The sequence below is a fragment of the Enoplosus armatus genome, chromosome 17 (genome assembly GCF_043641665.1).
Source record: "Enoplosus armatus isolate fEnoArm2 chromosome 17, fEnoArm2.hap1, whole genome shotgun sequence".
NCBI classification, from domain to species: domain Eukaryota; kingdom Metazoa; phylum Chordata; class Actinopteri; order Centrarchiformes; family Enoplosidae; genus Enoplosus; species Enoplosus armatus.
In genome coordinates, this window is record NC_092196.1 from 12592035 (window position 1) to 12734131 (window position 142097).

General features: G+C 41.6%; 11 protein-coding genes across 11 annotated transcripts in view; 1 reads left to right on the forward strand and 10 right to left on the reverse strand.

The window, feature by feature from the left end:
• Positions 1–4908: 4908 nt before the first annotated feature.
• Positions 4909–34082, reverse strand: rnf213a (ring finger protein 213a). Its single transcript, XM_070922918.1, has 67 exons — positions 34006–34082; positions 32653–32777; positions 31660–31784; positions 30715–31395; positions 30401–30579; positions 30142–30309; positions 29847–30052; positions 29431–29720; positions 29079–29338; positions 28737–28949; positions 28431–28623; positions 28292–28347; positions 27867–28038; positions 27611–27769; positions 27401–27499; positions 27186–27308; positions 26791–26974; positions 26370–26543; positions 26076–26228; positions 25369–25988; positions 25043–25202; positions 24742–24959; positions 24269–24406; positions 23988–24152; positions 22111–23398; positions 21817–21998; positions 21540–21695; positions 17831–21436; positions 17621–17745; positions 17268–17378; positions 17064–17188; positions 16858–16980; positions 16688–16749; positions 16410–16563; positions 16193–16334; positions 15908–16099; positions 15660–15790; positions 15404–15561; positions 15099–15305; positions 14744–14931; positions 14486–14606; positions 14251–14351; positions 13973–14155; positions 13616–13787; positions 13425–13525; positions 13207–13321; positions 12814–13021; positions 12467–12654; positions 12226–12348; positions 12023–12133; positions 11383–11625; positions 11220–11295; positions 11074–11108; positions 10870–10970; positions 10624–10780; positions 10287–10461; positions 9730–9824; positions 9338–9589; positions 8820–8952; positions 8436–8519; positions 8151–8331; positions 7726–7927; positions 7552–7629; positions 7279–7476; positions 6935–7024; positions 6584–6762; positions 4909–5853 (listed from the first exon to the last, which is right to left on the reverse strand). Exons 2-67 carry the CDS (start codon positions 32756–32758, stop codon positions 5697–5699), a joined length of 15651 nt encoding a protein of 5216 aa, XP_070779019.1. The 5' UTR covers positions 32759–32777; positions 34006–34082; the 3' UTR covers positions 4909–5696.
• Positions 34083–36797: 2715 nt separating this feature from the next.
• LOC139299959 (basigin-like) lies at positions 36798–38413 on the reverse strand. Its single transcript, XM_070922920.1, has 6 exons — positions 38358–38413; positions 37969–38107; positions 37612–37744; positions 37263–37452; positions 36924–36933; positions 36798–36839 (listed from the first exon to the last, which is right to left on the reverse strand). The coding sequence occupies exons 1-6, from the start codon at positions 38411–38413 to the stop codon at positions 36798–36800; spliced, it is 570 nt and encodes a 189-aa protein (XP_070779021.1).
• A 930-nt stretch (positions 38414–39343) lies between these two features.
• LOC139300533 (neuropeptide B-like) lies at positions 39344–41073 on the forward strand. The gene is made up of 2 exons (XM_070923661.1): positions 39344–39641; positions 40695–41073. The coding sequence occupies exons 1-2, from the start codon at positions 39384–39386 to the stop codon at positions 40821–40823; spliced, it is 387 nt and encodes a 128-aa protein (XP_070779762.1). The 5' UTR covers positions 39344–39383; the 3' UTR covers positions 40824–41073.
• A 414-nt stretch (positions 41074–41487) lies between these two features.
• On the reverse strand, positions 41488–50258 carry LOC139299855 (guanine nucleotide-binding protein G(o) subunit alpha-like). The gene is made up of 10 exons (XM_070922791.1): positions 50220–50258; positions 49559–49694; positions 49365–49456; positions 49146–49238; positions 48667–48827; positions 46617–46745; positions 44008–44137; positions 43826–43897; positions 42395–42482; positions 41488–41804 (listed from the first exon to the last, which is right to left on the reverse strand). Exons 1-10 carry the CDS (start codon positions 50256–50258, stop codon positions 41614–41616), a joined length of 1131 nt encoding a protein of 376 aa, XP_070778892.1. The 3' UTR covers positions 41488–41613.
• A 3155-nt stretch (positions 50259–53413) lies between these two features.
• LOC139300432 (ethanolamine-phosphate cytidylyltransferase-like) lies at positions 53414–56633 on the reverse strand. Its single transcript, XM_070923538.1, has 12 exons — positions 56545–56633; positions 55773–55934; positions 55579–55645; positions 55395–55479; positions 55277–55318; positions 54545–54677; positions 54328–54410; positions 54146–54223; positions 53989–54054; positions 53830–53895; positions 53648–53736; positions 53414–53528 (listed from the first exon to the last, which is right to left on the reverse strand). Exons 1-12 carry the CDS (start codon positions 56624–56626, stop codon positions 53414–53416), a joined length of 1068 nt encoding a protein of 355 aa, XP_070779639.1. The 5' UTR covers positions 56627–56633.
• A 12097-nt stretch (positions 56634–68730) lies between these two features.
• Positions 68731–80393, reverse strand: LOC139300464 (transcription factor MafG). The gene is made up of 3 exons (XM_070923576.1): positions 80311–80393; positions 69277–69349; positions 68731–69183 (listed from the first exon to the last, which is right to left on the reverse strand). The coding sequence occupies exons 2-3, from the start codon at positions 69310–69312 to the stop codon at positions 68731–68733; spliced, it is 489 nt and encodes a 162-aa protein (XP_070779677.1). The 5' UTR covers positions 69313–69349; positions 80311–80393.
• A 296-nt stretch (positions 80394–80689) lies between these two features.
• On the reverse strand, positions 80690–84146 carry pycr1a (pyrroline-5-carboxylate reductase 1a). Its single transcript, XM_070923155.1, has 8 exons — positions 84021–84146; positions 83701–83772; positions 83515–83585; positions 83164–83343; positions 82388–82609; positions 82172–82264; positions 81578–81741; positions 80690–81255 (listed from the first exon to the last, which is right to left on the reverse strand). The coding sequence occupies exons 2-8, from the start codon at positions 83765–83767 to the stop codon at positions 81087–81089; spliced, it is 966 nt and encodes a 321-aa protein (XP_070779256.1). The 5' UTR covers positions 83768–83772; positions 84021–84146; the 3' UTR covers positions 80690–81086.
• A 1540-nt stretch (positions 84147–85686) lies between these two features.
• LOC139300747 (myeloid-associated differentiation marker-like protein 2) lies at positions 85687–86598 on the reverse strand. Its single transcript, XM_070923929.1, has one exon. The coding sequence runs from the start codon at positions 86596–86598 to the stop codon at positions 85687–85689; it is 912 nt and encodes a 303-aa protein (XP_070780030.1).
• Positions 86599–91678: 5080 nt separating this feature from the next.
• On the reverse strand, positions 91679–97298 carry notum1a (notum, palmitoleoyl-protein carboxylesterase a). Its single transcript, XM_070923591.1, has 11 exons — positions 96970–97298; positions 94049–94101; positions 93818–93913; positions 93387–93447; positions 93244–93302; positions 93045–93147; positions 92763–92954; positions 92548–92645; positions 92233–92380; positions 92093–92140; positions 91679–91982 (listed from the first exon to the last, which is right to left on the reverse strand). The coding sequence occupies exons 1-11, from the start codon at positions 97296–97298 to the stop codon at positions 91679–91681; spliced, it is 1491 nt and encodes a 496-aa protein (XP_070779692.1).
• A 38763-nt stretch (positions 97299–136061) lies between these two features.
• On the reverse strand, positions 136062–137905 carry cenpx (centromere protein X). Its single transcript, XM_070923954.1, has 5 exons — positions 137870–137905; positions 137328–137379; positions 137174–137227; positions 137009–137097; positions 136062–136369 (listed from the first exon to the last, which is right to left on the reverse strand). The coding sequence occupies exons 1-5, from the start codon at positions 137903–137905 to the stop codon at positions 136355–136357; spliced, it is 246 nt and encodes an 81-aa protein (XP_070780055.1). The 3' UTR covers positions 136062–136354.
• Positions 137906–141095: 3190 nt separating this feature from the next.
• The window catches only part of LOC139300345 (transmembrane channel-like protein 6), a 7548-nt gene continuing 6546 nt past the window's right edge, over positions 141096–142097 (reverse strand). Inside the window, exons 19-20 of the mRNA XM_070923399.1 lie at positions 141584–141665; positions 141096–141435 (exon numbers count right to left, since the gene is read on the reverse strand). Of these exons, the coding sequence (XP_070779500.1) occupies positions 141585–141665 (81 nt within the window). The 3' untranslated portion in view covers positions 141096–141435; position 141584. The remainder of the gene's footprint in view (positions 141436–141583; positions 141666–142097) is intronic.

Here is a 142097-nt window from a genome sequence, read left to right on the forward strand (position 1 = left end):
AGGAACCATCTTCCTCTATGGGCCGCCACAGGCATCAGGGAATACAGAGGTGAAAGGTCAAGGTAGAAAGTGACATAATTTCCACAACTAAGACATAGGAGCAGCTAACACAGCTCAATGTTCAACACTAATGGAGGCTGTGGATTGCTTTCACCCAGAACAGCCCTATTCCTCGGGGTCTTGGCATTGTGACGTTCAGCCTTTTCTTCCAGTCTCTCATCACCAGGTGGAGAAAAATAACCCATAATCCAAGTTCTCTAATCTTGTACAGGATAACTGTCAGCACCTCCATGCACTGTGGAAGGCTTCCCCGGTTTGTTACAACAGTGGCACCAGCAGTAATCACTCTAATCCTTTGGTATCCATGGTAAACAAAACCTCTTGCACAGTCATTATCTATTCACAGCCAAAGGCCGTCAGATAACAAAGCATATCAGGGAGAACAGAATAAATGAAGGGAGATGTAGGAAAGCTAGAAGAGTGAGAGAGAAAGCAAACTAGAAAAAATACAAGGGGACAAAGCGGAGAGAGAGAACAGTATTTAATAGTATTATATAACACTCTTTGCTGTGTGCCAGGCAGCAACTGTTTTCTCTCTTTCAAAGGAGAGTTTTCTGTTGTAAGAGCTCCAGGCATTTCTCAGCCTTGAAGTAAACTGATACTCTGTTGTTAGATTTATGTCGCACGATGCAAACCCCTCCAAGAATGAAAACTCTACACCGTCAAATTTCTGGAAATCTTACATAATAACAATTTAGTGTCATTTATGACTAAAACCTAGAAGGATAAAGATGGCAAGCACTCCGGTCCTTTTTTAAAGAACAGCCATCTGTCACTGGGCAGACAAGAGAAACAGAGTCAGGGCTTTCAGGGATAAACACAAAATCAGAGTGGAGAGGCAAGAACCAAATGTGAAGGCCAGGAAGGTAGGTGACTCTAAGCACCACCTATAAAGTGAAGGTGATGTGCTAATTCTTCATGCACTAAACTAGGAACAGCTGAGGATCTGCTGAAGAGCAGCAGAATGATTAACATCTGCCTACTAGCTCAGCAGTAAGTGTTACAGGGTGGTGGGTGGCAGGCTAGGAGAAGAAGAGCTCAGGTTAGGGTTAGAAGTACCTTTGTGTATGTTTGTTGTTAGTTTATTTGTAATCTCAGTCATGAAAAATGTAGCTGAATGAAAAATTGTTTCTCTCAGGTTGCAAAAACCATCCTCCATTATAGGTACACACAAGAATTTCAGCTAGTTGCTCCTCATGCAGGCATAGCCGCTTGTAAGATAGGCTGGACTCACATTGATGGATCAAGAAGGTAGCCAGAGTGGCAGCAGGACAGTTGCACTACCTTTGGTTTGCTGGCTCCAACTGCCCTCCAGGGGTGTACTCCACTTGCTTGTGTGATACGGAGTAAAGACAAGTGAAGAAATGTGTCTATTATCACGAGACACTGCCCCTTGCAGGACTATGTGCAGCTGCTAACTTGCTTTTGCTTCTTCTTATTATTTTGGGAAATGTGAGACATATTTCTGGGCTTCTCAAACACGCTCTCATCTTACCATAACAATCTGATTCAATATGCGGTTTTATTGTTATGGAACTCAAAGGCCAAGCTGTCTGCCTGTAGCAGACAGTTTGGTATTGAAATTCAAGCTGTAGTAATGAATCGGCTACAGTCAAGATTTCTCTGCCCGAGGTGAGTTTTGCAGCAGGACGATTCAGTGTTATGCAAAAACTGCCATCATTTTACAGGTAAATATTTGAATTTTTGAAATATTTGTAAGTGTTTTATCTGTATTTTACAGAAAACAGATAGGAGAGGCTGGTTCAGAATGAGCAACCAAAGATGATATCCTTTAAATCAGAGTTGAGGATCTCTTTGACTCCACAGTTTTGTTTTAGTTTGAATGCACATGAATTTAAGAAGCAAGGAAATCTTTATCAAATATTCTCTTCAATACTGTTGTCTGTTGTCCGTCCTCTGTTTGCGTGTACATCTTACAATGGGGTTGCTGGGGAACCTGTTCATTGCACATAGCAAAAAAAAAAAATGAACTCACTCTGAAGTCTTGAAATGCTGTGCCTCTCATAATCCCATGTGGTATGTTCCCACTTAACTAGTAATTGTATTTTCTCTTCACGTATTTAATAGAACAACATGGCAGCAGTGTTCTTAATTTCTTCCTTGTGCTTGGAGGACAACCCAAGTGTTGAGTGCAAGGAGAAGTGCACACAATTAGCTAATATAATTCACAGATGTGCTCGCTGAGGTTTTTCCCTCTCTCTCTCTCTCTCTCTCTCTCTCTCTGCACAGCAGGCTGGGCGACCTGAGAGTTTGGACACGGTCTCTGCTCTCACCCCACTGTGACCTACTGGCACATACATTTCAGATGACGTAGTAATTAAAATACACTAATTTGATAATAATGCAATAACAGCAGCACCCCGAAGGGCTAATTTAAAGAAAACATTTTCCCAGACTGCCAGTAAAGCATATGTAATGCCCCATAGAAAATACAGTAGCCTGTTGGTGTGCTTCCTAAGGTCTCGGGGGTATTTCAGGGTACTGATTTCATACCACAATCATTAAAATCTTAGCTCCCTTTTGACTGAGAGCGCCTGACTGGCGACGGCGCCTGCGAATGATATTGGATCCCCAAGGTGTAAACCTGATGAATATCTGAGGCTGTTTTGCAAAGGGTTAAGTTTGAAGCTCCTCCACAGATCAAGGCACAGTGACGATTCAAAGCTGAACTTCATGTTATTTTAACTGAATTGCGAAGTTCATAGGGCATCTCTGACGGGTGAATAGATACACAAGAAGTAACTCAAGACAAGTATGAAGGGGAGAATTGATTGCGATTGCTGACCTAGATTTAACACTGCTGAATTTTTAAATATCACTTTGTGACATCATTTACCTTTCCTTAACAGCTCACAGACGAGGGAGCAACAGGAACCAGGTGGAGAGAGAGAGCGTGGGATTACATGCCACAAGGTTTTGTTGGCCAGGTTCAAACCAAGCATGTCTTCAACCATCGGGCCGCCAGGAAAACTGACTTTGTAATAATAATACATTGACAACTCTGACTGAAGTCCTGATTGCCAGTACATCGATGACCCAGCAGAGCTACTCGAACCCCTGAATGCCCATCATTCTCACTCTTGTACAACAGGTTTTAGAGTGACAAGGGCATATCGGCACATGTAATTGGCCTACAAATCAATTCTTCTTTGCAAAACTTTGGTGAATACTTAATATATTATCTAGTGTAAGTGCTGAAGTTGTGAAAAAGCCACGACAGTCAGATCCTCCAATAGACTGGAGCTGCAAACCAAAAGAGGTAATTTCTTCACATCATTATCAGGCTTTGTTAATCATAATACCCTCGTGCTTGTGACCTGATCCCAACTATCCATCAACCATGAATATCATTAAATGTGAGCCACGATGCACAGTAATTTTGCCCCTAATTCCTCCTCATCAAGAGACAAAGACAAGAAACAAACAGGGAGCAGGGAAGAGAATTTGGCCCCTTTGTGTCCTTCCCTTTGTACCATTGGCATGGTGGCTTTGAAGCCTACAGAAGTGGAAGTGAAAGTGATTGAGCTTGCTCAGTGAGGCTTGTTCTACAGGACTGAGTTGCGCAAATCAAGCCTCATGACCCATTTGTGGGTGTGTTTATTAACCCCATGTACTTCACATTTGGGTTTACTAATGAGCAGCGAGTACATGGCTGGATAGCACATGTCAGCTTCACCTTAGCCTGGTGGAATCTGCTGGCTGACAGCTCCGGTTTTACAGTCTGTTAACTTGAAATGAATCACGACTGCAACTTATCTATTTCATCATGATTTATAAATTAGATTATTTGCTTTATAGATGCATCGTTATGCCACTGAGATAAAGTAAAACATTAATGGTATTTGGGTGAAATCTACTCTTATGGATATCATTTATACTGTCTGCCAGAGGGTGGTCGCTGGCATGGTTTACTCTCACAGGCGCATGCTTCCATTTGTCATTGTTATGCTAAACACTGCTTTGGTATAGAGGAAATTGAATTAAGGAGCCGTCCAGCAGCAGTCTTGCGGCTGTCTTGTCCTTATCATTTCCATCAGTCTGATCAGAAACACATTGAGCTCCCACCAACAGAGGGTCAGAAAGTCATGTAACCTTAGGCAGGCAGCCATTTCCTGAGCACTCCATCATGGGTAACCTCTGCTGGCTTTTGGCATGATGTAACATGTAAATAAGAAGTAATTTACTTGTGACCTACAGTAGTAATGCTGTTGAGAATATACTGTACTTAAAAGGAATTATAAGGTACCAAGTACAACTTAATTTAGATCTACCCTGGACGTTTCTGCAGAGAAACAGTTGTTGAATTTTTTCATTGTTGTGAGTACCACAAATTAAATTAATTCACCCCCACTATAGGGGTAAGTGAGAAAATACATTTTATTTCGTTGTTTTTGTAATTTGGGTGGTAACCTTTAAGCCGATGGCAACATCACACAAGAAGCAACAGTGACCCTATGTAACCTGCTTATGCCCATAAATGACTTTAGCCTCAGAGGAGGTGAATTTAAACACAACCTCCACATTGCTGAGCAAAATATTCCACTGTCACACTCGACTATCACAACAGGATTTAGTCCAATTTATAGCTGACTGAGGAAATAATCCAATTTGTCTACATCTGCAGATGGAAACATTTACAATAAAGCAAAATATATTTATACTGCTGCACCACATTGACAAATATCTAAGACAAATTAAGGTGATAGTACTCAGTGGTTAGCCAGTTAGGGGAAGAGGCAGCACTGAGACCACAGACAGATTTCAAACATGTATGTATTGTTATCTATCAATATCTCATAATACACAAAACACACACCCACAGGCACACAAAGGTGACACTTATGCTTTATTGGAAGCAGTACTAAGCACCCTTAAAAAACTGCTCATCAGGCAGGTAAGACAGTAATTGGAAGTATGTTGTCTTCTGGAAATATGCCGAACATTTAGTTAAAGAACATTCTATGAAAAGCAAGGTAAAGAGAGGAATGTAAAAGAAATTGTGTTTTAAGGAAATTAACTTTATAGTCGTTTAAGACAGTGAATTTAAAAAGTGAAGGAAAGGCAAGTGCAAAGTTTACATATATATAAGACACATACACATCAACACAACAGTGATACATGATGGAAATGACAACAGTTGCTTCAAGCAAAGTGAAAAGACATACGTGATAAAAGTGACTTAGGTCAGTTCGATGTCCCCAGAGTTAGTCCACATTCTGTACCTGAGTAGAAATCAGATTGTTTTTCTGCCTCTTTGGGGCAGACAAATTCACATTACAACTTAAGTGTCAGCAAGAAGACTTTCAACTGTACGGGAACTGTACATGTTGATGCTTAGGAAAATGGAAAATAATACAAAACAATCAACAACAAAAGAAATAAAGTTCACATCTTCACACAGGTGAGCTGTAAATGTGAACTGCACACTGATTCTGTGGAACTATGAAGCGTAACAGTATCTCTGCATAAATATGTGTAAAATAAAGAATATGTCACACATCCATGCATACTGCTTCAATACTGTCGATTCATCATGATTGTAAACTTCATCTGAGGGATTTGATGGTAACAAATAAAGAAGACAGAAGACAGAAAAACAACCCTTCATCTCATCTTCATTGTCTCTGTCCACGCTCCTGCTTGAAGGCCACAATGAACTTCCAGGCTTCAACATACTGAGAGAGGCAGATCTCCTCTGGGAAGAGCTCCTCCACATCGGGGGGGACGTCCAGGTCTTTGCGCTCCATGTAAGACACCAGTGCTTCTTTCAGGCTTTTAAGAGACAAAACATCCACACTTAATTCATGTGATCTGACATTGCTATTGCAAATCATCACACATACATACATGAAGACATACTCCAGTCTCATTTTTGAAATTCTTTGTTTTGTTTTTAAATAATATAAAAAAAAGTAGCTAAAATATTTCATTGAGGCTGAGCACTAGAGGTAATTTTTGAAGATTTATAGATATAGGAAGTGCTCAGTTAATGGCCATGTTACTTAATAGTACACTGATGCATAGTGTTTCAACTTCAGGGGTTCATAGGGATAGAAAATGTCTTTGTACCAGAGCCCAATCAAATAAAAGACATTTGTACAAAATAACCTTTTGTCCGTGGCTTTTATTGGACAACTCCCATATGTAGAGAGCCAACTCTGACCGAAGTTGACTTCAGGTTTGTTTGCGTGCAACACGCCAAATCCCGCCAAGGTGACTCAAACTGGGAATTGAACAACATCCACTTTGTTTCAAACAAGAGCAAAAACACTGCACGCAATGTTTTCCCCCTCTTTTTTCTTTCATTTTGAATCTTCTTATTGCTACTAGACAAGAAGTTTAGAAATGTTCTTAGTTCTTTAATCACAGTTTTCTACACTTTACAATAGACACCTACAATAATATAATTTCAGACCTTATTTTAGACACGATTTTAAGAATTTATAGAAATGGGCAAGAGTTAAATCACAAATAATTCGATAAAAAAACATTTTGTTTTTACCCCCAGTCAGGCCTGTAGGTATCAGGTGCATTGGGCTTTTTAAGGACCAGCACCAGGAACTCGTGCATCTCCAGCAGGAAAGTGTCAGCGTTGTTCTTAGAAAAGAAGCCAATCAGCAGCCTGTGCTCGTCCTCACCCAGGGCCTGTTTGTACTTCTCTGAGACGCCCACAAATGGATCCTGAAGTACATAGGACATGCATGGAATAGACAAAGTAGAGTATTTATTAAGTCATCTACAATGAGGAAATTAAATAATTAAGTCCTAGATCACTACTACTGCTACTATGAATAATAATAACACCATTTCCACCTCTGTATCTGTACACTGGTAGCATTGCGTGATGCCTTACCCTCTTGAGCCGCAGCATATTTTCTGATTTGAGTGAGGCCAGCAGCTGCCACAGAGCCACACAGTGCTGTAGACAGCACATGCTCATGGTCTGTGGGCAAAACAGGGAGAACATTAAGTTCTATCTCACGTAAAAAAAACACCCACACCAATCAAGACCACGTTTGTTTAAATCCAATACTCAGGGAGGAAAAGAATAGCATGAAATCACTAAAAGTGAGATGACAAAAAGAAACTGTTCGTGGCATATTTGGTAAATAGTTTGTATACAAAGTAACAGTTTATTCTGTGGAAGCGAGAGAACGTGCAACAGCATAAAATAATCGGTGTCTCAGATAGGCTGACCTTGAGGATATGCGGAGCCATCTGGTTTTCCATCTGCAGCACCTCCTCCAGGTAGCAGGACAGCTGAATGTGAGGCTCTCCCCCAGTCATGGCGAGGAAACCGAGGGCCACTTCCAGTGTGGACAAGGCCTCGAACACCTCACTGTAGGAGTGCAGCTCCCCAACGACGGCGAACAGGGTGAGAGTCTGGAGAGGCTCCTATTGGCACACAGACACATGTTTAATACACTATATGTGAGAAATGAATGATAGTTCCAATAAATCACAACTTACTTGCTTGACTTTGGCTTTCACATCCTTCAGGATAATCTCATAGTTGCGGTCATGTCTGTTCACTAGTGTTGGAATACCCTGTGGAAAAAAAGACAGGCACACGAGGAATATGGTTTTTAAATTTTTAATTTTCCAAACAAACAGGAGTCATTTTTGTGCTTTCCATTTGCTCACATTGAGAGTGATGAGAGGTTTGCCCAGTAAGAAGCGGGAGACGATCTGCTGCTGGATCTTGGGCAAGTCGTACTCGTGAAGAGTCTCCTGGCCTCTTTCAATGCTGTACTGAGTGTTGGACAGAACCAGGGGCATCAGGTCCCTGTCCAGCTCATACCGAATCACATGCAGGTCAGTCAGATCTGCAGGGCTCACTTTGTAGCTGGGGGAGGTATAAACAGACTGGTCAGCCAAGAGACAGGAGTTTATCTGCAAACCTTTCTGGCTGTGACTTGATAATTAAAAGTTATCTTTCTATCCTTTTAACAATCTCTCAGTAAAACCAATACACAACTGTATAATAGTATGCATATGGGGAAGAAGTTCACACAGTGTTCTTACAGCCAAACGTGCAAGTGAGAAAAATGTGACATGAGCGCCCCCACCTGGTCTCCTCTCTGGTGTGTTTATCCACACAGTAGACCAGGTCATTGTGCAGGGCAATGAGATAGCTGACAAGGGCTGTAGAGCACAGGCCCGGGCCTTGTCGCCGTGGTAACAGCACCTTGAAGTCACTTTCGAGGTTCAGGTCCTCCTGGCAGAACTCAGCTGGGATCTTAATCTCACCTGAGCGACAACATTTCAGTTAAAGTCCGATTACGATGCTGGACAGGCCAGTGTAACAAGGTGTAACAAAGTGGGTTGAATGTAGATCCAATGTTTGTATTTACCGTTAGTTGCCAAAGACACTCGGAGCTGATTCCAGGTTGTCAGGAAGATTCTGACGTAAGTCTCATACCAGGCTTTCAGCGAAACTGCACGCATGAAGAAAGCAGAACACACATCAACAGCACAATACGACATCAGAGGCTCTCACGTGTGGAAGAGATTTTGCTCTTTTAAAAAAACTCAATCACTGTCTCCTTCCAGGTTAAAACAACTCATTCCTTGGCAGGCAGGTTTATGAACTATATGTTGCCAGCTGCTGTATTTCACTGTGACATTTCCGAGAAAGAGGTAATTAGGAACTGCGTGGAACTTTGTATCTCTTGTGCAAGTGAGTCATACAGTTGAAAAAGTTGTGGACCACTGGTGGAGACAGTTAGTTTCAGTACCTGCTTTCTGACTTTGGAGGAATTCAGCAATGGTGCCACAAGTCAGCTCAGTGATGTTTTGAAACTTCTTGACCAGATCTCTCTGGAGTGTGAGGATATCAGGAAGGTTCTTCACCAGTCGGAGCTCTACTTCCTAAAAAAATGAAAAAATAACCAATGAATAATAATAAGACATATACATTATTAATGTAATATATACATTTATAATAATTTCTATCTTCATTATAACGAGCTCTGTCTACATTATCTGTCAACAGCATCTTTTGAGGAGAATTAACATTAAATAAAAACAGTTAAATGATTTTTTTGACCTGGATTTTGGCGGTTGGACAGTAAGAGTAACGGTTTAGTGCTCTTTTATTGAGTGAATCAAACTAAAACTGTTGTAACACTGGTATCGACTGGCATTATGCCCTAATTTTAAGGGAATCGCGACATTTTGTACTCTTCAGTTTAGGAGTAACACATGATTCTTTTACTGTCTTTTAAAAGTGGACTTGCAAGTTCAATTTTCTTACCTTATGCAGAAATCTCCAGAGCACAGGCAGGGTGTCTCTGCCGTCATTCTGCTCTACAATGTGAGTGAGGCTCAGCAGAGACACTTTCTCCCTGCAGCTCCACACAACAGAACCATGGATCAGAGACTTTTGGGGAAATGAGGCCAAGAAGTGACGCGGATCGCTAAACACGAGCTTCATGATTAGATTGGCAGAGATGCGAGAGTCAGCCCGGATGAATGTGTTCACTTTCTTAAGCTGTCCATCCAAGAGCTGTGGAGGAGAAGATTACAGAAGAAAACAACATGTTATATGCAGATCTCTTACTAACAGGCAAAATGATTTGCTGAAATTAGATTATGTGCTTTACTTGTTCCCTTTAAGAACAAATACATAGTCAAACGTTTTTCTACCTTCAGCTGAGGTGTGATGATGGCGTTGCTCACTTCCATCTCCCATCCATTTCTAGCAACTTTGGTGGAGAGCTGATTGTTATAAGGAACAGGCCCTGAAGGGAAAGATCAGCTGGGTTTAATAACAGAAGGGCATCTAGTGAATCTAGTGTTTCATTTTTGAGCAATTTTTTGGAGGGCCAAAATGTAACTTAGGTAAGCAGGTCTCAAAGAAATAACATTGCAAAGGGCAAGATAACCCACAAATCCTGCATTTGTTGACTTACTCCATATAACATTACACTTTTATAACATCCCATGTGTATACACAAATTACAAAATGAACACCATATAGTTTCTGACCACTAGAGGGCACCCTGTTCCACTCTTTCCCATTTTCTGTCACTGTCCTGCAGCCTCCAAATTTACAGTAACAAGGTAGGAGAAGGTTCAGCAGCAACAAACTTCAGAAATGCTTTCACTACCTTGAACTCCGACAACTTCATGAATATCTCTCTCCAAATATTGACACAGCACATAATGGTTTTACAGTAGGTTTGTTGTAAGTTGTTTCTTACATGTTTGTGGCTGTTGGGGTTCCAGGAGGCTGCTGATGAGCAGGTGAACAGCGCTGACTGTGTCGTCTGTCCCCTTACCCAGAGTTCTGATCAGATGTTTCATGTCCTCTTCCAGGTGAGCAAGTAGAAATGCACCTGGGTCAGAGACCGGAGGCTTGATGATGGCAGAGACAGACTAGAAACAGAACAGCAGGATATCAACACTCGAATGATGGGGTTTGCATTGTTTGTGAGTTTTTTTTGCTGTCACCTACAACTGCACCTTTAAACACTCAAAACATATTGCAAGGGGAAATGATCTCCATTAGAAGTGTTCTCATTATGTTGTCCAAGCTACCTGTAGGTGGCTGCCGGCACCGAGCAGCATGGCCATGTGCGTGAGCATGCGAACAACGGTGAAGGGAACAGGGGAAATGCTTTTTGTGTCCAGCATGTCTGGATTGTCCCTGCGACTGGGGTCGCCGAGGATGTGGCCTGTCTGAGTGCGGTCACCCCTGTCAGAAGACAATTCATAAATAAATACAAATTAAAAGAAAATAGACACTAATTCACTTTTTCCCAAATTAACTTATAGACCACTTACTGCAACTGAACAACTTGAAACCCTGGCACAGGCTTGTGGTTGTTTCCTCCAATCTCAACACCACAGTCCACACATTTACTTGTTTGCATGGGCTGGCCACACTAAAGAAAAAGAAACAGGACGCCAGAAAATAAGAGTTTCAAAATAATATAAGAAAAGAGACTCATTACAAACATAATATGAGTCACACTGAACATAACATACCTCTCCAATGGTGCACGGGTGACCATTTGGACAAACTATGGAAGGAGTAAATAAAAAATGACTATAAAAGTATTAAGCGTGGTTGTATCGAATCTTCAATGATATTTCAAATATGAGAGTGCAATTTTTTTCTGTCTGTGACTTACTGTACCACCGCAACGGTCCCAGAGCTTGTTGAGCCCCTGCTAACTTGTCCTCCGGCATGGTAGGCAAGAAGGCTGCCTGTGCCAACAGATAAAAACATTACATTCACTTCAAAGAAGAGGAGGCCAAGTTGCTAACATTGAAAGAAGCTGGCAATATACATACCTGCATGCTGGCAGGTGCCATTGCCAGCTGCTGCATGGGAGCCAAGATCCCCTGGTTCCCGCAGAGCAAGACAACAGCCAGGTGAATAGTTAAGTCCACCAACACACACTGAGCACCAGAGGTCCCGGGACGAACACTCAACGGCCCGAGTCGGTTGGTCACCAGAGCCTGGGCGAAGGCCTTCACCTCTGGGCTGGCAAGGAATTTGGAGGTCTGAATGTAGGCCCCGAGGACTTCCAATTGCTGTAGGTACAAAGATACATAAATATACTGTATATATTTTACTAAGGCAAAAAATCCAGTAAATAACTGCATTAGAACTTTAGATTTAATTTCCCAATTGTAAGCAAAATATGACTTGAAAACATCATTAGATGAACTCAAACCAAGTCTGCTAATTGTAAAAAAGTTCAGAACATGTGAAAATAATAGCTGAATTTGAGCATCATTTCATGCTCGAGTTTTCTTTCTTCTTATTGTCAGGAAAACACATTTTATGTTTGGTTGTATTAGATGGTGTAGTTTGTGTTCTCACTCAACAAATCACACTTTGTTTGCTTAAAAGAAGACAGAAACCCACAAGTGGTTGTGAACAAACATGACAGATTCTATGAGAGCAGCTCATTAGGTCTTCATCTACCTCAGGCTTGGGATGGAAGCTAGCATTTGCTTCTCTGTAGAGAGTGGTGACCTCTCTGTACAGCGCCAACAGAAGGTAAACTGTGGTACGCTGTGGTGAGCATCTGCACCCCTGTGAAGAAAAAGAAAAAGAGCAACAAGATACCCATGTAAGAGTCCTGACCTGATGCTTGAGTTACCTACAAGAAAGTGATGTAACATTACCTCACAAGTCCTGTCTAGTTCGTCCACTTTGGCTTCCATAACTCCCTTTTCGACAGCATTTCTGATAGTCTTGTAGTCTTCCCCACATACAAGATACTGGTCTATTGGGGTGGCTTCTTCACTCTGGGTGAAATGAAAATTTAACCACATTATTTCATCACTGCTAGCATTATATTTAGAGTATAGCATTGCCTTCATTTGGCCACTAACACAATGAAAATCACAATGTGTATAACTGAACCTTTTCCAGAACTTCTTCAGGGAAGAGCCAGCGTGTTTGAACCTCTGTGAGGAGTTTCTGGACAAACTCCACTCCAAATTGGCTGCAGATCTTACGGATCAAGTAGACACGATACCAGTTGTTTCCACTGTGCCCACACAAGTTCATCACACTAGTCAGGAAGGCTGTGGTTCCACTTTTACCACTCTCTTGAGCCTCTGGTATGATTAAAAACAGAAAGAAGAAAGACATTTTGGTTAGATGAACACATGCTAAAACACACACCAATCACAAACGTATTTACAATTTTCTGTAACAAATAAGTGTACAGTATGTGAGAAACGAATACCGTATTTAATATTACACACCCGTGGTTCTAAGTTTTTCCATGATGAGGCTGACAGCCATATCCAGGTCCATACGCACTCTGGCCACCTGCTGCAGATACTCCACAGTGGCTTCTTCAGCAGACTGACCATGTGACTGCAGGTAGTCAGTCAGGAAGGCACTTTCATCCTGCAGGCACACCTGCTGGTCTGCAATGGACCTGAACTGCAACCTTTCAAACATGGAATCCTAGAGAAATGGAAAGGTAAAAAGTAAATATACCCTTTGAAAACAAGTTGAATCATAATGTAAGATACTGCAATCCACATGCAAGTGATTAGCATATTTACATTTTATTTATCTTAATAAAAGTGTTGCTGAACAAAGCAAAGGCTTCATTTCAAATATACAGTAGAGTCTGAATTCATGTGTACCTCCAGGCAGTTAATGTACAACAAGTAGAGTTCAGTTTTGTCCGTCTTCTCCAAGATGTTGCTCTGCTCAACTGCCATCAGATGCTGCTGCAGGTAACCTTTAACTTCCTCGAAGCTTCAGAAACAGTGGAATTTACACAAAAATTATAAACACTGAAAAAAAAAAGTCAGAAACGTACATAATAGGCCTTATGCAATGTGCAACCATAACACCTCACCTGTACTTAAGCAGGAGTTTGAGCACTACTGACCGGACCACTGGATTTTTATCCACAGAGTCATCAAACGGTGAGAGCACCTTTGTCAGAATTTGTGGATTAACTGGCAAAAAAAAACAAAAAAAAAGGATAATCCGAGCTGACAAAGCATGTATAGGCAGAAACATGGGTGACCAGGGTTAGAACTATGTCCTACCTCTGAGAATGGGAACAGGGTTGGCCTCCACCATGAGGAAGGACAGCAAATGGAGAATGACAACTGAACTGGGGGGAGAGTTGTCCTTGAAGCACACGGTGGTAACCAGGTCAATGAAGAAAGCATTGCACTGCTTCCTGAACTGAGACTGCTGGTTGATTAGAATCCTACACAAAACAAGAGACACCGGAGTTGCATTATTCACACAACATGAAGTTACCTAGATCCTATGAAGGATCTAATGCCAGCACAGGGTACATCAAAGAACCACACCATATATCCGTGCCTTCTACAGGGCACAAAACTAATTAAAATCACTTCCTGTAGGTCTGATCCAAGTGCAGTTACCAACCTTATGGCATCTGAAGGAACCAAAGGGAAGTTGTCGGGAACTGGCTGTATGCAGAGGGGACAGTACATCTGACCAGGGCCCAACCACTGTTTGATACAGGCCATACAGTAGATGTGTTCACATGGAAGGCCGACCGGATCTTGGGGATCTCCCATACACACTGGGCACAGCGTAGCACCAAACCTGGATAAAAAATAAACAAGTGAAGACACAGGGCGGAGGCAATGTAGTAGGTGAGATTCTGATAAAATGCAAAAGATAGAAAACTGAATTTCTACCTGAAGATGCGTTCGATGGCTCCATCTTTGCAGGTTTTGAGCAAACCAATTACTGCCTCAAATGCCTGCTGAGTTTTGAGGTCTGAATTCGTTTCCAGTATCTTGATGAAAGAGCAGACGTAATACATTTTATTATGGATGGAGGAATTGTTGTGGTTATCGTGGATGCAATTTTATGGTAATCCATTGACTAATCTCATGAAAATTCAGGTTAGTACAAAGAACCCAGACTAACCTGGCCAAGCCCTTTAGTATGCTCCAAAACTAAAGGTGTCAGCTTCTGCTCTACCTTCTCAATGCCCAACAACATGTGCTCCACAAATAGTGAAAGAGAAAATATCCGATTCCATCCAGCTCTAAGAACAAAGAAACACAAACAAATAACCATTCAACTCAATACAGCTAAAGTAGTATCTAAAGACAATCTAAAAACTCAGCATATACAACTGTCCCACTTGGACCATTTGAATATTTTTAGTTAAGTGTGACTTACTGGACTCTACAGACGATCGCCTTGCTCCTCTCACCATAGCATCTCACACTGTCCTCTGAGCAGACCAACTCAATGGGAACCTGGAGTTTTTTCACCCGCCTCAGCCAGGCTTGTCTTTGGGCATCTGTGTCCAGGACTCCAGGCTCCAGGTACTCCACACATGCAAAAGCAGCATACACATCGAGTACCTTGGAGACAGGGGCAACATGATCACTTCACTAAAAGGGCAAGGTAAATAACATTTAATATTACCAAAAATAATTCAATCTTAATATCATGCATGCCAAATTTAAAAACATTGAACAAAGTGGAAAAATAATTATTTAAAATACTTAAATAGTCTATAGAGGCTCACCAGTTCATCCCTGTCTCTGGCAAGAGGATTCTTCAAGAGGTCCTGGGTCACCTGGGGCTCAATGCAGATCATTCTGGAGAGGTTCTGCAGTCGGTTCTTGAACTCATGATAAGCAGCATGGACCCATGAAAGAGATGTCGCAGTATCTGTGGCATTAAGCTGCAACCGCAGCTCATTGACACAACAATTCAAGGCACCACGCAGGAGCTAGAAAAGCAAATAATGTGTATTAGATCATACAAGCACACACCATCATACAGCTGGAGCCTGAAATTTAAGGGCTTCAAGTATTACAGAAAAACAACCTCCAGATCGTTCTGACAAGTCACGTTCATTGTCATGGAGATGAAATCCTGAAGGTAGCGTTGAAAAAACTCAGACTGCATCTCTGGTTCTGCTTTCTCAATGTATCGTCCTAGTGGTGTCTTCCAAAAGAACTCATCAAACCCGCGTTGAGTGTGGCCTAACAGACACATACATTTAATGTAAAAGCAAAAAGTCACAACATCATCACAGTAGTGACATACCAATTATGGAGAATACCCGATAACAGGCCATTACCTTCATGTTGAAGCGCATGAACCCAGAGTTCCTCCAGGAAGTTCTTGATCCTCCAACTGAAGGGCATGCTGCAGCTCATGTTCCTGTATTGGGCGATGTAGTTCTGTACAAGGATTGTTCTTGTCTCAGAGCTGTGGAAAGAGAAAATAACAAAAAGTTGAAATATGCAAAGTAAACAGTTTGTTAAATCGTATTAGCTATAGGGATTTGGTATTCTTTATGCAAAGTGCAATATTGCCACTACTTACTTGTGGTTCAGTGTCAGGTGTGGGATTTCCAGCAGCTTATCACTGCCAAAGATATCTAACCACAGCCTCTTGACAGATTCATCGCATTTCCTATCTAGCAGGATGTTCAAATTTTGGTCGCAGTCAATGACTGAAACCAGTTGCGCCAAGAGGGGGATGACCACAGCCTGAACACGCTTCCATAGGGTGTGCCTGTCATGACCCCCAAAAAGTTAACAGCGCTGTTCCAAAAATTAGGACTATATAGGCAAATATAGAAATGTATTCTGTGGCTAAAGCACTCACCTGAAGGTCCCTCCTTCTTGCAAGGCATCAATGTTTGAGGCCTCCTTAATGACCCAGTTGCTTTTGATGGATGAGTAGGTGCTGCCATCGTGAGTCGCCAGCAATGAGTGAAGACGCCTCTTCACAGTTTGCAGAAATTCACCTGATAAGAGTTAGACAACATCATAAGCACTGAACTGCTCTAACAAAAAAAAGAAAAAAAAGTTGTTGTTGGTACCTTTTAGACTATCATTGTCACTGAGGAGTGTCAGCAGAATCTCAACTCTCCGAGTACTGCGGAAGCCACTCTCCACCTGGTCCCTCAGCATGCCTACTGCACTCTGTACACAGCTCCGCACCAGTGCTGTAGTGTCCACAGCGTTATCCATGCCCTGCAGCAGGAGGACACACTGGTCAAAAACTCATGTCACAAGTATATATGTCCAATGTTATAAGTGTAGATTCAGTTTTAAAATATATTGCAAATGGTGGTTTTCCCATGTTGTCTCTTCTCACATTTTCCTCTAACTCTGCTTCCTCCTGCTCATTCTCAGTGTACATGTCATCCACCTCCATGTCTGTAGAAAAATAGTTTGTAATTTAATGCCACAAAAGATTTTAAGGTGAATACATTTTATATAGGTGGAAATTATTATAAGTTATCAATTATTTATCAGTCAGGTTACCTTCAGGCCGACTCATCTTTGTTTCAAACATTTCACTGATTGTCATGTTTTGCAAGGCTTTGATGTCTGAAACAATGTCTTTTGACCGCCTGAGGTCATCAATGTGAGCTGATCTCCAGGGGCCTGTAAATATCAACATGTCTTAGATTATTCTCTATTCTTCAAACATTGTGAAAATTTAAATTCACAAATTGTAATAACCTAACCTCCATGAAAGCCGATGTAGGAAGTCCCTCCTTCCACTCTTGGTAACCTGGTGATAAAGTAGACAAACACCTTGCTTCCCGTGCTCTCCTGAGTTATCTTGTTGACTTCATTTATGGATGAATACCTAAAAATGAACAGCAAAAGTCAATATGGCAAAACCACACAGTGGCGCATACCCAACAGAGAGGAGATGTTGGACCTACTTTGCAGAAGCAATGAGATTGGCACTATGAGAGGCTTCATCAAAATCACACTGAATGATGAGGATCTTGTTGCATGGTCCAGTGTTGCTGCTCCCAGCTGTGATGAAGTTCCTACAAGAAAACAGGGATTTTCATGTTTAGACTGAGATTATACCTCAAGATCATGAGAGTTATTCTTGCTAAAAAAATTGTCAATGCTTATCTGAGCAGCTTAAAAAATAGTCACATTAAAATGTAACTATTTTATAGCCTTGTTTATTGCAGTTTACTATGTGAGAATATCAATAGATTTCAGGTTAATGGGCCATAACTGTTAGAGTGTTAAATTATACGTTATCCAATATATAACAAACCTGATCTTTTTCAGGAAGGAGTGCTCTGTGTCAAACTGCTGGAGTGAGAAAAGCTCAACACCATGCAACATTTGTTCCAGTGGTTCCAAGTCAGATGCTGTCAGAAGTCTGGAGAATGTTGTCACCTATAGTTTAAAATTACAATTATATAAGGACATACAACTTCAGGATATATCTGAAACTGGTATTATATGACAACTTTAAAGTTACCTCTGTGAAGGAGGAGTTGCAATGGACTTCCTGCCTTGTGTGAGCAAGAATGAAGTCAGTTAAACAGCTGCTATTCTGCTCTTCAAAGTAGACCTTGGCCAGATATTCACTCTCCACTTTGGGAAGACCTGTGCAGTCCAACCGCACTACTGAGTCTGGGGTAGCACATCGGAGCAGTACGAGTTTAGCCTCATCCAGTACTCTCCTCTCAGGATCTGAGATCTCCAAACTGTCCTTCTGCTTCTCTATTACTTGAAGTACCACAGAAGCACATGTATCTGAGTGGTAGCCAATGAAGACATCTGGCGGTTTGTACTTGTAAGTCTGAGCTCCTGCTGCGTGTTGACTGCTGAGAGACACAAAAACGCTCACCCATTTCTCCAATTCATCCACCATCCTCTTCTGCTCAGTTTTAAGAACAGTGTGGATGTCCAGGTAGTGTTTCTCCAGCCTGTTGATGAGAGGTATTGGGAACTGTTTGTAGACCACCTCTCTTTCCTCAATGACAATTAGCCGGAAGTCTTTGTGCACCCTGCATTTGACACGATGGGTTCCCAGTCCAAGGTCAACATATTTCTGTCCTCCCAAGGAGACATAGTATTGGTTGAGGGCATCGTAGAGACTTTCATAGAGGTTCTGCAAGTTTAGGAGCACAACTGTTTGACCTGTCTCCATGCAGATCTTTACTCTGTTGATGTTGCGGCAGATTTGGGTATACTCTTGGTCTTTTGGGAAACTGGATCCAAAGATTATTTCAGGCTGACTTTCTGAAAAGAAGGTTTGCTGCAGGATCTGTAGGGCTGCATAGTTTTTTGTTAGCACCAGCAGGTACCGACATTCTTCTTCCTGTCCAACTGCCTGAATGTTTTCTCTCACAAACCCAATGGCATTAATGTTCTCCAGGTTGGGTGCAATCTGCAATCTTTTGGTAAAGACAGCAACTGCATCCACATCATCCCTGCCACTGAAATTTCTCAACACTGCCTTCACGGTTTCCTCTGCAGTGGGTTTCCGTTTAGAAGCCTTGGCCACTGCAAAAATCATCTTAATCAGGCTGTAATAGTCACGTAAGCCAAAAAATCCTTTGCCTTGTTTGCGGCAGATGTTCAAGTAGGCTCTTGCAAATGGCTGGAAGAAATGCCTGACCCTCTCCAAAACTGTACCATCAGATTTGCATATGCCTTCAGCACTCTTGACGAGTTCCCTCTCATCAGGATCACCACGGGAGACAAAAATGCCTCTGTTCATCTTTGCAGGGTCTAAAGCCCAGTTGGAGATGCCAATGAATCCAACCTTTTTGTGTGGTAGTGGCTCATCATCAATGCATCCCTCCTCTAGCAGTGGATGAAGGGTCTTCAGTGGCATCTTTGGAGAGTCCTCAGCCAGCCCAATCTCATCAAGAACCACAACTGAAATGTACTCATCCAGGTTCTTTCCTTCCTGGAAGCGTCCGCATTGCTTGAATGTATTAATGATGCCTTCTGGTGTTGAGTGAGGGCTACATTGGAAGGACACCAAATGGACCTGTTTAAGCCTTTTGTAGAGGTCAGAATGAGCAGCTTGGCCCTGCATTGCATCTGCCACCAGAGTTTTAGACAGAGATTTTGAACTTCCAGGTTTTCCAACTAAGAAGAGAGGGATTCTTAGCTCAATGCAGATAACCATCATGAAGACATTCTCTTTGAGGGCACTGTTTCTTGCAATAGTATCTCCCATTGGCACACCTCTCAAAAGTAAATCCTGCATGAGTGAGATTTCCTGCATTACCTTTGCTGGGCTGTATCCTGGTGGTAGGCTTTTGCTGATTTTCTGTCTGTATTTATCCTTATTTTCTAGGCAGGCATGGTAGCACACTCCTATGGCCATGACTAGGGACCAGAGCACAGGGTGTCTGACCTCAGGTTGTCTCTGATGCCTTTCATTCTTCTCAGCATTTAGTTTACTCTCAAATTCTTCAAGTTCTGCAAACAACACAACATGGTTTTCATAGAACCAAACAAAAGACTGCATGCATCGTTCTACATCTCTCAGGCTGACAAAGCTGCATTCATCCTGTTTTGTCCGCATATACTTCTGTGAAGCTGAAAGGACATCAGTGATCCACTTGATGCAACTTTGATCAATTGCTTTGTTTTCAACCACTCTTTGCACGATCTGCAGGATGTATATTTTCTCTGTGTGATCATTTAACTGTCCAAAGTCCCACACCAGAGGGATCATGCTTGGTGGCAATGCTTGGACTCTATAGACTAACTGACGGAGAGGGATAGACCCAAGCTTTTCATCTGTCTCTTCAGCTCGAACTCTGTACCCAAGGCCAGCAGATTCTAACCTCTGAATCATCTCATCTGTGTGCTTTCGGTAAGGGTTGCATGCTGCAATAATCTGCAACCCAGAGTTGGGTGTCAAACTTTCCCCCTTGACCGTCTTGTCACAGAGGACCTCCTTAATACTGCTGATGGCTTCAGTAGTGTTGGCCTCATCAAAGAAGAGAACAGAGTCAAATCCATACTCTTGCTTGTTAGTAGAAGCAATGTCTTCTGCTTCTCTGACTTTGGTGTAAATCATCTCTGAAGTTGTCCCTCCATGCACCTTGACCAGTTTCATGTTCTCAGTGGCCACTCCAGTCCTGCGCAACTCACAAAGGAATTTGATGAGCCTTGTCTTACCACACCCAGTCTCTCCCATGATAATGACAGGGATGCCACACCTGAACCGCATATGGATTGCCAGCATCTTCAGTATGTTGTCAGTTGTGAGCTCATATGTTTCATCAGGGTCAAGAGGCCACTGGATACCAAGAACATTGCAGATTCGTTCAATTTTCTCTCCTCTTGGAAGGTCATCAAAGTCCATGTTGAAAGGGACTCTTTGTAGCTTTAGGCCTTCATACAATGCCCTTGTCATGACATTCTTTTTTATCACCCTTCCAGATTTAGGCTCAATGGCATCAACAGAGTTTTGTTCATTGGCGTGAAGATGGAAACCAATGAAGGTCATGGACACATGGTCATCATTAAAAAAGATGTATGGATGTGGTTCTGTTTCCCATCTCTTTCTAATCAGAAAAGGAGCCAAGTCTTCATCTCGGACACCAGTCAGGTCCATCTGCAGTCTGCCAGGACTTTGGTCAGAGATGCTGAGTGATGGAGTGGCAAAGTCCTTTGCCATCAGAATCATGAAGTCAACCACAAAGGTTTTGAACCCAGTTAGCGTGTCTCCAGTGATAGCGGGATCACAAAAAACAGATGTCTCACAATCTTTCAGCTGAAGGTTAAGGAACCATGCAAAATTTCTCAGTTCTGCCCAGGATGGGTCCATAATTCCACAGTGCATGAGAAGCATTTGAAGACATTCCACATGTGACCCTTCAACATCCCGATATGTGAACACATCAAGATCATTGTGGTTATGAAACCGAGTGAGGTACTGGTATGGCCGCTGAAAGGCTGCACTCCTGAATTCTTCATCATCCATCAGTGGGTCATCAGGGCTCACAATGGTAGGATCTCCTTGCTTCTTCATCTCTAGCATTAGTACGTCTTTGGGTGGTCGGCAGAAAATATTTGGAAACACGTCTGTGAATGTGCTGTTCCCAGTTTGAGCCTATCCAGAAAACAGACATGAAACCACAACATAGGGTGAGCAACAGTTTAAAATCACACAACAAATGATTAGTGTTAGTGCCAAACTTGTAAAAAACTCTTACCTGCCGTGAAGCATTTCTTGTTGACTTGACAGTCGGCTCTAAAATCTCTATGACGTACAGTTGCTTGTTGCTGCACTTCCACGTCTTTCCCTCAGAGTCCATCAAATAGCGTAGAACCAACAATTTGAAAAGAAACTCATGGAGACCTTTCTGCACCTTTTCAATCACAAAACATCATAAAACAGTCCATTAATACCATATATAAGGTTTCAAGACATGTCCTATTAATAAAGCTATATTACACTAAGCTATGCACTAAATTGAGACTCATTATTACCGATGATGTGATGTCAAAATGGAACATCATGAGTTCTTTCCTCTCTGGTGAGTTCAACAGAGATTGAAGGATGACATTTTCATCAACATTAGGTTCAATCAAGCGGATGCATTTCATCATTGATGGCTTTTTGGTTGAGTGCTTCAGTTTTTCATACAGCCTCTTGATGTAGAGAGATTTACCTGCAATTAAAAAACAAATTATGTATGGCAGGTATCAATAATCTTAGGAGTAAAACATTCACCATGAGTGAAATGTATCAATTTGAAAGTGGTATTATAAATATATACACACCAACACCAGCCCTTTTGGAAGAGACAACACCCACGCACAGTCGGTCTTTGAATGCAGCTGCAGCACTGCATTGATCTGCTGGGACAACAAAGTGTTTGTGGAGGTATGTCTGGATCCTCGCCATTTGCTCCTGGGGAACTATGTGCAATCTGTACTGGCTGAAGGTTGAAGGAAGGTATGCATGTTCTCTTTCTGAGCTGCAGATGATAACAAGTCTGTAGTCTTTCCTGCTCTGCATTTTCATTCGCTGAAAAAAGTTCTCAACTTTAGAGCTCACATCATAAGTGAGCAGATCTCCATACAGGAGAGAGTATATCTTCTGTCCCCTGTAGCCTGTGCTTAAACAGCGTCTGAAGAACAGCTCCACCTGTTCGTACGGTGTTGAGGAGTTGCACAGGAGGACCTCATCATAGGTGGGAAGTGTCTCGTCTTCACTACTCATGTAAATGGAGATACAAGATGTCAAGACCTCAACGTGCGGGCAAACAATGAGGTTTGGATTTCCGGTAGCCAGGCCCTCAGGTAGCTGCCTCATTATGAGACTCCCAATGTTATCATCAGAAATGTCTTTTTCACTTTCATCTTCATCACTTTCATCTTCTTTGTTGGCCAGTACTTCCAAGAGTCTTCCAAGATTTTTTATATCAAGAATGTGCGGAAGAAAATTCTTCATGTCTTTCATGTAAGCATTCCATATGAGATCAAATTCTTGCAAACCATTTTCTTGTTCAACAAGACTAGGCAAAGGATCCAATTCACTAGTGAAGTCTGGATCTCCCAGCTCAGTTCTTGGCACCACAACAAAAGTCTGGAACTCAATGTCCTCATTTTGCGCTTCTGGTTGGGTGAGGATTTCATACTGGAGTGCATGCCAGACCTGCCTCAAGTCTGAGGCTGTGCAATTTGGCTTCACGAAGGAGAGCATCATGAGAACTTGTTCCTCCACATTGGTCACATTTTGTTGACTCAGCTTGCTACAGAGGTAGACAATCTGTTCAGCTGTATAGTAGTTCAGGTAGTAATGTTGGGATCTCTGTTTGTCCACAAAATTCCTCCAATAGTCCAGGCATTTCTCCATTTTCCTGCAAAATTCAGGAAGCTGCTCCTCTATGCTGCCCTCCACACTGAAATCACTGACAACACTGCCCAGGTTGAAGTCCACCATAATGCTGGGTTCCTTGCTGCTTAAAGAGCAGTTGATTTGTGCTTCCCAGTGTCTGAAGAGAGGGTTCCCAGCAATGTAGAGGGCAATGAATGCCTCAGCTAGTCTTTGAACACTGGCAAAAACCTGAAAAATAAATACAAACCTAAATTCACATGCAAAATTTTAATCTTTTTTGTACATACAGTATATTCAGGAGGCATACTTCCTTCAGCACAAGGGGAGAACCATTTCATATATAAAATCTAAAACAATTACGATTAATTAATGAGACATTGCATAATCTCTTACTTCACCTGTGTATGGCATAGCTGTCAAACACTGAGTTAATGAGGATTATTCCATATTCAGTGCATTGTTAAGTACAACTAAGTAATCACTGTCGATGTCAATAGATATTATTAGACCTGTCCCTTTCAAATTTTCTAAAAATGCTTTCTTGCCATGATGTATTATTTCTTTGATTTTAGTATTTTATTATTATTATATTATCATTATTTTAATCATTGTTATCACTGTGGTTTTTGTTAATGTTTTAGACAATTGTATGCATCTTCAAAGACAGAAAACACTGAACAAAAAAGTGATTGTGATTATGATAATTGTTATCAGTAGTACTGTAGTAAGTAGAAGTATTGGTAGTAGCATTTCAGCGCCTATGCTAAACAAAAAGGACATATGTTAATTAAATGAAAAGGGAAACATTCCAATATACCTCTGCAAAGAGATCAACTTCATTCTGCCCTTGGTCCCCTTTCCCAGACATGAGCATGAGTTTGTTCTGCAGCTCCCGCAGGTCCTCGAGAGAATAGCAGCGCATCTGGCAGCCCTCGTCGTGCGCCTCTGGAATCTGCAGCCTCAGGGCGGTGTCAAGACTCAACTGGATTGAAAAACAGATATACACTTGTACATCATTCTATAGGAACTTTGTTCTCAGAGACAATCTCTGTGCTGCATGGACATAGGGTTGCTACCATCGTTGATGTTGTTATTTACCTTTTTTACATTTTGTGCACTGATCAGGTAGATACCCTTTTTGTTGATAGCTGATGCTAAAGAGAGAGATGACAGCTCCACTGACCCATGACAGTCCTTCACAGTCTTCAGCCATTCCAAATGGCGTGCACTGTCCCGCTACAAAAAAGAGAACATTCTTAAATTGGGCTGTAATGTTTTCCCTTCAGCAAAAACTTAATTAGCAAGGCAACAGTAAATTCTGTGTGACTGAGCGTAAAACGATCTTATGTCTAGAGTCTTCTTTAGTATTAATTTGCACAAAACCCAAAACCATCTGTCTTTAAGTGATTGAATGTATATAAAGCATCCCCAACTGTCTGTGAAGTTATAGTGACATCAACAAAACTACTAGTGGCATCAGCACTTATTAGTAAAGAACAAAGGCAAAGGCTGAATTGTGATACTTTATCAAAATGATTTTTAGTGGTAGCATTACCAATGCATGCTCTTACCAGTTTTTTTGGCAGGTTGCCGTCATTCTCCAAAGCTCTCCAGAGCTTCTTGAGAACCTCTTTGAAGGCATGAAAACCAGATTCTGGTTTGAGCTCATATAGCATTGAAGAGTAGCCGAGGACAGCATCATGGAAGCAAGCGACACGATCCACTTCCATGTCATTCTCTCCCGCAGAGATGGAAGCCAAGTCAACAAACACCTTCAACTCATTTATATCTGAAAAGAATTAAAGTAATTTGCCTGAATGAGCATTGAAATAAATTGGCATTGTGACTACAGAAGATAATAACTATTCTTACCTTCAAGTGCATCTTTTACCCATTTTACAAAGTTTCTTCTGAGTCCCAGCTCTTGTAGGCACAGTCTGCGGGGCTCAGTGATGTCCACCAGAACCATCTTTGCCTGCATCAAGTCATTGTCAATCCGACTGAGCTGCTCGCTCTGAAAGTCTGCATGATTCTGAAGGGAGAGGAGAGTCAAAAGTTAAAAGGTATCTGTACGCATCTTCAAATACAGTTTCTTAATGCACGTCACATGCAGAGGGAGGTTTTTAGTCTGATGAATTTTCACATAATGTGTAATATTTTTCGGTGCAGTATACTTCGTTCAAAACATGGCCACTTACAACTTCTGTGAGTGTCTCCAGAACCCTGAAGTCCCCTTGAAGAAGAAGCGTCTCTTTGACCATCATGATAATTTCAGCTGAAGTCACAGCTAGATGAAGCTCATGATACTGCTCGATCTGGTGAACCCTGCTGTGGATCCACTGTTTGTCGATCGATTTATCAACTCTGCACATGATGTCCAGGTCGTGTGCAAGCTCTTCATACTTGCCCTTGTAAGCTCTGAAGAGCTGATTCACCTCTTCAAGCCTTATACTGCCATTCTTTAGACGAGTGTAGATGTCTGTGTAATCAGCAAAGCAAGGCTCGAAAATGTCATCATGTATCACTTTTGATGTTGCCATAATGTCCACTATTCCACGTTCATCAGGATTGTCGTCATCCATTTCTTCAGTGGCCAGGAGTTTGGCTTGTTTCTCCCAACACACTTTGAATATATAACTGTCTCTGAAGGTGTACAGGACCTCTGCCATGTTTCTGATTTCTTTTTCCAGATGGAAGTAGGTGACAACACCAGTCATGTCTGAGGGCATTTGGTCAAACTGATGAACCTCCATGAAATGGTTCAGGAGCATGATCTCAATGTTGACCTGTTGTCTCCCATCCATGTCGGCAACATCAACTATCATGGAAATTAAATAGACGTGTTATATTGGCATGATCCAACTAAACTGACTTCTCTAGGATTCGCCTGACACGACCACCATACCTGTCATATGTTCCTCAAGGTTGTGGCTCATTGTTAAGAGGATGTCCACAAGCGCCTTCTCATGGTACACAGCTTTCACTTCGTCTTGTCTGCACTGTAACAGCCTCCTCATTTTGGCATTATCCTTGAATTGTTCATTCTCAGAGAGGCAGTCTGTTAATATCAAATCACATACACACACACCTCAGTATTTCTATTAGGGCAGTACACACTATCATATGAAATAAGCATCTTCTGGGGTTATCTATTCTAATAAACTAAACTAATCTTTGTTGACAAGCAGACTGTTATTACCGATCTTCAGCAGATCTAAGAAGGCGTCTTTCCTCTTCAAAATGATATCAAGCAGGCTGATCTTAATATTTCCATGGACAAGTTGGTTGTTGATGGCTGTGAATGATGATATGGCTATAGCAATCCTGCTCCTGGCATCTGGAGAAAGCTTCTGAATCAGCTTTTCTTCTGTGCCTGCAATGACGGAAATTACATGTCAGTGTTTTGTCTTAAACCACATCAATGATTACAATGCTGAACTTCTGCAATGAAGTCATAAATTGAGGCCTGGTTTTCTACTGTAGCAGGGTGTTTGCTCTTATAAAGTAGAGATCATGGCAGGGTGTCACTCTTTACTATAATATTCTACCTTACTACCCTAGAGAATTTCTCTATTTGGTGTGTGTATGTTTTAATGGTTCATTTTTTCCTGAGGAGATACCGTGTAGTTGGAAAATGTTTTTGGCGGCAGTCCAGGAGAGGAGGTGTTGAAGGACCACTTCTTCATCTTCCTGATAATTTCCTTGATGGTCCCTTGGCCAAGATTTGTGGATAATGGCTGAGATGAGATTCCCAAACTTCCAGTTTATCTCGAACCTCTCAAACAGTTTTCCCTCAGACTTGGTCTGCATGTCAGGTAAAACAGCCAGAAACATTACTGTGCATCTTTTAACTCAGCAGTACAAGGAAATTCTCCTCCTTAGACGGATCTTTAGAAGATTTTCCTAATTCACTATTTTATGTCTATAGAACAAAGTTTTTAAATATGGCCAGGACTGTTATAAACTATGCCACTAATATATGTACATTTTAAAAGTAAATGATAAGTCTTCATACCTGGCACAAAGATGTAACAGCTTCAAGAGCACACTTCTCAATACTAGCAGCAACATGTGGATGGGATTCACGGAGTTCCTCGATCTTTTTGCAGTAAAATTCAATTTGGTCCAGAGCAGATTCCTAAAACCAGACAGACACAAAAAATATATTCAATATTTCATAATCAAAACAAAATTGTATTTATAGGGATCTGAAAAATATGCATCACATACCTGTTTGTACTTGCCCTCAAAATCCATTGTGAAAGTCTGTCTCCATTCTTTGGTGCAAACTTCATCTTTGAAGTTGATGGAGATGATGTTATTCCACATCTGTACAACACAACCAACAAAAGGAACCATTTTTCAGCTTTCTGTACCAATGATGGATTGTAAGCATGTATTTTTTGTGTTTTATTTATAAATTATAACAAAACTGCTCACTTCAATCTCTGCTGTGGTCTCAACTCCTGATCTCAGGGACCAACCCCTGTTGATCGGTCTTTTTCCGAAGAACAGACTGATCCAGTCTCTCATGGTCTTTCTCGCCTGAGAGATCAAGTCTTTTGCATATCGCTGCTCTTTTTCCCCTTCTTGAGTCTCCTAAATGAGAATTATTAGCACAGTCTTTGATTAGCAAGACTTAAATGACTTCATCTGAAATGCTAACAGCTTACCTAATAAGATTCACTTCACATACCTGTTGCTGGTTACAGTAAACAAAGTCTGACACTAATGCAACCAGATTCGTACAAGCTACAGAAACTTCAGGGTAGTTCTGGGTATATGATGGTTTGACTCCTCCGCAGAGCTTCTCTAACAGTTTCACTGCTGTTGCTAGGCATCCTCTCCCATAAGCCTCTGTAAAATGACTATGATAAACAAAAACAAAAATAGAAGACTAAAACGTCAAATTCGATGTTTCTACCCTCCATGTAGAAATCTGATTTCATGATCTGCACAGCAAAACAGTCATACAAGAATATGGACACAACAAATCGCAAGTCTTAAAATGTGAACTATCTGGACGATAACAATTTAACAAATAGAAACGATCTGTCGGTGTTGTGACTTCATGCCTGTACATTCAACTCAAAATCTGGTAAATTCAGAAGAACGTATCACCTGTATTTTTCTTCAATGAGATGTCCTTGGATATGTTTGAGAATGTCAGATACTGTCTGTAAAACAAAAATTCAAGAACATTAGTTAATCTAATGAAATGTACTATAACCCTAAATTGTCAACTAGTGTTTCCACTTACTGTCACTGTACTGTGAGTAATATCCAAAGGAGCCTTATTGTTGAAAACATAAAGTATGTCCAAAAGCTCAGTGTTGATGCTGGTGACACACTCCACCAGGTTATCACATGGCATCAAAAACAAGCAGGATCGCACTAAAAGTGCATCCACTTCCATCAAATGACTGTGGCTTTTCATCAGATTCATCAGTGCCCTGAAAACAGAAGAGTAAGTTCACAAATGTACAGAAATATCCATCTATTTCCAAATCAATGCAGTGGAAGATGTCTGTGTAAGCTGTACTAGCAAAGGTAGGGGGACTCTTACTTCGTGTCTTGACTGCTCATGTATGCTGGGGTACCAATGTCAAGGCCTTGCAAACCTGCCCAGGATGAGCCGTACTTCCAGTTTACACAAGTTGGTACTTCATAGGGCTTGATGGTGCCTCTGAGGAGGTGCAGGAGTGGAAGTACCAGAATCCATCGGTGCGTTCCCACTGTTTTCACAGTTTGTATCAGACACACCAAGTTTTCAAGCAGACTGCAACAAAGATAAGTTTATGAGCATCTGAACAGAAAAGAGTCTTGAGTCTTGTTACTCTGTGGTCAGTAGATTGTGTCATTTCAAATGCATATGACTACAGGATTGTTGAAAAGATTAGGTACCAACTTTTTGAAAATAGCAACATCCTGAGAAAACTGTGTCCAGTACTGGAGGAAGGCGTCTTTGTCTAGTTTGGGTAAACAGAGCTCACTGCAGAGCCGAAGGAGCTCACTGCTCTCCAGTTTTAATCGATACTCTCTCCATACACAGAGCATGATCACAGCAGCTCTCACGGGATCCTGAATGTAGTGCATCTTTCTATCTCTGTCCTTCAGCAACTGAGGAATCACCTTTGTTAGCATGAATTCCTTTAGCATCTTCCTCACCTAGAAAATGACACCAGAAACGCAGAGAGAGTAAGTTGAATTGGTCATACCTGGGTGTATCTAGACTTTCTACACAAAGATTGTGAACTTACATCATCTTCATCATAGTTTAAGGAGTACCACTTCTTTTGTTTTTCTTCATACACAAAAGGCTCCCCATAAACCTGGAAGAACTGATTCAGCTGGATCCGAAAAGTTCTCAAATTGGCATCAGTCCAACTCCTGAGAAGATCAAATATGGTGTCCAGCATTATTTTTCCCGCAATCTCTCTGCCTTGAATCAGACTCTTCCTTTGTTCAGGCCAGATCTTGTCTCTAAGGCGTTGGAGCATGTTCTTTGATGGCTCGATACAGATGATGTCATCATATTGATGCCAGTCCCCTTTTCAAAAAAGATACCACAGAAATTTAAATGTGTGTAATGCAAATATATCACAATATAATAATCAGATGCCATTAGAACACAGGCAGATATAATTACAGCTGGACCAAGTCAAGGTTACATTACCATCGTCACTGACGAGGCGAGGTTTCACAAACAAACATCTGTTGGTAGTGTTGTGTGTAGAATCCAGTTTGTATATGAACTCATACTCATATGTTTTCTTTTTATTCCTATAGACAACATATTTGTACGGTATCGACACAGACTCAGCCTCGGTTTTGCTTGTCTGCAGACAGCCCTCGACCAGAAAACCATGTTCTCCAAGATCCCTGCGTAACAAGGAAAAGAAATGTTAATATATGTGGTGCTGAGTCAGTTAGATAGGAAACAGATGGGGGAAAAGATAAGAAGTATGTACCTGGTCACACAGAGCTCAACTGCATCCTCCTCCCATGTCCCAATACGGAGCCCAGCCCGGATGAAGATGCGATCTTCATTCGGATCAAATTTGAAATCCTTTGAGAGAACTGCATGGAAGTAAACTGTGAGTCTGTCGCGTCCAGTAATGGTCATGTTCCTGTTTGGCCTAGAAAGCAAAAACAAATAAACACACATGTAGAAATATAACGCAGACAGAGATCAAAAGCAAGTGCACCCATCTGAGAGAACTTCATCACCTCTTGGGTTGCGGGACAGCTGGAGTGCCGGATTCTGTGTTATCCTTACTGTCGTCTTTACTTCCCTTGTCAGCGTCTGAGGTCTGTGTTGCGGTCGAGTCCTGCCCGCTCTCAGACTGCTGGACCACCATGCGCTCTGCTGGCCCCTCTGGGTCCACACTGGAGCCTGTGTTGTCAGCCTGTACAAGTAGCATTAAACATATATGTTAAATATACACCTTGAACTCATGGAAATGAACTTTCTCCACTAAAAGAATAAAATGTAGGCTTCTGTCAACAACGATTCCTTTTTCATCAATTGTAGTCAGCATTACCTTTGACCGTGTTTGAGGGCCAAAAATCTTTTGTCCAGTTGCCGCAGTCGGCTTCTGTGTCACATCCTGCTGACTCTTTCCCTTCTGTTTGTTTTGTCCGGTCTGTTTCACGTTCGGCTCCACGTTGGCATTCTGGTCCAGTGTAGGTTGTTTAGTGGCGGTCGTGTCTTTCTTGTTCTTTGAGTTTTTTCTGTCAGTCTTTTGATCTTTAGGGTCAGTGGCCTTTGTCCCTTTGCCTGAACCTGACTGAGAAGTCGTACTCTTGCTGTCCTCTGAGGCGGGATGTTGAGTCGGAGTGTCAGCTGGTGCTGTCTCGAGTGTCTGATCCTGAATTGATTTTGGTGCATTGCTCTCTCCCTCATCAGGCTTACCTGGAGCTTCCTCGGACTGCCTCCCAGTTCTGGTCTCTGCTGTGGCAGCAGTCTTTTTACTTGGAGTGACTTGTGTGTCTTCAGGTGGTGCAGCAGTAACGTTAGCTGCTAAAGAACTAGGCTGGCTCTCTAGTGAGGAGGATCCATCTTGGAGCGAGTCTGGTGTTTCATCCATTGGATTGTCTGAGCTTTCACTGTCAGAGGTCGTCTTCTTCCCCGGGGTGTCTCCCATGGAGACATGGGACAGATCAGAGTGGTCTGATGACAAGGTGCCATCTTTCTTTTTTTTGTTCTTCTTCCTCTTTTTTTTCTATGAAGACCAGAAGGTAGAGGTTCAGTTTAATAAACCTTTTTACTGCTAATGTGAAACCATGCAACAGTCTTTAATCTAAACACAGAGTCAACATCTTCTTAGTATCGTTGACTACTTCTACTAAAAGCTTAAGTTAGAATAGAGAGATCATAAAGTCATTAGTAGACCAAAGGTAACTGCACTAATATGAAGCTCATATGAAGCTCTCCGTGCTGAAAGTAAAATAAAAAAGTGAGGCAACACAGTGACAGTTACACTCACCTTTTTCTTTGGGTTGCTGATTGTCTCATCATTCGGTCGTTTGGGGGATTTATTGGATTCCTTGCCGTCCACAGGTGGGGCGCTTTCTGAGTCTGCTATCAAGGATTTGGGCTGATCTCTTGTATCTGGATTAAAAGTATGTGGTACACAAATTAGACAGCATCAAAAGACACGTGAAAACCACTTTGACTATTAGAGCGAATAATAACTGCACTGTGTGCTCTGGCAGTTATCAATAGTAGCTTATTGCGTTTCAACCAAATCTAAATTACATCACGTAGCTGGTGAAAGATTTGAATGATGCATTATATAGTAAATGAATACAATCATAACATAGAAAAGATTCATTCTTTTATTTTTATTTTACTTCTGATTTAATTATCAGTTACAGACAAAACACCTAAGCTCTATCATCGAGTGCATCAAGTTTGCATTTCTCCCATGGGCTCTTTATAAAGACCACAACATAGACCTTTATCTCAAATGTAATCATAGTCGGGTTTGTTTAATCCCAACCCGCCTTGTTGGTAAGAAAATAACACTAACACTAGACGACCGCTTTTTATTATTTCTATGTCAAGTACTTTTTAATTTTGCCTTTATATGTGCTTTATAAGTAATGTAGGCTCATGTCAATATACAGACTAAAGGTTTTGACAGCTGCACCCACTTTTCATGACTTTTCATCATTCTTAACATAGAAGTTGTTACATTTATCATTTAGGGAGCAAGTGACATTTAATTACGTTTTGTATTCAAACCAAACATTGTGGCAGGTGATAGTATAGTCCCACCCAAAGAAACATACACTCAGCCCTCTATGACACACTGTTAATGTGAAGTATACCCAGTAGGTCCTCCAAATGATATTCTGGATGCTGTATTCACAAACAACAATAATAGTCACTCTTGTATACATTGTGTGGACCTCATTAATAAATCATGTAAGTATAAATATAATATTAAACCACATTTCTAAATGAATCTACTTACCCTGTGTATTTGCAGGTTGGACAGACAGTTTCATGCCACACTCACTGCAGAACTTGGCAGCCTTCTCCACAATATTATGGCCACAATTTGGGTGTGGGCACTTCATCTTCAGACTTCAGTAATCTCTGCAAAAGAAGAAACAAGTATAACTGGAATGTGAAGTTACCTAATGGTTTCCACCCTGTAGCAGATTCCTTTCACTTTCAATTTTGCCAGTTGAGGCCTCGTGAGTCAGCGTTCAGCGCTGCTTAACAACCGCCAAATGGAGCAAAAACTTCTGTCTTTCATTTGGACTTTGAGCAGTCTTACCCAACAAACTGAATAATTAACATTTAGTTTAGTGACTGAAATGGAAATAACAGTGTCAGTGTCAGGGAGCCACTGCACGCCCACCTTCAGCAGCGCGAACCAACATCCAATAATAAACTCACTTCAGCCAAAGAGGATTAAAAAAAAATCAGAGGTCTCACTGCACAACAGAGTTCCTCAAAAACACTTCACTACCTGGTAGTACTGGTATGCAGGGAAACATTTAAAGAAAATAGCTGGCAGTGTACGTAATTATACAGGTAACCTGTTTATGTGTGCTCCAAAGTGTTAAAAATATGGAACACTTGTAAAACATCATTGAAAAATTAGGTTGTATTGGTGTGCAGGGAAAATTGTAAAGAATAACCGCAAAAGGAGAGAATATTCATATTTGTGGACTAGAAAATTGGACGTTTTTCAAGAATAGAGTGATTCCTCTTCTTAGTGAAAGGATCTTTGGCTACATAGTTCAGCCAATCACATATTTGCTTCGTAGATTCATGCGTTAAGTCACTTCCTGTTTCTCTTCCAGCCTATAAACTAATTTGGCAACAGCAAAATTGAGCTGCTAGCTAAACAGAGACATAGTAGCTGCTATTATTATTATTGCAGTATCACAATACATGTATCAACTGCAGTATCAGCACACTAAATAAGTGACCTTGCTACAAGTTGGCAACGAGTTAGCTCGCTAACTAGCTTGCTGACTCGCTCTATAAACAGCCAGTCTATTGAGCTGCGTATACTAACTAGCTAACATTAGCCGGGTCAGTTTGATCCCGACGAGCTTTCCAAAAAACCAGCGACAGTAATATGTTCTGGTGCAAAGCCAGGTGTCAACTAAATTACATCGCATTTGAAACCCGTTTGAGCCAGACTTACTCAAAAGTGTCCAGAAGTGACAGCGAAGTATGATAGCTACTCCAGCTCATATGATTAGTTTATTCCTAACGTTAGTTTGTCATAATAACGTGAGGTCTGACGTTATCACCTCCAGCTTTCAAAAGCAGTAGAAGAAGAAAGAAAAGGTGCCAGCAGTCCTACCTGAGCTGACTGCGTCGAGACCTTTTCTTCTGCGTTACAGAAGGAAGAGCCCAGAAGTCATCTCTGCCGGACCTGCGATGTATACGCGATCTACCGGCAGATAGTCACATAAAAGACTGCTGTTATTTCATTTCCGCATGTCTTTTAAAGTTTCGTTTTGTCAGAAATGGGTGTCAACTAATAAAATTGACTTTTCCTATGACTCATATTGGTATTTTTCCGGGCGGGGGCGATAACAGAACAAGTTTGCATGCACAGGTGGAAAGTAAATAATTAGGACTCCTCTAATACCTCCTCTAATGACACTATATCAATAAATGTGATTTCATTTTTTTTTTAAATAAAGTGATGTATAAGTCCTTTTTAACACAAGAACAGAGTAGGTATCAGTTATGGCATCCAAGAGGGATAAAGTGCTGTACTGCAATGAATGGCCACCACTGTTGCTACAGGGAAGCTGTCATAAAACATTAAGGTGCATAAATGTTTCCACTTCTGTAGGTACTCTGCTTAGAAAAGCTTTCATGAAGAGTAACATCGACAGTCTTTGATACTTTTTGGATTTTAAATGTTGGTGTTTTGCCTCTTTTTCTCGGAAGTCAAGATTGCAAGTAAGTACATGTGTTACCCATTCACTCATCTTGTGACTGCATTTTACTTTCGCTTCGACTTTGAACGAGAACAAATCCTGGCTGGTGGCCAACAGCAGGCCACTGGAAATTTCCCCCCATGACGTGCTTAACTGTGTGAATATGAGTCAAGAAATTTTGAGCCTTTACCTGGATCAATAAAAGCTAAAACATTCAACAAATAACCCAAATTGAAAGAAAATATTTGTTGAAGCTATACGGAAGGAGGTGTGCTTGCTTCTTGCAGCAAAATGTCCTCGGAGCAGCAGCTCTGAACCAGTTCCTGCGAGATATTACTTTATGAGCACAGTGTATGTGCCCTTCAGCAAGGCAAAGTCAGGTCTGTTTCATTGTTAGAAACACTGAGCGTCCTGTGATGCCGGTGGGATGGCCTTTTTTCTTCCTGTTTTGAGCCGTGCTTCTCTACAGCTCTCACATGACACCCACACATCCAATGAGGAGAGTTGCATGTATTAAAGCAATGTTGTCTTAGGATGCTCTGCTCTTACATTGTCAGCAGAGGGCAGAGTAACCTGGAATTTGAACAAGTTTAGTTAACAATGTGCCACAAAGTGCAGGTTCAACCAGATGTCTGCTCCAAAGGATCTCACAAGTGGACACTGTGCTCATGAGGGGGGGAAAAAAGTTATCTTGCCGAAACACCCAAGATTGGTGTTGCAGCAAGATAACTTCAGACTCCACTCTGCTTGTCAGTTTCATTTTGTGCAGCTACATTTCCATGGTAACTTGGACTGCACTCCCAGGTCAGGAGTGTGTTACATTCAGGCTGTCAGATTCAAAGGTATTGAAATCTGCCTGTCTTCACCAAGCAACTTGAATAAAACATAAAATAGTGACACAAAATTAGAGAATAATAGGAGCTGTTTGCTTTGGGTTGTTTATTGTCTCAGATAAAGAATAAATGAAGTATGTCAAAGCCATTTTTTTAAAATTAACTTCCACACTGCCAAAACCACAAGACAAGAGCATCTATGTTTGGTAAAACCTCGAGCACCAGAAAGCATATTGTCTTCAATGAGACGCTGAGATATTTTGGATGATTTTGATATTGACTTTGGTTGCCAGCAGACTTCATCCTCCCTCCATCATCTGAGATGTGTCAAGTTTTATGGATTCTTATTGTGCATCTAACCACATGAGTGCAACTGTAGAAATTACGCCCATCAAAAAATGTATTCCCTGACCAGCATGCTTAACTAAATTTCCCATTAGATGTTTTGGTGCCAAGACATGGATCACCTTAACAGACTCAGCTAACATAGCAGAGAGAGGAGGCTGATGGCACACTTTGTCACATGTTCAAAAATTCAGTTTCATACCTCCTATTTTCTTAATTTCCATTAGTTTTCCATTAAAGTAAACCTTTTTACCTAGATTCTGTTGAACAATGTGTTCCTGTTGTCTGGATTATAATATTTATTTTCACTGCAATGCAGTACATCTTCCGGATACCCTTGAAACATGTCGGTACACCTATTGGTGCACAATGGCATATATGAAGGGTTCAACGGTTGGTTCCTGAAAAAGGAAAAAAAATCTTGTTTGCACTTAAGCTGCCTTTAACAAACCTTTACTGGTGAAATGTGTAAGTTCTTGTTGAGCTTTACCAGCACACTGTGCTGTAAACCACACAGTCATCCATCTGCTGCTCCCTGCAGGTGATACAGTCAGTCAGTGAAGGTTCCTCTAATGCAACATAGATTATTTGAAAAACAGGTAACAGTTGTAAAAAAAAACAAAATCTCTCACGTTTGGCTTTCTCTTGGTGTGAAAGTCAACCATTGCGTAGATGAGTTCTACTGTTACTCCCTCATACCGATTTCCCTCTTGTGATTGGTTTTTGTCAGAAACTGGCCAGTTGATGTAGTCGGTATTCTGAATATAATAACACGAATTAGTGCAGAACAATGTCCTCTATATTAAATTCTCCCTTCACGTTTCTATTATAAACCAGTGCAAGACCAGGATGTGGGTTTAACTTGCTTCTAAAAACACGTCTGCAGACATCCTCAGTATAACTAACAACTTAACCGACTGCAGTATGTATGTCACCCAGCGTTAACTCAGGTACAAAATCATAAACACATTAGAACCATGATAAACTTATGAAGATAATATGATAGTGCCACCTGTATGTCCTCCTCACAGTCGGTCTCTGGTGCTGTTGTTCTTTTTTTGTTGAGACTGAAACATTAACAGACTTTACAGCATCATCACATGATCGTTATATGTGAGATATAATAGTGGTACAGTGTAAAGATAGCTCACCTTCTGACGGCTATAATGGTGGTCACAACCAGAAGCACAGCAACAGTAGCAATGATATGTATATACACTCTGTTAAATGTTGCCCAATACTCTGTGTAACAAAGGCAGCATGTCAAGAGCTAAGTCCTCAAATCAAAATATGTGACACATCATAATCTACTCAAAAGTGATTGTTTCAATGTGACTTTTATGATCCTTAAACAATGAAAACTAGAAGACCAACTTTTCAAGCAACCGTTACTGTAAAGGACCAGTGATATTATCAACCTACCTTTAGTCTTTAAAGTCACAACAGAGGAGTTTTGACTTCCATGTTTGTTGGTGGCGCTGCATAAATACTGGCCACCGTCACCAGAGAAGAACACAGGCTGGTGTCCAACAGCCACAATATCATCATCATCATCTATCTTAAACCAAGTATAATTCTCCACTGGGGGGTTTGCATGGCTGCTGCAGATCAGCGTGATGTTGCTGCCGGCATCCACCTCCATCGACGGTCTGACAGACACTGAAGTGTTCGTAGGGCCATCTGAAAGAAACCTGCAGCTGTTAACTGTCAGAGAAATCTCATATAATCTCATTATCTAAATCATAGTTTTCATTTATTTCATTTATTCATCAGGTTATTGTTTATTCATTTATATGTTTATTCATTCGGTTAAGTACTTATCTTGAGTCCTGTACTCACATTCAACATCAATATGTATGACTGCTGAAGTTGTTCCTGAGTGTGTCTTTAGAGAACATGAGTAGTTTCCAGAGTTTGTGGAGGACATGTTGCTTAAATAAAGTACAGGTCCTTCGGCTATGAGCTCTCCATTCTTAAACCAGGTGAAAGCAGATGAAAGGTGACCGCCATCGCAGCCGTTTATGCAGGTCAGACTCAGAGTCGCCTTCCTTCGTTGTTCTGTTCCCATTCGGTTTCGTTACAGAAATCTTCAAATCTAGAGCAAAGTACAGCTAAAGCATCAAAGTTTGTGGGGTTGCAAGTTATAAAACAAAGAAAAATTCTTACCATCAACCTTTTATGTTGGGCTAACATTACCAGGCCTTCTGCCATTTGTTTGTTAAATCTGACGGTGTATATTCCTGCATCATTGTGCTCCACTTGGTGTATTTTTAGAGAACAATTGTGATGTTTGTTGGCAATATACTGAAATCTTGCTGCAACTTTTCTTGAATTGCTGTCAAATATGAAACGACCTTTGAAATGATGAGACTTCACATGACCCCACGAGTCTCTCCACCCTCCGGTTATCAGGATGGTAAAATGAACAATGAATGACAACAGGCGAGCCTTACACCGCGCAGATGTGTCGCTTTTGATATAGCGCTTCCCACGTATTGCAGAGAACACCTGAACACACCTCATTCATATTCTAAGATTTTATCATTTGAATAAAACATTGAATGAGACTTCAGTGTTGTACTTACCAGCCAGAAACATCAGGCATCAGTGTCCATGTCAAGTTTCTGGGTTCAATGCGCATGTTAGCAGTTACAATCAAGTCCAATCATCAAGGTGGTAATAGATTCTAAAAAGCTCTGCAGGAAATGTTTTCCTTCTCAAAATACAGTGAAAGTGTTTTTTCTTGTCTTTATCTGCTTCTGAAGCTACATATCGTACACACAGCTTCCTGTAATTAAAATAAGGTGTCGGGTTTCAGCCCTTGAAATCAGGTCACATGCACCACAGAGACAGCGCACAGCTTCAGTGAAATGTACAAAAACCAGCCCTCTGTGGAGGAAACCCATGTCCTGTGTACATGGCAGTCTGATGGTGCTTTGTTGTGGTCAGAGCACAGTCCGATCAGAGCTGGCACTCTGACTTTGTGGTTTTTGAGGCAAGGTAACAACCACATGTTGCCGTAACTGTTGAATGTGTGTTGGAGGGTTTTGTTTGTTTCATTGATTTGCCATTTTGTACTTTTGATAGTTGGAGAAAAAAAATGACAAGAAAAGTTAAACTTGCGGATGTTAAATGTTCTGGGCCTGCCAGCTCTGCAACATACACATAAGAAAAGTTGATGCAATCACTGTGTGAAACCATTTAAATGACTAAATCACAAGGGTAGGAGCTCGTCTTTCCCATTGTGTCACTTGCCCCTCAACAACACTGCAACATTGTCTCTATGAGTCACCTCTCACATGTTTGAGATCGATTAATCTTGAAAAGGTTCTTCTATTTATTTTAATATCTAATCTTAATAGTTAACCTTCAATTTCAATAAGACTTCTCAGACTCTTTGGAATATTTCACAATTGCTTATAGAAAAGTAAGATTGTATGACAATTTCATACCTTGGAGGAGAGGATTTCTCTGAGAGGTGTGTGTGCGCACGTGAATCGCCCACGAAATAGCGGGTATGGTCACGGGGTCCTTATAAGCAGAGCAACGAGGATTCAAGCAGCAAGCGGTGACAAGGAGGAGCAGTCCAGGACCAAGCCTCAGAGCTCGACATGGAGATGCCCGCTAGACTCGTGTTCCCCATCGTGATCATCTCCGTGCTGCTCGCCTGCAGTCCGACAGAGGCATGGTACAAGCAGGTGGCCGGTCCAAGCTACTACTCGGTGGGCAGGGCGTCCGGCTTGCTCTCCGGTATCCGCAGGTCACCGTACGTCAGGAGAGCCGAGCCGGACCCGTCAGACAGCGGAGAGTCTGCGAGCAACAGCGTGTTTTCTGAGTTAACTCCGCAAAACTTCATCCTGAAGACCATGGTCAGTTCTAATCGCTTTCATCACGGCATTGTGGCTTGGGTGGGGTAGCCATTACGCATGAGCGCAGCATTTAAAATGTGTTTTGTATAACCTGAATGTCCCATTTTTCTTGAAATTACAAAACACCAGCAATTGGTTGGAAACAAGTGAAGTTACTTTAAGATTTTAAACTTAAAGCAACTTTTGTACTCTGTAGTTTACAAGAGCTCCGGCTATAGTTTGTAGTACTGGCTACAGTTTTGCAGTGGAAACTATACATTTATATTTAATAAATACAGTATAATCAGTGTGTGACCAGAAATCCCCTGGACTCGTGGCCACTTCAGTCAGAAAGGAACTGTCCAGTCAGCACCACTGAAACTATGCATTACATGAAATTGAAAAGAAAGCCGGAGTTCTAACAGCAATAATGGTCTTGGGATTCTTATTTTCACACTGCAGTGCACAAGATAAAAATGTATTCGGGTCCTTTACTTAAGTAGCTACAACAATATAAGTCTAACATTCAGAATTTGCATCAAAATGTACTTAAAATATCAAAAGTGCTCATTACGCAGCAGAATGGCTCCTGTCAAGTTCAGTTATGTACTATATTCATTGATGCATATAAGAGAAGCATTTTAAAGTAGCTGGTGGACCTCGAGGTCATTTTAACTACTTTATATAATTTTGGGCAGTTTAATCTGTAATAATGCATCCCATTTTATAAACTGACTTCTTGTTTTGTCAATGTAAAATCTTAATCTGCAAAGTTACTAAACTGCAGTTTTCCCTCTACAGTGTGAAAGTAGCATAAAATGTAAACACAGTACTTCAAAATCTACTTCTGTACAGTACTTGAATAAATGTACTTAGTTGCCATTATGCGTTTGTGACATGACAAGAGATACAGGACTAGAGAGGAGGTCCATATAAACGCACTGTCGATTAGTGTAATTCTCTGCAGGAATATTTGTTGGGATATCAAACATCTCACTGTCTTGACAGTTTTTACGTTTTTTTTTAAGCACTCTCTAAAGTAACAGCATCATTTGTCTGTTTTTCTCTCAACAGCCCATTTGTATCAAAGACATTACACCAAACATGCAGAGCTGTGAGCTCCTCCAGGAAATCGAGGGTTCATTTAAGTGCAAAGCGGACGTCTTCCTCTCTCTGGACTCCTCAGACTGTGCAGGAGACTGAGCAGTAAAGCCGACAGCTGGGCTGGATGACGAAGACTACTTCTTGAAGGCGTGACACTTGAAAACTGTACATGTCTCTAACTTCAAGTTTAACACTGGTGTTGCACTAGATGGAAGATATTACTACTAAGGCTACTTTTCATTCACCATTTCACCAGATTATTGATTTTATGATAAACCCGTCTTAAAAGCTTTACGTTGTAATGTATTAATGTACATATTTGATCTGAGTTTTCATTAATAAATGAATCATGAAGCAACCCCATGTTGAAATTACCGAATGCAAAACCGGTAACAGTGTAATGACTCTTATTCTCATCTGCATTGGAGAAAAATAAATCACTGCTTTTTTTGAAAGATGAATAGGTTGTAAACTAATACCTTGCACCATATTTTGATTAATGAATGCAGTTATGGGTGATTTAGAAGCACTAAATGTTGCAAACAAGATTTCAACAAAGAAAACACTGAGTAAAAATGATGTAGTTAACCTGCACTATTAAAAACAGCTTACTGATACAAGGATAAATCTACAAATACTAAAACATGGTGAGATTTTATTCTAACTGAAAGGGGAGAGAGCTAATGAATAAACAGCATTAAAAGGGCTTGGTATGCTGATCAATAAATATTTTATTTAAAATGTTTTAAAAATAAATTGGGGAGGTGCAGCTTAAAGAAACATATTAACCTTATTAGCTGCTTAAATAAGTTATTATAAAATGACAGGAAAACAACTTGATATAATTAAGATATCAGTGCTGAATGACAAACACCATCTAGACAGACTTTTACAGCAGCTGGACAGCTGCTAGGTTCTCCTTCATAATCTGATCAATGACCATGTGGAAGACCACCTGTACGTTACTGGTGTCTGTGGCAGTGGTGAAGTGGTGGTACACGGGTTTGTCAGGGCTGCCGTGACATGACGAGAACATGGCAGTGATGTGGTGGGCTGCAGCATCCACGTCACCATCTGCTCCTGGTGGGGACGAAGGAAGAAAAATGACACATCTGGAGACAATCTGACCGAGCTCAGTAATGTGAGCAGTCTGTTACAGTCCAATTCATTAAATATTGATAAAAACAAGACACTGGCTTCCAGTAAGAATCTGTACATCTGTAAGTTTTCCCCATCTGAAATATGTATGACCATGATCTAGCCAGAATGAATGTGTGAATACCGTGACAATCTCTGGCTAGAAGGAATTCTGATTACCCAAAGGACAGGAGGGATGCAGTGAACCATCCAGCAAAACAATAAAGAGACACACATACACGCAATTTCCTTGAGGAATATAAGATTGTAAAAAAAAAAAGTTTCAAGTTGTCAACTCTTGAGTAGTAAGAGTTGAGCATGAACTGGAGTATCCCACATCAGCAGTACATACTGTTTATATATACACACGTTTCTCAAGAACATTGGAACAGTTGCAACATAATTGGGGGATTCCAAGTACCAACAGATTGATATTGTTTTTTTGTTTGTTTTTTTAGATTAACTAAATAACAAACATATTTACACAAGAAACATCAACGGGGAAAAAAATAAATAATTCCTTTTCAACGTACCTTTATAACTAGAAAGGTAAAATCTCAAGTGTCTTCCAGAGAGCAGGATCTTCTCCTGGAAAAGGTCCGTTTTGTTCATAAGCAGAATCTGTTGGAGAGAGAGATATTATTCAATAACCCTCCAGTTGATGCCAGTTGATGCCTCTCTCAGTTTCTCACAAAATGAATATCACATTCACAAAAAAGAAACGTATTTGTAGAAACACGGCACTCTGCAAAGGGCTCATCTACCTGAAGCCCAAAGTAGCTTGTAACACCAGTAGTATTGTGGCATCCTGTTTCACAAACATTACATACTGAAGTTTTGAAGTATGAGATGACAGCCTCATGAATAAAAGGTTATCTCCACACTGCTGTATATAAATTCTGAGAGCTTCCTAAAATCCTCTGAAATGAAGACACTGTGGATCTCTCTACTCACAAGGGACGCCGCACAGCAAGTATTCTGCTCTGCAGTGAGCCAGCGGCTAAAACGGCATCTCCAGAGCCAAAACAGGCCGATGCTCTGCATAGTCATCACACACACACTGCTGACACTACAGTAGTGCACTGAAAGGCGGAGTCAGCATTAGTGAATTAAAAAACACAATTTTAAAGTCACCTAGTGGCTTAATGGTATCATTTGCTGAGGTTTTACAGAAAAGGAATCACAACCTGTAAAAACTAAAATACATTCACCTAGCGCTGCTTCAGGTAACAGAGAAACAGAAAGTAGTAGTTAATGATTGATTATAGCTTCCATGCTAGTTGAGAGTACGTTGCCTTACCTCAAATGCACCAGTTCAGATCCTGGTTCACATGTGAGGTGGAATTTCAGGCTATCTAGAGTCAATATGCACTTCTACCATTTCTACCACCTCTATAGAATCTCTAAATCCTGCTAATATTAAAACATTCGGCTGCCCAGTATTTAAAACACAATCAACATTTCAAAAAATGATGCAAGAGGAAATGGCTGCATTATAACCCTCACCGCTAAATGCATTCAGTTAATCAAGTATAAAATGCGACTGACCATCATGTGAGTCATTCATGTCCAAATAAATAGACCCACAAACTCCCAATACGAAATAGATCAGACAAACTAATTGCACTGAGTGTTGAACAGCCAACTTACTGAACAGAAATCACCTGCCCTAAATCTCAATTAGACTTTGTATGCTAATTATGTGTGTCAGACGCAATCACAGCCAGTTTGTGTCCTTTCTGCTCGGCATGAATGATTACCAAAAAAGCCACTCAGTGCTTTCGTCACCTCCACACATTTAGATGAGCTTTAAAAAACAGACATGGCAGGCAGTCTGAGCATACCACAAAGGCAGAGGCCATATAAACAAAACTCTAAAAGTGACACCATATTGTAGTCTAAGCACATTCATATTCATCTACTGCATCTTTGAGGCCATCTAAAATAAGTGCAAATAAACTTACCAGTGAGGTGCTCCTAAAGACTGTGTTGGTGCATATGGATGTAAAAAGTTCAAGACTTTCCTGCAGCCGATTCTAATGAGGGGGAAAAAAAATGGAAAAGGAAAGTAACCGATGTAGTTTCAACCAAATCTCATTGTCTATTCTGCCAAGTAAGAAAAGAAAAAGTCTTCTTCATCACATACGCCTGAAGGATCCTCCATCAGTGTCACATCATAGCTGCTGAGGGCCACGACAAACATCACGGCCTGAATGCATTCAAAGCAGCTGAGCCACTTCCTCCTCTCATTCCTCTGGCCCCCGACATCATACAACCTGTCAATAAGCAAAGCAAAACGCAATAGAGATGGAGTAACTTAAGCTGTCATAAAATATTATGAGAGTTAAATAAAAATATTAAATCATAAATAGCTTTATTGATCGCACTAGTCTCTGTGAAAGTCTCACCACAATCAACAGTTCAGGCCTTTAGGCTAAATAAACTATAGATAAACTGTCTTATTCTCAGGTAATACGGCCATATCGTTTGTATTAGGAAATAACATTGCATTGAAACATTCAAACCCATTTCAAATATCGGCGCAATCGATTTCAAAACATGATCTGGCACCAAGTGAAGCCGGGGGTCTTGGTGACACAGGTAATGAGTCCCCATTTGGGCCAGACAGTCTCCAGGTGCATGATTGCGGCGCTCATGTCAGACGCGATGAAGCGCTTATCCCCTGGGTCAAGAGTCAGTTTTCACAAGCTGGGGGACAATAAGCATTAACTGTGGCGTTTGACAGCTGTAGCATCTGTGCCGCAGAAAAGAAAATCATCACTCATGACTGCAAGAAGGCTTTTGTGGTTTTCTGGTTTAGTGGAAGAGCACGATCAGACCTGTAAAGTGATACAACTCACCTGAGCAAATAATGTTATTTTCGCTATTTAGTGGAATCAGCCCAAGAGATACAAGACTCACTCTGAAGCAGTTTTAGCTCATCTGTTAAGAAAATATTAAAATCTTTAACCTATAATTTAATAATATGGAGAAGGCCAGATAATCTGAACAATAAACAGATACATGTTACATGTTAACTACTGCAGGGTACATCATAACAGATTGTATAAAGACAGTGTATTATACTATTTACATGGTCTTCAACGTTGCACAGGTTTGGCTGGTTTATTGTTCTCTGCGGTATCTGAACGGTAACTTTACTACAGTAACCAAAAGCAACAATTCTACAACTTCAAACCTTGGCAGATTATTATGCATCAAATATTTCTGTTACAGTTTCATCTTTGAGAAAATATTGTTGTGTACTGTAAGAATAGCAAATTTATAGATGCCTTTCAGAGCATCAAGAATATTACATTTGATGAAACTTCCTCTAGTCAAAGATATTTCTTGATGACAAAATATCTAAAAAGTACTGTAAAATTGTCAGATTCTTAAACACAGTGAAGCATACCGACGCATTTCTAATCGCTACAGTATACCCACATACTGAATGCAGTCATAGCAAAGGGACAGGGCGCATGGAGCATCACGAACAGTTGTTTACTCTGAAAAAGAAATGGTCAAAAGGGGAAAGGAGGGTGGGGTTTCAATGTTTCATTGATATGCTTCCTCCACATTCGTGTTATTATTCCTGGAATAACCAGGAGGAAGTCATCAATATTTCATGTCTGAGTCATGCCCAGGCGGCTTCCTCTCTCAGCTCAGAAGAGTTCAGCTTTCGTCAGAGACCCTTCAAGAGTTGGTGTTGAGGCTGAGTCTCCAGAGGCTCAACAAGCTGCTCTCTAGGACAGCAGCATGTTAAAGTGTGTATAACACCTCCATGAATAGTTAACTCTAAATCCAGAACTCCTTAATGGACCATAGATCAGGTTTTGTTTGTTTAATCCATTGATTGCAAATTGAGTGTACTGGAAAGTTTATTTATTGTTTATCAATTCTGTACCCTCTCAGTCGCCACCAGTTTCAGTGAAAATCAACGTACAGAGATGTGAAATGTGCTTGTAGGCAATCCACCACAGCCAACATTTAGTCAGGCGTACTATAAATTAGGGGCACCCTGGTGGTTGAGACACAGAAAGAGCCACCAGGGAACATGTTATGCCCCTGCCCTTTCTCTCTCTCCCCTCCCATGATTTCCTGTCTGTCAACTGCCCAATTAAGGACAAAAATGAATAACCATAAAAAAAAAAAAGCTGGGAAACTGCACCTTTAAACAACTCCAAAACCATCTTATTTACATACTGTGCCTCGTTACCAAGGTGTATAAAGGAATGCATTTATGTGACATATAGCCTACAGTCTGTAGCTTGTAATATGTTTTTTGTATTTGTGTATCTGCATGCTTGTGGTTTTAGTGTCTGTCTCTATTTGAACATACTGCAGTCAGTGTGTGTATGCAGTGATGTCTATATCCCCCTGGTCGCATTAAAAGGTTGCTTTCAGTTTTCATATCCGCTTTATAAATCAAGATTTCTTCATTAGATTTGGTGTTTCAAGGGACTATGACACTTCACAGTGACTGTTCATGTAAAGGTATTGGATACAATGAGTTTACTTGTCCCTTGAAAGTGAAATATTGTTTTAATACTAACTGTGCATATTCAAGAATGCAATTGTCCCTCAAACAATAAACGAATAATAATATGATTTTCAGGGAGCTTTCAGAAGAGCCCAATGTGAATCATTAAAGCTCTTACCTTCATGAACTCAATATACAGCATTGTTTTGGCACAGCACTGTATCAAGTTGCATCCACTGCTGAATTAGCACTGCCAGTTTAATAAGTCTTACCGAAAGATCACGTCATTAAGTTGAAACTGCGTCTCAACGATTCCACAGGTCCTCACTCTCACTCTCAGAACGTCTGTCTCGGTGGGAACGTATTTGGGAGCGATGATTCGACTCATGTTATCAAAGAAACTGGGCAGGGAATAGGAAGAGAACAAGACACATGACGCACTGATGAGACTAACATTTCAAAACTTAAAATTGTAAGCAGATACACATCCAGTTCTAGTTCTTACCAATATCAGGCCAAGACGGCCACATTTGACATGTTTTAGGCTTTATGATACGTTTTTTTTTTTCCATTTCGGGCAATTACCCAGCTACCTACACCCAGTTGCCAGTTTATTAGGTTCACTGATCTTAAACTAAAAACAGCAAAAAAATCCTACCTCCATGAAGGGAACAATGTTCACCGTTTGTTGAAACCGATTTAGAAGTGTTGATTCAACTTGAAGGCTCCAAGTTATGGTTCATTAAATTAAAAAAAAAAAAAAAAAAAAAAAAAAAATTGACTGATGTCATGACAAAGCATTTCTGTGTAATTCTACCTGCTGATTTTCCATTTCAAAATTCTCTCTCTCGCTCTCAATAGCAGTGACTTCAAGTCAATAAAGTTAGTGTTGATTAGAATGGATTTCTAAAAACACAGGTTGCATCAATAGTTCAACTTCCTGTAGCTGCAAATGTCTTTTTAGTAACATCAACAGTTCAGTTCATGCCAAAGCTAATGTCCAAGAAGTCATTTTACACCTTGAGGTGCCTTCAGGTCCCGGGGAAGTCAAGTGTGTCACGACTCAGTCTAATCCAATATTTCTGGAGGGAGAAATCAATGTGGGGTCCAGCTGAGTGAGAACTCTGAAAGAGAGCTAGCAGAGTTTCATATCATCCTCCAGCTCTCAACCTTATCGAGTTCCAATAATGAAGCTGTCACATCTTCATCTCTCTCAGTCTGGCCAGTTGGAGTACGTTTTTAACTTGGCAGACCTCCTCCCTGCTCCCTCAGAGATATGGAGATCAGCCCATTTAAAAAAGATTAAAAAAAAAAATCCACCTTCTCTTTCATTTTAAAAAGACAACATGCAACCTTCGATACATAATTGTGTTGTTTGTAAATGATGCATCAGCAAATTCGAGCAAAAAAACACCAAGTAGCAGACAGCTTAAAGAAGTCTGACGATCACCAATTTCCCATATTGTACTCCACATTTATCTGACAGCAACATATATAGATTTTACTTGAGTACAAAATGATGCAAGTGTATTCATTTAAAAAGGGGTACTGTTTTAACAATAAATGTGATGGGGGGGAGATTCTTTTTATTAAATAATTACACTTCATCATTGGCATGAAAGTAAGAGTGCAAAACAATAATGCTGTTTAGCAAAATGTATTCCACACTTCAGTTAACGATCCACACTTCAGCTGATGATGCAACACACTCAAACCATCCATGCAGAGTACTGCTTTTTTTTGTTTTGATAAACAATTGAAAGGGCACAATTGCTGAAGGACAGCGATTGGAAAAAACAGTTCTGCCCACGTGAATATAAAAATGTCCCACATAAAGATGAGCGGAAAAACAGTGGCTGCATTCCAATAATCTCTGCTTCATAATACATTTACATGATTTGCAGTGAGATGTATTGTGGTAAAAAAGCTAATATAGATTCAACAAATCCTCCAATTCCCCCCCCCCCAACCATACACACACGCACACACACACTACTGTTCAACTTCTTGCTCATTAAACAAGAAAACTGACTCTTTAATCATGTCTGTTTCATCTGCTCCACCCTAATTCCCAGCTTCCTGGATATCCGCAAACATTGCTTTTTTAATTTGGTCCCAATTAAGCCTCCCATTCCACAAATGTCACAGGAATCATTTCCTGAAGATGAGTTATTCTCAGCACTCGCTTTACTGTTGCCCTGTATTGATAAGATGTGACGACATGCTTCTTACTGGGAAATTTCCCCTTGACATTTCCACCGTTGGTCATAATTGGGCGGAGTGCATTTTGTCACATAGATCCCTTAAGGTCATTCTACTCACTAGAGTGCAGAGTCATTCAGCTCAAACTCGTAACCTCTGGACGCAGCTGCCCGCACCCCTTGGTCGGCCCAAAGTGCGCAGAAAGCGTGAGCCACAAAAGGAAGCAGCTCTTGGTCGTCCCCCAAACACTGACTGCAGGACAGGAGGGAGCGGGCGTGCATCTACAGTAAATGGGACAAAATATCACCAGAACAGGACACTTTTTATTTCTCTTTGAAGTTATTGAGTAAATGTGATGTTTTCTCCCCAAAAACCTGCAGATTGTGCTGCCTGCAGGTCCAAATGCATCAATATGTTGTATGCCTTGCAGCATTAAAACTTATAATGATCACCAATAGCCATCAATCATCTCTAGTGACCATATTTGTCATATACAGATAAAGACTGACATCTAGTGTGATAAAGAGGGGCTGCAATGAAGAGTGGGCTACCAAGAGAACCATGATTTGATGAAACTTGATCTAAAACTGTCTCCTCACCTTGTTCTTCTTGTTAGCAAGGTTAACCCTCAGCATGCCCATTCCTCGTAGGACAAACTTCATAGAGGTCAGCAGGTTGTCCAGTACTGCAGGCTGTGGAGGGAATGACAGTCGACATTTTGTCACAAAACTGATGCTGAGAGTTGTTTTTGGCTCAGATAGCTTTCGTATTTCAGGGCTGAAAATAAACGCTCCATTTGCTTTGCAGCTGCCCAATACCTTGAAACTGATGAGCTCCTGTTTGGAGAAGCCGTGGCTGTGGATTATCTTAATCTGTTTGATCAGGGTGCTCTTTCCACTCTCCGCAGCTCCTGACACACAAGCCGGAGAAAAGCTTTCACTATGAAAAATGTCAATACTTCCGTGAAACCTGATAAAACAAAAGGCACTTACATGACTGTAGTTTAACCTACCAAGCAGGAGGATTTTCACCACATTCATCTCAGTCCTGGCATGTTCACAAAGGTCTTGCTCTATTTTAGAGCTCTGGAGTTTTGCCTTTTTACCCTCTTCTGTGATATCCCGGTGAAGGCACATTCCCATGCAGATCTAAGGAAGAATTCACAGTATTCACATGCAACCTGGATGCTTTGGGACTCTAGTAAAGCACTGAATGCCAAACAAACATGGCTGAATGTTCCTATATGGCCAATAAAAACATCATAAATGAGGTTTTATCAAATGTTTTAGAATACAAAACGGACTAGAAATGCATTTACAGTCCTCTTTAATAATGACAAATATTTTCCTAAGTAAATAAAGTAATTTTAATGTCAGTTTTTAATATTCTGATTATCTCAAGTAGCTTAAAAGAAGCCAATGGTCTATTTTTCTTCCCTAATTGTATGTTAATTAGCTTAGTTCTGCTAAATTTTCACATCACATAAAGTCAATCACATAAAATTAACTAAAAAAGTTAACTGTTTTTCCTTTTTAATGACTGAATAGCAACGTGAAGGTCTAATCCATAAAACAATTTAGACGAAATGTTGCATATTTAGAGGCATCTCTCGCACTTTGTTTGCGGTGTCACCAGAAGCAAAACATTCAACATTTATGAAGGAATTGAGCAACCTGCAGCGGGACCGGCAGCATGTTAAGACAGCAAAACATGGCTCTGCTTCTGCTCTGCTTCTGCTTCTGCTCTGCTTCTGCTTCTGCTCTGCTTCTGCTTCTGCTTCTGCTCTGCTTCTGCTTCTGCTCTGCTTCTGCTCTGCTTCTGCTTCTGCTCTGCTTCTGCTTCTGCTTCTGCTCTGCTTCTGCTTCTGCTCTGCTTCTGCTCTGCTTCTGCTTCTGCTTCTGCTCTGCTTCTGCTTCTGCTCTGCTTCTGCTTCTGCTTCTGCTTCTGCTTCTGTTCTGCTTCTGCCTCTGCTTCTGCTCTGCTTCTGCTTCTGCTCTGCTTCTGCTCTGCTTCTGCTTCTGCTTCTGCTCTGCTTCTGCTTCTGCTCTGCACGCCGGAGTCTCCGTCAAACCGGCCAAACTGCTGCTAACAAACAGCGTCAGCGAGAGACTGGAGGGCTAATTAGCTTCATCAGGGGCACGTGCGCAGGTGCACGGCCTAAACAAGCCTAAACAACAAAGATATCACAAAACCTTCTCAGCACGTGCAGTTGAAGCATTAAGACAAATAATGATGGAAATTTTGAATGAAATACATTTACTCTAGTGCTATAACTAAGTACAATTATTAGGTACTTTTACTTTACTTGAGTAATTCCATTTCCTGCTACTTTACACTTCTACTCAACTACATTTCAGAGGCACATATTGTACTTTTGCTCCATTAAATGCATCTATTTAAGCTTTAGTTACTAGTTACTTTGCATATTCAGATTATTAATACAAAATTATAGATGAAACTACCTGTAAAAACATCAGCTGCAACATTAAAGCGATACACACATTAATGCATCAATAATTATAATCCAGTAATATGATATATATTATTCTGAAATTCTGCATAATGAGTACTTTCGGATGTAGATTATTTATACTTTGTGGTATAAGTAAGAGATCTGAATACTTCTTCCACCACTGCATTTACGCTTTTGAGGTACTTTATTTACATTTATCTGAAAGCTATAGTTACTAGTTACATCAGGTTATAAAATATGCATTGTTATAGATTTAACTACCAAACAGTATAAAAAGTTTGTAATTAGTTTACCTTGACAACATGAAAATGCTGCATACATGTACATGTTAATGATCAGTATCATTATAAATATATATAGAGATGTAACACTGATTAAAGCCATTTTGCATAATTAGTATTTCTAATTTTGAACATTTTCCGCTGTACTTTTTATTTATCTAAGATTTTGAATGCAGGACCTGTATATTGTTTTATTGTGGTATTGCTACTCTAGTTAAGTAAAAAAAAAAAAAAAAATCACAATACTTCTTCCACCACTGCCTGCCTGATACAGTGCATGGGTTGCCAAAAATTCATAATGGCTAAATGACTTCTCCAAATGTCCCTTAAAGCATATAATGTGACCATAAATTGGTGAATTTGTGAATGTATGTATGAATGCATGATTTGTTTAACCAACTGCACTGGCCAACATGAGCCTAATGGGCCACTTAGAAATTTAGTGTAAGATAACTTCATGCTTCCAATTTAAACAGATTTTCACATTAGATCTCAATACAAATTAACTTTTCCTCTACAGCCTCTACTTACAGAACTTTGCTGTGTACCAATCTGCTGCTAATGGCCTGACATTTAACAAACTCTCTGTGTGACTCATTCACATGTTGCAAAATTCAGATCATTTTTTTTGATCAAAGGTAACTTCTGTGTCCAAAACATAACCTTAACCTTTCATAATGCGACTCATGTGCAGCCTGCTTGTTTACCTCAATTAGTTAAATAAATAAGACATTACAATCCTTCTACACCCAGATATTTTGTGTTTTAGCGAAAAGAAGACGACAAATAGCCTTTCAGATTAAAATGTTATTATTATCAGCAATAGTATACTGTAGTCCAATCAGTTTCTACAGTATTTGTCAACTGGGAGTTGTCAATAACATACAGATCATAGCCTACACTGAATACATTCCAACTTCACATACCAACATATTATTATGCTTTTTAAACAATATGAAAATCACCCATACAATAGTTAATGGAGAGGAGGTGAGTAAAATATACATCTACAAAAAATATATTATTTAATCCCATTTGATATAGAGACAGAGGTTAAATTGTTCAGGGCTCAATGACAGTAAGAGGTCTATTTCATGAGTAAGAGGTCTATTTCTTGATAAAGTCAGCAACACTGAGCATCTGTCATAGTCTGTCTAGTTATACTACAAAAACTAAAGGTTAAAGTCAGTCTGTTGAAACTCTTTAGTGTTCTCTATATTAGGATAAATCGAAGGAGTGTTGGTTTAAAAAAACAAAAAAGGAATTGCACTCAAAAAGGCCAGGCGTGCAGGTCTCAACAGTGTGCATTTTTTTTAGTTTAAAAACCTGCTGTACCAATAAATCAGAACAGTTTCTGATGATTTCTGAGAAGTCAGTGCAGTCTGATAGGAGCAAGGTCTGATATGTACATGAGGTCCCGTAAGAGTCCATCAAAGTTTCAACACCTTTTCACGTCCAAAACAACCCAAGTCGGATGCAGAGAAGCTGGGATTCTCTAGTGGTTTTAGCATCCTCCAGAGAGCCTGTGATCTCTTTATAATACATACATACAGTACATACAGTATATACAAGGATAAGCAACAACCCCACAGAAATGACTAATCAAATCACTTCCTTGTTAAAGTCTACACTTGCCCTTCATATGTCCAAATCCTGTGATATAATACTTAAAAATAAAATTTACTTTTCTCTGAAGGCAAAAAAATAAAATTACTTGAGGAATTAAAAATATCCGAACACATAAAATAGACATTTGAAGACGTCCTTGCTCCAACACTTTTTCCATTGTTCTGTCCATAACTCAATAGTTAGACGTCTGTATGTGTGATTGTTGACTGACATGAACATGTAGTTGCATATGCAGAATATATGAATACACATAAGATCCACACACACGCGCGCACGCACGCACGCACGCACACACACACACACACACACACTGTATACCTGATGATCCCACAGCAGATTTGAAAGGCCTGCTGTTATTAGCCAGGATCATGTGTGGAGGGTGTCATAACACGTATAAAAGGGTTGATCTTCCTGTACATGAGTTTAGATTAATTGAGCTTGTCAGTGTTGTGTCGACACTTGATGGTGCTTGTGTGGGGCCTTCCTACAGCACAGCCTGGGGTCTTTCTTTAGTCTTTTCCTCCTCTTGTCGCTTCATGGCCTGGATCACAGCAATCTCTTTGGCCTCTTTCTTCTGGTTTCTTGCTTCAAACAGCAACCTGAATCAAACAAAGGACATTGGAAGATTATATAGTATGCCCCAAAACCTTTTTTTTACCTTTTAAAAATACTGTTTTGCCCAGTGGATCTGACAGGAGCTATGCTCTTTTTGTTTTACCTGTTTTTTATTATCCTTTGCACAATGGCATCAGTGGTGAGGCTGTTCCCACTGTCAACGGTACGCAGGATTCCTTTCCTCCTAGGCTCCTGGATATGAAGAAAATATTGCCAAATGAATGTGATTCATCATGTCAGTGTATATCAGGAGGCGTTTGTAAAAAAGAGTGTTTAGAGTCTTACAGCATAAGGGTCGGATCCATCCTTGTCAGGATATATTTCTGTCTTTCCATGGCATACAAGATCCACCTGTGGACAAAAATACGTGCTATTTTATTCATTTTTAATTGCAGAGAACATTATTATCTAGAGGTGAGAGATAATATATTTCCCGTACTTTACCTTGAAATGGTCCAGCAAATCTTTCGTGACTGCAAAGGGTGCACCAATCACCACTTCTGACACGTACTGTGAAAAAAAAGGCACACAACAAACTGTTGATAACTAAGATATACATGCAATGCACTGTGTTAACGGTGAAAGAGCAAGAAGAACCCACTCGACAAGCCAGGACGCTGAGCGTTCTCTCGTGGACATTCATGATGGGGTAGTTTTTCCCTTTGTAACGATTCACCTCCTGAAAAATATGAGCAAAGAAGAAATGTACAGTAAACTGTATGCCAACTCTCAGGGAGGCAGTAAATGTCTCACACAGATGCTAAAGAGCACAAAGAGACTCACCTGATCAAAGTGCAACCCCACTATAATGTATGGCTTTTCTGAGATCTTATGCACTGCTTCCAGGAAGTCCACATGGCCAATGTCTGACAGGAGACTAGTCAAGGGAAAAGCTGGCTTCTGACAGTGACACTGCTGCTTTTATAAATGGCTGTCACAGAAACTTCTCACTTTACTAAACTGCACAAGTAAAAAAGCTAGTGAAGTCACAAAAGGATACGGAAGAGGTCAAAGGCTCCTGCCACATAGATGATGGTGTCTCCGGGTTGAGGCTCCTGGCCTGAAGCAAACTGGATGATCTTCTGTGAGGTCTGCAGGAACTGAGACACCCCTGTCCAGGGACTGTGGCCCTTCTGACCATGTGAACCCCGTAATCCAGAAACAGGCACAATGAGTACAAAGTGACAGCAATAAGGCAGATGCACTTCAGATCAGATAGAGCATCATCGCTTGAGTATGTTAAGCACATGAGACCAGAACGCTGCATCATCGCCACCTAGTGGTGTGAGTAGTAATGTCACCTTTGGTCAATGGTGTACTCAGAGCTGTCCCACAATACCTCAGCACATTTATTCAACCCTCGCCAAACTCACAGCATTACTCTTTCAGTCTTAAATGAGGCCCTCTACTGCTTCCAGGCTATTTAAAACCCCAGCAGGACTGACTCTGACTTACTTTCCCCCGTCCAGGAACAGAAGTGGCATTCACTGTTTACTGGCAAGGCCTGCGCCTTGGTTATAAAGTGGGTCCACAGTAAAGGGACTTTGCTTAATAATGGTTGACATCTGGCCCACATTGCAACTTTGACTACTTGACAAAACAGTCAGGGAAGAGGAAGCTAAATTTGGTTTTAAACATATGGCGATTAAGAGTTTGGAAGTAAACTGAGGATTTGATATTGGCTAGTTGATGACCAGTTTTAAAATAAGCTGGAAATGTGTTTGGTACCTACCTTTCCAAAGTTGTCTGTGTGCTGCTGGTAGTCTGAACTATCCTGAGGAGAAGAGGGAATTGAATTAGGGCTTGTTCTGTGTGCTGAGGGCATATAGAGAGAATAAGGCCGTACTCACGATGTTGCTGTGGTGTGCTTTGGTCATCAGTAGCATCCTGCCAACCAGATCTGTGGTTGAAACTCCCTGGGTTCTCTTACACTCCCTGTCACAGCACAATACACAATGTGACAGCTTAAGAAACACACACACAACATCACATCCTGTTATAATTATCTTCTGCATGTTTCAAAAGGTAACTCACCTGTACCGCCCTGACTTCTTCACCTCTTCATATGTGTCTTTCCCGTCAACTGTTAGTGTTATATCATCTGAAACAACAAGGTACATGACATGCTGCTTATATCAACTAATAACAGATCTAGCATTATACTCAGAACTCATCACGGCTGTTCATTTACTCGCATGTCTAAATAAGGGAATGAGGTAGTGACGTACCTCCGTGCACACAGAAGTCACAGTTGTACTTGTCAAGGGTCTCGAGGGTGGTGACGTAAGGCGCTCCTTCCACGACCTCGTCCACCCATTTTATGGCCCGCACCATCTTGTATCTTTCTTCCTGAGTGAAGACTGGCGGGCCCTTGTGCTTCGCAATCTCACCTTGAAAACAAAACGTGTACACTCAAAATGATACTGCTGACAAACATAAATAACGTAAACTGGGATTGACTGAGACAGACAGAAATCTCCTTTTGCGTGACATCCTGATAAGCAGTTTTTATCATGACTGAATGCGGCGTTGCCTTCGTCATTGAGATATTTCATTATCACTGCAGCAGAGGGAAAGGTTGCTGATATCTGTGCTGGCCCTGACTGTGAAGTCATTCTGTGTTATTATACCATTATTATTATATCATTATGTCAGAATGCCCCAGCGTGTCATAGGAGGGTGAGAGGCACAATTGCTGATGCGCTGCGCTACTGTCACAGCAACCCCTCCAAAGTATATAGGTCACAGCTGGTGCCTGGCTGGTAATGAAGGGGCTGGAGAAAATAAACAGAGGCTACAGGTGCCATGTGCTCCCCAGACCCAGCAGGTCCAGGCTGAATCATGCATGGTAAAGGCAGGAAGAATATCTGAATCGGGGATGAAAAAAAAGTCATGTACAGATGAGCTAGACCTTAAAAGCTCCTGATAAAGCAGCCATTGAAGATTTACTGTAGATGTGACATGAGACAAGGTTTGACAGTCAATGGTTCTGAGCCTTACTGTCTGTGTGTACTCCAACGATAAGGTAATCTCCCATGGCCTTGGCTTGTCGCAGCTGGTTGGAGTGGCCATAATGGACCATGTCATAGCTGGGAGGAAAAAAAGATACGAATAATGAATATAAATATTCACAAAAGTTACAAAGATGAAGTGTGAATTTGGTCATTTCTTAATGAGGTTTGGCAGAAATTAAAACATGTCGCACAACTCTTCTCCAGTACGCCGTGCTCTGTTCCTGATGATAGAAAGACATTCGACAACATCTGGTGAATGAAGCACGGCGCACTGGATTAGAGTTGTGTGTGACGTGCTTTCATTTTGAAGCTCACACAGTTGTCAAAGTTAGAAATGGCAGCCCCTCTTTAACACACTGAACGCACCATTTTGGTGTTTTCGCACTTGATTAAAACATCGTGAAATAAACGAAAAGTAACAACCGCTCGGAAAGTAGGAGATCAGTAGATTTTTTACTTCAGAGTCTAAAAAATGCTGATCCTTTAATATTCACAGTGTCTCTGATATTATCAACCCACCAATATAATCTACACACTTCATGTGATCTGCTAGATATCTCATCAAAGTCTCAACATAAAAAAAGTCAGCAGCACAGTGTGTTTTCCCCTCCCTCGTCACTCCTCTTCCGGCAATGATACCATCTGTAGATAATTAGATTAGCACAGATTGGAGGCTGAGATTGTAACGTGGTAATTTAGCATAGTAATAGAGAACAGATGGGCATTAGCCTTCTATCACTATTACTACTGCCAACAGCTGACATCAGTCTGATCGTTTTGCTTTCTGCTTTACTTTGAACATGATATTGACATCTAATGTGCACAAAAGATAGTGGTGGCTAAAGCCTTAAATTTGTCATCTGTGCCGTCTTTACCATATTATATTACACGTCAGCACTCTTGGGAGTCAGGTGTAAAACAGCACTATAAATAGCATCCTCAAAAATCAATAAGAAAACAGATGAGCGCTGCCAGACCTGCAGTGTGTGCGCAGCCACAACAGTAACAGAATCCCATGATGTTTCAGCCACAGGCTATGCTAATGGAAGACAGCATCTGCGCCTTGCTGTGGTGTCACTATCCCCAGCCTGACTGAAAACAAGCTGGGCTGCACTAGAGCATATTGTAACACAAAAGCGACTTTGACTAGACTGCAGGGCTTGTCTGTGTGATTTGCATGCATACACTACGTCAACAAAATGTGCAAAAGTTGAACCAGGAACAGAGGCTCGTCGTCGGGGAAGCTCGTCAGAAACCAAGAGGTTGTGTCTGCGTGTGTGTCTTGTGCTGTCAGTCCGTTGAAATGGGATCCACATGTGCAGGCTCGGAGGCGATAGTGCAGGGACAGAAGAATGTAGTAAAAGGGGGGAGCACTTGGAGGTGAATGAATACAGACCCAGACAGAGTTATATAAGACCAGGAGGCTGCTTTTGGGGTGTCATACTAGCTAGATGCCCGACATGTGTTACCGTATTCCTGTTGTATTTTTTAGCAGGGTTGGATCATGACAGTATCACCGTGGGGACGATGAAATATTAATTAGCGTAGCCTGTTAGCAGACACCCAAAACAGCGCCTAAGCTTCTCAAGAGCAAAACCAGACAGACATCTGTGTACACAGTGATAGAATACAATGGGACACGTGTAGTTTCAATTGAATTCAATTCCATTCATCCAATTTATAACACCTGGAGACACAGTGCTAATGTTTTTTTTATTGACTACTTCATAGTTATTTCTCAGGACACCAATAGTCTCAGATAAGCCTGGACTGAATGGGAAATTTCACTGAGGCTTTAATGTTTATAGTCTTGTATGCCTCAGCGGACTTTACACTCTTCCTTGATGATGCATCTCTAACAACCGATCTTTAACCCCCATCACCTCTTTTCTCGGGTGTCAAATGAGAAAAGAAAGCGTCTTTGTGCAGAGAAGAAGGGGCAGGGTCGGAGACGTCTCAACAGATGAAGTGACTGTGCTCTTTCCTCGGTATTTTCCTCTCATGCTGCTGACACCGCTGGATGTCAGCAAGAGCGCGGCGGCGTCCAGTATGGGCTCCGGGAAACAATGTGCTCAGTGATGTCCCCGGCTGCACGAGCTGCAGCGGCCGGAGCAGGTGTGGGCCGGAGGGGTTAGAGGGGTTAATGACATGAGCTCTGTTGACATTGGCTCTCTTTGCGTGCTCACCCCACCGGTTAATATTCTGGCATCCCAAATATCCTGCAACATTCCATCAAACCACGGACAGGCAGCCACAGGAATTCTACCAGAGAAAGCCACCATAATCCCGGCCTTCATACACAGAAATTCAAAACATTTATTTTGCCGCTGCACCATGGAGCCAGACTCTATCCACCAAGGCTTGGTGTTTCTCCCATAAGAGGCAGTCAGGCATCTTAAAGGGTCGGCTCCAGGGCTGTAACTAACGATTACTTTCATTATCGATTCATTTGTCTATAAAAAGCCAGAAAATATTGAAAACGCCCGTTAAAATTTCAAACAGCTAATGGTGACAAAGAAAAATATCAAATCCTCACATTTGAGAAGCTGGAACCAGTGAATATTTGGCATTTCTGGTTGAAAAATGTCTCAAACAATTATTAAACGATTATCAAAGTAGGTTTCTGTTGATTGATTAATCGATTCATCTTTGCAGCTCCGGTCAGTTCGCCCCAAATTTTTGAGATACCTACTGTAAAACAAAATCTGCTGCCAGCTCAATAAAACAGGGGTGAAAAGAATTTTTGTTTTCAGCAATGTCCCGCTTACTTTTGATAAGCCAATGACCTCACTGTCAAGAGTTTTCATTATTTTCTGTCTTCACTTCCTAATGAGTTCACACCGAGGCATGTGGTCAGTGTTTCTGGACAAACAAAATACCATTTGCGTCCATGCACCAGAGATGTTAATACCACTCAAATAAAACCAAAACTTCCTGCAGGGCTAGATGCCAGTATGTCTCAATGGATTCTTTGCTTGATTTCAGCATTTTTTCATGTTAAACTGAGATCGGCCAGTGTGTTGGCTCTGTTAAGCAGATCCTCTGCAGGGGAGCTCAGCTTTACTATGGACTCTCCTTCAAGTGTCAAGGTGAAGTGAGATGACTCTGGAGAACAGTTTCATACCTCGAATTATTGTAAAACCTTTACCTCCACCGAGGCCAGTCCAGAAAACCTGTTCAGTGTGTTCAGCGTCATTAGGCCTGCCCGTCACATGAAGAGTGGCCAACAATTACGTTTGGCTGTCATGGCTCTTAATATTGCTGCTGCTGCTTTCACCACTCAGATTATTGCTTTGCTATATTGGTTGTTATTTCAAAATGTACGATGTTAGACATTTAGCTGGAGGAGCAGAGTGAACAAAGCTCGTTTTTGTTTTTGGCTTTTGGTGTACGTGTTCATTGTTCTGCCAGTTGGTGTGAACACAAGTCCTAATTTTCCATGGTTAGCCTTGCCCTTTCCACTGCCGTGCGTTCACATTGATCCATCACCTGTACTGCATTAAAGGCCGTGCCTGGCTCAACTCTAATTTTATTGTTCCATTACGTCGTGCTGAAAGAAGACACCTTGTTTGTAAGGGTGTCATGGTATCATGAAAGTAATCCCAAGAAAACCCAGACTAAGCATGTTCAGAGGGGCCTGAGGTCTGAGGTGCATAACGTGTAACAGCAACGTTCAGGGATTGAATGTGAACATCTTCTTTGTGCTTCCTCTCCCTCCTTTAAGAATCATGCATGTGCTGTGTTCCCATTGGACATCTTCCTGGAGGTATAGGTGTGACATAAAAGATTTGACAAAGCTGTTACAGGTTTTAGTATAGTTTGAATTTTTCTTATTTCCATTATTGCAAGAAAAAGCACATTAAGCACCACGGATGCTGTTTTTATGCATTTAATATGGCAAATGATGGAGATGTAGTTATTGTTTTGAAGAACACTCATATATTTATTTATATAGATGTACTTAAAATACATATTTCATACCAATTATTGATATAGTGTGGAATGATTTCATACTGTCCTATACTACTTATGAAATTGATATGGTCACACACATTTACCAGTGATTCATTTGTTTGTGCCTTGTGAACATCAGTAGCCTCAAGGTAGTTTTTGCCTTTGGTTTAAAGCTGTAGTTTCATACTCTTATATTAGTCAAGTGTGAGGAATGCATTTTTTGATTTTCATTCATTAAATTAGAACATTAAACAATATGTTAATGATGAAGTTTAGAGGATGAAATACTGCAACATTCAGTGGCCACATCCAATGATTTATGGCAGAATCTATGAGAAACTCTACATGTTAACTCAACATTTAGCCTATGCCTTGCTTGATAACGGCATCTTAATTTTAACTGTTGACTGTGTGCCTTTTGTAAAACATACTAAAGAGCCTGAATATACAAAAGCATCACTGCTGATACTGTACAACTATTTTGTTGCCTCTAACTTTAGTAAAGTGCTGCATTAAGTGCAGTGGGTACTTTCAATATATTACAATACATACATTTGGCAGATACTTTTGTCCAGAGCACTTACAATAATGTGTCATTGCCAATATGAGCATTACCACAGAGTATATTTAGGGCTGGTCAGAGTTAGGAGGCTCCCTCTACATGACAGTGAGTTATGATGGATGGCAGCAGCAAAGATCAATATAGGCCTAAATCAGTCCTGATGTTATTATGTAATGTGTCTGTTGAGGAGGAACATTGAGACGATGATGCCTCAGTACTAATTTAGAGTGAAAGTAAATTAAAGTAGTTGTGTGCCTGGTCATAGTAGAATGTAAACAACAGCATATTCAGTTAAAAGTTTTGTGCATATCTCTGGAGAGTGAAGCAGCAGCCCTGTGAGAGCTGTGTAACCTGCAGCAGGCCTGTCCCGGTGGTGGGTGACCCAGGCTGACACATGCATTCAAACGATGCAAACGATGAGGAACAGTGTTGTAGCATCTTCATCACACAAATCAATCATCCGGTAAGTTACTCACCAGCCATCGCACCACACCCGGATTCTTCGCCTCCTCTTCTCGGGACTGCACGCTGCAGCGCCGGGGGTCGTCCCTGCGTCTTTCCCGGCTGCTGTGTTCACTTGGTGGTGGTGATGCCCGTTCTTGATCATCTCGAGACTGAGTGGGTAATCTCTTAATAGCTACAGTGGGACTCCCTCCTGATGATGGGATGGAGAACGGGCCGTGTCGGTTGTGTGTCCCCCTTTCAGTGCAGGACAGCCGGTTTCTGTGTCAGCAGCAGGAGCAGCAGCAGCAGCGACAGCAGCAGTAGTGCGGTGCGCCAACGCCTCCTCCACCGGCGACGCAGAGACGCAACGACGCCCGCTACGTCAAGTCGGCCAGAGAAAGCAGAAAAACCACGAAGGAAAGGAGCACTGTCTATAAAACTCAAGCAACGCGTCTGTGTAGTCTCTGGTTTTATTTTGAAAATCCCGACGGGAAACTGTGTGTTGACTATGGCTGACTTGACGCAGGTTGGATCGTACGATGAAGCGCCGGTGCACGCAGCCGACATGTTGTTACATAACAGCGGCGTTTTCCACCGTCATGTGACAAAATCTGGATTCCCACAGAGGTAGCAGGCTATCTGCCAAAGCTGCCTTTGATGACATGCCAGTCTGTGTCTGTACATTCACTTCAATTAGCTGCAAGTTATCCCTGTAAAATAACAACCACACGTAAAACACATCCTGTTTCATTTTAGCTGTCAAATATTTAAACATAATTAACTACATAACCAAAATAATTAGTATTGGAGATGTTATTCCCTTCTGCTTCTGGGAAAAGTGTCAATGATAATAAAGTACAACAATGATAATAAAAAAAAAACAAAGTTAAAGGTTAAAGAAATACAGACTGTAACACATTTATGAACACATGCAGAAGCACTGGCCAAAGTTAAACCATCTGAATGTATTAATTTATCACAATCTGTTAAAATATTATTGCACATTTGTGGTGACTGCCGAGACAACATCCGAGAAGAAAAATATCTTTACACTGACTTGTTTTTAGGAACATCTGCATTCAGTAATAATTATGCAATCCAACAGCCCCACAATAAATCTTTATCTCAGGAAAGATTGTACGGTTCAATTTTTGTGGCCGCTCTTATCAGAGTGTTCCCTGTGTTCAGTCCACACAAAGGTAATATCGTGGTGTGTTGTACTGACTGTTATAATTGAAATGAGTGTGTAATGTCCAATACAAAGTCACTAACTATGCCAGTGTCAACAAAACCTGATTTATTTACTGCATTGCTGTTATTAGTTTACATTAGATTGTACTGCTGTTCCTAATGTTACAGCATGCATGAGGCAGTGGTGGACTGTAAACTAAGTACATTTACTCAAGTACATTTTGAAGGCAAACATTCCACATTTTACTTCATTACATGCATTATTTAAGCTTTAGTTACAATTTACTTTGCAGATGTAGATTATTAACACAAAATATAATCAGCTAATAAATGATGATATATCATTATAGGTTAAGCTACGCAGCAGTAAATTAAATTAGTAATTAAAATGAGTCTCACCTTTACCAGCTGCAACATTAAAGTCATGAACACATGAACACACCAATGATTATAATCCAGCAATATAATATGTATGAATCTGAAATGGGTCATTCTGCATATTATATGTACTTCTACTTAAGTAAGATTTTGAATGCAGGATAGTTAGGGTATTTTAACACTATGATATTATTACTTTTACTTAAGTAAATATCTGAGTACTTCATCCACTATAAGATAGATAAAACCTTACTGTCAACCCACCCTGGACTGTAAGAACAGTATAATGTGTGACCTCTAGTCAGAACTAATCTGTGAGTGAGAAGTTGGTTTAGGGAACATTTCAGACTTCAACAAGTGGGCTGAAATGATACAGGTTGATAGAGGATAGAAGATGTGCACTGTCGGGGGAAATCCTTCAGTTAAGAGACTGTGGCGTCATCTTGTGGAAAAACCCTGTTAAATCACACAAAGTCTTTACAGAGAAGTGCCAGCAGAGGGAAACCCAGACCCGCATATGGCTAAGCAGGGGCAAGGTGAACCCCTCTCAAACATCCTGGTATCTGCTGTCTTGTCTCTCCTCTATTACCTGTCACGAATGCACAGTGGCTTCTTCTTATTGCTGGAATTGATCTAAAAAATAAGTCATGCTGTTTGACGTGGATAAGAATTTGTGTAGCTCCATCACAACAGCTTTAAGTGATTCAAATATCTGCTGATGTGAACAAGAACAAGCACACCTCTCGCCCAGTGTAGTGCCTCTTCTAAACATGCACGTCCTCTGCCGTGGTGACATTTGCAGAGTGGAGCCCCATGCCAAGCCTTGGCAGGGCAGGCGTGCTAAATGAACAGCCTCGCTGACGGGGATGGCAACATTAATTGTACAGCAGGGCTGTGGTCGGAGAACTGGGGCAGGCACCTGCTGCAGAAGTGGGTGAAGATGAAGAATGCTGTCCTAGATTGCCCACCAGCTCACCTTTACCCAACCCGCCAAATTAATCAACTCTTCAGAGGCCATCCGGTTTGTCTGGGGCAGGCATCCGAGGAGGGAGAGGAGTCTGTTTTAAGGCACAGGTCACACAGACCTGTAGGAGCCTCCTCCATTTAAGAGGAGAACAATGCCACGCTGTAGTGTTGCAGAGGCACTGGGGTTTAGACTTGCCCTGCAGGATGGAGCGGTAAGATGTAGCTTGTCTTCAGCCATCTGTCTCTTTGTCTCTGCACGTTCTCTCATGAGATGTGTTTTGAATGTGCTGGGGTTGAAACGCTGCCGAGGAGGGGTGATGTTTGATGAGGTGCGCTGAGACAGAGGGGGTTTAGGAGGCCCACAGGGAGCACAGATGACTAACTCACTACTCCTCCTAATCTAGGACAAGCACACCTAGACATCCTTCATGACTCTAATGTTTTACTCGTGTCGGGCCAAAAATATGTCCGCTGAGGTTAGCCAAAGTGGGTCGCCCAGCGGCTTTTTTTGGATCACAGAAAAAGAAATCGTGCCATCTAAATGATCGCTGTCTTCTAAAACCCACCCTGGACGGCGAAAAGCCTTCCCCGCCAGTTTATTTTTACAAGTATCAAACTGGGTCAATGACGCCACAGAATATGACAAAAATCCAATTTCAACAGTGTTTAAAAGCCTCCAAAAGACAGAGTAGTAGTGCTTAAAATCCTTTTTCAAAACATTTTATTGGTCTTATAGAAAATAAAGTAAGCTGTATCAACAAACATACAATATATACATCAATAACTTAGACACCTCAGAGAATCACGTTTAAATCCACAGTTGTTACTGTATATATGAATACATAGTACTTATCTACAGATTGCAAAAAGTACAATAATTTAATTTATAAATAGTTACAATTAACTATTGTCTGTTTTCATACAAAGTACTGCAATATTTTATTACAACCCATACAGAAAAATAACAAAAACAGATTATTAACTTTGTATCACTCGCTTTAGTCAGATTTTTATACCTTTGAAACACAGACCCACTCCATGGAGTTAAGAGGAAAAAAACCTGCACAGTCAACTGTTTACAAAGCATAATTTCATGAAAAAAAGCCAACGTCTTGAGAGCTATTAAATTCAACTGCCACACAAGTGCTGTTATTTATCCTCTCTAAAACATACAAACAAGAAAAAACAAAAAGAAAAAAGCCATAACCAATTAAAAATGAAATCTGCAGAACAAATTACAGTGTTAAGATCAATTTCAAATACACACTCAACAAGGAAATGAGAACAGAAACGCTGTGGATGATGCTACAGCAAACAACGAGCATTAATGACTGGTGTAGCAGCAGAGGAACCTCAAACGTACGAACACACACACACACACACACACACACACAGGCATACCAAAGGAAAACAAAAAAAATAAAATATAAATATATATATATATATATATATATATATATATATATTGCAAGTGGCCCTTGTGACAGAATCTATTGTAGCATCCATTTCACTCAGTGAGTGCACAAACATTTATACAATAGCAATATCTTTCAGTCAGATATCCAAAGTCAAATTTATGGATCCGATAATTCAGCTAATTTAAGATCAGAGTAATTAGTGAGTAAGGCTTGTGTGCAACTGTCCCACGGCTTGTTTAAAACACTTTTTTAACATGTTAGCTACTATAAACAAGGGCCAATTGCTCTTCCATGTAGGGATTCAAAATAAAAACACGTTTTACAAAACAAAACAAAAAGAAACTACAAAACAGCAAGAATTATTAAATAACAGACCATAGTCACTTTGACAATATTGATTACTCTTACATCTACTCTTTCACACCTTTCCACTGAGTTGCATATTAAGGGTCACTTTTTCACAATGGTCATTAATACCTACTGTAGCTACATATTATACACCTGTAATGTGTGAGAAAGAGAGAGAGAGAGAGAGACTCGTCATCTCTGGCGGAGATTGAGAGATTGGTCGACGGTGCCACTCGAACACCTCAAAAGACACTTGACACGAAAAAAGATTCACTCCACAAGACTGCCACAGCAATAAGGAACGCCAACATCAATACTGGGCTATGTCAAGAGTCAGATATATATTTTCCCACAGTTAACCAGTCAATGTAGATAGCTAAGCATGTTGACAAAGTGAGGATAGGATGCTTTTAGCGCACAGACAGTACATCCAGCACCCAGGTCTCTGGCATGGAGTTTTGCTGAGGCGTAGTTTTGAGAGCGGCTGCAGATTAACACCTCGTCGACACTGTAAGACATTCTGACCAGCAGGAGAGAAGAGTGAGATTCTGGATGAAGTGCTTTCTGTTAATGCCTTTAAACAACTACTTTCACCTTAAGGTGTAAAACTCCTTCACTGTTAAAATTCCTTTTAGGAGGACCAGGAGAGTGACGCGACACTTGGCACAGGAGGAGCGCTGCTGGCAGCTGCTGTTGATTGTAATTCTACGTGGTCTTGCTGTTGTGTCTCTTTCTGAGTGTGGATTGAAGCCCTTTTATGACATGCTTATTATAAAAAATAATAAATAAATAAAATGAACAGAGCTGCCATCCCTGCCTCCCTTCTTCTCATCTAGAATGGTTTGTTCATTTTTAGAGTGACCTGTTTTGTCCTGAGCAAAACAAGCAGGAGCTTAGTGCATACAAACCCTCTCAGCCGAACACCACCGCTTTTAATCTGAAAATCTGAAGACCAGTGGACAAGTCAAGCTGCACCATTTGGCGGTTACCCTTTAAGATCATTGATGCAATCTTGTCGTAGACATTTGGAGAAAAAAACCCAAACACGTCCACGGGTAAAATTGTTCTGTTAACTTCACATTTCATTTAGTCTGTCAAAAGAGTTATTATTTTCTATCCCTGCGATCTAATTCAGACCAATTAAGTGGCTGGAATGAATACGATAATGAAATCTTCCCCAACAATGAAGCCATTTTACGTTAAGGTTACTGAGGATGTATTCAGAGGAGCATCCAGCACCAGGTGCAACCATTACTCAGATTCTGCAATGTCAGTATCACTTGAAGTCTTTTGAGTCACTAATGCCATTTCACCTAATTCTGTCTTACATGGCTCAATGCGGTAAACTCTTAAATGACAATATGATTCGTAACTAACACCAAGGAAGCGGAGGATATCACAGATGCCAATACGCACAAAGACAATTGACCTTGTTTACACCACCTAGTTTAGCTCTACAGATTTGTTTTAAATAGCACAGCATTGACATCTATACAGTGAACGACACTGCCAACTTGTCACTTACACATCACATCACGCGCTACCCCACAGTACGCGCCTAGTCACTAGAAAAAAGCTATCAGACTTCAATAGTAAGCCACTTTTGGTACAATTGCAAAAAAGATGTCACAGGATTTTTTTTTTCTGTTTTCTTTTTCTGTATTTCTATAAACAATGGAAGGTAATCTACCTAGTAATAAAAACCAAGAACTCAACATTAGACAAAGTTTTCTACACCTTAACAATTCAAACAGTAAAGCTTGTGTAAAGATTTTCTTTTGGAAATATCTAACGGCCCTGTCGACAAGTAATTACAAAAAAATGCAATATATATCTTTTCAACAAAAACAACTTGAACATATTTTCTCTATGAGCAAAAAGGATGTTTCAAAATGTTTGTGGATTTCACTGTCCCCACAAAACACGAGGATATTACTGTTATAACATTCAGGTTTTCAGATATTGTAGAAGAATCTTGTCATACTGGAATGGCACTCAGCTCTGGAACAATATCATTTTGAACTGCTGATCATTTTTAACGTTTCCACTTGACCATAAATATGCAAGACCTCTTTGTATTTTCAGTGCATACATATATTATTGCATCTACCAGTCATATTGATAATGACAAGTTCATTAAAGCCTGTCACAGACGCATAAACAGAAATGAATGCCAGATTCGGGAGCATTATTTCATGCTTACATTCTTGACAGACGACCAACAAAAATCACAAATTGGACAAATTTTCTAGTTTCGGGTTAGTCAGGCCGTTTTGAAGACATCTGTAGCATCCACACCAAGAGTTTGTGACTGTTTGTTATTCATCCCAGTTCAAGTCAGTGCATAATAACAAGCAAAGGGATCCATAGTGAGATATATGCTGGCTCTTTGTTGAGGAGTAGCTGAGGAGTAATGTCTATAATTTATTATTTCACTGGTTGTGATAAGTTGTGAGACTCAAATGCCAATTTATAGGACGGAAAAAACTTAAGAGCTCAGCCACATCACATAGTGTACCTTGTCAAGAAGCTATCAACAGTCTGAAATTGATGCCACTTGTACTTTTAAAACCCAATATTGCCATATATATATATATATATATATGTATATATATTTGCAACCACAATCTTTTTAAATAAAATGTTTCAGTATTGCCAATACGTTGCCATTCTTCAATAACCAACTGTGATCTCCTAAATTGCACAATTTGATTGTGTCACCCTAAAGCACAACATGTCTGTTGACAGGTACAGACTGCTGAGTCATACTTTAGGAGCGAATTTGAGAAGCATCTTGTTAGTGTTGGTGATGAGGGTTAAAACTGAGAACTTACACAGGTAATCCTGCGCCATGTTACAATGCACTGACTAGTTTAGTCTTGAAAAATCTTCCTCCCGCCCCTTTCTGCTACTAGGACCTAGCCTCCGTTTTGGATTTGACGATGGTGATGACGCTGGTGGCAGCTACTTTACCAGGGATGAGGGGCCCTATGACAGAGGCCATGGGTCCCCTGGCTGAGGTGACGGGGTTGCGGGCCACAGTCCTGGCAAAGCTCTGGAGGGCCTCGTATTTTGAACGTAGAGCGTCCAGCTCCACCTTCATGCTGGCGTTCTCCGTGGCCAGCTTGTCCACTTCCTGCTGCAGCAGAGCCTTTTGCTTCTCCAGCTCCTCTTTCTGGGTGACACGCTTCACCCGGCAGCTGGCGGCGTAGCCCCGGTTTTTCAGGGTACGCCGTCGCTGCTTCAGCTGGAGGATTTCCTCCTTCGTCAGGCCCCGTAGATGCTGGTTCAGCTCCCGAACTGACATGGTCACCAGCTCGTCATCTGTCAGGCTGGTGCCATTTTCCCCTGGCTCCCGCTTCACCTGGGGACGGGGACCAGATAGTGTTGGTAATTAACATTGGCATATAAAATTCTTCACACTTTGACAATATTGAATTCTTTGTCAGACATTTACCTTCAAGGCCTTGTTTCCCTTGTTTGTGGTAGTCATGCCACAAGAACCGCGTCCACCCGTACTGCTGGTTGGTCTGTGGGTAAGAAAAGTCACCATCAGTATATAGAACGATATCTCCTGAAAAAAAGCTTGGATTTCACATTTATGTGAAATACACAACAATGTATTTTCAGGCAAAGATATTACAGCATGACAAACTCTTTCAAATACACAAGGCACAAAGTGGGTCAAGGACTTAACACTTGCTTATAAGTGATGCCAAGTCCCTCCAGCGAGCGGTACCTGGACTATTACTGCGCCTGTCACTATGAACAAATAACTTGGTGGTATGTATTTCCCCCTTCCAACATAAGTCTCTCACTTGAATCCTGCACGGCATTCAAACTGCAGCTTGGCGAGTCACAAGGAGGATGACATTTAGATGGCTGGCAGCAATTCAACAATGATTTCTTGGAAAACAAAACTCAAGAGAAGTCACTTTCGTTAAGTGCAGCCTCTCAGAGCAGAAACAGCAAAGGACGCAGACGGACTAAAACAAAACCTTCAGCTTTTTTTTTTTTTACTGTACATACGACCTCAGCTAAAATACACTTACAGACTTTCATTTACTGTACAAGCTATCCCGTCTAGACACTGACACCTAGATCTAGATTTGGCTGGTGTGCAACTATAATCCCATAAATCAACGAAAAAAGGGGATATGCTGTAACTACTGCAGAGCCTCAGCTGCCTTCCAGAATAACAGGACTGCACTGCAGTTAATTCTGTCATGTCAGTACTGAGGGAACACCAAGAGAAGCTGTGCAGCCGAGAAACCTAACCTACTGGTGTTAAGACAGACAGAAGGTTGGGTGCCTTCCACCGTGCAAGCTCTGTCACAGGATAAGTACACACACACACACACACACACACACACACACACACACACACACACACACACACACACACACACACACACACACACACACACACACACACACACACACACACACACAGTTGTGGCCCTGGGTGCTTTACACTACACACGGTAAATGCTGTGTCAGCGACACAGGCACCCACCTCAGTCAGCCCAGCCAGCACATTGCCTCTGTAAGCTGATTTACACCGCCCAGCAGTGTGTGTTTCTGCTGAGCACATAAACAAATGCATGTGGCCTCTTACAACTTTTTAAGCATCAAAGCAGAAAACAAAAGAATCCCTCCCACAAAAAAAAAATCCTAAAAGAACTGTTGTCAAGTGTGTGCATGTGTTTATAGCCGTCACGCTCACTAAGCTAGTCATCATGTATGGTATGTGCAGAGAAGCTCAGAGAGAGAGAGAGAGAGAGAGAGAGAGAGAGAGAGAGAGAGAGAGAGAGAGAGAGAGAGAGAGAGAGAGAGAGAGAGATGAGTCGGAGCTCTGAAGTGCACTAAGATGGCCAGGATATTTCCATGGCAACAAAAGGGTGCTACAGGTGGACCGGTCACCTGAGCCAAACAGGGAGAGACAGACGCTTGTTAAAAATGACCTGAATACGACACTATCACACAGGCTGGGGACATAACATGAGGTCAGATTGTGACTCGCATTCTTGATGCTTTCACTTCAAAAAGTCGTCTGGCTCCTCATAAAACGGCCTCTGTTTCTCTGTGCTGCAGATGCCCATATAAAAAAACCTTTCACAATACTGCGGAGGACTTTTTAAATGTGATACTTTCATCCCTGTTGGGCTGGCTATGAATAGCTGACTGATAGTAACACCTACCTTTCACCGGCCTTTGTGGTGACTCATTTCCAGTAAGCATTTGGACCACAGATGCAAAACATAATGGGATAATGGTCTGCCTGATGATGCACAGATAATGGACAAATAGACAGGAAAGTACTCTAATAGCTACTGGGATGAGAGTAGGAAAAAAAGGCTGCTTCTTCCAAATTTCATATAAGCCTATCATTTTCCCCTCAGCCGCCTAGACCCAACATTGTTCAAAAACCAGTTGGAATCTTGAAAATGCAGAGAGATGGCACATTGTCCAGGTTGAAGAGGCATATTCTGTCACACAGCTGTGTAGGGTAACATAGTAGGCATGGGCTTGGCATGGCTGAAAGCTCACCATATGACACTGTGGAAGGATTGCACCCAGGCTGCAGCCCTCCAGCACAGGCTGCTGCCAACAGACGGCTACCAATGACAGGGCATGGCAGCACAACACAGACAAGGTCCAATGCGCAGCTGCTCCTTTCCACTACCAGGCATGTCATACCTCACAGAGACAAAGAGGCATGTTCACACAAACACACAGGGAGGAAAAGAAAGGAAAAAGACACCTGTAATCCCCCCCCCCCCCAAAAAAAAAAAGTGACAGGGAAATTTCAGACTTGCTGCACTGATTTGCCCTTGCTTTTGACACGTTCGCCCTCTTAACAGTCGCAATCGAGGACAACAGACACCAATGTCTCCCCTGCACATATGTATTACCTCCTATTAATGATTTCAGATCTTTTGTGTGTGCCTAGCAAAAGGAGCACAAGGCGAAAGCTGCAGCTTGGAGCACAGGGGCAGCAGAGGTGGGGAGCAAGCACAGGGACACAGACGTCTTTTGTAGGTGCTTGCTGAATTTTTATGAATCGCCTGGAAGAACGCTGACAAATCAGAGCTGATTGCTTGTGGAGGAGAGACATCACACCCACAGGAAATAGAAATCGCTGAGTGTGGTCACCCGGAGAAAGGGAAGGAGGGGATGGTGAGAGAGATGGACAGAGAGAGAGAGAGAGAGAGAGAGAGGCGAAGAGAAGGTGAGAAGAAAAGAGTGAGAGAGAGAGAGCAAACAGCCTTCTGAAAAATGCACGCTCGACACATTTAGAGGATCTTGAGAAGAACAGGTTGAGGGATAAAAAAAAAAACACTGATCTCAGCAAGGACCAAAACCAAGGTGCCAATTAGGAAGTTGTGAAGTTGAACTAACACGACGCGAGCAACCCAGCCAACCTTCAAAAGCTGTCTGTGTTCATCTAAATCTATAGAGGGCAGCTCGCGAAGGTGGGGTCGGCTTAGGTTGAGACTCAAGGGGAAAAAAAAACTCTGGTGGGATAAATGCTGATGTGACATGATAGGTCCGGCCTTGAGCCCATGTCGTGCTTTAATGATCTCATCCCCTCCACAGGATCTCACCAGGGGGGCTGCCAAGGATGGACACCATTAGCTAGGGGACCCTTTGTTGAGGGGGGAACTGAAGCTACAGCATCCATGCACTGCGTCCCCCTGATGAATATTTATCACTGCTGTTCACCGCCTAAGGTGGGGGTGGGAGACAGGGGCGGGGGTGGGAGGCTGAATAAAGATGCTCAGGAGGTGATTCTTCAAGGATACATCCAAGGCTCTTCCATCAAACGCTGTCTCAAAATGGCGGTAGGCTGGTGGGGGCGGCGATGGGGGAAGGGGGGGGGGGGGGGGGGCTGTGTGGATTTCTGGTACTGGAGGTGGCACGCATGGTGGTTCAGGGCTGCAGGGAGAGCCAGCTCCACTTGACAGCAGTGTAACAAGATTATCAGGGCCATAAGAGCAAACAAAAACCCCAGCAACCTGCCTCAGAATCCAGATTACGACAGCGCCTGCTCTCTGAATACTAAACATGGCTGGGGAGGACTAACGGGGCGCAGGCTTTACTGAGACATGACAGCGGATTGCATATCACGTAACTAATCACATGCACATGGATCCACACGGAGACAGATTACCAAAACCACACAAGCACAAATACATTCAACTTGTCATGATCGATTCTTAAAAAGAAGCGTCCAGGCACTTGGCACCGGCAGCTTGCTAATGAAGTGAATAAAACTAGACAGTGGAGGCGCATGCTGATGAAACACTGTTTTCAAGAAAGCACAGGCAGCGTCCAACAATGCCAACTCAGTTCTGTGAAACTAACAGCTGAATATCATCTCACATCAAAACAATGCATTTCACTCCAAAAGAGAAGATGCACAATGTGGCTCATTTTGCTCAAATGCCTGGTTTAAATGTATTTTCCTCTGCTATGATCAGTCCAGACTTGTAAAGGTTTGTACAGCCACGAGGAGAGACACAGGAGCTGTGGCCCAAATGTAAATTAGGCCTCAGACGACAGAAAGGTTTAGCACAGTTTTCAGTCCATTGTCTTTGCAAAACCTGCACATCTTAAGACGATTAACACAACACAAAAGAAGAGCGCTGGATGTGAAGTCAGTATGATCACCTATTCAGTTTCCCCAATCAATAATGTATGAGACTTGTAGCCTCTCGCTCCATCATCATGGACTTTCCACAGGAAATAGAATCATGATGACCACAAAGATACTGATAAAGCACATGATGAGATACGTGTGTGGAAAATAAAAGAAATGACAGCACTTTCTCATCACGCTTTGGCTAATTAAGTTATATTTGTGTGCTTATTTGTTCTCTTGTCCACTTGCTCTATCAGGGTTGAGATGCTTAATGCAGTCAGCCTTATCACCATGCACGCCATAAATAGCCATTCTCAACACTTCATGCCTGATCAGAGCCACTACTTTTACTCCCTCCCTTCTAGTGCGGAGTTGAAAAGATCGCCTAGATATTCAGATCTAATCATTCCTCCCTTCAGCTGAGTGAAGTCAATTATCAAGCAAGCTGCATGTGTTGGGCACCATTTAACAGCAAATTAAAAATCAGACTCCTCCGATAGCTCTGGAAGAGTTACTGGAAGACTGGTGGAAACTTGTGTATGGAGAGAAACAGTGTCTGAGAGAAAGGTATGATGGGAAGAGGGGAGGGAAGCTATTAACTACTAAGTATTCAGAGCGTGAAATAAGAGTGACAAAAAGAGGGAGAGGGGAAATCATTCAGCAGCTTTCAGAGGGAAATGTGATACGCTTGTAGTAGAGGGGAAATACTAAGCCAATACTTTTGACCAGTGGAGGTTCAGGGCAATGCTAAAATAGCACTGAGACCCTTAGAATAAATACAGCACGACTATAAGTGAAGGGTTAAACAGTTGTTAGCAGCAGTCTGTCCTAATATTGTTCTCACTTACAAATGCTAGACAAATATACAGATACGAATATGAAACGAAACACGCTAGCATCAGTGAAGAAAAACCCTGGACCTCTCATTTCAATGCCTTCATTTAGAGAAGTCAATAATGTCATGGTATTTACATTTAAAGCATGCTAAATAGTGCAATAATTCCTAAACTAAAATAAGACTAGCCTTTCAGGATTAAGGCAAATGGTTTTAGGCTAATAATTATCTAGTAAAATGTGTGGTAATTAGGGTTGGGTATCAAGAACCGGTTTCAAGTTGGAACAGATTCCAAATTTCCAAGAACCGTGGATTCGCTAAGACGCGTACATTTCGATTCTGCTTATCGGTTCCTAACTTCTGCATATTTCAGTTGTGCTCTTGAGTGAACTGCAGTGAGCTTTTTACAGTCCATAAAAGTCACTAATAAAAGATAACAACACAGCAAAATGCAACTCCTGCAGTAAGGACATTTCGTGAGAGGGAGGAAGCACCTCCAATATGATTAAGCATTTACTTCAACACAGCGTGAATACGAAGGAATGCACCATGCTCGACGTGTTGCAGTCGCCCCAGAATACAGCTAACGTTAACATTAGCAACGTCTCACGCTCAGGTACAAAACACCGACATTTACCGTGTATATCTAATATTTCTTTTTTTTTGATACGCGTTCACCCCTTCACCTCCGGTTCTTCCCCAGAGACCACCTCTAGTTCAGAAGGAGGAAGATGAGTAAGGAGAAGGTTGAGTCTCCTCCGTTTAGGTATGCAAAATGTATTATTGATATCTGGTTATTCACAGCAATATCCATCGACTTTAGCATTCTTTGATATTTTCCTGCGTCTTACATCAGAAACAGCTGAAAAATATTGGAATCGGAAACAAGATTCGATAAGAACCGGATTTCACTAAGCAGAATTGGAATCGATATCATTTAAACGATACCCTAGTGGTAATTCTGTTGTTGTCAAAATTTGATAAATTTCCAAGATATTTGTCTATATCTTGTCAATATCTAATCGATATCAATCTCAAAGTATAAAATATTTCTGGTTGTGAGATGGAGACAAAGAGTCGGTGAAACCAGAGAAAGTTAAATATCTGTAGATATTCTATAACCTTACATTGTTTGTGCACAGTATTGTTTATTTTTTATTTAAAAAAGGGACAATGCACATTAATCCATCATGTAAATGTGCCACATTTAGCCATGCAGGCTGATTTTCACCTGCAGTTCCACATTTGATCATTATATTTTTTTCTACAGAGGTTTACATACATGACTGAATACTGACTATTTGTCACAAGGTGAAATAGACACCATAACATAATGTGCTATGATAAACGTTGGCTCTGAAACAGTCCCATATGGATCCCTAGTAGGTTATACCATGCAGAAGAGCATGTGGTACATTTATGTCTGGAATTTTCATCCAGTTCATGTGGTTTTAAAGTGAAAACATGAATCATCGCCCTCAAGGGATTTCGTATTTTCTGAAGTCACTGATAATGTGAAGCTTATTTAAAGGGACTCGGGTTAGACTGGTTTGCATTAACCAATGTTTCAATACATCTATTTCGAAGCTCAGTAGCTGCTGTTTACTCTCTGAGCCGCTCTGTTAGTAGAAGCAGTAGGACAGGAGAAGAGACTTCATTGGCCTTCCACAGTATCTGCCTGGAGGACTTGATTAAACAGGAAGAGAATAGCTCTTGATACTTCGGCCTTGCGCTGGCAGAGGAAGTAAGGGTTGCAGGCAACCCACACACTGGCAAAATATCCAGGAGCTTTACTACACTGGTTATATACATATAAAATGCATATTGCATTGACCCAACACCTACATCTGCAGCCTAAAAGGCTAAACTAGAGCAGTTCAACACATTTTAATGTTATCTAAAGTAAAACAATAGTGATATAATTCATGTCTTTGAGTCTTTGATTTGGTGGCACTACACAGCTATGATTTGAGGTGGATTCTCTTCAATTAAAATGCCCACTCTGTGATAACGCCATCAAACAAACAGCGCTCAGCAGCATCACTGAATTAAAAAAAAAAAGAAAGAAAGAAAGCAAATGTATCATCTTATTTTTTTCCTGTGGAGTGCTTTGATTCAAATGCAGTCAGTTAGCAGAGTTATTACCTGAGAGTAACAAAAATGCTAATTTCTATTAATAACACTGCCACCGCTCAGTTCAAATTATGCCAAGTGATTGATGATGTCTGCCTACAGGATATTTGATGAAGCCTCACACTCACAAAAAAAGAAATATCACAATTACGTCACTCCAGAATACAGTCTGAATTAATAACCATGCGTTCAGTACCAAGAGTTTTTAAGTCAAGTCCACCTCCAGTGACCAGTCTACTGATCATTGCAATCTGTGAAGGTCTCAATGTAACCCTCCTCTCAGTTCCTCACTTATTTTAGCCTGAACTAAAGTTTAGAGTACTGGAAACCAATTATAAATTTAATCACATATCAAAGAATGTAGAAGAGGCAAAAAGATGGTTAAATGGTCTAATGTTTAAAAAAATTTTTTGTAACCCTAACCCTAAATATCAAATGAATAACTCAATGTTGTATTCAGCAATAGAGATTGCCCAGGGACAGTGCTTATCGATTTTATTTTTGTCACTTTGCTTTTGTAAATTACATTTCTAAAATTAGACAATGTTATTTTGTCTACTGGTGCCAGTAAAAAGATATTGGAAGAACAGAGCAAGTACCAAAAAATATGAATGTGGATCCTGCAGCATGTATAGCATAATTTAATTATGCAGAGTACAAATACAGTAGGCATTTATTTGGGAAACCCAGAGCCATCTACAAAGAATCTGTTAATTTTATCAAGAAACAATACAGGCAGTGCTAACGGTTGTCTAATGATCTGCCTGAGCTCTTTTCCAATGTGGGTTATACACTGCTTATCTTAGAACAAGGTCTCACTATCTTTAACCTCCTTAGAACATTTTATACATATCCAGCCCAGAAAATATCCAAATATACATAGGGAGAACACTCTAATTCCATCTCCTGAAACTCTCAAAAATGCATGGAAACGGTTGATTTCTTCCCTGCGTTATTGACCAGTTTGACTTACACAAAGTATGGGTACGGTTAAATCACTTGTTTTTAATGTCAGCTCACCACTGATGACGTGTCTCAAACATTAATCAGCCAAGATAAAAGTAGGTTACATGCAAAACAGCCGCTTGTGCACAGCTCTAACGCTTATGCTCTCCATGTTCTGTCCGATATTGGCTAATCTAAATTATGAACACACAGAGAGCAGTAATGAACATGCCAAGTCTAACTCAAGTTCCAAACAGAAATTCATCAAACACACTTGCTACTCTGTGTGGATGAAAGTATTACTTTGAGAAGTGGAGCGGGCATATCGCAATGCTAAGCAATCATAATCCGCACTACACTTGCAAGAGGTTTCATCACCAACATTCCCTCCCTATTGCAAAAAGGAGGGGGAAAAAAAACTATATTGATCTTTTTCTCCCTTCCTTCCAGGCATTCCCATTTCCCCGTGCAGCTTAAGCAGCACTTTTGTGGACAAATCCCACATTTGTGTTCCTTTCTGGAGGCTATTAATTGTCCTGAATAGGCGTAACTACTCCCAAGGCACAGCTGTGTTGGCCATACAAAGGTGTTGGTGGCCAGACTATTCTCTATATGCTGTGTAAAGTCTTGCCTCGTGTTTCATCAACCTCAAATATTCTCTTCCACCCTCCACCGCCTGCCCATTCTGAGCAACGCCACTGGGTATGAGTTGTGCACTCGGTTCACCTCTGTGGTATCCAGCCTTATTTTATCTTCGCTACCTCAATGCAAGAGGCGATAAATCTCAGAGCTGATCTCCACCACTCCCTGCCTCTATCCACACAACATCGCCAGCCCCATCGGGCTCTCATATGGGCCCTCATCTGTTCTTGTTACCTGCAGAGAAAGGCAGAGATGGGCATTACGCTTTATTGCAAAGCAGAGCTTCTGATGTAGGGCTGGCCTGTCTGCTAAACACACTTCAATGCCCTGCTCGCATGAACAGAGATGATGAAATAAGTTGGATATCTGAGCAAGAATGGGCAACTTCTATCTGTTTAGCCCTGCCTATATATATGCTCAACAGTTTCCAAGGTGACTTTTCAAATTGCACAGAGATTCTCCATGGATAATTCATTACCTGCCCTCCATAAGCGTGCACTCTAATAGGCAGCAAATTTCATCATGTCACACACAGGGAAACAAGAGCATCTGCAAAGCCAAAATAAAAGAAATGAAGTGTTATACTGTGTTAAATAATGGCACAAGCAAGCTGGTGCTCTATAGTATTTAGCATACTATTCAATAATAAAAATAAAAAGGCATTTACAGCACAACACACATGCCAAAATACTTAATAAAAATATTTCCTACACCAGCATTTTATTTCAAATACCACCTAAAGCAGGTGTTGTTTTCAACTTCCCATACATCCCATAATTACACATGACCTAATTTAAACAGCCACTCATTGCAGGACTCCATTATAACAACACAGGCATAATATATTGCTTATCATGCATTTTTTAAATGGATTTGACATCGCAGTTGACACTTGAGCACTTAGTCTAAATGTGGGCTATACTCACAGCCCGTCTGTTGATGCACATCATGACAGCTCTGCAATAAAACGCACATTCTCAGCTGAATGTAGATGAGGCTATTGATAAATGCATGATGGCCATCACTTGATGCTCATGGCTTGGTGACTGACTTGCACGACAGATCAGCACCATTTCGATCCGTCTCCTCAATAAGCGGCGGTTTGGTGATAAACATCGACCCTTATCCACCGAGCAGACCTTTGTCCGGTGGTGCCATATTTCGGGGTGGATTCTGAGAACGTCTAAATACATCATTGTGATGATTCAGCACGATAAAAATACCGCTGCTTGTTTGTTGGCTCTGATAATAAAACAATACTGTGGTTAACTGCCTGGCTGTGATATTAAAGCTAAGGACGGCTGGTTCGCTTTGGCACTGCCATTGTTACAATTTAACCAGAGCTTAAATGAATTGTCACTTCAGGTGTACCAATTCAATACGAAACGATGGTTTGGAAGCATTTCTTTACAGATAAAAAAAATAACAATAATCCACGCATGCATTTAAAGCCGCACAAAAGCACAACACATTGCTCAGATTTAACAATCACATTCATATTTTTTTATGACAGAAATGTCATGAGAAAATATTGAAAACCAACCCGATCTCGCTAAACCGCTGCCTCGGCTCGCTCTTGCTCCCTTTCACAACGAGGTGATGAAGCAGCAGGTTTGAACAGCAAGAAGCGCATGAGTTGACAAACCACCAAGGAGCGCTGCGATACAGCGGACACGCGACGCCTCGGCAAACTATTTAAATCCCAAAAGCAACCCAGTTACACAGTTCTGACATTCCACGACTCTGTCTCGAGCCTCGCAGAGCCTGCTCGAGATAGTGGCAAACAACTCCCCGCCTACAAAACAAGCAAGCGAGGAAATCCCCGTGCTCAGCCTTCCTACTATAACTGTGGCATTACAGCACCACGAGCGATTCCTCCAACTAGGCAACTGGGGGGGGGGGTCACCATTTACGCGCGAAACAGCTGGCTGTCGCGCTGCACCAAACCCAAAAATCTGAATGACATGTTTTACTCGCAGCTCATGAGTGTGTACAAAAGATTAGCTGCCATCTCTGCATAGTAGGAGCCGACCGTTGTCAGCGGCCAACGACTACACAAGCGTTTCCGGTAGTAGCTTCCAAAATAAAAGAATCACTTGTGGTCGACTAATGCGGACCCTCTTAGTTTGAAAACCACTTCTGGTATAGAATCAGGCTACTTTGACGAGGCTATATGTACGAAGCTAGGTATGCTAGCCCGTGAAGCTAGCCGCGGCCAGCTTGTCAGCGGCGAGGCGAAGGCATGCACACTCAGCATAACAACACCAACTCTGTTTGGTTTACAGACCCACCTGACTTAAAAATGACGCTCCCTGAAGTTGTTGCTGTCAACGTCCTCTTCTTATACCGTCACGACGGTGAGCAAACATCAGAGGCACAGTTAAATTTCAGTTTCACTGAGAGAAGCGATAGCGCTTCCAAATGCCAGCTCGTGCTCTCCTTGTTGATTCCTTTCTCTTGTATCGAAGCCAGACGTCATCGTGTTTGGTCACGTGCCTTCATTCATGAAGGATCTTCTTTCCTCGCAAGAAAAAAAAACAATTTTAACCAAAAATATACCACCTACTGTTACATTGTGCCTGCTCATACCTGTACCAAATACCAAACAAATCACATCAGCCACAAAATGTTTTTTTAATATTTAATAATAAAATGTTTTGAGAACACCATTCATTGTATTATAAAATGCAGCATTTATCACATTTTGTTTAAGAAAAGTTAAAGTAGTAAAATATTTGAACAACATAATTCTGAGACTGCATACATACAAGCTGAACCATAATACCACTTCCAGAAGAATAATGTGGAGAACTTACTGCTTCACTGCATACCACTGGATTGTGTTGTTATTTAATAAACTTTGCCAACAACCATCAGAAAGGACTTCAATTCTGCTCATACAACATTTACAGTATCATTGCAAATGTAGTTGAACATAGTAGAACATAATCCACTAGCTTGTGTTTCAACAATCATCTGCCAGTAGTGGTTTATTTACAGCATCTGATGTGACAGGTAACATTAAAATGTGCTGTTTCCAAGCTTGACAAAAAAAAAAAAAAAAAGATCACTTCTTCTTGGTCCTGGAGTTACTGCTGTTGAAGATACTGATCCCATGAGATCTGACTCCGACACCTTCTGCAGTCACTCCTGGCTGCTGCAACACTTTGTCCAGAGTCGTCTTCTTTATGGCAGCTGGGGAGATTTTCTCTTGGTCTGCCAAACACTGAAGTTCCCTTTTTTTTTAGAGAGAAAAGCAGAAACGCAGAGACATTTACAACATAGTATGACACATACACATTTAGCACAACATAGTATAGCAGTGTATTAATAATCTTATCACTAGGTAATTAGTAACCAGAGAAGGACAAACTCTCATTGTGACATTATTTGCATACAGCTCCATCTACTGTCTGAATTACAAACTTCAAAAGAAATATATCACCCTTTGGCCATTTGAGCATGACAATTAACTTAAAAGCATTTCTTGTGTATCCATAGGAGACAGGAAATATGATTTGTTACTTTGTTTGTCTCACAGTTTTCTTATCAACTTGCCTTGTCCTAACACAGGAGGCCTCTACAGCGTTGATCAGGAGGCTGCGGAAGCCCCCACTCTCCATGACATGCAGGGCGTGGATGGTGGCGCCCCCTGGTGAGCACACATTGTCCTTGAGCTGGCCAGGGTGTTGCTCTGAGTCTAGCAGCATTCGCGCAGCCCCCTTTAAAAGAAACACAAAGGGAGATCCACAGTAGACTAACACAGCATTGATTATGTCATATCCGACATGTATCTTTGATCAAGACACTGTACATTCAAACTGTGTCTAGCACCAACCAAGACAGACTGCAGCTGACACCTGCCAAAATTGTATTTGGATTTATAGATTTTAAAAAGGACAGAGCACATTAAACTGTTTACATCAGAATGAGAAATGTGCCAGAGTGAGTCAACACTGACTCACTGTCATATGCATTTCTTATTGAGGCCCTATATGCAAAGATAAAGCAGATAAAACTGAATCCAACGCAGCAAAGCTTGAAAACCTTAATTAAAACCACCTAAACCAACAGCAACATGATGAAACAGGACCCAAAAAACATCCACGAAAGCACATATATGTAACACATACAACAGTTTAAAGGTAATACCAGCAGAGCTTGAGCTCCAAGGCGTACAGCCAGTCTCCTGGGCAGGCCCATTTTCACTCCACCATCAGCAAGGGCATCTAGAGCTGTAAACGCCTGCGGGGCCACAATCATAATAGTTAGGATGATGGAACGAGGGAAAACAGTCCAAAAGACCAAATTCTTAATTGCAACAGGTAAGGCAAAATAGTAAAACACACTCAACATTATAAGACTCACGTAAGCAGGGCCGCTGCCGCTGAGGCCAGTGACGGCATCAATCAGGTCCTCTTCCACCTCAGTGCAGTATCCCACACTGGCCATCAGCTGCTCCAGAAGCTTTCCATCCTCCACTTCTGCATGGGTGCCTGTGGCGTACACAGTGGCCCCCTCACGCACCACCACTGGAGTGTTGGTCATGCAACGCATTACCTTTGGAGTCGTGCGATACTGCTGCAGCTTCTGTAAGGGATAACAATGTACTCACTTATAGTTTTTAGCTTTAATAAAAACTAAAATAGCTTATAGACAAAGTCTTTATTAAGAAAAAAGTATGGAAATGCATGGGTGTTTCAAGTCCAAGCAGCTAACCAATGTCATGTTACAACATGTGACTGTTCTGCCCGAGGGTCTGCTGAGATCAGAGCACAGAAATACCGTGAGAGCCTCGTGTTAAAATGAACAATAAAGCCAGAACTTCACAAGCATTATCCATCATGTTGAGAAGAGAGATACATGAAAACATGATTGATGGTTATTAAATACAATGTTATACAAAAATACAAATCAACTGATTGTCATTATCCTAAGATTGTGCAACATTATAGTTTTAAAAAAGTGTTTTCCTGGTCTTAAAGGCAGAATTAAAGTTAAGTGATGCAGTTTTCTAAAGTTATTTGACTTTTGCGGATGAGCAAGATATTGTATAATGATTATAAAATATATAATGACCATATAATCCTATTAACAATCTCTGTTCAGTTAGTAACATGGGAGGACGGAGGGCCAAGACTTGCCTTCTCTATAGAGCTGATGGTGACACCTGCAGCACAGGACACAATAAGGTGACGGTCTTCGATATCTGGTCCAATCTCATCCAGTACAAAAGGAATAATGTGTGGCTTCACAGCCAGGAAGAGGACATCACTTTTGTTCACTGCCTCTTTGTTGCTGGTGGTGAAATTGACGCCCAGTTTCTGTACAAATGACATCTTTTAGTACTTCACTGGGCAGAAGTATACATATGAGTTCTTACATGCAAGCAAAGCACATTTATATACCTTGAAAATCCACAAACAAAAACGTAATTGTAATTAAACAGAATCGCTGATGTAATACAGTGTTGATATCCCCACTTTTCTACCCACCCGCAGTCCCTGCACTGTGGGGAGATCTGTGTCTGGGGAGCTGGCTGTGATTCTGTGGGTGGCAATCACGCCTTAAAGGGGAAAAGAAGTCCGGAAATGATTTCAGTGTCTGATTGCAATCAACTTACATCAACAGCACAAGTCAAATCTGAATTATACATACATGGTAGACGTGTGAAACCTCACCTGCAGCTGTGAAGCCTCTCACCAGAGCGTGGGCCAGCTGGCCCGCTCCTATGAAACCCACACTCATTCTACCTGTGCGTGTTGAAAACATTACTTTACTTTAATATTTAATATATAAATTTAGCAGAGTTTATCTCAACAAAGACAGATCATTTTCCAAGTCTAACGACTGGTGTGCAGCTTGTAGCCTCTTAACATTGTGCTGTAGTTGTAAACAAACTCTAACTTCCTTCTCCGCGAAGCACACGACATTTCTGAACAGATGGCGGCAGCAGCCACATTATTGTACCGTGAAAACATTCGCAGAGTAAAACACTTACTAATAAACTGAAGAACCCTATAAATTGACCGACTGACCGACGAGGACAGCAACCGCTTCACGGAAACACCTGAAATTACAACACTGTCAACGTGTCCCGGCTGTCTCTCGCTCTACTGTACCTGTGGAGAGAAATGTGACTGACAAGCGAGAAAGCCAATGAGCTTGCATGTTTAGTCAACGCGTAACACGTTTGGCCAATCACAGCGGTGTTAGCAACAACTTTGGGGGGCGGGTTCAGTAAAGGCGAAAAGCCAGTTGCATCAGGTTGTGCCGCGGGGGAGAAAGGTTGGTTAGAGATGCAGGCACTGTACTATCATCTACTGGTGAAGAGCTTGAAAGGCATGGTGGAGACTATTTTCTGGAGACAGACACGGTACCCTGACCCAGAAAGCCAACTTGCAGCCTAATTAACAGCCTGAAGAAAGTAACACATTTTGTTGTTGTTTTTCTTTAGTTCCGCCATTGAGCAACTACATTTCATATCGTGTTTATTCATGTCATCCTAATACACGTGACACTTGAAGTAGGCCTGCTCTCAGCTGCTAAATGTTTCACTAACAAAGTGTATAGTTGTAAAGCTCAAAGGTTGGTGGGGAAGGCCTCCCCAGGTTACAGATAACACGTCATTTAACAGATTTTTAAATGACTCTAGTGCATCTACTCATCTTAAACAAGCAACACAACTGCACCAATTCAAAGTTTGATTTAAATCTTTTACCAATACACAAATGAGATTTCTGATTGGACTGTGTAATCTGAGTCTTCTGCCTTCTGAAAGTTGAGAGTAAAGGTTCACTTACCAATTACGACCTACTTCATACAAAGCAAAAGGGGACAGAAATAAAAAAAACCAACAAAACATACTCTGATATTTTATTGAACATGGAATATATAAAAAAGAAGCAATATTACACTGAACAGACTGCGCTTATCCCAAATGATCAATTCAATACTGTTGAACAATATTTTGCCTTCATAAATTCATGTATCAGATACATTTAACATTCAGTGGATAACTTGAAAAGCCTAATCAACCTGAACTTTTGGCACTACACATATGAGGACAAGGATACAAATTGGAAAAGAAAAATACAGCAAAATGGCTAGAAAGCCAAAACCAAAAGCTATGCTCAGTGCATACTGTAGACTTTACATATGCTATGCATCTCTATGAGATATGTTTTCGTCCATTTTAGTGTTTAAATACATTTTAATGCATAATACATCCAGTAATACTTAAATAAATTGTTCAGCTTCTGTAAGTCTGACGGACACAACACTGTTCTGATATCCTAAACATTATCCTACACTCCCATTGGTCCGCCCTGTAGGCGGCCAAAGGAATTTGGAGCGGAGGGATTTATTTGGTGCTTCCCAGGGTCCTCTGTGGACAGAATTGCTAAGATCAGCTCATTGGTGCACCTGGCAGACTCTCCCTGGTAGGTCACTGCAGAACTGGATAAAAGCCTTTAAGTTTGTAGCATGGGGTGATACTGTCAGTTTTACTGCCTACAGGCTCAATTCTAGACGAATACTGGTAATAAAAATGTCACACATGCATACGACACCATCCTATGAGTCCTTCACAGACTGTGGAGAGTGTGCTGCCTCAAATTTTCTTTATTTGTCTCTGAGGCTAAACAGTCTTGAGGAGGGAAAGTTTTTTAGACAGCAGATCTGGAGACAAAGCGAATCCTCTGGGAGTAAACAAGATCAACAAAATATAGGATCAGGTTGACGTTGGTGAACACTGCCACCACCAGCTTACTGTCCCAGGGACAATCTCCACGAGGGCAATCCTCAGGACGAGTAGTGGTGCCGTACTTCTTGTCAAAGCTGAAGATGGGCCAGATCAGTGCAGTACTAAGGTAGAGGACCACAGCGAAGAATGTGTAGACAACCACAAACCGGTCAAAGGGGAACCGCAAGGCAGAGGTCCTCCCAGAAACTGTTAGTATGACCACTATCACGGTGACAGAGAAGCACAGGCTGTACACCACCACACAGTACTGGGTGGCAATGTAGAGGTTGTACTCGCTGTCATTGGCCAGGGCCCCGAAAATAATGCAGGCCGCAAAACCCTGGACCACCTTGAGTAGGCCGGACACGGTGGCCATGTAACCCACCACAGCCCCTGGCTTGGCTCGAGTCAGGAACACCTCAGTGCCGTAGGGAAAGCAGCAGACACTAGAGATGACGGTGACAGCAATGCGGTACATTTGGACTTCATGGTCCTCATCAGGGTAGTCTGTTTGGAGGAAGTAAACTGGGTAGACCACGGAGGCAGTGATGTACATGAGTGTTGCCAGCATTGCGAAGGCCACAGTGAAGTTATCCCAGGAAATTGGCATGCATGTGTGGAGCCGTGTAATGTCCAAGGTGAACACAACCAGTGTGACAGCAAAGCAGAAGCACCACACAAACATGCAGAAGGTTCCATAGGTGGCGCTGTAGCCTGCACTGTGGGACACTAGGGCTATTATGGTGCAACCAAGCAGCAGCTGGCACATTCGGGCTGCGCCTAAAGGTGACAGCACAGCTTCTTTGTTGAGGTAGTGTCCTCCATGGGAATCCATGGTGTGTGTTGTCCCCCTCACCAGAAGCAGCTGCCTTTCTTGGTGAGACTCTTGACGTCCTGTTCTCTGTCCTGGTGTCCTTGCGGCCCACTCTCTTTTCTTTCTTCACAGACCTCACCCTTTCCTTGGTTGCCTTTTTATAGATGGTCCTTAATTACAAATGTCTGTAATTTTCTCCAGAACTTGCTTTGTAATTACAGTGGTGTGCGTCCAAGTCACACTGTTATGTAGAAGTTTGTACAGTAGCTTCTAATCGTAAAGGATATTTAGTTAGACTTTGAAATAAGATATCTTTTTGATTGGCAAGTTTTTTGTTTGTTTCTAAAGTAAGTCTCTACTTGGCTGCCCAAGTGTGGAAACTATGCATATAGAGTCTAATTTCTGTAAATAATATAACATATATCAGTCCTTTTATAGTGTTGTAAAAATGTTTTATAGTTTTAGAGATTAAGAATTTGATCCTGATCTTACTCAAAGCTGTAGTGTATGTCCTCAGAAATCTTGGTTTTCCATTGCTTGCTCTCTTCAATCACCAAATTGTCCAGTGAATCAAAGTCCTCTAAAAGTCACACGCAGAGATCAATCTTCCAACCTCCCATCCTCAGTGCCGAACAGGTGGACTAGTTTGTTGTCCTGTCAGTCAAGTTCCATTACTCAGTGGCTCGGTCCTTGTAATTTCTTCTCTGTAGGCCCTTAAATGCCCGTCAAAATCACTCAAACTGTTGGCTCTGTCTCTTGCTCTTTGTCTGGCTGTTTCTGTCTCCTGTTGCCTCTTGGATTTGGTCTCCCACTCTTTCTTACTCATACAAACACACACCCTCTCCCTCCTGTGTGTGTGTGTCAGTGGATTGCTAGGGGTGGCTGTTTAAATGAAAGTTTGTGCCGAGCCCAGGGTTACAGGCCTAGCCAGCTCTATAAATAGGGGGTCTATATTCCACAGAGGGGTGGGAGGCTACATGTGGCAGGCAGTATGAGAGTCGTATTTCTAGGGAGCACCCAGAGAGGCTGAGTCAGAGCTCCCTCTGTAAGAAACTGGCATTTATATGCAGTGTAATGACAGGGAGGGAGGCTAAGACTCCCATTAGAGACAGAAATTACATACAGGTCCAGAGGGATGATTATGCACGAGTGATAGCAGATTTGAGCGATTCATGTGAGAGGGAAGTGGAAATTGATTTGTAGTTACTTAAAATACTTTAACCTGTGATATTAGTATGCTGTGATTTTTGACTTACAGTGTGCAAGGTGTCTCTTACAGAAAACCACCACCCAAAATAGTTTTTGAAGTTGTTTGTGGTATCAAAATGGATATTGCTGGTCAGAAGTTTTCGAACACTCCATGCAACAATGTTTTTATGAAATCCCATGCAATGAATTTTGGGAATACCCTATTGTGAAAAAAATATATGAATAAGGAATACGTAATGGCCTACATCACTCCTGATCACCACTGATTTTACACATCACAGTCTGTCTACAGGTGCCAGGGAGTACTACTACTTTTGTGGCTCCAGTGGGAGTCTCCTGAAATAAAATAAAAAAATTGCCTCAATTGATGTCACTTGAGGCAGTGTCTGGAGCTGGAGACTACAAGTTTGAAAATGAAAAAAAAATCTGTAGTTGTGGAGTTAGAAAGAATTGAGTTCATCAGGCCCGCTCCTCATCTCTTCTTGAGGCTAGCTGCTACTAGCATAACACATCTGCATCTCTGACTGAACTGTCGGTGGTCAAGTTGCATCAGGGGTAATGTAGACGCAGATTTTAAATTGTCCATATTGATTTTGACAATGTTATAAGAGTGCAATGCTAAATCAGTAACATCCAGTTCACCTGACTTAAATTCCCAATAATCTGAAATGGGTTTTCTGAATGTAAGGTTTTGTTCTGTAATGGAGGAAAATGTCCACTCTCAATAAAGGCCAAGCTGTTATTTATATAAGACTGTCAGATTATTTTACAAGTTGCCAAATAACTTCGATGAAACAGGGTTCTGGTAGACAGGGAATCAGGAGCTTCTCAGTTCGAGGACAACAAACGTCCAATTGAAAAAAAGGGGGACTGGAGCACACTGATTGATTTGCAGCCTTTAATAGTGCAGACAGATGTTATGCACAAGGCTAATCGTGGCTCTGCAGCATCATTACAGTTCTGGGGAATAGAAACTGTTTCATCCTCTCCTAGAGGTGGTGACTCGTAATATTGGATTCACACTCTTCACACAGTTGAGCCTTTTGGCCTAAATGAAGAACTGAATTTGTCTAATTTATTACACTTGATGGATGCAGTACTTGTACTCTCTGTACTGTCTTTGTAACTTTAAGATATATCTGTGTTCTTTTGTTTCTGATGGGATGATAGTGCATGGTGAGTGGCACTTGGACATTGACTATTGCAACTTTGAGCCATTATCCAGTAGTGTACACCTGTTTTAGGTTGATTATATACTGTATGTGTTTGTCTTATGTCTTCGTCCATTTGGACTTTGATGAAGAGCGGGGCGTGCAGTAATTGCAGGATTAGTGGCTTGATCTCTGGCTCCTCCTGACCACATGTTGAATTGTCCTGAACCCCGACTGGTTAGGCCAGTGCCTTGCATCGATGTGTGAGTGTATGTTAGGGCTGAACAATTAATCGAAATCGCAATATGACCAAGTGCAATAACTTAATCGCAGGAGCTGCAATTTTTTCATAAAGGTAAAATGTGTCATAACATACCATTATAAATAAAGCGTTGTGGTGCTACAGAGAGGCCCGGCCTACAAAACATATTCTTCATATTCAGATGTAAGCTTGTTTGGTACAGACCCCAGCAAAAATCACACCGTCATTAATTATTTATTTATGCAAAAAAAATGCATATCATTCAGCCCTAGTGTATGTGTGAATAGGTGATTGAAAGGCAAATTGTAAAGTGTATTGGATAAATAACTGCTGTCTATTTATCATGAAGACAGCGAGTGCACCGAACGAAAAGACTGAATAAGAAAAGTGAACTTTTAAACTATGTAGAGAGGACTATGATGGAGGGCTGATAGGTGATGGGCATCGCTCACATCAAAACAGGGACATTAGCTAGTGACTATAAGACCTTTTGTGCTGCAAAACTGGAAAATTACTGGTTATTTTAAGTTTGAGATTATCAGTTCATCAGGTTATTCCCTATTAGTTAAGGGTCATTTTCAATAACACTAAAATGTCAACAGTTCTCAATTCACTCACCTTATACCTACTGTGACTGTATTTTCGAGATATTTTCGAGATTTAAGAAAAGCTGGCAAAATATAAGGTGTTGAAAAACCTTTGACTGTCAGTGTGTGTACACTGAGCCTCATATCTATTATCAGATATGTCAAAATAGTGACAGCCTGAGGGAGCTGTTGACCTTACCTCCTGCCAAAGGTTTTTGTGCTGCGAGTGTAAAATGGGAATGGGAATTGTGCAAAGTACTGCTGATACCTATTCTACTATTAATAACAATAACAACAATGACAGCAACAAGAAAGTAATAATAATAACACAGCAATATTTACCTTGTAGTATATGTAATGTGTCTTTTCTTTTATGTCTGATACAAAGACATGCAACCAACACAAAGAGAAAAAACAGCAATGTATTTACAATTTACAAAGAATCACTTCTCTGTGAAAATAGCACTTATAAATATGATTTACATAACAAAATAAATATGTAAATTACCAATGTAGCTTGAGTTATTTTTTTCTGTTAAAAAATATGTTACAGAATAAAATTACAAATAGTAATACCTTTCCTTCTCTGGTGTGATGCGAAATAGAGGTCCTTTAAAAACATCATTTATAAAGACATCATTACATACAGCATTGTCATTATATTAAAAAGTGATCTCTATTATGGAATATAAGAAGGGAGTTACAATAGTGAACACTTGAGAGAACCTATACAAATACTCAAAAAAATATACAATACACGATATTTGTCTCCCTTTAAACGGTCATTGCATTGATCTGAGGATTGCTGAACTACTGAGGTGATTCAACATGAATGTGTCCCCTATGTCTGGGTTTGTGGTGATGTGGCCTGTGTAAAAGAGGTAAATGACTAGACGTAATGGCACTGTGGTGTCTGTATAGATACTGATAGACCTTAAAGTATTTCCAGGTCCACTTTAGCACCACAATCAGTTTCAGGAAACGGCTAAACCAGGCATCTTTACAGCTGTCGAAACTGAAAATATGCCACTTTCATTTCAACACTGTCAGGAATGAGTTGCCTCTACAGGGATCGTTTCTCTCAACCCATGATAATCACAACAATAATATGTGTGGAGCATTGTCTTGTCTTTTGTTCTTTTTGACTACTTTCATTAGCAAGGAATAACATCTGATGTCTGTCTGTTTGTGGCTTTAATTTCAGTAACAATGTAAAGAGTATGTTAATCCATCCTGGTCTTATACCAGCAGGTGATTAGAGGAGTGTTGGTGTCAGTTGTCTCTCTCTCTCTCTCTCTCTCTTGTTTTTTTGCCATTGTTTTAGAGATAAATACAAAATTTCCTTCCAGTGCTTTTCTCACCTTTTCTCTGTCTCTGCCTTGATGTAGGTTTATTTTGTGTGATGAGATGTTGTTAGAACCCAACTACAAAACAGTCTGAACAAAATCATACCCTTATATACTCTATAGTGACTACTTAACACAGCATCCTTATGTCATTGTGGTGTTTTCTTTTTCTTTTTTTAAACAATGACTAAATATAATCTATATGGAAGGATGAAAATAATATTAAAAAAACCAAAACATAAATGAGCATCCTTAAAACTGGATTACATTCGTGATTTTCTTTTCTTTTACAAAGCAAAAAATAATTTAAATGGAGAGTAGCAGGGAGTTGTGCCTTGTCGTGGGAAAGGGATTGTGGGATATATCTAAGCACCTGTGGAGGCTTGGACTAAAGTAAACAGGAGGCCAGAGGGGAATCGGCAATAGGTAGAATGGGTTGTGAAGGTGGATGGGTGGATGGAGGTATCAGGCATGGGAGACTGGCCAGAGAGACCAGTCTGCCCTGCTTGGGCTTAGCTTGGAGATACTGTGTGTATGTGTGTCCCTTTAGCTGCCGCTGCTGAGCATGCCCAGTAGCTTGCTGGGGTCCATGCCCTGCTGCTGGGCCATCTTCTGCACATCAAAGCCCATGTGCATGAGAAACTGAATGACGTTCATCTCTTGTCCCGTGAACTGGTCTCGGATGGTGGGGCAGGTAGGGTTGCAGTGTGGCCATGGGCAGCTGTCAATCAGGTGTACAGGGCAGCCTTTGGGCGGAGCCTTGTTGTTCCTGTTGTCGTGGAGGCTGCGGTCCCAGCAGTGCAGTGCTCGGGGCAAAGAAGTGCCTTTAACCTGCACGTCAATCCAGTAGCTAGAACACAACACAAGAGGGCGCTCACAGACAGGAAGTCTCAAACACAAAGATGAGCGTCCCCTGATAATGATACACTGGAAAAGGTTTGAAAATTAAATCCCACTCACTTTCTGGTGATAACCTCATGTGAAAGGCACGCTGGAGCAAACATAGCCCTGAAAATGGAGGGAAAAAACCATAAATACATCTAAATTAATGCAATTTTAGACTTAAATTCTCTTCCTAAAATGCAGAGACTTGGCCTTACGGGACATCTTTGAGTGTGTTCCTCAGCTCAATGCCCAGGTTTTGGATGTAGCGCCACTGGCCTTCCTGCACAGGCTGGCCTGTTAGCTGGATGTTGTCCACTGTCAACTGGGCCTCATCAAACAGCCACTGGACAACAAACACAGGGCCTGCACAGGGAGAGTGGAAGAAGAAGGTTTGTATATATATATATATGGTATAGTATATATCTACTCCAACATAGATGGGCATGCATAGATATGTTGGGGAAGCATACTAACATTAGCATGTACAGTTTGTGCATTTTACATAATACAGGATGAGACCCCAAACTCACTCTTTATTGATGGGAAGACTCTATATCCAAAGAAACAGTTCCACTCCTCTCCTTCATGGGTTTGCCTGCACCTCTCCGGTACCACTCCTCCCCAGTACCTGATAGGACATGATATCTATATTAGCAACCTGATGATCTCATCACTGCACTAAAATACCATTAGTCCATTGCACAAAATCTTGACATTAAATGATAATATTCACTGGCTCCCATACTTGATGCCTCTCTTGATGGTCTCGGTGGGGGCACAGCTGACAGCGTCCACACACTCCGTGCAGTGGTACTGCTTGTTGTCCAGGAACCAGCCAGAATCAGACAGGCCTCGCACTTGGATCCCAGTGTGCCCCAGTCCCTCCAGCAGCTCTGCCACGTGGTCCACGTTCAGAAGGACCCCGGTACCACCAGCACTGCACGCACAGATATGACATATTCTTATTAGCGCCTACACAGGAATATGAATGAAAAGATTTTGAATTTGAAATCACAAGCCAACATACCTGCTTCCTGCTAACAGCAGAACTTTGGCGTTGTCCAGACCTTTGTTCAGCAGGTCCTTCACGACCTCCTGAATAATCAGTGAGCCCATGAAGGCATAGCCACCTACACACAACAGAAAGAGAACAGAACTGTAGAATAACACTTCTCTTAAAGAGGGCTACATGTTACGTTTGTTTTGATGATTCGGTTATGTCTTACTCTGCTCTGTTTTGGGTGTAGCACCGCTCCACACATCGCTGGAGCAGTACGGGATGAACCTGCACAGCCAAACATGAAGTTAAAATCACCATCTCTGATTAAAAATTGAGCTTCAATGAACACGCAAACACGAGTCAACTTACACCATGTTGGCATTCCACCAGTGAGGGTTTTCCTCAGGCAGCGGAGACAGGATCCCCGTGCCTGCAGAGACAGATCAACATGTATCATTAGCAATCCTGGCACTCCCAGACACATCCTCTTCTTCCTCATCATCATTACCACATGGATTACAGTTATTACTCTGCAATGAGAGAGGGAGGCGTCTCTGTTCCTACAGCAGCGGGCGCCAGGTAGCCCTACACAGCAGCTACATTATGACGGGGTGTCGGTTGCAATAACACGGCAGATGAGCACAGATACATCCGATCCTTTTAATTACTGAGACATTACAGTGGGATCTGGGTACTTTTTTCACCTTGTTAGGGGAGTCTGGATCTGCTACAGGCCACAGGTGGAGTAAGAGTGGTGCTCATGGGAGCGTAGTGAACTATGCAGACTAGCTGAGGCTGACCTGTTTTAGTTTGGGGCCACTTGGATGAGCTCATCAATCTCCTCATGGTCTCGTATCGGCTGTCACAGTTCTCCTTGTTGAAGCAGTACCAGCCGCCTGGACGTAGACACAGATAAAACACAACATGGATAATTACTCACACAAATTATCTACAATATTATTCGGCATTCTTAATTTGGGCATGAAAGGAGAAACATAATGAAAGTAGTTAATATAGTTCTTAATACTGACCCTCCAAGAATATCAACCACCGTCGGCTGCCTCGAGATTCTTTCAGGTAGTACCTACAAGATCAACACATCATAGCAGGCGTGTCAATTAGGCTTGACTTGCATATAAAAAACGTGAATAAATTCCTCAAGGTTTATTTTACACTGCCTGCATAACAATATATATAAACAACAGATAGATACAACCACATTCCACACTTCTGATATGGTGTTCTTTCTTCAGATTGGTGAGATAAACACTGGGAAGTAATACCCTCACTGTTTCTACCATCAGTGGTGGTATCCAAGCATGAAATATAAACACATACGACTTCATCACTTTAATCTAAACAAGGATGTCCTGTTACTTTGTCGATTTCTATCTCTAAAAGGTGACAGAAAACAGCAAAAATGAATTACGTAAACATAAATTCAGTGAGCACAGGGGGGGGGGGCGCAATGAGGTTATGTGTATAATTTGCACAGGAAACTGATATAGTGATCAAACAGGAGATAAACATCATCATGTCCCCTATCCTGTTTGTACTGTAGATGCCAGTAGATGGTACTCCTTGTGTTCAATGTAGCAAGAAGAGGTAATGTACCATCATTCCTCAGCAGTGTCCTCACACACAACACGGATAAAATCAAGGCTCCCGCCCTCCTGAATGATATGATAAGAGATACGGTGAAATAGCACAACTACATTTGGTCCGTGTAGACGTCAACACACAGTCTGTCTTTTGTGTAGCACCCACATATATATATACAAGATAATGCACCTTAGATGCACCCCGAACCAGGACTTGCACGCTACAGTTTAAAAGGTGTGTGCTGTATGTTGTCAGCCCAGAAGAGGGCAATACTATCATGATTCTCCCATGCTGCGGGACGCACTCATGTCAGATGCATCATCATCCGTCTTTCAATAGGATTTTTATTTAATATCAATACCAGAAAAAAAATTACGGGTGAGGCAAATTAAAATATTCTGGTGTGTAAAGTAGCTTTAACCACAGAAACAAGATGCTCCACAATGAGCTTCTGTGATGCAGAGACATGTTTTCTTTTTTATTCAATCACCCGACTTTAACCAATGACTAAACTCAAGAGAGAGCCAAAAACATTTCAGTGACTTTAAAGAAAACAGACTTGGCTGAATCTCTGAGCTGTTTGCTCAGACACTGAATCACACGTTGGCTGCAGTTAATGTCTTGTGCTATTATTGCGAGCCACAGTCAATGATGTAGGTTGAGGACAGTGCACTCTACTTACTACTTCAAAATAACAAAGTGAAGGCGGGCTTGGCAAGCTGAATAAACCAAGAGGGAAAGGCGCTGCATCAAACCACTCACTCAAACAAGTGCAACTCCAGAGGATGAATCACACAGTTCCACCTTCCCTTCGTCTACTGAATGATTTTTCTTGTTGCATCCTTCTTTATCTGTAACTGTAACAACACCTCTGGGGTAAATGCTGTTAGTAGCTGATGGATTAGCATCTCAACTGACAACAGCCACAGTAGTGAATGAAACGGCCATCTGCCAGTAACTGTCCCCTGCGCTCTGCTGCGTCTCTAAAGAGCTAAGAGCTTTACAGACAGCTCTCTCCACCACTTTGGGGTTTAACAGGAATTAGACGGGATAGTAAATCCATAAAGATACATGTATAGCAAAACCCATTTCAATCCAGTCTGCCCATCACTGAACTGGTCCCAGATAAGTTCTTATGCACGATGGCAAAGAGTCATCAAAGCCTCCTGATGTGGCATTAACTGCAAATAATAATGACTACACAACATGATAATGATTCAACTGTGCTTTTCAATGTGGCTATATTACTAGTAAATCAGGGGCATTCAATTTAAATACTGTTCTTTCATTGTGGGACAGTTTGTATAATATTTGAAAACTTGCAGAATAATATGTTGACAGTTTCCCGTCCTTGGGCTGTGACTTTTAAAGACAGTTATCATGTAAAGATATGAATATGAGAAATTACACTTTTTACAGCTGCCTTTTAATTTGATTAATCGAGAATCAGTCTAACCTATAGCACATACTTAAACTCTCTGCAACCAAGTGGAATTTAAAGAGTTTATACATTGTTTGTTTATTCTACGATAGGAGAGACAGTGGATCTGTCTGATTTTAAAATGCTTTTAGTGCCATGCCTTATTCTCCTTTAGTAGAGAAATCAAGCAGGCTTTCTTTCTGCCAAATGGAGTCCTGCTTAACAACAATGCCATCAGTGGATATCACAAAAGCAATTTTACAAGAAACAAACTTTAAACTACAAGGAGCTACTGACAGAAAAGTGTACACGGTTTACAGTAGCCAGGTAGAGAACACATACTGTTAATCTGCTGTAAAATCACAATTTAACAGTATGCACTGGGTGCAATCATCAGACAGGCAGAGAGAGATGGGGTCTGAAAACTTAAATCTAAACTTTCTGCAGAGCAAATCCTGCATTCTAATTTGAAGCAAAGGAAATGAAGCATAGGCCATGTGGCTCTCCGCAAATTTCACGCTTCGCTGACGCAAAGCAGCTGTCTATCTTATCCCGACTGAACCTTGTGCTGTCCCAGAACCTCGCTCTCTTTTCAAAGTGTCCCCGTTTAGTTTTTCAGTTGTATGTTTTTATTTCATTTTCAGCATTTTAAATGTTTTAGGGGTCGAAACGCAATTTTGAGCACTTGCAATAAACCAGAATAATGAGAACTTCTGTCTTCTCCATTGAGACGAGCATTGTTGTCCTCAGGCCAGATACATGTGGGTTTACTTCGGGTTGCAGGATGACCAACAGGACGGGCTGCGCCCTGCTGAAGCAAAATAACAATTCCTACCAGCTCCACTGCTGCACAGCTGACCCTGCTCTGACCTGTCGGTGGGGATCCTGATTTATCACACTGTACATGTGTTATTCTCTCTTGGTACATACCCCGCGGGACTTCCGTCGTTGCAGGTTACTGATGTATTCTCCAAAAAGTTCAACTTCATGTCGTAGTCGAGCTTCTGCGCCGAGCACGGGTAGAGGGACTGCGCGAGGTTCTTCACTTGTGTCATGAAGTTATCCATGTTCTCCTCCACGGCGGTGAAATCCAGAGGGAAGCTCTCCGTGGTGTCAACCCGGTCCGCCCGGTATGTGGGAGGAGGTGGTGCGCGGCGTGGTTGTGGGTTGCGGCCACCCCGGAACCTCCGTGCGCAAAGAGCTCCGGACTGCATCAGCACCAGCAGCAGCACTGATGAAACCAGTCTGATCGCTGTCATCTTATCCCCGTGTTAGATGTCCTTCCTCCAAAAGCAACGTCTTTTCTTTAAAAACACAATTTTTTTTAGTGATGGAGCTGAGAGAGAAACGACAATTACGCACGGTTTAACAGACGCCACTTGTCACCGCTCCCAGAAACGCTTAAATTGAATGAAAGCTTAATTAAAAGTGCTTTTAGATCAATCACAGTCATCCGCTGAATTCAAACTTTCAAAGAACTGTTTGCCAATCTATCAACTCAAGCGCTGCAGGACCAAGCGCACAAGCTTGAACGACAACACTCGTGCCATGCTCTTGTATTTTATTCAAACTTTCCCCCCTTGTGTGTCCGTCCAGCCAATCGCAGGCGCGGGGCAGGACTCGGGGCATGATCAAGCGTGGCAGACTACCTCCCTTTTTAATTTATAGAGGGAAAAAATGTCCATGCGTTGGTTCTTTTGATCCGCGAAGTTTTATTTGATGTGGTGGCTTTTATTGGCCTTGAAATGCCCATTTCCCATTCCACCACAAATTTATGAAGTGAGAATACGCATCTTGTTACACACTTGCCTGAAAATCAAGTGGGGAGAAAAAACAAAACATGATCAAAACTCGGGCAGAGCTCCAACAATATTTGGCCATGAAGATGCTTTAGTATCTCAACAGACTTTATCTGGTTAAACAAGGAAAGAAAGAAACTTATTATTATTATGACTTAAGTTATTTTTAAGGGAAGTAAAAGTATGATATTATTCAGAGAGTGCCATCCTCCACCCACTAAAGAAACACCTCTTTTTAAGAATCACTTCCAGTTCTGACTGGTCGAGTTGCTCTTGTTTTCTTAACCCTTGTATGGTGTTCGGGTCTGTGGGACCCGTTTTCAGTTTTTATCAAAAGAAAAATGAAACAATTAATTATTTTTTCAACCTGAAATTCATTGGCTTTGGCTCATTTTCTGTGAAGAACATAAATCAAAACACATTTTCAATGACCGCATACTGTACACCCACCCTACGCATTTATATTACATACAGGGTGTTTGGGTCCACTGGACCCGGGGCTAATAAAAGTGTGGAAAGTGTAGGTCCTGTGTACCTTCACTCTGTCTTCCTTCTTTCTGGGGCTACTGATAGTGTTTTCTGCCCCTCCTGCTCCCACACAAAGTTGCAACATTATTGAAAATTCAACTCCCAACATTGTCTGCTCTTACATTCCCGCACATTTTACCCTCTGTCTTGCGGGAACCAAACTTTATTTTCTCATACCCTATCCCACCTGCAAATTAGGGGCGTAACACTATAAATATGGCTTTGCCAGTGTGGTTCCTTATCACAACTGATCAAGATGGCCAAAAGATTATCTGCTGAGAGGGCCTTGCAATTGATTTTGGAAGAGAGAGAAGCTTCTGATGATGATGTCGAGGAAGAGGTTTCAGAATGTGAAGATCACATTTCTGAAAATTCAGAGTCTGACAGTGACTTTGAAGAAGAGGATGAGGTTGAGCACCAATTAGTACCAAAACGAAGACGAGTAGCCCGTCAGCAGCCAGCTCCGGGACCAGCCCGTCAGCAGCCAGCTCGGGGACCAGCCCGTCAGCAGCCAGGTCCAGGACCAGAACAAGCCCACCAGATAGCAAGTGAAGAAATATGGATGTCAAAAAATGGTGAAATTGAATGGTCTTCTTGCCCAAGAAATGAGCCACCCCGCAGAGCTGCTAATGTGATAAGGATGCGACCAGGGCCAACACGGCTGACAGTTACTCGTGTGCAGGACATCAAGTCTTCATTTGAGCTTTTCATCCCAGATTCCATCCAGAAAATTATTCTGGATTGCACTAATCTTGAAGGAAGGCGTGTTTTTGAAGAGAGGTGGAAGGAGATGGACCAAACTGATTTACATGCCTACTTTGGGGTTCTTATCCTTGCTGGAGTTTTCAGGTCCAAAGGGGAATCCACAGAATCCCTGATGTGTTGAGACTGATATTGTTACTGTATGTGTTCAACTTGTGTTATGTAAACTGACCTGAATGAGTTATATGTCTAATGAAGTTCAAATGAATAAAAATCAATAGTTGTGAAACATCATGCTTCATTTGTAAATGTGTTTTTTTCCACTCACTCCACTTGATTATAACTGATTTTCTTTTTTTATTACATTTTATTAAAAAAAACGAGTTGCACATTAATTCATAAATGTGATCTAACAAAGGTAAAGGGCAAATATTAACCATGTTTGCTGTTCATATGACTTGTAATTGGGATGAAGTAAACATCTGTTGAGTATTTTAACATAGAATTGTTTGATTGTGTTGTTTTGAAAACCCAAAACTCTAGCGGGTCCACCAGACCCATGAACACTGGCTGAGTAACAAAAATACTAACACCACACAAGGGTTAAGGTTTAGAAAAAGGGGACTTGGACACAGTTTTTTTTTTTTTAATCCAGACAGGGCCTCCAAAGATCAAAGCAACCATCACTCTTTCTCCCCCCTTCGTCTCGCCTCCTCCCTCCCACTTCAGTCTCTTCCAAACTTTCCCGGTCTACTGTATATTTTAAGTCGAGCAGAGCATCCTGATGGGAAGCCAGCTTTTTAACACAGGAATGCCTCGTTACGGTTGAGGTAGGCTTCCCTCGAACAACCTCTCATTTTAAGGACACATTTAAGTTAAAGTGTAGCCAACAGACCAAGAGTTTTTCTTCATTAAGGTAACACTTCATGGTGCTGACTTTAGTCTTTGATTGAGCTCATTCTTACCACCTGAAACAGACTGACATCGTGATTCAGTTTAGTTTTAGGGGTTTTGCAGGGATGGTTTTTACAGTTTTGATACTACTAACTATTAATGCACACCTTTACATTTGTACCTTTTTTAATAATCTACCTGTACATGTTTATATGACAGCAACAAGCCACTGACTCTAGAGCAGCGTAAGAGGATTTTTCTCAGCTTGTTGTCATGCCTGAGCTACAGTAAAGTTGCTGCAAAACACAGACTCAGGTAGCTACCTTCAGGAACTGTGACTTTTACAAAGTAGGTCTGTCTGTGTCTTGAAAGAACACTAATTATTATAATCATAACTCATCATTCTGCCAAAAAGAACAAATTCTGACATTTTAGAAGATGTACAGTACACAGCATCATAACTGTAAACTGTAAAAAAAAGAACCATTAGCCCCGTGGTTAATCAGTGTGCCTCAAGGATGTCGAACTGTTCTGAGCCAGGTAAGATGGATATGAAGTCACCAGCAGGACTGATGGTATTCATTGGGAACTTCAAACAGATGCCTGTATAGATTAAAACATGTGGAAGGGCCCAGGAGGAGAGGCTCTGTCACAGATTGAGCCTAGTCACTTTGACCCATACCTCCTTGTTTTATCACACGTCATTCCCAAAAATGTAACCCTTAAATCACTGGCAGATGGACGCTGGCCTCTGACACACACACACACACCATCATGAAGAGATGCCCTGGTGGTGTGTCGAAACGTCCTCTGACCCAAGTGAGTGAGAAGTGTGAGCTGCAGATGCTCGCTCTTGGAGTGATCTAAACGTGTAGATTCAGAGAGCGAACACGAGGGATTCTGTGTTAAAATGACCTAACCGTATGAGGCAGAGTTAAAAAACGCTGGTCAGCTTTGCTACTGTTGGTGCACGGTGGTTTGTTCTCTACTGTGCACCTTGTCTGAACTCCAAGCACTAAGCCTTTCTGGCTTTCACTGGTAATTCTCTCTCTCTCCCTTTTTTCTTTGCCTCCCATTGTCTGTGTGTAGCGTAGACACAAATCTAACCATGCAAGTCTGAATGGATTAATCCTAGATTTAGGTCATTTGAAAATGACCCAGCTGTTCTGATGGCAGTCCCTCAGAAGTGCCCTCGTAGCTCCCGTAGCCCTTGTAGCCCCCACCCCAACTCCAGGCCTCCTGTGAAAGTCAAAGCCTGTCTTTCATCTCCGATCAGTTGCATGTGCCCTCACAGATCCACAGGTTTTACTGCTTAAGTCTGGGCTGGCAGCATTGATCATGTGACCGTTGCCTGCCTGGCGTTTAGACACATCATAGCTCTGTGAGCGCTCTGTGTCTGCGCAGCCTGCCAGTTCTGCTCACACGTCCCCATCGTCCGTCTCCCCATGCCTGTTAGTTTTGATTTGCACATGCTGTTGTCGAGGGTCCATCCGTGATCATCAAATCCTGCTAGTTGGAACTGTTAGGTCAGGTTACATCAAAGAGATCAGGAGGGATCAGCCTCTTGAAAGGGACAGGCTCTGGCTCACATCATCAGAAACAGGTGGAGGTCCTCATTGGAAGAACAAAGAGAGAGATCACCATCTATAAAACTTTTATATTTCATAGAGGAGTTTCTTTAAATTCCTTTAAGTTGCCACCCTCTCCTACACAGCACGCACAAACTGCACAGCACCGGCATCAAACATATGATATCAGGTTAGGGATTGTGGGGCTCAACCGCAGCACTAAATCCCATGAAGGTCACAACAGCAAAGCCTGAGCTGAGACTTAGTGGTATTATGGCACAAAGTGTTTAAGTGTGGACGTCTGCTAAAAGCTAGGAACGAAAAGGGAAGTGGAAATGTATGGAATACAACTCAGGTGTTACAAATTAGTGGAAATGTTGTTGAAACCTTCAGAGGTTTTGTGTATATTGTAGTAATCTTACTTTCTCTTGGCTAACATTTCGGTGCTGGTTTATAAAATAAATAAATACAACACAGCGGCAAACTTTGACATTTTGTTTATTGCTTGTCATAGACAGCAGAGTCGCTCTACTGCACTTAAAAAATAAATATTTTACATATTATTCATGCAAATATAGCGATTTTTGCCTGCATTATTTTAATGATAGTTTCTTTAACAAGTTGATCTCACTATAATGATAGAGAGCTTTGACGTTTTAGGCTATCCGCCCCTGTGAAAACCTTTTCAGCTTCAGCTTCTGTTCTGTGTCACTTTGAGACAAACCTCCGGAAGCAGGTCCCCTTAATTTCATGTTGAAACTATTGTTTAAAACCCAAAACAAACATGTACAGAGGTTTTCGGGTGTTAACACTCTGTGGAGTCCCTTTCATGTGCCCCCACCACATGTTCCTGATATTACCCAGAGAATCAGTAAACAACCTTGATCCTGACTTAAGTCAAGAAGTGCCATCTAAGATGTGGATGTAAATGGGGAGTAAGAGAGAGTAAGAGAGGCAGGAGACATCTGTCGAGCAGGCTCTCATTTCGTAAGAGGAGGCCGTCTATTGGTTACAGATGATGCCCTGTTTGATAAAAATGAACTCTTTCAAGATAGGACAGCTTGCATTAGGGGTCTCTCTGGCACCAAGAGGGTAATCAAATATTTCAGTTGACAGGTCAGCTGTTTGTTGTTGATCTTTCATCTGAATGATGGTCACAAAATAGCTGCTGTTGTCTGTAAACAGTTCTGTTATGTCATTCATATTAAGCAAGATGGATGTTTGTGTCTGCCTGGCTCGGGGTACATGCATGTTTTGCGTGTTTGCCTGCATGTGTGAAGGAATGTGTCAGCGTACGGGAGGATGAGTGAGGTGGACCCGGCTGTCTTGGAGGTACCGGTGCGTGAGCGTGCGGCCTTTCTTCCACGAGTTTTCCATTCATGCCGAGTGCCTGAATCACCCTTTGCAATGCCCTCTGCCAGGTAGACGGAGGAGGGAGCAGAGACCAATTACCATTCGAAACCTGCTATTATTATCATCAGAGAGGCGGCGGTTCTCCTTCCCCTGCGCTTATTCTCATCTTCACCGAGACAGAAGGAGAATCAGGCCCTTTTGTCTCGGAAATGTTTATTTATGCCACAGATTTGCCAAAGGACATGGAAAAGCCCTTATTACAGGTCATGACAGTAGAGCCACAACACATTATTCATTTTCTGTCCTTTAACCTGGTAGTCTCTTTGGGGAAATTCTTTTGAAGTCCACACCCTGCTGTAAAACACGGTCATTATTCAATTATGCGAGAGCTACATTTGAAACAGTTTTGAGACTGTAGACCTTAAAGAATCCACGTAGGAAGAGTTGAGAATTATCATTATTTTCAAATATTTTTGTTTTATTTTTGTTTTTGTAAAGAATACAAATATGAAGGAAGGAGTTGTTGACATGCAATATGAACCTGATGTTTGGTTAAAACTCTTGGTGCCAGTTATTCGAACAGGGATTAAGACTAGACCTAGACTAAAGGCATAATTCATTGGAAATATCGCCTAAAAAGCGCCATAGTCTTGGACTAGACTTAATCCCTGTCCAGGAAATCAGTCCATAATGTTGTGAGTACAGGGTATTTGCTTCTATCCACTGAGACACTGGGACACCATTAGCGCACGGTATGTGCCTCATTATTTTTGACACTCTCTTAACACCAAGCAGCCGTTTTCTTTTATCCTCTCAGCAAGAAGATGAGGCTACTGTAATCAAAGAAGACAATGATCAGTGCCAGCCTCTTGGCCTGGCCTGGTACCTGCTTTGATGTCATATTTTGGTGTATAGCGGGGCTGTGGCCCATGCCAAAGAGTACCCATAGTCGCCAACTGTCTGACAGGCTGCCTTTCATCAGAATGACATCACTCTGCTACTTGATTACTTTCCACGGGCTCTTCCAGGCCTGGGAATTTTCTCCCAGGAATCTGAAATCATCATCCCCGCATTTACACCCTTAGTCTCAAAATAAAAAGAAGCACACATCTGAGACACACATAAGCTTGGATGGCATACATGCAGTATTTACATTCAAAGCTAACAGTACAAATACTGTTTGTACTGTGAGATCTTTGCCTTAAGACTTTGTCACGTGATGTTCTGCAACTTCATTTTGCTTTTTGTTTGAAGATTCTTTAATGCAGTGTACTTTGCGATGCTAGTGAAACCAGATGGAGCTCAATTAATATTAATAGGTAACATGAAGAGACAAAATGAAACATGGAAAATAAAAACAACTGCACACACTGCAATCTTTGAACTCAACATTTCCCCTCCCTAGATTTTCCCTCCACAGGGGAGAGAGCTGTGATAAATTAAAAGGTAGAACCTGAAGTGTTTGCTTTTGGAGGAAACTGCCGTGTGAGGTGGATATTCATTACCAACTTCTCTGGCTGGCAGTGTTGCCACGCTGCCCAGTGTCGGCATCACAGGACCGCTGTCTGTCTTCACCTGTAGGTCAGGAGCAGACGGCCTCTCCTCCCCACATCATACAGACTCTCCTGTAGATGCCCCGAGGATCAAGCAGTGTTTGCGGGCCTCTGACCATCCTCTGACTGGAAACTAGAGTTTAGCAAAAATGTTTCAAAGGATTAGAGAGTGTTTGTTTATTCTCAGCAGAGAGGATGTAGAGAATGACTGCATATCTTCAAGAGGCTGAAGTGGGATAGACCGTACATAACTCTGTCTGCACTGCTCTTTGATGTATTCATATGCGTACAGCACATATCCTCTTACAAACACCAGCAGGTATAATTATCATCGTGTGATCTAATTAGACACACAGACTGAGATATATTGAAGTCAATTTGACCGAGGAAGAGTACTACTTGCTACAAAGCCACCTAAGCCATTGAAATCTGGGTGTCTTCCTGCAAACATCTCATCTTTGCTCATGAGGTCACCTGTGGTCGACCAGTGGAAACATTTATTCAAAACAAGGTAACATATCTGTTTGGGAATATATAAGGCACCCACTTCCCTTTCTCCTGTGGCAGGAAGAAGGTGGTCATTTGTGGGAAGAAGAAAGTGTTACTCAGGCTTTACTCACAAAGAGTGCAAGGAGAGCCGTCATCGGGACACATCATCTTGTTTTTGTGATGACTAATGAGCAGATTGCTACCAGCACCTTTTGCTATGCCTATCTGGTTTTGATCTGTTAATAATTTACATCCCTGGAATCAGGGGATGGGGGATCCTTTTGGACACTCCCTGAAAAAGAGCGGGGAAGGCAATAATTGTGAACTATGTATAGGTTATTTGTCAATCTATGGGTAATTCCACATTTTTCTCTTCTCTGTAGGTCTGTAAACTGAAAAAAGGATGGATGTAAATAAAGAAGAAGTAGATCTAAATACTAGATACTGCTACCAACAAGTAATCTTCCTAAAGTGAGGACTACAAACACAATTAAGGCAAAACATCAGGAGAATACGATGAAATTCCATCAAAGTGAATGCCCTCACATCTGGAGGACAGGTGTAGGCCTAATTCTCATGTGTCAGAACTTTCTCCTTAATTTACTCATTTAAGAGTCCACAAAAGTAAGAGTGAAGCAGTCGTGTACCTCTGGATTTGTTACGGGACAGGATTCAAGTCTTAGGGCAACCAGAAGGCATGGTTATCCCTCTAAAATGACGGTAAAGCACGGCAGGCAGGTAGGAGTGGACAACTGTAACGTGTCTGAAGCGTAACCTGTTCTCCGGCCCTCGCTTTGAAACCAGATGAAGATCGGCTGCGGCCCTGAAGTCATTACACCTTCAAAGGTAATTAACACATGGCTTTTGTTTGGGCCCGATGAGCCCCAGATTATGTAGGTACAGATGGTCAGGGGGGCGGACGACAGATACCAAGAGCAAGGTGTGCTTGGATGTGCTTTCATGTCAGCAGGAAGTGCTTGACCCCTGGCCCCCTCCTGACCCCAAATCTAGGCTGTCAACGCCACTTCCTTGAGTGCCCTGTAAAGATTAACATGTGGACAGAAACAGGGGGCCTTTGGACTCCGGCGCAATGTGCAAGAGGACCCAGCTGGCATCTATGCCCTGCAACACCTTTTGCCAGTTATGCAAATATAAGGTTATATAAGATCAAAGGCTTGTTTTATCTATTATTACGGAGGTCTTGTGAATGAAACTGCGACATTAGTTTGTGGATACTGTCAGAGCGCGGGAGCTTGAGATCAGAAAGGTGCTTGATGATGTTCGTCACCATCAGCAGGTTTGTTTCTGCTCTGCTTTAATGTTTTGAGCTTCTGTTTCACTAAACTGTGCTAAAAACTGCCACCTGGCGTATTTCTCGAGGTGGTAAATAGCAGCACTTCCTCCTTTTGCCATCAAAGGGAAGGAGGTCTCCTTGACCTTGGAGCCGCTTTAACCTTCAACCCCTCTGATCTCTCCCCCAGTACAGTTTCTAGAGGGATCCTGTGTAGCATCATGTGTAGAAAGGTATTTTGGGTCATCACTCTAATACCACCATAGTATTCATCTGTGATCAATTCTGTTTTAGTAGCAGAACAAACAGCTGAAAAGTTTGACGTTTTGGAAAACACACTTTCTTGTCAAGAGTTAGATGAGAAGATTAATACCGCTCTCATATTTGTATGCCAAGTATGAAGCATAAAGACCTGAAACAAGGGCAAACAGCTAGCCTGGCTCTATGGAAATGTAACAAAATCCACCTACCAGAACCTCTCAAGCTCACTAAGGAACATGTTTTATCTTGTTTGTAACTGAAATGTAAAAATGGCATTTCGCCTTTGTACCAGATTATTTCTTGGCCAGGACCCGTAACTTCCTGAAGTTCCCACTGGTTGCCTAGCAACTGGCTCTGGCCAAGAAATAGTGCGGCGTATTAACTCCCATCATTTTTACACCTACTTACACTGAAACTATTCCTTTAACTTTGTTTTTACTCTGAGTCACCTTTTACTCAGGGTGATGAAATACAAAGTCCACATTATAAAGCATTATGAGTAATGGACCCTAGTCATAGTTTAATGATATCCTTACAACACATCCGGATTGGTGCTGGTGTAATGATGCTTTGCAAGGTTATTTTTGTTTGAGTCATTGTGAGCTTTGATTCTAGGTGACCAAGAATTGAAACATCCAGGGTGATTCAAAAAGGCTGAGTAATGCTAAACTCGATTCTTGTATCGAGTATGTCAGCTTGTAAATGCATCAGAAGGTGTTAAGACTCAGATTCAAACAGCAGTAGTAAACTCTACTCCACGTGTTAGCATCGGAAATCTCCAGATCTACATTATCTGTGGCCGTGCAGGCATCAAACACACACGCAGCGGCATATACACACACACACACACACACACACACACACACAGTGATCCCTACAGTTTAATATGAATTATCTCAAGCAGACACTTGGATCTGTGGGTCAGCAGTCTGTCTCAGGAGAGTGTTTGATGATTGCGTTTTATTGTTCCAGAAGGTCAAGATCTTCAAAGCTCTCCTTCTGTTCTCCACAGGGCACCCGGGCAGCAGCTGTCGGAATACACTCGGCTTTGTGTTTTTATACGAGAGAAGAGGTAGGTCAAGCCCACTCTCACAGAAATGTTTTTACTGGGGGGTAGGCACTCAGTGGACACCATAATATTGTTGTTCTGCCCTTTTGTGCCGGAGAGCGGGGAGCGTGTGAATCCTGTCGGATGGGACGTCACCTCTCCCGGGCTTGACGCTGATCAAATAGCCTTTTTGGCATGATTCAGCAGTATCCCTATGTGTGTGATTGAATGTGTATGTGTGTGAATTGTTACAGACAAAACAGACCACCACTTGGGCTTTTGATCAAATGTATTCTCTCTTGTGCTCCTATAATGCACTGTGTAAGAGCTTATACACTAAGGCAACACCAAACTCTGTTATTTTGACATGTTTACACGGCAGATGATCAGACCTGACTTGCTGCTCTTGTTAGAACATACCAAAATACATATGAATTTTTCTTGTCATATTATTGGCTCCTGTAAAGCCTTACTGGTCTCTGCTGTATATATATATACCGTAGCTTCCAAGATTATACTTTGTAGGAGGCAACATGCTATTTGCAGTGCTATAAATACCATCACACAGTGATAATTGTGGATATTTTTGGTACATAAAAGCCTCTTTGGGGACAAATGATGGTCTTGACCTGACAAAAACAAAGCATTGAGCATCTGTAAATGCAGATAAGGCTTGGTGGAACTACAACCGGCCCACCTCGTCCCATTTTGTTTACTCAGAGCCCTTTAAAAAGACCGCATATTTTCCTCTAGCACAGAATGCAGTCAAAGAGGGGCGCTCGGCATAAATACAAGGAGTCTGTAAGTTAAGGAAAATGCCCAAATGTGAAAACTTTCTTCTAGCTCCAATCCAGTGACGAGTCAGTGGTTTAGATGTCATGAGAGTTAATGCTCCCCCTCAGCTAGGAAACTCTAAGCCAACAAGGATGCAGTGATAAGACCTGGATGGTGTTGGCTGGCGTAGAATAGTCGACACACTGTTTCTCTGACCTCCTGCACCCTCCGGCTGACCACCCTGAAACGCTGACTTTTCTTACGCTCGCTGTGATGCTGCCCTTCCCTCTTGACAGGATGTCCATGAAAGACTCCCTCTTGCCCCCTCCACCTGTTTTCACACCCAGCGAGCTGAAGAGGCTCCGTTTCGTGCCGTTGCTATGCATTTGAAGTGTCCAGTTGCTGAACACATACACTCGAGACAGTCTGTGGTTTGTGCCTTTGATAGCTGGAATGCTGTTTTGGACTTTCTTACACAGCTATGGGTCAAAATGCACCAACCCTAAGCCAATTTATTTGCCAGCTTTACAGACATGTAAAATTAGAGCGGCTTTCTATACTGTAGCTGTGTATCTCATCCATATAAAACCCGCTGAAATAACAATTTATTTCCACTTAATCTGCTTTTTTTGCCTAATTGCAAGTCAAATTGAGGGGATGAAAGTAGCAGCCATCGTATATCAGTAGTTTGTCACAACTGTCAGATAGAGATGATGTTTTAGCTGCACGGGGCAAAATCTTATTAAAGTGGTGTGGATAATTCATACTACAATAACAGAGCTGTTTTACGTTCCCCCTGAGAGCAACATTGAAGACAGCCGGTTAACTCAGTTCGCCAGATTTCTTGAATTTGCAATTCCCAGCATTCCCTAGGCTTTTCAGGTTTTACAATGCCAACACATAACAAAACACAGATTACACGCAAATATGGCAGGACGTTTGAATCAATGTGTCTGTTTATCTTCTTTGCAGCTTCAATACAAACAGTAAAATACTAACACTGCAGCGAAACAGCTTGCAGGACTTTTGTCATTTCATCAGATCTGTAGCGAAGCAGCACCAGTGAACTTGCTCGGAGAACGAGACACAGTAGCAGGAAGGGGTTAGTGCTCAAACAAAATGCTGTCACTTTGATAATTTCCGACGGGTCTTTGATCTTGGCACTCTTGAAAGGGCCGATAATTATGGTTAATTGATTATGTAGAATGAACAAGCTTGGTTTTCTCTCATATCATTCATTCCTCCCCTTTTTTTGTGTGTGTGCTCTCTCCAAAAGAAGATCGCTCGCAGGCCATATTGCCCCTTCCCTTTCTTCTTCTAAAGCAAATAAAGACGTCAAACATCAAAGCTGTTCTTGGTTAATAAAAGAAGACCTCAAATATTTTCCATTATGTTTGACATGGTTTTGGGTTTCGCCAACCAGAGGAATAACAACAGGACGGAATAAAATGACGCTTTTTTTTTTGTTGTTGCTCCGTTTCTGTGTTACAGAGGTTAAGCAGACCAAACTTGAGCCTGTTCTTTGATCTTGTTGGCTCTAATTATTCAAAGGTAGTCTTTCTCTCTTCTACTTCTCTTCTGAGACTCCAGTACCCCCGCCCATCCCTACAACACACTCTAACGCTCTCTCTTCTTACTGTCCCTTTCCACTCTCCTGATTATGATATCCAGAGTCCGCGGCTAAAACAACAGTCTGTCAGAGGATCACTTTCCTTTGAAGTCGATGTCAGTCAGTTGTGTTTCTGTCTTGGGCCAGAGCACTGACCCCTGACCTGCAGTGATTACTTCCGTGGCGCAGCCAAGCAGAGATAACTGTAAATGCAGGCCTTTGATATCCACTTGAGAGCGGGAGGTTGAGCCTGAAGGGAAATACAATGATGGTCAGGCATCTTAGCATGTGTGTGCGCACACACGCTCACACACAGATAGACAGACAAGGCTCCATATGGCAGAGGTCAAGGAAACATGGGTATGACTTCCTGATCAAAGCCGTAATAGAATGATATTTGAACCTTCCTGAACCCAAATCGGAGAAGATTTGTGGGGGGCTGCTAATGAAATCTTCATCTTAAATCTTCCTCCTGGTGTCAAGCTTTTGAAGTGATTCAAGAACTCATATATTAGAAACCAAACTGATATTAATGTGACCTCTAATAGTTAAAGGAATTGAGTGTCAACACCACTCTCATCTCTGTAGGGTAAATATGAAGCTACAGACAGAACCCAGTTAGCTTAGCACAAACACTGGAAACAGCTCGCCTGGCTCTGTCCTAACAAAATCCACCCAACAACACCTCTAAAACTCCCTAACTCCCATGTTATATCTTGTTTGTTTAATCTGTACAAAAACTGTAAAAACGACATGTTGCGGTGGCAGGTATCGATGCTCTCGTCTAACTCTGTCAGAAAGTGAAAACGTTTAATTAGTTTTATCTTCTTCCACTCAGGCGAAGGTTTTTGCCTGAGTGGAAGAAGACTGCAAGACAGTCCAAGTTCAATAACGTCTGAGGTGATGAAGAGACAGAGAAATGCGCTGTTGAGTTTACTACTTTTCTAGCAGGAGCCACGTGTTGAGGTCTGTTAGAAAAAGTGTGGGATGAATCAAAGAAGAGCAGAAATAGAGAATTTAACACTCATCATTCAACACATACATGAGTGATAGGAGAGCAGAACCTGTTTTGTTATTTAGAGGATTTTTTTGTTTTGTTCCTGCAGTTGCCCTTTTTTTCTGCGGATGTTCTTTTATCTTTGAAATAGGTATTTACTCAACGTGACAGTCCATTTTCATCCGTGTCCAGATGGCAGACTAAAAAATCACATCCACAGAAATGCACGGATAATATCCATTCTCGCATGCATGAAAATGTAAACAATGATAAATATTCAAGCTGCATTTGGCTCATGAGCCAAACCAGCTGTCACTGCTGATTAACTCTTTGAGAATGGTGTTACAAAGCTATTATAGTCATGTTTTGTTTAAATCAGCCTGAGTGAGTGGATTTAAGTCTTCAGAGGAACGCCATCGTGGGCCCAACACTCTGATATCGGCATATATAGTCATTACTGGAATGACTGTTGACATGTTCTGCTAAACAAGACCAGAGTCGACCGCGCTCTCATGTGAGGGACAAATGAAGATGAGCAGATGAGAGTTCCTGATGGGGACTCACTCTCTCTCTCTCTTCATCCTCAGCTATAATTATGGCCTTTCTTTTTTCACTCTGTACTCCCTGTCGGCTGTGGTATTTTCTTTTTTCCTTTTTTTTCTCTTTTTTTCTGAGGAAAAGAAAGAGCCAAAAGACTAGCATGCTGCTGGACTGAATGTCATGTTCGAGCTCAGAATAGTAAACACAAAGCCTTGTAATTTGCAGAATGCTTTTGTCATCTTTACCTCTAATTTCTCTTTCAGCACAGAGTGAGTGCCACATATGAAGAGCGGGAATCAAAGGAAGCCGTGGAATGCGTCCGGGTAAAAATGAACACAAAAATGGATGACGGTTGCTCAGATCGCTGGTCTCATACTATATGTCTTCATTTCACACCCAAAATGATTTTCAGTTCACATCATTTTATAATAAATCTCTCCCAGGGGATGGATTGATTTGCAGCAGGCAGTACAAGATATAGATGTAAATCCCAAAACAGTTAAAAAGTAAGTTTGCATTGTGGTATCTTTTTATGCACACGAAATAACAAAGCTAGTAAAGTAAAATGATGGCTGATTACAATCAACATGATCAACAATACAGTTCAGGCTTTGCTTGTTGTTAAAGCAACAAATCCTAAAGCTGACTCAAGAATATGCATATATATTATTTTTGTTGAGTCATATTATATCATTTTGTATTAAAATCATCGTCAAATGATGATACTCAGACCTCAAAACTATATCATCTATTATTGATTCACACTTGGAGCACAGAGTACATGCAGTTTAACACTTATTAGTGCCATGGAGTGAAGTTTTCACTACAGCAGGTGGTTTACTTCCCTCTGGTTGAAAGATACATTATATACATCACTTGGTCCATAGTTTTTGTCTGCATGTAGTCTGTACTCCTGGGCACATTTCTACAACATCTTCCACGGCTGGACATGAATGCACATAAACATTTTAAGCCAACAAAATAACATTTCAATATGGTAGATGCAAATCTGGTATGACCAGATGTGGAACAAGATCCTGCAGGACATCAGCCCTCCACATCGTAACACACATGACATAATACTGTCATAATAAGCACTTCTGCAAGTTCCCTATCAACAGTCCTTGGTAATTTTCCTCATTTAGAAAATATGGGATGTGTCGAGCAGCTTATGCTGTTTCAAACAGCTACCTCAGGAGGGAGCTGCAACTGCTCAGGATTCTGCTCTAACTTCAGTCACAGCTATCGACTGCAGGCTCTGTCACCTGTCACGTCCTCAACCTGCTCCTGTTTGTCCGTACCACCTTATTCCCTGTGAACACTCCAGACATGTAATGTAAAGTATCAACTCTACTCTCTCACTCACTAAAATGACAGCAGTCTGCCAGTATTTCAGGTCTTCTTGTCAGTGTCCTTCCTGTGATCTGTCCGCTGTGTGCTTTCATGACAGGAGAGACACTGACAACCTGCTGGACAACTTCCTCCGGTTGACTAATGTTGTCTTTCATTGCTTTGTGCTCATTATGTGTAATTTCACACCTTTGTCTGTGTTGTCTTTGTTTTCATATTTATCCTGAAGAGTTCATGTAATGCGCTCGTTTAGTTGCCTCCTTCATGTCTGTTCTGTAATTACTTCAATTAGTCATGTGACTGCGGAGGGTTTCAGCTGCTGTCTCTGAGATGTAAATGCTAAGATAAACTCCACTGGTTACAAGAGTCCTCTGTATATTTGTCTCTCATTTCAATCGAGGGGTAACAGGAATAGAAACTGTATTAAGTTGTTACTGTGATTTTGGAGTTGCAGCGTTTTAAAATGAAGGCCTGCTTTTTCTTCCTTCCTTACATTAAACAGCAGCGTGTTGTCCTTTGAAATGTAAATAATTTGACCGCTCCCATGGTAACACCTCCCATGTAAACAGCCTCAGCGCCATGCACCAGCCCTCCACTGATATGAACTTTGTTTAGGGGTAGAGTCGGGGCAGAGAGAGGGAACTACTTGAGGAGACGTAACTTTGAAAAGCCCTTTCATGTCGTGGAAAAGTGATGAACTTCTGCTGTAGTTTATTGCCGGTGTGATTTTTAAAAGCATCCCCCTGGCTCTTTGAAGTGAGAACGGGTCTGTTTTTCCTCTGCAGCGGTGTCACAGTGTCACTGCTCATCTGTTTCTTGTCTCTGATTGGATCAGATGAAACCCTTTTTCAATGTCCAAACTGTGGTCAGACTGAGCTAAAACTGGTTCTAACACAGAGCAACGAATTACACTCTGCAAATGCAATTCAGTCAAACAGGTGTCTTAACAAATCTGGTCACTTGTCCTGTATCGGATGACATGAAGATGATCACTAAAGATGATTTGTTTGACTTCTTTTGATGTACACTATAGGTTAACCTCAGATTTAAAGGGATAGTGTGACATTTTGGGAAATATGCTTTTTGCAGAAAGTTAGATGATAAGGTTAGTACCACTCTCATGTCTGTAGGGTAAATATGAAGCTACAGCCAGCAGCCAGTTAGCATTAGCTTAGCATAAAGACTGGAAACTGGGGGAAACAGTTAGCCTGGCTCTGTTCAACGGAAAGAAATCCGCCTACCAGAACCTCTAAACCTCACTAATTAACATGTTATATCTTGTGTTCAATCTGTAAAAAAAACAAAGTGTAAAAAACATTTTATGGAGGTTGTTTTGGACTATTTCTTGGGGCTAGTAACTTTCTGGAGTCTCACTGGTAGCCTGACAGCTGCTCAGAGATAAGAAATAGTTGGGCACACAACCTTCCATAAAACTGCAAATTGTCGTTTTTATACTATGCAGATTAAACTAATGAGATATAACACATAATTTGTGAGCTTAAGCAAGGCAGATTTTGTTATTTTTTAATAAAACCAGGCTAGCTGTTCCCCCCTGTTTCCAGTCTTTATGCTAAGCTAAGCTAGCCATCTGGCTACATATTAACCACACAGACATGAGCGTGGTATTAATCTTCTCATCTAACTTTCGGAAAGAAAGCAAATTTTTGTATTTCTCAAAATGTTGAATTATTCCTTTACTATGGATGTTTATATAGTCACGTTTCTATTAGCTAAGAGTGAAACCAAAGGCTTTAGTGAATGATTTGACTTAAGAAGATTGATGCCTCCTCTAACAAAAATGCCCCCTCTTCAAAGTTAGCTGACCAGACCATAATCGTAGTATCTTTCCTCACTTTTACTGATTTTGTCATGCATGCCTTCATGCTGCTGAAGCCAGTGCTTCATTATGCTTTTACGGCCTATTCCGGTCATACTCGCACTGCGGTCACCCACTTCGAATTGTTCTCCTGACAGCTGTCTATGCCTTTATAATAGCTACTTGAAACAGAGGAAGGTTTTATTTTCCTTCTGGGCATTATTTTTACTGATTCATGTGTCTTTTTATGATGTTATTTCAGCTCCGAGCAGGTTCAGAAATAGTCACAAAGTGCTATTCCCAAGCATTTATATACCTAACATATAAACATTTTTATTGCTCGAATGTAATTTTGTGGGCAGAAGTAAGAAGGGAAGACAAAAAGACACGCATTTTTTGATTTCCTTCCAATAAATGTTTGGAATTGTAATAACCTCTGGGACAGACAGCCTGTTACTGTCTCATGTGGCTAGAGGATCCGGGTTGCTCTCTCTCTCTGTGGTATGCGTGTCCAAGGGCTTGTTACTCTTTGAGGTCTTGGTTTGTTTAATGAAGTGGTAATCTGTCTACACAGAGGATCACCCTCGAATCCTAAGTTCACTGTGTCAAGTGGCTCTGTTTATAAACTTCTTAGTGTCTCTAATAAAAATGTCCTTTACTCCCCCCATGTTGAGAACGGTATGTCCGATATAATGATGTATTTCAGCGGCGTCGACCGTTCTCTCTCCTCTGCGATGCCACCACCTCCGGGTTTGTATATGTTGCTGACACTGAAACCTATGCTTGTGGCTCGACTGTGCTGAGGGCCAAATGCGAATTGCATCCTAGTGGGCAGCTGGCAGGGAAGTCCACGCAGGCCAAAGGAGGTTGTGTTCTGCCTGACTCGGGTGTGTTTGTGCAGCCATTTTCTATGGGTACTGAGGACTTTCCAGCTGTGGCGCTGCAGTTTGCCCCAGCACCATCAGAAAAACAACATCAACATTTGAGTTACACTGAAAACACGATCCACTCCGCAGTGTGTTTGAAATGTTAACTAAAGAAAACAAGCTGGCTAATGGTTTTGTATTTATATATTTTCTTTGGAGGCTTTGAAGTCAGAGCCCACGTTGCATGTCAGCCCCAGGCGACACTCGAATGTAGCCTAACTGTGAATGTAAAGACATCAAAAAAAAGAGCTTGATTTCACCTCTGCCTCTGAGGGCTTCACAGATTTCACTAAAAACATTTTCCTACATTTCTATGTCTAAAGTCCAGCCAGAAATGTGTCAATTTTCATTCAAATGTCATCACCACTGCTCCAAATGCCCTCAAGGCCAAATCAACATCCAACAGTTTTTATACAGGCACTTTTCATATATTTGATGATGACGAGAATTCAGTGAAGAAATTTCCCATATCAAGGAAAAAAGAGGATTTAGACCTGCTTATTTCTTATACTTAACCTTATAGGTACAAGGAATACCAAGTGAGAAAAGGCACAACCAGCAACTTTGCAGCCCACATACCTGGCATGTACTGTAGGTATGTATTCAATACAAAATACATGAGGTGGTAGACCACTAAATGTATAAATTAGCCAATCCACTAAGCTGATTACCACAGTTAATGTGTAATATTTGCTTTGTGGCTCTGTAAGGTTTGCGTACCCTATAATTAATTTAAGTCCATTACCCTATAGTTAAAAGAAAAAGTATGCCGTAATTAAGAAATGGTCAAGCCAAGTGTTTTTATAAGTTTTTACCTCTTGCTCTTACACATAACCATATCATTGTACCCCACATTTATTGTGTAATTGACCCATACATACCGAATAATTACACTGTAATTTGCAGGCTTTCATCAAAAGCGTTGGTCTGTCTTTTTATGCATGAAGGCTCAGCTAAATGGCCATCTTGAAGCATCATGTTTTGACCAGACAATAAATTATTTTCTCCTCATTTCACAAGAAATTCTTCCTTTTTTGCTTTCAAACCTAATAAATGACTATCATCATTTATTGGTGAGTTTGGAACTACTTTCTACCAAGCAATTAGTCCCAGTGAAAACTGAAAATCTAAAGAACACTAAGTTGTATGGATCATCCAGTAAAACAGGGACACTGTGTCCGAAAAACAATTCCATTCACTTCCCCTGTACTGAGTTGGTGGCAAAAATCTCAGTTACAGACATCCGAAAACGTGCGCAAACATAACCCAAAATATATGCACGGATAGATACCACGAGAATCACATGAGAAAATGTGTTTTTTGACCAAGTTTGGAGTCTCATTTAATGTTCTGAAGAAGATTCAGTGCAGTCTCCTAGATCCTGTGTGTCAGTGTATGTGTTTGTTTTGGTTGCTTGTGTGTGTGTGTGTGTGTGTGCGCATGGGTGTGTGGGCTGGGGGGTTATTACTGCTTCTTGTTGGTTGCGGCGCAGTCCTGTCTGTCCTGTGGGACATCTGTGGGTTGCGTGATGGGCTTTGTGGAACGGTGCTCTGTTAGTGGAGTTAAACAGGCACAGTCACGAGCTCTACCAGACGCCATGGGCACTAGTGGCCTTGTCTCTTCGTACACACGCACATATGCCCATGTACTACAACAAATAAAAACACAATATGACACTGATACACAAGCATAAAGCACAGTCAGTTATAACCACAGGCAGATATCCTGACACGTTTTTAGGAAAACTTAAACATGGAAAATGTTTCACTGGAGGGCCTGTAACGCCGATGTTCCCTCTATCCTTCCCAAGCTGGCCAAATCTTAGAAAGCTGTGAATGAGTTGCCCTGCAGCTGCCAGTATTTTTGGTCTTTATTGGCCTACCAGCACCAGTTTGATACATCCCAAAAACACCAGCACCCACCATCCATTTATCAGTGATGTGTGCGGCCTGCACCGTCTTTGAAGGCCTTTACACAGCAGCCAAAATCCTAGTTTTAGTCCTAATGTGTAGCTATCCAAGACTTTAATAGCTGCCTGTTTATGGTTATTGATTTATTTCATTTGAGGAGGGAGTGAATGTCTGTGTGTGTGTGTGTGTGTGTGTGTGTGTGTGTGTGTGTATGTGTGTGTGTGTGTGTGTAAACGTTTTATCTCCCTTTTGCCCATTTGTCAAAAAGCGAGCCATAAACCTCCCTGGAGGTAGAGAAGAGAACATCCATTACAACTACCAACCGTTTCGTTCAAAGCGACACAAGATCCCACATAAGATGTGTAATTTGGTAGGGGATGAAGTGATATTGGCTGGTAAATGTTGTGTGTCGGAGTGGTCACTGCACAGCTCTCTCTTATGCTATAGCTGAAACAACCCTTCTCATGCCAGACCCTGATAGATTTTAAATGATTTTAAGGGCAGAGGAGGATAATGAAGACCAGAGTGTAAATGGGCCAGAGTTATGTTAAAAAGAGAGGAAAAACGTGGGGAGATCAAACAGCCAGTCTATTGACTTTGATGTTTGTCTCTTTCGTTCTGAGTTGCGGTGGTTTCAGGCATTTTATTAGTCTTCCACCAAGACGCTTCATCTCTTCTTCCTGCCACCTATTTTTCACACACAAATACTGTTTTACTGGCACTAAATGTCAGTGTTTTTCTATACATTTTGCTCAATGCAAAACTCTCTGAAAGCATGAAGCCTCCTTTGTCAATTGTCCACAGTACATGTATGTTTTGATGAAATGATTCATGTAAAGGATCAATAACATAAACTTTAATTAAGAATCTGCGTTCATTCTAGCAAGATCAGGATTATATCTAACCATCATCTACAGCATCATTGTTATATCCCGTGTTATATTGTACACTGAATGTACAGAATTTTAGGAATATCCACCTAATATTATGTGCCTGTGTGCTTAATGAGAAGAGGAAGGGACCCTAATAATTTCAATGTACATCGTCATAGGGATGCTCTTCATGCTGTTGTTTGTTGTCAGGAACAAAACCAGCAGAGCCACACACACTGAGATGCCAGCATGGGAGGCCCGGCTGGCTTGGCAGGCAGGCTCAGTCCATCAGAGCGGTTGGCCTTTTACGAGATTACATGAAAGCGCGGGAAATAACGACAAGCGTTTGATCATCGGAGACCAAGCTGATTTACTGCCGAACCCAACACCGTAGCTTAGACCTGGCAGAGCATCACCTTCGCCTGCCTGAGAGAAAGATGAGAGTGAAACACGGCCCCAAACTCGCCTCTCACTTTCCCGCGGTTTACTACGATGGCTTCAGCTGGATGTTTAATGCCAGGCCTCCTCCAGAAAGCTTTACCTTTACTGGGAGGAACTAATGAGCTAATACAGAGGAAATCTTTAACTTGTATCAGACATCCACGCTCAACAGAAAGGAATTAACAGAATTCTTGTCAAACAAAATGGAAACGTCTGTTTTTAATTTCTGGGCATTATGTCATGCGATCGCACTTCACTTTTGAAGTTGTTTTACCTGAGTGCGGTGGGATTATTTCCCACATGTTTGTGTTGATTAAATAGTTGATAGATGATCGTGTTATTTGTGTTGGCAGTTGGAAACTTGGAGCAGTTTGTAAAGAAGCACCTGGCTAATTCTCAGCACCAGTTGCTTTGCTTGAGTACGGCGTGGCGTTAATATAAGTCAACAAAAGGCAATAAAAGTGTTACTGCACAATCTTCATTCACACCAAATGCTGTTTCCTAATACTTCTTCTTTGAGCACAGTCTGTCACATAACCATCAATGTCTGAGTCAATGCCAAGGCCACCAGGAACTGTGATGCCAGCTTGATTTTACCACTAGGGATTAATGTGTTTGTTTGATAGCAGGTTGTTTTGATGATTAATACGCTACAAAAGCAACAGCCATGAGTTTGTTTGATAATTGTGTGTAATATTATTAAATCCGAATCTGGGATTGGAAATTGATTATTTGAAAATGTCACAAAAATCAACACACTGGGGTTTTTAAAAAATATTTTTGCCCTCCACTGTGTGTCCAAAAGATTGGCCTTTGATGAGTGAATGGCTGACAGAGATGGAGACAGACGAGAAAAGACAGAGACCCACTGGAAACCACAGTAGTCAATGGCATGCTTTACAAGAGACAAAACATTGAACAAAAGAAAAAATAGGATAAAGGATGTATTCGCTTCAAAGGTCTTACTGTAAGTGTAATTTTCAAAAGGGCTGGGTTGCCCCCGTTCTGTAATTAAGTTCTTCACATTGGGTTTGTCTGGAATTAAAAGGACTATTGCCACTTTTCAACATGGATGTTTTTATATGTCTATGTTTGTCTGTGGTGAAGGATGAAAGGGAGATGCCTTCCCCTGTCTCCTGAAAAGTCTTTACACCAGCGGAAAGTAGACGAAGAAGAGACTCTGCTGTGTTTGAACTTGTGTCTCGTGCCTTCCTAGTCTTCAACCAGTCAAGAGAGGTGGTTTCATTTTTATTGTGTGCTTCACACTGTGATGCTTTTGTTTTCTGTCCATAAACTCGGCCCAGATGACTCTAGATGATCCCAACAGTAAGGGCAATGTCAGAAGTGCTTGTCTGTCCGGATGTCTTGATGTTTACTTTTGATGAGAGAAAGCTTCATCCATCTTACCGACCCTCCGAAGTGTTACAGTGAGTTCCTTGTGTTAATTGGAAATGCATTCATCTACTATAGTGCCTGTGTCCATCAATCCATCCATTTCAGTTTCTTTGATTTATTTCTCTATAGTAATCACTACTTTTTACACGCTCTTCGAACATCTCCAGTTTGACATCAGTGCGATGCCCTTTGCTCTGGAGGAAACCGGAACAACAATCTTTTTCAAGTATCTTACAAAGTGAAAATCTGATGACAGTCGTTGAGACTAGTGGACTGTAAAGCATTATCTGTGGTTCCGTGGTTTCTTCCTCAAAGTACAGCTCCGGGGCAGCTCTCAGAGTTCAATCACAACCCCTGCTCTGCTTCCAAGACTACTCTTGAAATGACAATAATACACTGACGTCAGACACGGGTGTTTTGCTAAAAAACCAAGGCAGAAAAATAATAATGATACAATAAAGACGGGGCTGATTTTCCTGGAAGCTCTGATTCATTGGAGCCAGTGAATTCAAGCTTCTTTGCTTTCTTAAGTCTTTTTTTTGTGCGCCAGACATTATGTCTTCCCAATGAAGGATAGTCTGCAGCGTTCTTCAAAGGCCCTTAAGATGTATAATTAATAACAGAAATCAGTAATTTTAAATTACAGAAGAGGACACCCAGGTCTCTTTGAACCCATTAAATCTCAATGGATGACTTGTGGTCCTTTAATTAGCCAGGATTGAAGAAATTGGGTGGGGTCTGTCTACCATGTACCCACCACCTACCACAAGCACCTCCACCCAACACCCTAGACTAAGAAGAAAAGGAGTTATTCTTGATGCGCAAACGTTTTCTTCTTATCTGACCACAAAACATAAGCTCAAGTCATCCCTTGACGACAGTGATTTTGCCCTTGGAATGTATCTCCTTAATCAGATGGCCATATTGGTTGGCGTCTGATGAAAAACATCACTAACAATCCTCACCGGCATCCCGCAGGCTACTGATGGAGCCTGCCCTCGTCTATCACAGGACTTTTCTGTCAGTCAAAGCTCTGAGCTCAACCGCAAGCCTCAACCAGAGTCTGTGGTGGTGTCTGTAAGCTTCATGCAGTGCAGCCATTCACGTATCCCTCCACCCCTCTCTGTCTCTGTTCCTGAGATTTGAACCATGGGGTCTACAGTGCAGCTATCACATGTTTGTCTAAGCTCTGCCAGCTTTGTTTATGGCTCTCGACAGTCAGAGGTCTGTCAGAGAGACAAGAGCTAAATATAGACGGGGCCTGTCATTATCAGGATCATTTGAGAGTAAAGCTGTTGTTTGCTTGAAGCTACTTTTTCCCATTATGTGATAAGCTAGCAACCCAAACAATGACATACAGCATGATGTGGGAGCATGACCTAACTATAACGTAGAATTAAATATCTCTCAGGCAGATGAGAGGAACCTTACACTAAAAAGTACTGACGTTTGTTCTTGAGATGTTTCCATCAGTCCATGCAACCAATACAAGACGATGCCATCCACAAGAAAGGGCCACATCTCTCAAAAGTGTTGGGACAAAACCCTTCTGTCCTTCTCGTCTCTCCTTCCTGTATTGGCCGTGCCATGGAGGTCTTGGTGAAAAGCAGAGCATGTGGCCAGTCTCATGTTTCTCTCTAGTCTCTGTGGGTGGTCCCATGGGGGGCCGTTTGATTATTCTGGGATAATCTTTTGATTACAATTCAATATGGCCTTCTTGAGAGAGAGAGAGAGAGAGAGAGAGAGACAGAGAGAGAGAGAGAGAGAGAGAGAGAGAGAGCCAATGGAATTTCCTTTTTTCTGCCCTGTGTGAATGTGAATGAACTGATTACATGAGCAAAAGCAGGCATCTTCTCTGTCCTACCTTGAAGTCAAGAAGAGTTCAGCATTGGTTTGGTAAATTTTTTTAGTTTCATATCTTCAGTGAATCCATCCCAAAATGTGTCGTATTTGATAATGCTTTTCAAAAAAGACTATGTGGATGTCTGGGAGCAGAAATATGAAAATAAATCAGAAAGTGTATCCATGTATGTGTACTTGGCAAGATTTTTCAACTTTCGACTGTTCATTTCGTTTGACGTGTGCGTCTGGGGAGAGTTTGGGCATTCAAAGAAAAGGTGAGTTACAGAAGAAGGACTACACCGGAGCGTTGGAAAAAGATTAAGGAAATACCAGCATATACGCAAGTGTTTGGTCTGGATGACACAATTATCTACCTCGGAAATTCAAAGAAAGTGGAGGGGTGTGTATGTGTCAGCCCCTGGTATTACCTCCAAGACTTATTTGAGGGATTCACTGTCTGTTACTATATACTATATATATACTATATCTATGTTTTTGTTGTTGTGTGGTGGTGAACAGGTGCACCTGTACATGCTAAGTCTGGCAGGAATTTTGTATAAGGCTGCAATTCCTGGGGGATATTAAGATGCGAGGATGCAATTGAGAAAGTATCTACATGCCCCCCCGTTTTTAAACTATTTCCAGTCTTTCCTCCACCCTCTTCACTGTCCCTTTTACTTTCTGTGCCCATAAAGGGACAATGGACTAGCCTCTCCCATTTCCATGTGACCTCATCTGTGTTTGATTTTTCTGCCTACTTGAAATTGGCCATGGGGTTAACATTGAGTCCTTTGATCAGTCCTGCCAGGAATTGGACTTGTTTATCTTGTTTATCTGATGATGGCCCCTTAATGGGGGGCATACATTTGGCAGGGGCATGCCTTGATGTGGGCCTTGATAGCTGCAGGACACAGAGAGAGGAGAGGACCAGAACTCTGTAATGGTCGGAGGTGAAGGAAAGACGATTGCAGATGTGGCTCAAGGGCATCTGAACCTTGTCTCTCTCAGCCTCTTTCCTCCAACACTTATCTGACCCCATACAGATGGCCCCTCATCATCATCAAAAAGCACAGACATCCAGCATCCTTTCCTTTCTCCTTTCAACCGAGGCAGCTCCTCTCTGTAGCTCTCTGAGATTGACAGTTATTAATCCACATGCTGACTGCCTTCCTAAGCTAGTCTGTAAGTGCAGGAAATGACACGTAATCAACGAGCTTCTCAAATGAGATGTTCCCCTGTTCCCCTGTTCATTGACTTGCTGATGGAGATGTGAGGAAATGACAGCCAGCCAGGCCCCATCCCATCGCTTGCCTCGCTCGACCTCAGCCCCCTGAAATGAAAGCTTTCCTCTCCTGCACCGCAGCTGGACTCCAGGGAACCTGCAGAGGGCCTGTTTATTTGTGCAACAATGTAATCAGGGGGTCTGTCGTTACAAGACCCAGCCTTTGCACCTTCTCTCTCTCCACCAGCCCCATCCTTTCTTCTGTTCCCATCAGCTCCCCTCCCCTTCTTTTACCATCTCTCTTTCACCACCCTCAATCTTTTGCTTTGAGCCTCATCATTATCCAAATCCGTTCGCTGACCCTTGTTGACCTCAGGATTTGTTTGATGTGGTACTGGCAAGGAGAGAGAGATGAAATAAAGTTGAACGTTTATTTTTTAAAGGCGAGATTTCCATGATTGGGTTTTCAGAAATAAACCTTAAATCTCTTTACCTAAGAGATTGCAGAGTCCAGTGTGTTTCCGTGTGTGAAAGACAGCAGGAGAGAGACGTCTTGCGGGCGTGCGTCTCTGTGTATGAATCTACCAGGATGCCTATTGATGTTGGTCGACACATGCACACTTTCTCCTGTTCCGATCAAAGGGGGGAAAAATTGTAGTGTGGTAACATGCTAATAATTTAGTCTGTTATGTTGTGGTTTAAATCATGAGATTCCTTCAGTTAAAAGGCAAGCGTAAGTAAACAAGCTCACACATGTGGCCACAATATTGCTGTTCTTCTGTCCAGAGAAGTTCTCTCTGTGGGAGAAGGGGGTGTTATCCATCCTTTTCATTTAGTGTTTCCCATTGATACATGACAGAACCAACGAGAGCCTTGAGGTTTTGTCCAAACGCATAGAAAAATGTGAAGCCAAACAAATGACTCGAAAACATCTCTGTAAAAATGTCTCTCATTCACACACCTATTTTATGCAAAGTAATGTATTTATATAATAATACTGTACATGTCCCTTTGCTAAAAGCAGCAGAAGTGGGTGATGGTTTTTCAACAAGTTGATGGGTTTCATTCTCCATTCGGTTTTATCTCCATGTTTAAATAGTTTATAGTCATACAATAACTAATGTATCCATATGTGCACATTTGATATAAAGTTTCCAGGTAATGGAGAGTAAATTGTAGATTAAGAGTAAACTCTGAGATAGTAGCATTAATCCTTCAAATTCACCGCATGTTTGATTCTTTATAACCTGTTGTGTTTTGCTACTCTGAATTAAAGTCTGTAGCTCATCCTGCTCCCTTACTCAGAATGAATTCAAAGTCCTTTTGCGAATCCATGATGTCTCTTATTTCCCTGTTTGTCTCAAGAGACAGACAGGCGGGTTAGTTTGGGCTGGTCCGCATTCTGAACAACAGCATCTCCAGTCTGCGCCGCTCTGCACAGAAGAAGCATCTTGTTTTTCAACTGGTGGTTTTCTTAAGCCACAATGTTTGATGTGGGCTTCCCTTAATCACACAACATGCTCTCTAAACATGAACTACATTCATCTTCGCTCCACGACGCTCCATGACTCCCCCCTCCCCTCTCCCCGGTTTGTCGCTGCTTTTATTGAGTTATTGTGCAACAGAGTAGTGAGACAAGAAGAAGACAGTGTCCTTGATCTCAATGAAGTGATTTTGATCTGGCCAATCCAGCAATTAGGCTACTGAGGGAAGAGTGAACCTCTAATCCTGGATGGGACACATGTGTTCTTTGTAGTCCTAATGTCTCTCTTCCTCCTCTGTCCACATCACTATCTGATGGGATGCAGAGTAAGTATTAAACCAATGCCTCAGATGGAAGCCTACCATTAAGATGAAGATGTTGTGCTCTTTGAGGCTGAGGACTTTTAATTATAAGCTGTGGGCCCGATGTAGTTGTGTTTCCTCCATCTTGCTGAATAGAGGGTTTGCTCGGCGCTGGCTGGAGACCTGGTGCCAGGCTCTGGAGTCAGCGTGTCACTGGCGGGTACTTTGTGGGTACGAGACAAGGCATGCCGCCACGCCAAGCGCGACTCTACAGGAGTCCCATAGGGGGGCAGAGATGAAAGGCTTTTATCTCCCCTCCCCACCGCCCCCTTCCCCTCGGAGCTCTGACTGGCAGGGCAATAGGTGGAGGATAGAACAGGAATAACCAGACTGGTTGTTAACATATCAGCCATTATTGAAGCTTCAAGGGCATCCAGTGAGATCAAAGCAAAGCATTCAGTCCAAAAGCATGACATTGTCTTGCACAACTATCCATCAAGCCTCCAATTCAGCTGTCACTGAATGAGGAAGTGGTCATGAACAGCAATGGAAGGCCTTTCACTGTCCCCTAATGGGCTTTGATGATCCAGCACAAAGAAAGTGTCATAATGGTCTCATACAAAGTCTAATGTCATTTTTTTCATTTGTTTATTGTTGTCATTAAACCAAGAATGACCCAACCCACACCTTTGTGTATTCAGTAAATGATGATTAATGCCTGAAAAAACGGCTGTCACTGAGCAAGTTAGGGTGTCTTTCTTTCTTTCTTTCTTTCTTTCTTTCTTTCCCCTTTTCTCTCCCTGGTTCTTTATTTCCTCCTGTACATTGTAGCTCTTTTTCCTCCCCTCTCCGGGGTGCTGTTGTGAATATCTCCCATCCCCTCTGGGACTTCTTTATTTTTCAGTTTTGTTTTGTTTTTCAGGCACTCTGCATTTACACCCAGCAGCCCTTTGATGTTGTTGCCTGGGTGCTGGTGGACAAAAGAGCCTCCATCAGCTGGATTTAAGGATGGGGTGGTGGGGGTTGGTGGGGTGGGGGATGAATAAAGAATCAAAGTAACTGGAATGGGGTTTGGAGGCGGAGGACTCCATGTGAAACTGTGAACCATGTACCCCTCTTAAATATGGGCCAGGAGTTCACAGTTGTCATTGCTTTTCTTTTTTGGCTCTGCTCCCCTTTGTGCTACATGTCATTGTCTCCATATGTCTATTTGTGGCCATGCTTGTTCAGGCCTTTGTTGGCACTGTATGCTCTCATACTTTAAGTCGACCAATGGGGCAACAAGGCCCATATTTTACTCTTTGCAGGCAGGTGACGTGAAAGACCACCAGCTGCTGTTGCTTATAGTAAACGTTTCTTCTTTCTGTGTGCTGATCACTGCTGCTTGGCTTTGTCAGTGTCACAACGCCACGCTGTTCTGTGGCACCTTGCTCTGTGGCACTGCGGTTATAACCTTTTCCACTCCGTGCTTTCTGCCCGCCTAGCCATGCACAGCAAGGGCCACTGATGCCACTGCAGCCCCTCACACCCCCACAGTGGGGGAGAGACAGTCTGTGCTCCCTCAGCCCATCAAATCCCCGCAGGACCACTCTGGTCCACTGGAGGTGAATTCAGGGAGCAGCCTTTGGTGGTGCCGACACAGCAGCCCTCTTTCACAGAGGGCCTCATTAAACCTGACAACATCCCCTCAGCCTGGGCTTTATTGTTCAGCCAGCTTAATACTAAATGGCAATTAAAGGCATCACCAAGGTGCAGGTATTAATGCCTTTGAGGAGCACAAAGGCTTTGTGATAAAAAATAAAAGATAAAAATGACAGCTAAACAATAATTGAAAGTTTTCTTTGCCATTGGAGGAAAGATACACTTTGTATAAGCTAGGCCACCCTGTGTAACCTTTATTCAGAATTTGAATGTGCAAAATAACAGTGTTAAGGAGTCTATACTCAATATTTTTATAATCCCACGGTATCATTTGAAAGGGTTCGCTCATTGCAATGAACCTACAGAGAATTATCACCTGAATCTGTCGTGCCCCTCGGCTTTATGCAGCTTTATAGGGAGTTTTAGCTCATTGTTTAGCTGTCTGGCCCGAAACTTTACTGTTTTGGTTCACTCTCACCCCTCTCATAGACTTTCCGCTCAGCACAAGTATGGCAGAAAGACACAGTGAGCGACTAGCTGGTGAACACAGTGGAGCATTTAGCAGCTATAGAGCTAGATATTTCCCCCAAAACAGAGCTAAAAGAGAGTGAATATAGGATTTACATTCATCAGGTGGCCAGAAACATGACAAATTCGGCATATCAACTTAAAAGATGTTGTGTTCACAACTTTTTTCCACTGCCCCCAAGTGGACAAGAAACAAAAAATCAGTTATTGCAATTTTAAAGTCTTGAGACTATTAAGGGATGTTTTCAGGAATCATTGAAGATTTGTTTGTGATTCTATAAACGCTGTAATTGAAAAATCAACTAGAACAAAGAGCTTCACCTGCTGGACCTCCTCATTTCTGTCATGGACAGTTTTGTTGTTTGCAAGGTGGAAAATTCAGGTAATGCTGTCAAACTGATCACAGCAGTTCTGTTTCCAGGTTGTTTTCCACTATAATTAGCAGATCAAAGCATAACGTTCTGTGGCACTTGTTTAACTCACTTCACATATACAGTCATCAGAGTCTGTTTAGATCCCATACCCGCCAGGCCCGCTCCTCTATGGATTACTTGTGGACATACATCTTCGTTTTTTATTTATTTGCTTGTGTGCAGTCACGAAACAAGCCGAGGGTAAAGAGCATGGGCTCCACATGCCGGAGGGGCTCCGCTATGTAAACCACCAGACTCGGGTTGGCAAATGGATCCAATTGGGGAATGGTCATAGCACAGATGAATGAAAACTGTGTAAACAGTCTGTGAACCATCAATATGTACTTCAGCGTGGTAGAGGGATGCAACTGTAACATCTGTCCCACCAGCTCCACTGGAGAGTGATTAGGCCATATTTATAGTCAGCATAGGAAACAGACCCACAGCTTATCTTACTGTGGACAGGTTTAACACAGCTGGTTTGAGAGGACAATAAGAGATTTCAGGGGAAGACAAGGCACTGGCGGCCTGCACAGTATTTGGTAGCCGTACAGTGTGTTGTCAAAGCGTACTCCTCTGTGAATCCTGTCCAGCAGATTTTATCGCCAATTTTTGATTCAGAGAAAGTGCAGAAATTGAAGACAGCTCGCTAAGATTTCACTCACTCTCTCAAGACTTCAAACACACAGTGAAATAACAAAAGGAAGTCTGGCAATCGAACATGGCTATGTTTGTCTATCTCTATCATTACCACATTTTGAGGTTTTTCCATTTCAAAAATCATGTCTGTAGCCATATAAGATAGATTTAAGTAGTTTACTCAGCTGCGGATGAACAAGCTCTGCTTCCCCTCTCAACGTCTGTGATGCAGTGAAGAATACAATTGCTCTGATGGCTGTTTTTTTACATTGTTGCTGAGCATCTGACCTTCCTTTTCACATTGTGACAATATTTCTTCAACTAAGAAAGATGAAGGAAGGAGATAGAGCCGCCGTCAGCAAATACAAGGTTTCATAACCTCAAAAGCACAGTACAAGTTACGTCCTGTCCTTTCTGTGCTTTCGCCACCTGGGTCAGCAGCTCAACACCCTGGGATACCCATTCATACAATAGCCTGCGAGTAAACGTTTCCCATGACCTCAGTGGGATGAAAATCTACCTGCTGTTGGGCGTGAAACACCTCTATTTGACACTGGATTTGTATTTAATTCAGATCAGAGCAGTTTTAACAGACACCACATATTTTGAATATTGCTAATAATTAGAAAAAGAAACCCACCACCCATCATTAGAGAATGAATTTATATGTGACAATATTCTTAACAAACCATTTTTTATACATGTATCCTCAAATGTGTGGGCTTGCTGGTTTTGTCTAGTTCATATCAATGTGAATATCTTTAGATAACATCTCTTTGGGTTGGGTCAACATGTGGTGTGCTTTTCTGCCATTACGGTCAGTAAGTAATTGATAAATTGAAAACATAATCAATATATCAGTCAACGAGAAGTAGCAGCCCTAGTGTTTTTGACAAACTTGTGTCCCACAGATGATTGAGTAAAGGCATTCTTTCTGAGTGGATGGTTTCTTTTGTAGTTGATACATTTCATATCATCACTCTGACCCATGTCTCTGTTGAAGGCTTTTTTCTTTTGGAAAGGTCTTCATCCAGCCCAGAAAATAGAAACCAGCAGCTCACTTTAGAGATCTTAATCGAAAGCACATTTCAGTTGAATTGTCACTCCTGCCGCTGCTATGCATTTCAGTTCAGTTTTTAGTTAATGTTTAGGTGTAAAGTGGGAGGGGACAGTGGATTATACTGTGTAGTTATGTTGCTAGATGGATACAGCGCTGATATAATCAGCGTTGGTAATCTGGGACCACTGTTGTTTCTTCTTCGTACATTTTTGCCTGAGTTCTCCTGTCAGGCAGCAATTGTAAGTCAGCTATAAGTCCTCACTCCCACGCAGCTCCACAGCTCAGTGATCCGGGTTGCAGTACCAGGGGTGGTAGCTCCCTGGTGCTATTCGTTAGCAGAATCCGTGCTGAGTGGGGGGAAATGGAAGAGGACCCAGGGGACACCTGGCCTTTTCTTTTCGAGCGCTCAGACGTGTCCCGGCTTTGCCTCTTGACAGAATCAGGATGCAGGATATTGCCCTCCCATTGATGTGCGTCCTGAAGCTCCTCAGCCCGTGTAGTGTATCAATGCAACACCCAGCAGCACCACCGGGATATCTGGTCTCAGTAGACAGTCCTGCTTTTACTCTGTGAGTCATTCTGATGCTCACAGAAGATTAGTTTTTAGAATAAATTAAGCAAATGAACCCCTGGGTCATTTAGGGCCCTAACAAGACTGATTTAAAGCTGAGAAATGTGGAGCTCTGTTGATGGATGATACCACCATATTAAGACTGACTGAAAACCTTTAGAGTGAAAGTCAAAGAAAAAAAGTTAGAAAAAGTGAAAGAGGAGATTAACTGTTTAGCCAACAGTCCCTTAGTCAGACACCAGAAAGGCCTCTGCACAGTAAGTCAAATTCAAAGGAGTCTCCCTTTTCTTTGCCTGCTACATCTCTCTCAGTCTCTGTCTCAGTGTGTTTCATCGCAGGGTGAGCGATTGAGTGGTTTTAGAACATACCGGTGCTTTGTTTTATGTACAGAAAAGTAAGAGCACCAGCGGCCCCTTTGAAGCCCGTTCAAATTTATTGTTGTTTTTCCAGGAGAGGCGTTTTTCTTTTAAATTACAGCTCATTGTGAGTAGATCTGCTCCTTTGCTGTTTTTGGAGAGGGTTTACATTTTATGTCTGGAAACAAGTATTGCCCTCTCCTCTCCTTCTGACGAAGGTAGAGCATTTATGGGAGAGAGCGGTGCAACGTCTTCTAAGGTAAGAGATCATCTTGTGTTGGCACCCTCTTCTTGTTTTCTTATGTGATTATTTGAAATTCTCACGAAGAGCAAAAATCAAACCATGTGATTTGCAGACGGATTTCAGAGCCAAGTGTCCCCTACAGCAGCAACCATACGTCATGCAAGCTCCAGTTATGTGAAACTGTGCATTAACTCCGTCCCCTTCTTGCCCCTCCAGGCCAGCGTGTTTCCAGCAGCTCTGGTTTATTTCTAGTCTGATGGTAAGACAGGCTGGTAAATCACCTCTCCAGGTCGCCCTGTTTTCATGCCAGAGAAACAAAAAGAGCCCGAGTTGCCTCTTCCATTTCTCTTGCTCTTAAAGGGAAAAAGAGACACCTTGCAGCGGAGCACCCTGCTGTGTTTCCTATTGACCCTGGAGTTTCACCTCCCCTCCAGCGCTACAGAACTACATGTGTGCAGAAACAGGTGCACCTTCAAAGTCTGAGGGTGAGCAGGAGCATCACTGCAACTTGTTATATATTTTGAAATGAAACATTCATGTCAAGATCAAATAAATTCTTACGGGCAGACCTTGAAATCTAAAGGTTGTGGTTCAGGATTTGTTTAAAGTAAATCACCATCAAATAAATTGTGATAGTGAACTTTGCTGCTACAGATCTTACATATTTCAAGCTGTTTTTTAGATTAGAGGACTTGAAGGACTACCTGATCTGATCAATCATCCTCCTGTATGACATTATTAAAGCCACTGGATCAGGTTTGGTGTAATAGTCTACAGAGTGAGAGCTTAATGCTAACAGTAGCATGGCAACATACTCACAAAGACAATTTTAACACGCCGATGTTCAGCAGGTATGTTTACCATATTCACCATCTTAGATTAGTGTGATAGCATGCTAACATTTGCACACAAATAAAAGTACAGCTGAGACTGATGGGAATGTCATTAGTTTTGCAGGTATTTAGTCATTAACCAGTCATAAAGTATTGGACAAATTACATTTTTGACCTGATGATGGTGCCTGATGAAAGAATTTTTTAGAATTCATCCTGACATGAAAGTTTGTACCAAACTTCATAGCAATCCATCCAATAGTTTTCGAGATGTCTCACTCAAAGCCTCACATGTGAACCTCGTGGCGGTGCTACGATTCATCCTGCGGGGACCATAAATGCTGATAAAAAGCAAATTCATGCCAATCCGAAATCCGACATCAAAGTGTTGGAGCAACCACCTGACCTCCACCAATAGACCGACAGATCGACATTGCCATCCAAAGAGTTGCATGCCTCTGTTGTGGCTAAAAATAAACCAAAATTGAAAGGATATGTTTTATTGTGGGTATGGCCACACAGAGCCTTGACCCATTGCTAATTTAATTGGCATTAATGTGTCAGTATTAATAGATCAGTGGTTGCTATGTGACCAAGTACAAGTGGAGTGAGGGGTCCCATACCTGCATCAGAGAGTGAGGCAATCTCTTTGCTTTGAACCTGTATCACAAGGGATTACCGTTCAGGTTTGCACAACACAGTAGGCAGGAAGCTGTTAAAGACAAGGACCAACACTGCCTCCTGACCTCTGACCCTTACATCCTGACCTCTCCTGCAATCTGACATGAGCCCTTGTCTACATGAAAGCTGTCCTGTTGACTCGCCAGGGCTAATTTAGAGTTCCGGTGCCCCCGACCACTGTGAGGACAGACAGTCAACATGCTGGCCTCTGGACTTGTGGAGGGAACTTTAGACAATTTGACCTGATACCAAAAGGGAAAGTACCCTTAACTCTTGTTTACACTGGACTCCTTCAGGCTTTGTTTTTATCTACACACACGGAGAGAGACAATCTGATGCAAAGCTGTGCTGATGGTCTGATCTCCATCATTGCACAAATTTGACATCAAAGTCTGGCAGCAGTGTTATTGCAGTGAATATTAGCCCGTCGCCGAGTCTGCTGATGAAGCCCTTTAACAAGTCTAACAAAGGCCAACCTCACACTGTGCCACCTGCCACCAGCTAAAGAGATTTCGGTCATTACTTGCTCCTTTTTAAATATCATCAAACATCGGCCCTTTCATCATTCCGAGTGCATGACCTTCAAGTTCACAGCTTCTCTAAGCGTGACTGACAGATCTTGTGAGGGTCAGTGCTGGAGTATTTTTATATCACCGCTTTTGATGGGGCCTAAAAATAGAGTGCTCCGCTGACCTCCGGTGCACTCTCAGCGGCTCATTTGGGGTCCACCTCCCCCCGCACACACCCCTTTTGACGTCACCTCGACCGAAACTGCTTCTTTATTTTTAGACGCTAGCAAAATTAATTGAATGGTCTTGTTTCGTTGAGTTTGTGCAGTGTTATGTAAGGGGATTACTCTGTTGTTATTGCTTATGCCCTGACCATGTAGGCCACCACACAGAGGAGAGAGGTGGAGACAGAGAGGAGAGGGGACTTGGGGTGGAAGAGGAGGGTAATGTAGTTAAGGTAGTAGTACAGGGCTCCAGAAATAACCCAGCTGCGGGCCTAATTGTACATCTCTCTTGCTCCCCTTTCCCTCTTCAGCTGCATGCCAAGGTCTTTGACCTTATCATCCACCTGACTGGTTCCGGAAGAATCCTTTCCGCCCCCCGTGGCTACCAAAGCCCCGGCCGATACACAGAGCACAGCAGCAGACCATCTTCAGCCTCAGACTAACAGCCAAGCGCCACAACCAGTTAGGAGTGATCCCAGCAGAGCGCCCAAGTGGCTCAAACTGCCAGGTATGTTCTAATCATCCCCGGCGTGGGCCCCGTGGCTCCTTAACAAAGCTTAGCCTGAGGACCCCAGGCCCCTCAGAGAGGCCTGGGGCCTCCAGGAAACCTGCATGTCACAGCAGTATATACAGTTGACAGAGATGCTGCCTCTGTATTTGCATTCTCACACATGCAAGCTTTCTGTAAAACGCATGCACGCCAAACGCCTGCAACTGGGTTTTGTTTGTGTTTTTTTTGACAGCACTGTAAATGTTTGTAACTTTTCATGTGTGTGTGTGAGTTGCGTGTGGATTATCTGAGAGGAATGCACTCGCTCTGTGTCCCCTGCAGCATTCCTCTATGGTTAGACAGCTCCATGCCCATGAGGGGGCCACAAGGGCCTCTTGTCTCCTGAGCACTAATGCGTCACAGCCCCAGATCAAGCACAACATGCATGCAAGCACATACATGCATACAAACATCCGAGAACAGATGCATGCCATCACATATTTATAATATGTAAGTACTCACAAACGTGTGTCATTGAAATGATGGGGGTAAAAATGGCACTTCTGGCAGCTGACACCTGAAAAAAGTGCTTGCATCACAGTAGATCTTATTTGTCTTTCCCAGACTCCATACTATCAACCACATGTTTTAACCAGATTCACAAAAGTACCAGGTCTGTCAGTTAAAAAGAGCAAAGACTTGCAGCATTACTGATGTATGATGATGTATATGGCGCAGTAAATGTTTTTATCCACACATTCATGGTGAAAGTGTATGCTTTATGTGTCCCATAAGCTTATAAACTTTGATGTAGCTCATACATTTTGGATTTTGCCTGCTTGGATGTTATTACAGCCATCTCAGAAAGGCCAGCAGTCGAGGAGGGAAATGGGTGTATTATGATCACTTGTCATAGACGGGACCTAGTTTGGGCCTGAGAAGAAAGGAGCTTTGAGATGACAGAAAGTTGGAGAGATGGGAGATTCTGTGTCATTCTAAGAGGAAAAAAAACAACCATAGACTAGTGAGTGGGGAATTAAGGAGTAAAATCTGACATAATCCTAATATACCCTCACAGGGACTCTCAAGACCGATGCAGACGACTCCACCCAAGACAAACATCAACCACCACGATTACTGTTAACACACAGCCTTATCAGACTTGTGCAGACTTACAGACTTATATTTGTATAAAAATGTATAGTATGCCTAGAGAGGACAGGTGTTCCCAGTGTTTGTTTGTTTTTCAAATAATAACCACTGATGCAAACTGTCCAAAGGCCGAGCTTTGCCTCAACACAACTCAATCACACTAATAAAAAAAGGTCTGGCAGTCACTGGTGCTTCTACAAAATCAGTATTGATCTCAATGGCTACAATCAGGCAGATATCTTCAAGAATGAAGAGGGCCTTATATCCCATGTGCAGCGCTGTCCAAAGACCAGCCAGAAGGCTGGAGACAGATCAGTCTGTCTCCTGGGAAAAGCTTCTCACTCCGGAGCTTCTCCAAAGCGTCTGGACTGGCTGTCGACACTCCCAGCCTTTAATGTATGATCAAGAAAAGCTTTAACTCATTACTCTCTTCAATGCCCCTCCCCATTCTTGTCCTAACTGCTTTCGTATGTTTAATAATACTGCCTTCAGATGTAATTTGTTCCACTAAGATGCATAAGGAGAAAAGTTGTACAGTAGTGCACTTCTTCGCCAGTATGGAGACCTTCCAACAGCTCATGAGAAAAAGAAAATCTGAGACATCCAACAGAAGAGTTTTTATTTCATCTGCAAGTATTGACAGTTGGAGATATACTTCTACTACTATATCCAAAACTACATCTTTAACAAATGTGTTTCTTACCATGGTATTAAGTATTGTACTTTTTTTTTTTGCAAGATCATTTGGTGTCATATCTGGTAATAAAAACTGCTGGCAGTATTTCATCTGAGTGAGCAGCTTGTCAAAGCGGTGGCTCTGCAATGTACGGTGCTACTCAAAACTAGAGGGCAGGACTTGCTGCTATGAATGACTGTAATTATTAACCTAACAAATTATTTACTTCACAAAGAGTGTTTTTTGTGTGCTAATGGTCCTCATGGCATCATTAAACCAAACATCACTCAACCAAACACACCTTCTCCTGAGGGCTTGCTGTGGTAGTTACTCCTGGGAAACACAAATCCAGTCTGGGCCCTACTAAAAAGGTGCTGGGTCAAATTCCAGGTGCTGTGTCCTTGAGCTCCTATCTGAGCCTGGACTCTTGAGCCTAAGTTGCTTCCAGCTGTATATGAGCAGCATTTGTAAGCATAGTGAGTCACCCAAGAGCCACACAAATAAATAGTGAGAGGTGTTGTACAGCTATGCTGACTCACAGTGAAGATATGTTGGTCAAATACACCACTAGTGGAAAACCATCAGAGGCACTTGGGTTAGAAAACCCCACATTACACTCTCCCTCGCAGGCCCAACTTCCCCCTCTGCTGTGATGAAAGGAGAGAAAGCACCTCCGCTACTCGCCTCTTTTGTTTATTTACCTTCAGAATTACACCCTGCTCTTCTTGGACCATGTTCCAATGTGTTTTGTTATGTTTCCTTTCAAACAGAATATCTATGCGTGTGGTCTCGGGCCATGTTTGGCTAACACATGCACACATTCGTGCACGCACACTCCCATTCAACTTTCCCCCTGTGCCAGAGGTCCCCTTTGCCCTCCCCCCCCCCCTCCCCCCCCTCTAACTAAACATCGCAGGACAGCAAAAGGGAACTTCAAAGTGGCCGGAGGGGGTACTCCTTTTTTCCTGGCACTTGTCATCATCTAAGGGACTGGCTGCTCCCCTTATTACTCTAATTGCTTCCAACTGCTTCAGGAGGCTTTGATGAAGGGCGCCATGGAGCATGCTGGAAGCACCTGTTGTTGCACAGAGGAGCACAGGTGGGCCTTATTGGTGGTGGCAAGGAGGCATGCGGGCACTGCTGTCTTCCACTTAAAAATCAAACAACTCCAATAAATACAGAATGAGTCTTAATCTAAGATTTAAGTGATTATGAAAGTGCAGTTATACAGAAAATATAAGCATCAGTAAAACTAAACGTGTGGGAACTGAAGTTGAAGGATTGAAGAAGGAACACGCAGGCAACACTGGCTCCATCTTGTGGCGTCACTGTGCTAGAAGTCCAGCAGCTGCATTGGAAAAGAGATGAAAGACGGATTAAAATTGGATTAAAACTTTTAGTGCATGAATGATGCACAGGTGCACCAATTTTATCTTTCTGTCCAACCAACTTATCTTATTTATATAAAACTATTCCTGTAGGCACTTACTCTCTCATACTGATTGGTTGAGCCACATTCACCAAGACCAAGAATTAGAATTTGTAGAATTTGTAGAGTTATTAAAATACTCACTCTTTAACTTTAACAACAATATAAAGAATGCTGACTCAGGTACAAGAAGAATAAGTCTGACAATCAATACAGGGTCAGTGGTCACATGTACGGCCCTCTACTTGTTCTTATGATTAGCTGTAACACAGGAAGCAGGTGAAATAATGTGTAAAAGTGCATATAAGCTGCACAGATATGGTATATAGTATAATCATATTATCATATACTATAATCTGAAGGATCCAGAGTGTATATCTCAGAAACAATTCAGAGGTCAGGTGCCAAACCAGAAGAATACCATTTCCTGAAATGCCTTGCTGGTCTAAGCAACAGATATAGATTACACAGGACACTGGAGCAGCCTTTGCATTGCATGATTCTAGTTTATGGCTCTTGAATAACACATTAAAACCCTGATTTTGTTGAGCTACGCACCAGCTGAGGTAGGATCTTTTCAAAGTGCTCGATGTCCACTTGTTCACAGTCCTCAGATTCAGCTTGTTGCTGTGATCTCACAGCGGCCTCTGGAAATGAGACAACAGCTGAAGAGTTTCATCATCAAGCAATCTGTATACAACTGTGACCAACACAACTCCTTACCTTGGACAAATACTTTGAGCATCTCTGCCATGAGCAGCGCAGCATCACCACTTACTGGAACAGAGTGAGATTTGTTGAGCCGTAGAATCACAAATAAAACACAAACAGTTTCGGGGGGGTGACTTATATCCAGACAATATGTATTCCAACTCACGTCTGGTTTTGTCCTCCTTGAAGAAACTAGACAAGAGTTTGCTTACTGTGTCCTGTAAAAGAGGAGAACAGAGAACCTTGTAATGTTGTCTACAGTGTATGAACAACACAAAACAGGTGTAAAAATACGTATTTCAAGATAACGTATCATTGCTTTTATCTGGCAACCTGCTGATTCTTTCTCCTATGCGGCTTCCTTTTACCAAACTGCCTTTGGAAAAATGACAATTTAAAGGGCTACAGTCTATCGGCAAAAGTAGTTCATATTATGTCAGAACAGTGAATACAGAGTAAAAATCATTACAAACCGCTCTTACATTCGGCGTACGTATATGTTATTGTTAATCCACCGAATAATATTTTAGCGAGGTTTAAAGTGTAATCGTTTGACAGACAAATCAGGAACAATGTATACACTCTGTTAACAGGGTCAGCGTCAATGCTGAATAGAAGTAAATAATACAATTCAGCGAAAAACAAGACGCAATGTTCGTTTTTATTTAACCACGGGGAAAACACGAGTAAGTATAAACAATCTTTTACCTTTTTGAAACTAATTTCTGCGTCCTTCTCCGCCATGTTGTTGACGCTGTGAGAGAAATTTGGCGCTCTGCGTAGGGATTGGCCATTGCTCTCTGACGTCATTCTGACGCTCTCCGTCGACGGTACACAAAATTGAACGATTTAGCCTAATATTTTAATTTAACAATTAAAAATATTATTTATAATAATATAATTAGATTAAATAGCAATAACGTGAGCGGATCATTTAGGTTATTTTTCACAACGTTTTGCTGAGTGTCATGTAATTTAAACATAACAAATCATGTTGCGTTCACCAACAGGAGCTAATCCATATTTTAGCACCCCTATGTCTTAGACAATCAGAATCAGCTTTATTGGCCAAGTATATGTACACACATACAAGGATGGTTTTAAAGTGTGCTCAATGTACTTGCAGTTCCAAGAACAATTTACAGGGAGATAGATAGAAATAGCCATACAGCTAAAAACAACAACAACAAAAAACACACATAGAATAGAATACAACTTTATTATCCAACCAAGGTAGAAAATAAAAATCAGCACAACAAAATAGCATATGTATCACAGCAACTCACCTTAAGGCTATATAACAGATAAACAAATAGGTGTAGGCTATGTGTTTAAGACACTTAAAAGTCTTATGTTTTGCCAAGACAAGAGAAGAAGACACTTGAGTTTGAGAATATGTATTTATATCCTTGTGTTTTTAGTCTTCAAGGTTATTGTCCCATGATAGAGCCACATCGATTTTTATTAGTTCAGAATCTTTAAATTAATGTAAGCTGGGTAAACATACATTCATGATTTTAAAGGTAACAAAAAAGTTGCACAGTATTTTTATTTATTCCTCCATCTCATCATCTAACCACTGAGCATCTTCCAGTATGTAGCCCAAGCCCATTGAACGGCGCGGTCGAGGCTTAGAAACAACTGCGGCGACCTCCTCCTCTGAATCCTCCTCCATCTGAAAGACAGATTTTTACAGTCAGCTGATGGAGATGCAGAGAAGCCAATTCACACTTTTAAAATCAACTACTGCCAATCAACATAAAACCAGCTCTGCTCTAACAGAAGGAGAGAAACACTGGCATAGACTCACCTTTGGACTAACAACTCGTTTTACTTCCACATAGCCTCCAATGAAATGAGGACCAGCCCATTCTGCTCTGTCTGCTTCATCCTCTGTAGAAAACCTCACGTAGGCCATTGCCTTATTTTCCCCCGAGTTGGCGCTCTTCTTAATCTGGGATCCATTTCAAAAGATGGGAATTTGTTTAATGAGGTTAAAAATCTCCTCCAACTTCATAATTTATACAAAAATATATCAACAAAGTATTAATAAAGCAGTCTTTACCTTACAAGCTGTCACGGTGCCCCAGTCTCTAAAGTAAGCTCGTACATATCCTTCATTTACATATGGATTCAGGTCTTTTATAACCAAGCCATGGTGCTGTTAGATTACATAAAATCATGAGCTTCATGGCATATTGTATCTTACATTCAAAAAGATCAAATTAAGTGATGCTCCCTGTAAGTATGAGAGAAATTGTTTACCAGTTCATAATTTTCAGCCAAAGCAGCCATGTATTTCTTTGGAAGGCTGATGTAAACTCCTTTAGATGCTGTCTTCACTTCCATGTTATCTGGAAGGGAAGATGAGATGGGAGATGTTTTAACATTGTGATGACAACATGATTACGAAAAAAAAAAAATAATAATAATAATACAATATGAGAATATTCTAACAAGGATTTACAAAAAAAAAAGAAGAGTCAAAAGATTGCTTTACATTAATAGGAACATGGTGATTTACAACATGAGTTTTTTTTAGCAGATGAGGCATGAAATCAAGAACTTACCAGAGGTAATTACTGAGATGTTGATCAACCCGCTCTTCTTAATAGACCAACTCAAAATTCAGACTAACCTGATGTAGAGTGGGTTCATATAGTGTCCTTCTGTGTCACAACGGGGAAATCTCCTCCTACTTTTATTTTGAAGTTTCAGGCACAGGTTTGAGTGACTGGTCAAAGAGTTACCCAACTTGTTCAGCAGCCAAGGGGGGGAAAGAATGTTAAAAATATGTTATTAGGTGATTGTTGACATTATTGAGCGTGTGAAGCTGCAGACTTGATAGCCAGCTCTTTTGACAAGTGCAGCAAGAAGTCAATCAGGTTACTTCAGGCCATCGAGGGTCAAAGGATAGAGGGTCGTATATGCTGTACAGATTGTAAAGCCCCTTGAAGCAAATTTGTGATATTAGGCTCTATGAATCAAATTGACTTGACTTTTCAGCAACAGCTTAACTTGTTTTAGTTAGTCATATGAGTAATTTGTTGTAGTTACAAGCTTTTTTGTTTTGTTTTAGCCAGTGAAATAGTCACAAGCCTGAATTCTGCTGTCGGGTTTATAATCAGCACTGCTCCCAGTGGACCACACACACACCGAAATGGACAATTCACGTGTTTCTAAGAATGGTGCAATACCCACACCTCTATGTGTAATCAAGTAAAATCCCTTTACTTTTACTCTTATTTTTTTCTTTCTGTGAATTTGTAAATTTGTAAATTTGTAAACTACAGTTGTTTTCTAGTTTTAGCAGCTTTTTTTTTCATAACAGTCTTTATTGTTTTTTATTTATTATATTTTGATTCTCTACTTATGTTTCTATTGCACTATCCTGTATGCTGCTGGAATGATGCAAATTTCCCCAATGAGGGATCAATAAAGGATTATCTTTTTTTTTTTTATCCTAGCTCTTATGTGGACTGCACATCTGACAAGAAATTGGGTTGAATATGTTGCACTTGTATGTATGTATGCATGTCGTATGAGGCTGACATAATATGCGTTAGCACCCTACAACCCTCTCCATTTTGACTTTTAGATATCTTTTTAAGATAATAGCAGCTAAACCGTTAAACTCATCACTCATCACTCATCTTCTATTCTCAGCATACATCTTGTTCTTAGGAAAACTCTTTGTTTTGATGCCGTTTAGAGTAAGACATATGCTATGGCAGCCCAGATCTGAAGTAAAAAGAACTGCATGTAAGTGGTGATTATTCATTGTTTGTGTTCAGATGAACAAACATGGAGGAATGCTTGCAGTGTTTGGGCCAATCAAATAAAGGCAACAAGGTTTCCAGGTAAGGCGACAGTTGCTGTTTGTCAAATTTGCCAGAAAGAGGTTTCCTCATTCCAATAACACAGCAGACGCGTTCAAACACATTTATTTTGTCTTTTCATCCAACACGTTCATTATTCATAAACCTTTTAAAATATACATCCTGACATACAATCAGAGCTCTATATATAAATAAATATTATATTATGGTGCTAACAGGCAGCACATTAAGAACTCAAACATTATTGAATATATTTGAAAATAACACATGTTACTGTTACTGGTTCTGCTTTTGTTTTCATTGTAGCTTGTAGGTGACATCCCTGATGATGTTGGCAACCGTCTCGGCATAGATGAGATAATATCAAAGCGGAGATGCTTGTCACTGATGAGATAATATCTATATAGTATGTTGTGAATGTTGTTCAGCCGCAGACTGGATGGGGGAGAAAAGAGGAAACATTTTTATATGGAAGACAGTGTTCACAAAAATACCTTCTCAGATTATGAGTGAGGTCATTAAAACAGTGAGAAAACATATAGCTACAACCACAAACAGGATATACAGTATTGAGACTACACACCTTATCTATGAGGGGAAACCACACTACTCCGTTCATAAATGGCTTGCAATTTGGTGATGAGGAACTTTTTGTCTTTACCCTCCTGTAAACAGGAGAAGAAATACACAAGATACAATAAGATCAATGTCAATACTGTATATGCGTCATTGATTTGTAGCCATGCTAGCGGCATGGCTGTATGGATGGCAATGACGGCCTGTTGGTTGGCCGACCCACCACTTTGGTCGAGACTGAAATATCTCAACAGCTGTTGGATGGATTGCCATGATTTTTGGTACAGATTTCCTCTGACTTTGACCCTGATATTCTCTCTTGGGCCACTTGAAGGTCAGAGTTTACACTTATCCATTGAAATTGTCTGAATCTGCAATATGGATTACCACTGAATTAGGTTCAGACATTCGTGTCTCTCTCAGGAGGACTTGTAATCACGTTGGTAATCCCTTATTTTTTCTTCTAATGCCATCATCAGGTAAAAATTGCAATTTGTCCATTGAGCAAATGTTAGCTAAAC

Coding starts and splice junctions, on each gene's coding strand:
- LOC139300464 (XM_070923576.1), bottom strand. CDS start 69,312: ATGACTACCACAAACAAGGGAAACAAGGCCTTGAAG. Junction 69,184..69,276: donor AGGGAAACAAGGCCTTGAAG/GTAAATGTCTGA, acceptor CCCCGTCCCCAG/GTGAAGCGGGAGCCAGGGGA.
- LOC139300533 (XM_070923661.1), top strand. CDS start 39,384: ATGGAGATGCCCGCTAGACTCGTGTTCCCCATCGTGATCATCTCCGTG. Junction 39,642..40,694: donor ACTTCATCCTGAAGACCATG/GTCAGTTCTAAT, acceptor TTCTCTCAACAG/CCCATTTGTATCAAAGACAT.
- LOC139300747 (XM_070923929.1), bottom strand. CDS start 86,598: ATGGATTCCCATGGAGGACACTACCTCAACAAAGAAGCTGTGCTGTCA.
- pycr1a (XM_070923155.1), bottom strand. CDS start 83,767: ATGAGTGTGGGTTTCATAGGAGCGGGCCAGCTGGCCCACGCTCTGGTG. Junction 83,344..83,514: donor CCACAGTGCAGGGACTGCGG/GTGGGTAGAAAA, acceptor TCATTTGTACAG/AAACTGGGCGTCAATTTCAC. Junction 82,265..82,387: donor GCGGCAGCGGCCCTGCTTAC/GTGAGTCTTATA, acceptor GTGGCCCCGCAG/GCGTTTACAGCTCTAGATGC.
- LOC139299855 (XM_070922791.1), bottom strand. CDS start 50,258: ATGTTTTGCTGTCTTAACATGCTGCCGGTCCCGCTGCAG. Junction 46,746..48,666: donor CTGAATGACTCTGCACTCTA/GTGAGTAGAATG, acceptor TTCCCTGCCCAG/TTTCTTTGATAACATGAGTC. Junction 44,138..46,616: donor CTTAATGACGTGATCTTTCG/GTAAGACTTATT, acceptor GCTTATTGACAG/GTTGTATGATGTCGGGGGCC.
- cenpx (XM_070923954.1), bottom strand. CDS start 137,905: ATGGCGGAGAAGGACGCAGAAATTAGTTTCAAAAAG. Junction 137,380..137,869: donor CAGAAATTAGTTTCAAAAAG/GTAAAAGATTGT, acceptor CCTCTTTTACAG/GACACAGTAAGCAAACTCTT. Junction 137,228..137,327: donor CAAGGAGGACAAAACCAGAC/GTGAGTTGGAAT, acceptor ACTCTGTTCCAG/TAAGTGGTGATGCTGCGCTG.
- LOC139299959 (XM_070922920.1), bottom strand. CDS start 38,413: ATGCGCATTGAACCCAGAAACTTGACATGGACACTGATGCCTGATGTT. Junction 38,108..38,357: donor ATGCCTGATGTTTCTGGCTG/GTAAGTACAACA, acceptor CATATTTGACAG/CAATTCAAGAAAAGTTGCAG. Junction 37,453..37,611: donor CATACATATTGATGTTGAAT/GTGAGTACAGGA, acceptor GGTTTCTTTCAG/ATGGCCCTACGAACACTTCA.
- notum1a (XM_070923591.1), bottom strand. CDS start 97,298: ATGACAGCGATCAGACTGGTTTCATCAGTGCTGCTGCTGGTGCTGATG. Junction 93,148..93,243: donor TACACCCAAAACAGAGCAGA/GTAAGACATAAC, acceptor TGTTGTGTGTAG/GTGGCTATGCCTTCATGGGC. Junction 92,381..92,547: donor AGTCTTCCCATCAATAAAGA/GTGAGTTTGGGG, acceptor CTCCCTGTGCAG/GCCCTGTGTTTGTTGTCCAG.
- LOC139300432 (XM_070923538.1), bottom strand. CDS start 56,626: ATGGTCCATTATGGCCACTCCAACCAGCTGCGACAAGCCAAGGCCATG. Junction 54,411..54,544: donor AGGAGCCTTTGACCTCTTCC/GTATCCTTTTGT, acceptor GTCTCCTGTCAG/ACATTGGCCATGTGGACTTC. Junction 53,737..53,829: donor ATGGATCCGACCCTTATGCT/GTAAGACTCTAA, acceptor CTTCATATCCAG/GAGCCTAGGAGGAAAGGAAT.
- rnf213a (XM_070922918.1), bottom strand. CDS start 32,758: ATGAAGTGCCCACACCCAAATTGTGGCCATAATATTGTGGAGAAGGCT. Junction 24,153..24,268: donor GTGCACAAAATGTAAAAAAG/GTAAATAACAAC, acceptor TTTTCAATCCAG/TTGAGTCTTGACACCGCCCT. Junction 12,655..12,813: donor GGAAAAACTTAGAACCACGG/GTGTGTAATATT, acceptor CAGAGGCTCAAG/AGAGTGGTAAAAGTGGAACC.